Source organism: Mus musculus, chromosome X, assembly GCF_000001635.26.
Source record: "Mus musculus strain C57BL/6J chromosome X, GRCm38.p6 C57BL/6J".
Classification (NCBI taxonomy): Eukaryota; Metazoa; Chordata; class Mammalia; order Rodentia; family Muridae; genus Mus; species Mus musculus.
Window position 1 is genome coordinate 73,738,751 of NC_000086.7, and position 114,171 is coordinate 73,852,921.

The 114,171-nt window shown below is 46.3% G+C and overlaps 5 protein-coding genes, 1 non-coding gene and 1 pseudogene across 30 annotated transcripts; 5 read left to right on the plus strand and 2 right to left on the minus strand.

The window, feature by feature from the left end:
- Positions 1-13,923: 13,923 nt before the first annotated feature.
- Positions 13,924-14,046, plus strand: Gm25226 (annotated as a pseudogene).
- Positions 14,047-17,805: 3,759 nt separating this feature from the next.
- On the plus strand, positions 17,806-33,760 carry Plxnb3 (plexin B3). 12 transcript variants are annotated; one of them, XM_006527779.2, is made up of 36 exons: positions 17,806-18,094; positions 18,310-18,400; positions 19,773-20,833; positions 21,144-21,323; positions 22,145-22,273; positions 22,356-22,456; positions 23,417-23,546; positions 23,721-23,877; positions 23,966-24,074; positions 24,158-24,272; positions 24,402-24,527; positions 24,610-24,726; positions 25,033-25,126; positions 25,228-25,397; positions 25,612-25,763; positions 26,517-26,622; positions 27,255-27,385; positions 27,609-27,785; positions 27,887-28,082; positions 28,191-28,430; positions 28,541-28,702; positions 28,771-28,922; positions 29,031-29,131; positions 29,208-29,431; positions 29,590-29,768; positions 29,940-30,006; positions 30,384-30,711; positions 30,852-30,955; positions 31,040-31,136; positions 31,506-31,684; positions 31,829-31,989; positions 32,345-32,492; positions 32,661-32,725; positions 32,793-32,868; positions 32,996-33,070; positions 33,396-33,760. In XM_006527779.2, the coding sequence occupies exons 3-36, from the start codon at positions 19,778-19,780 to the stop codon at positions 33,498-33,500; spliced, it is 5,709 nt and encodes a 1,902-aa protein (XP_006527842.1). In that variant the 5' UTR covers positions 17,806-18,094; positions 18,310-18,400; positions 19,773-19,777; the 3' UTR covers positions 33,501-33,760. The 12 variants fall into 12 exon arrangements, 10 of the variants coding, with proteins under 10 accessions (XP_006527842.1, XP_006527844.1, XP_006527845.1 ...); XM_006527781.3 differs by lacking the exon at positions 17,806-18,094 and having other exon boundaries at positions 18,193-18,400; positions 19,799-20,833; XM_006527784.1 differs by lacking the exon at positions 17,806-18,094 and having other exon boundaries at positions 18,194-18,400; positions 19,831-20,833.
- Positions 33,761-33,857: 97 nt separating this feature from the next.
- On the plus strand, positions 33,858-40,175 carry Srpk3 (serine/arginine-rich protein specific kinase 3). 3 transcript variants are annotated; one of them, XM_006528172.4, is made up of 15 exons: positions 33,858-35,756; positions 35,834-35,964; positions 36,143-36,251; positions 36,354-36,441; positions 36,728-36,815; positions 37,270-37,376; positions 37,448-37,613; positions 37,711-37,736; positions 38,217-38,349; positions 38,438-38,677; positions 38,759-38,859; positions 39,174-39,281; positions 39,355-39,424; positions 39,504-39,596; positions 39,754-40,175. In XM_006528172.4, exons 1-15 carry the CDS (start codon positions 35,629-35,631, stop codon positions 39,936-39,938), a joined length of 1,773 nt encoding a protein of 590 aa, XP_006528235.1. In that variant the 5' UTR covers positions 33,858-35,628; the 3' UTR covers positions 39,939-40,175. The 3 variants fall into 3 exon arrangements, 2 of the variants coding, with proteins under 2 accessions (XP_006528235.1, NP_062658.1); NM_019684.2 differs by having other exon boundaries at positions 35,655-35,756; positions 38,220-38,349; XR_003953018.1 differs by lacking the exon at positions 38,217-38,349.
- A 37-nt stretch (positions 40,176-40,212) lies between these two features.
- Positions 40,213-48,147, minus strand: Idh3g (isocitrate dehydrogenase 3 (NAD+), gamma). 4 transcript variants are annotated; one of them, NM_008323.1, is made up of 13 exons: positions 48,025-48,147; positions 43,925-43,966; positions 43,548-43,559; positions 43,256-43,353; positions 42,927-43,039; positions 42,402-42,462; positions 42,148-42,280; positions 41,824-41,957; positions 41,463-41,565; positions 41,227-41,373; positions 40,864-40,958; positions 40,716-40,776; positions 40,213-40,421 (listed from the first exon to the last, which is right to left on the minus strand). In NM_008323.1, the coding sequence occupies exons 1-13, from the start codon at positions 48,103-48,105 to the stop codon at positions 40,320-40,322; spliced, it is 1,182 nt and encodes a 393-aa protein (NP_032349.1). In that variant the 5' UTR covers positions 48,106-48,147; the 3' UTR covers positions 40,213-40,319. The 4 variants fall into 4 exon arrangements, with proteins under 4 accessions (NP_032349.1, XP_017173881.1, NP_001343285.1 ...); XM_017318392.2 differs by lacking the exon at positions 48,025-48,147 and adding an exon at positions 47,778-47,890; NM_001356356.1 differs by lacking the exon at positions 43,548-43,559.
- Positions 48,148-48,272: 125 nt separating this feature from the next.
- Positions 48,273-52,078, plus strand: Ssr4 (signal sequence receptor, delta). Of its 4 annotated transcripts, NM_001358213.1 has the most exons (7): positions 48,273-48,556; positions 50,085-50,203; positions 50,305-50,403; positions 51,050-51,124; positions 51,281-51,370; positions 51,609-51,674; positions 51,904-52,078. In NM_001358213.1, exons 4-7 carry the CDS (start codon positions 51,053-51,055, stop codon positions 52,006-52,008), a joined length of 333 nt encoding a protein of 110 aa, NP_001345142.1. In that variant the 5' UTR covers positions 48,273-48,556; positions 50,085-50,203; positions 50,305-50,403; positions 51,050-51,052; the 3' UTR covers positions 52,009-52,078. The 4 variants fall into 4 exon arrangements, with proteins under 4 accessions (NP_001345142.1, NP_001345141.1, NP_001159952.1 ...); NM_001358212.1 differs by lacking the exon at positions 50,305-50,403 and having other exon boundaries at positions 51,595-51,674; NM_001166480.2 differs by lacking the exon at positions 50,305-50,403.
- A 2,528-nt stretch (positions 52,079-54,606) lies between these two features.
- On the minus strand, positions 54,607-86,293 carry Pdzd4 (PDZ domain containing 4). 6 transcript variants are annotated; one of them, NM_001029868.2, is made up of 8 exons: positions 85,532-86,219; positions 61,084-61,337; positions 60,008-60,098; positions 59,444-59,542; positions 58,080-58,142; positions 57,626-57,727; positions 57,351-57,461; positions 54,607-57,170 (listed from the first exon to the last, which is right to left on the minus strand). In NM_001029868.2, the coding sequence occupies exons 1-8, from the start codon at positions 85,589-85,591 to the stop codon at positions 55,632-55,634; spliced, it is 2,319 nt and encodes a 772-aa protein (NP_001025039.1). In that variant the 5' UTR covers positions 85,592-86,219; the 3' UTR covers positions 54,607-55,631. The 6 variants fall into 6 exon arrangements, with proteins under 6 accessions (NP_001025039.1, XP_006528080.1, XP_006528083.1 ...); XM_006528017.4 differs by lacking the exon at positions 58,080-58,142 and having other exon boundaries at positions 85,532-86,293; XM_006528020.2 differs by lacking the exon at positions 61,084-61,337 and having other exon boundaries at positions 85,532-85,790.
- Positions 70,667-70,731, plus strand: Gm23615. Its single transcript, XR_003953171.1, has one exon. It is a non-coding gene; the product is annotated as a small nucleolar RNA SNORD38 (small nucleolar RNA).
- Positions 86,294-114,171: the final 27,878 nt, after the last annotated feature.

Here is a 114,171-nt window from a genome sequence, read left to right on the forward strand (position 1 = left end):
GGAGAGGTCACAATGTTGTTGGGAGAAAAGGAGACCTGCCCCCAAACATGGGCCCAAGTAAGAACCTAGTCAGTTGCTAACCCCATGGTACTCGAAAAAGTTAGTGTTCTCTGGTTATGCCTTTTGTACCCTAGGGAGATGACAATCATTGCTGTAAAATCGTACTTGAGGCCAAAGATAGCCTGCCAAGTGTCTGAAGGGGAGTGCAGAAAGCAATGCTATAGAAACCCTGTGAGATGCCAAGGAGGTAAATTGAGCACTGAAAGAGCCACAGGAAAGAAGTGATTCCTGGATTGAGTTGCACTGGCGCTTCTGAACCTTCTAGGAAGAAGGAAAAACGTATCCAAAGGCCCAGGGGTATGTCCAGAGAAAGATATCCAGTACAGGGGGAAGGAAAGGCCTAGACTGAGGCAAAAGGTCACGTTAAGTCTGAGGATCCCCTGAGTGAACCACGTGGAGCTGGGATGCAAAAAGCATCAAAGACTCTAAGGAGAGGTGGCAACCCCCAGCACACGGTTTTATAAGGTTTCCAGGGGCAGAATAGAGCATCAGCAACTAGGCACAATATGATTGGTGGAACAGTGCACCCTTTAAACGGATTGGTCTTTAGGGAATGAAGTGACAAGGACTTCCATTGTTTGAAGGTGGGCAAAATTCCTGTGGAATGTGTCCCCACCCACAGGTCAGTTCCTGTACTGTTGTGTGAGAAATGTTAATTAGCCTCTCCCTTCCGGAGGGGCAAGTTTTTCATGACCTTCCCAAAGTTCCTAAACTGACCTTTTCTTTTTTTTTTTTTAAACATTTATTTATTATATGTAAGTACACTGTAGCTATCCTCAGATACTCCAGAAGAGGGCATCAGATTTCGTTACGGATGGTTGTGAGCCACCATGTGGTTGCTAGGATTTGAACTTGGGACCTTCGGAAGAGCAGTTGGTGCTCTTAACCACTGAGCCATCTCGCCAGCCCTAAACTGACCTTTTCATTCACTGAGTAGGTAAAATGAGAATAGCCTTGGGTTCTGCAATGGATTTTTTTTTCCTTAGAAAAGATTTATTAAGGCAATATAACAATATACAAAGCACTAGAAAATGGCCTGAGCATCTTTTCAAAAGTGAGCCCACTGTGTCCACAACTTCCCCACAGTTCCTTATCACCAGCAGCTACTTCGCACCTCTCTTCTGACAGGAAGAATATTTCCTTCAAAGGTTTCCACATCCACATAGCAGCCTCACATAGGCCAGCCGCTTCAGGTTCATGCTGCAATGAAGGACAAACCAACCCCACTTCTGCTGAGAGAATTCCTGGGAAGGCCCTGCAATCAGGACACATCCTTACCCCGCCCTGGAGGGGGATGAGCGGTCCAGCATGTAGGAGACTCTAAAAGAAATTGAACCGAAACTCTTCGCTGGTCAAGTCCGGAGTGGTTTTGACCTTAAAGCAGGCCATGGAGTTGTGTGTGGACACTTGGTGGAGACAGGCCAGACAACTGCTGCTAGGAATAGAGGGGATGTTTTTGTTTTTTTGTTTTTTGTTTTTCAAGACAGGGTTTCTCTGTATAGCCCTGGCTGTCCTGGAACTCACTCTGTAGACCAGGCTGGCCTTGAACTCAGAAATCTGCCTGCCTCTGCCTCTGCCTCTGCCTCCCAAGTGCTGGGATAAAAGGCGTGCGCCACCATGCCCGGCGAGGGGATGTTCTTATAAAGCTAAGCTGAGTTCCCACACTGCCCGTATTTCCACCCTCAAGACATACCAAAAAAATCAAGTCAGAAACCTATGTAGATGTTTACTGTGTAGATTCTATACAATATTTACAGAAGCCTGAGTACCCAGAAACAGATAGACAAACATATATATTTATACAATAGAACATTATTTGACCATAAAAGGTTGTGAAACAGCAACACATGCTATAATATTCAAGAACATTAAAGACATGCTGACACAAAGAAGCCAAGCACACAGGTCCAAGTATTATATGATTGCATTTAAATAAAATATCCAGAACAGACAAATCCATAACAACATAAAGCAAATTAACAGTTACCAGGGCTGGAGGGGGTGGGGAGAATGGCTATGGGGAGAGATTGTTTAATGAATACAAGGGTTCTGTGGGGGGAGAAGTGATGAACATGTTTTGGAATAACAGAGGTAATAGTTGTGCAACATTGCAAATTTACAAAACACCACTAAACCATGTACTTCAAAGAGACTTGTGTCTCTACAAGGAATTTCACTACAAAACAAGTAGTTAGTAGGTGGATATAGATGGATAGACATCCATAGATTGCTATTAAGATAGACAAATAAGTGATGGATCAGTAGGATAATAAATTAGCCAGGCATGGTGGCTCAGGCCTATAATCCCAGCACTTGAGTTGTTGAAGCAGGAGGATTGGCACAAGTTTGAGGCCAGCTTGGGCTATCCACTGTATTCCAAGAGAACTAGAGCCAAAAACTTAGACCCTTTCTCAAAAATCCAAAAAGAAAAAAAAAAACAGAGTAAATTCATAGATGATACAGGAAAGATTACTTATAAGTAGTAGATAATGGAAAGAAAATGATAGATGGTAGATAGATACATAGATAGATATTATCTTAGGGTTTCCATTGCTGTGTAGAGACACCGTGACCCAGGCAACTCTTATAAAGGACAACATTTAATTGGGACTGGCTTATATTCCAGAGATTCAGTCCATTATCACCATGGCAGGAAGCATGGCAGCATCTAGGCAGAAATTGTGCTAGAGAAGGAGCTGAGAGTTCTACATCTTTATCTGAAGGAAGCCAGGAGCAGACTACTACCTTCTAGGCAGCAAGGAGGAGAGTCTCAAAGTTCACTCCCGCAGACACACACTTCTTCCAACAAGGCCACACCTAATAATGCCACTCACCTGTCCAATCATATTCAAACCAAGCAGAGCCCTTGCTTCAGCCGTGGCCTGAAATCTCAAGGAGGGGGATCTGACAATTGGGAGAAGCAAGGTGGCCCTGAGTTTGAGCTGTATAGGGGAAGTAGTACCCTTTCAGGGAGAAGCAGATTGGGAGTTGAGGTGAATTCAGAAGTCTCTGTTTGTTTGTTTGTTTTCAAGACAGGGTTTCTGTGTAGCCCTGGTTGTCCTGGAACTTACTCTGTAGACCAGGCTGGCCTCGAACTCAGAAATCCACCTGCCTCTGCCTCCCAAGTGCTGGGATTAAAGGCGTGTGCCACCACGCCCGGCCCAAATAAATCTTTTAAAATGGTTAAATGTTTAGTAAGAAAGAAAAGAAAAGAAAAGAAAAGAAAAGAAGGAAAGGAAAGGAAAGGAAAGGAAAGGAAAGGAAAGGAAAGGAAAGGAAAGGAAAGGAAAGGAAAGGAAAGGAAAGGAAAGGAAGAGAAAGAAAGAAAGAAAGAAAGAAAGAAAGAAAGAAAGAAAGAAAGAAAGGAAGGAAGGAAGGAAGGAAGGAAAGAGGGGCTGATGAGATGGCTCAGCGGTTAAGAGCACTGACTGCTCTTCCAAAGGTCCGGAGTTCAAATCCCAGCAACCACATGGTGGCTCACAACCATCCGTAACAAAAATCTGATGCCCTCTTCTGGAATGTCTGAAGACAGCTACAGTGTACACACATTAAATAAATAAATAAATAAATAAATAAATAAATAAATAAATAAATAAATAAATCTGAAAGAAAGAAAGAAAGACTGTCACTTGGGAGACAGAGGCAGAAGCAGATGGATCTCTATGAGTCCAAGGCCAGCATAGTCTATCTACATAGTGAAACCCTGTCTAAAATAAACAAGAGAAGAAAAGGAAAGAGAGTGGGTGTAGTATAATGGGATGTTAGAGCAAATTCCTATCCTGTGCTTCCACGTGGAGGAACCCAGAGGACAATAAGTGAAATAATCCAGACATAGAAAGGCAAGCATAACCCCCCCTCCCAAAAAAAAAAAAGCTGGACATGGTGGCGCCTTTAATCCCAGCACTCGGGAGGCAGAGGCAGGTGGATTTCTGAGTTCGAGGCTAGCCTGGTCTACAGAGTGAGTTCCAGGACAGCCAGGGCTATACAGAGAACCCTGTCTTGAAAAACAAAAAACAAACAAAAATTTTTTTTCTTCTTGAGAATCATTATTTTATTAACCTTTACAACAGTATTGATTTTCAAAATTTCATACAAGATATTATGATCATGTTTTTCCCTTTCCTCAATTCATCCCAGTTCCTCCCCTATACCTGACCCATTCAAATTTATGTTTTCCCTTTTTCTGTCTTTGAAAGATATCATAAAAAAATCTAAACAAGGGCTGGAGGGATGGCTCAGTGGTTAAGAGCACTGACTGCCCTTCCAAAGATCCTGAGTTCAAATCCCAGCAACCACATGGTGGCTCACAACCATCTGTAAAGTGATCTGACACCCTCTTCTGGAGTGTCTGAAGACAGCTACAAGGTACTTGCATATAATAAACAAATAAATAAATCTAAAAAAATCTAAACAAACAAAAATAAATGAGACAAAGATGTCAAACACAAAGTCCCCCTCACAACACACATACTAAAAAACCTGGAATTTATTTTGTGTTGGTTAACTACACGTGGACATGTTACCTCAATATACCCAGTAACACTCCATTAAAGAAAACAGATTTTTACTTTGATGGTGGGTATAAATTACAGATAGCCTCTAGGATAGGGATGGGAACCCATGTTCACTTACCACCAACCATGTTGGAACAACATGTAGCTTGAAAATATATGTACATTTTGTGTGTTCTGCCAGAGTCTTTGTGAACTCACTTGGGTATCAGTCCCTTTGTGCCTAAAAAGCATTGCTTCCATGTTTTTCATTTTGTGATAGTACTTTTGTATGTTAAATTTTAGTCATGAATGAATATATTCTCTTTTATATGTCGAGATTATCTATTCTCATTGTAGGATATTTATCATGTAAATATATAAGGAGATTTTCCCTCTGTGGATGAGTCATCACCACATTGGTCATATGTATTTACATGATGGGTGAGGAAATGAAACACTACTGTTTTCTATGATAGAAGTTGCTGTATGGTGCATTGTGCACCTATAATGAAGAGATTGTTGTAAAAGCACAAACTAGGCCAGGCGTGGTGGTGCACGCCTTTAATCCCAGCACTTGGGAGGCAGAGGCAGGAGGATTTCTGAGTTTGAGGTCAGCCTGGTCTACAAAGTGAGTTCCAGGGCTATGTACAGAGAAAACCTGTCTTGAAAAAACAAAAAAAAAAAAAGCACAAACTATTTGATTTTTTTTTTACATCTTTTTTCATTATGGACAAGAAGTCTGTTAAGATATTTCTGAAATGAGGTGTGGGGTATCATGGAAGCCCTGCCGAGAAGTCTTGAGCGGCATTTGTCATTGTTTTCAGGTTAGAGTCTGTGGCTCCTGGGCTATTGTGTGCCTCTCACTTCCTAAGAAACTGAGACACTATCTCATTCATTGAAGCATCCAGGCTTCCCAAGTTTCTCTGTGTTCCATAGAAGTCATCAAAGCAGCCAGGCAGTGGTGGCGCACGCCTTTAATCCCAGCACTTGGGAGGCAGAGGCAGAAGAATTTCTGTGTTTGAGACCAGCCTGGTCTACAAAGTGAGTTCCATGACAGCCAGAGCTATACAGAGAAACCCTGTCTCGAAAAAACAAACAAACAAACAAGTCATCAAAGCCAAAGAACCTTTGCTGAACAATTAGTCTTAAACATTAATCTATGTACCCTGCATATATTATTGTATTTTGGCAACTATCATTGTATCCAATCCTGGCAACCTCGATTGTATTCTGATTCTGTAAGGGTATAAAAAATTCTCTGATTGCTTACAATAAATTTGTCACAGCCTCAGTCTTGCTGTGATTTCTGAAGAAGGAGAAGAAGAAAGAAGAAAGAAGAAGGAGAAGGAGGAAGGAGGAAGGAGGAGGAGGAGGAGGAGGAGGAGGAGGAGGAAGAAGAAGAAGAAGAAGAAGAAGAAGAAGAAGAAGAAGAAGAAGAAGAAGAAGAAGAAGAAGAAGAAGAAGAAGAAGAAGGAGAAGAAACCTCAATTTGGAGTTACTTTTTCAATCAAGTTTGTTTCAGGGTCAAGTAGTTTCGGGTGGACCATTGTCAGCATAATTAAAACTCAGTACAGTTTGGGAGAAAGTTTCCAGGCAACAATCATTCCCATCCCAGGTTTCCAGGCAACAATCATTACAGTTCCTGGTACACCATAAAGCTTGAGGTGTGACTACTTAGAAACTCCTTTAAAATCTAATGTGGTCTCTGAGATAGCATAGAGGTCAGCAGCCCATGAATACATGTGACATCTCCCCTAAGGATGAATTTTATTAACTGGGAGATAAGGAGGGAGAGTCTGGGATAAACATTCTGGGTAATTTGGGTGAGGTCTGCCTCCCTAGATAGCAAAAAGGCTACCAGATTATTAACAAAATCCACTCTCAGATTTCTGGGCTGAAAAACTGGTATTTTATCTCCACCACTGTGGAGAGGCCCCAGTATGTTTAACATTCCTGGTTTCCTAGTGCTCTGTGGGCTCAAGGACCTTTGTGCCCACAACAGTGTGGAATGTAAAAAAGTTGAACTTGTTGGGTGTGGTAGCTCATGCCTGTAATTCCTGAACTTGAAAGGTAAAGGCAAGAGGATTAGGAATTCAGGAGTATAATAGACTAAAAAAGTTGAATTTTTAGACAAGGGGGTGTAGTTCAGTGGAAGAGCATAAGCAATGTCCTGGAGTCCATTCCCAACAAACAACATAGAAAATTGGATAGTCCCAGAGGCAGAGATCTAAATGATGGTTGACAGGGGCTTGTGGTGTTGGTGGGGAAGGGGGAAATGTCAGCTAAAGGGTGCAATTTAAGTTATTAGATGAACAAGTTCTTGAAACCCACTGTTGTGACTCTTGTTTGATAATTTAAAAGAACAGATCAAGAGCTAGAGAGCTGGCTCAACTCCAGTGTATCCATTGCTTTTGGCCCCCTTGGGCACCCAGTCTCCCATACACATACATACGCGCACGCACACACACACACACACACACACACCTACACATAAATAAAAATAGGGGGCTGGAGAGCTGGCTCAGCGGTAAATATCACTGGATGCTTTTCCAGAGGATCTAGGTTCAACTCCTAGCACTCACATGGCAGCTCACAACTATCTGTAACTCAAGTTCTAGGAGATCAGACTCCCTCACACAGACATACAGGAAGGCAAAAACACAAATGAATAGAAAATAAAAATAAAATCTTTTTAAAAAAATAATAGCCGCGGGGCTGGAGAGCTGGCTCAGTGGTTAAGAGCACTGACTGTTCTTCCAGAGGTCCTGAGTTCAGTTCCCAGCAACCACATGGTGGCTCACAACCATCTGTAATGGGATCTTCTGCACTCCTCTGCTGTGTCTGAAGACAGCTACAATGTACTCACATAAGTAAGTAAGTAAGTAAATAAATAAATAATAGCAGCTGCATGTAATGACGCATACCTTTAATCCTAGCACTCTGGAGGCAGAAACAAGATGAGCTCTGTGGGTTCAAGGCCAGCCTGGTCTACAATGTGAATTCTAGGACAGCCGGTGTTGTTACACAGAGAGACCCTGTCTCAAAAAATTATACGTACATACATACATACATACATAGATACATACATATACATATATATGTGTGTGCATGTGTATATAAAAAAAGAACAAGCTGGGCATGGTGGTGCACGCCTTTAATCCCAGCACTTGAGAGGCAGAGGCAGGCAGATTTCTGAGTTCGAGGCCAGCCTGGTCTACAGAGTGAGTTCCAGGACAGCCAAGGCTACACAGAGAAACCCTGTCTCAAAACAAACAAACAAACAAAACAACAACAGCAAAGAACAGACCAAAAATCTGTTATCACACAAATATCGTTTGTCTTTTAGTTCTGCATTCATATTAGGACAAATAAAAAGAAAAGCAAAAAAAGAGCAGAGCTTTGGCTCTGTAGTATGAGGAAAAAGGCCACATGGTGACTCTGGGATATAGGAGATACTGTTCTCTAGCTGCCTGGCTTCATTATCATTCCTCAAATGACTCCTGGAAAAGGTTTGTGTTCTCTTATGTGTATTGACTTCAACAAGATGAAAGAAACATGTTTACAACTAAAAGCAGACAATTGACTGTACAGGGTGATGGGACTAACTGAGCAGTAAGCTACTGCACCTGGTTCTGACCTAATTTTAATCATACCCAATAAATAATAGAAGAAAACTTGCCAGTTGTGTTGGTGCATGCCCATAGGATATATTGAGTTCAGTTCAAAGACCCACATGTGGTAGGAGAGAATTTTTTTGTCCTCTGACTTCTTTGATCTCTCTCTTTCTCTCCCGCAGATGCACACACACACACACAATGCACACACACAATGCACACATGATAATTTTAAAAATGTTTTTAGAGACCTAGGTTTGGTTCCCAGAACCCATATGATAGCTCACAATCATCTGTAACTGCACTTCCTAAGAACAAAGCACCTTTGTTCTGTTTCTGTGGGCCCTGCACGGACATATGGACATACATGAAGGATATGACTTAAATAGCAAATTTAAAGAATTAAAAAATTCAGCCGGGTGTGGTGGCATACGCCTTTAATCCCAGCACTTGAGAGGCAGAGGCAGGCGGATTTCTGAGTTTGAGGCCAGCCTGGTCTATAGAGTGAGTTCCAGGACAGCCAGGGCTACACAGAGAAACCCTGTCTCGAAAAACCAAAAAAAAAAAAAAAAGTTTCAGGACAGCCAGAGCTACATAGTGATGGTGGTGATGGTGATAAAGACTGAAGCCAGAGTCACATGTGGTGATGTGGTGGTGTGTACTTGTAAACCTTTCTGCAGGAGGGGCAGAAAGAAGAGAAAGAGGACTGAAAAGGTCCCTGTTTTTGCCTCATGGAATGCTGTTGCTAGGAATAGCTAGGGAGCTAAGGTAAGGTGAGTGCTGAGTTAAAGAATGTCAGGTGACTGATAAACATCTCTCATGGCTTTTCCTGTGGGTGGTCCATGGGACAAGGAGGGCAAGAATGTAGAAAAACAACTTACTTTAGCTTTGGGAACCAAATTACTTAGTTTGGGTAACTTTCATGGTTTAACTAAAATGGAAGAGATTTTAAAATGGCATGGCTTTGCAAGAGGCCCTGGGTTGAATCCCGTGTGTGTGTGTGTGTGTGTGTGTGTGTGTGTGTGTGTGTGTGTGTGAGGGGGGAGGGAGGGGAGAGGAACAGAGAGCAGGAGAGCAGGGCGATGGTGATGCAAACCTTTAGTCCCAGCACTAGGGACGTAGAGGCAGACAGGCAATCTCTGAGTTCAAGGCCAGTTTACCAGGGCTACACAGAGAAACCATGTCTTGTCTTGTCTTTTCTTTTCTTTTCTTTCTTTCTTTTTTTTTTTTTTTAATTTTTTGAGACAAGGTTTCTCTGTGTAGCCCTGGTTGTCCTGGAACTAACTCTGTAGACCAGGCTGGCCTCGAACTCAGAAATCTGCCTGCCTCTGCCTCCCAAGGCATGTGCCACCATTGCCCAGCGAGAAACCGTGTCTTGAAAAATAAAAACAAAGGGCTGGTGAGATGGCTCAGTGGGTAAGAGCACCCGACTGCTCTTCCGAAGGTTCGGAGTTCAAATCCCAGCAACCACATGGTGGCTCACAACCATCTGTAAAAAGATCTGACTCCCTCTTCTGGATTGTCTGAAGACAGCTACAGTGTACTTACATATAATAAATAAATGAATCTTTAAAAAAAAAAAATAAAAAAAAAATAAAAACAAAAACAAACAAAAAATTGAAGAGGTGTACTGACATTTTTGGAAGGGAGACAGCTACCAGTAGTCAACAGAGGGAACACCCTGTCTCCCTTCCAAAAATTTGCTTCAGGGCACTGGAGTTTGTAGTGCAGTGTGTAAAACCCTAGTTCAAATGCCAGCATGACCCCACCCTACCCCCCTTTCCAAAAAAGACAAAATAAAAACTGAAAAATTGAAAAAATTGACTTACAACAATTGATACTAACTTCATATGGAATTTGAACATATACCTCCAAATAACTAAAAGAATTCTGAAAATAAATTCAGAGTCAGAAAACTCACACTTCTCAATTTCAAATTACTGCAAAGTAACATATATTACAGTGAAGTACTATATGATAGGCAGGCAAACTGATAGAACACAATAGGGAATCCATAAACACACACACACACGTGCACACACACTACCCCCCAATATATACTGAGGTGACCTTTGACAAGGATACTAATGCTACAAACTAGGGAAGGACAGTTCTTTTAACAAGTAGTTTCAGGGGAAACCAGGTACCTACATGCAAAACAATGAAGTTCAGGGCTGGAAGGATGACTTATCAGTTAAGAGCACATACTACTCTTGCAGAAAATAGTTCAGGTCATAACTGCCTGTAATTCCAACTTCAAGGGATCTAATGCCATCTTCTGGCTTCCTTAGGCACCTGCACTTGTCTCCACATACACAACTAGAAATAAAAATATAGCTGGGCATGGTGGCCCATGCCTTTTATCCCAGCACTCGGGAGGCAGAGGCAGGCAGATTTCTGAGTTCAAGGCCAGCCTGGTCTACAAAGGGAGCTCCAGGACAGCCAGGGCTACACAGAGAAACCCTGTCTCAAAACAAAGAAAGAAATTAAAAATATATATTTTTTTGTTTTATTTTTCAAGACAGGGTTTCTCTGTATAGCCCTGGCTGTCCTGGAACTCACTCTGTAGACCAGGCTGGCCTCAAACTCAGAAATCTGCCTGCCTCTGCCTCCCAACTGCTGGGAGTAAAGGCGTGCGCCACCACAGCCTGACTAACCTAGACCCTCTTGAAGAGCATGCAGTACTTTTAACTGATAAGCCATGTCTCCAGCCCTGACAGCTTATTTTTGATTTGTATTACTGCTTTACTTTTAAATAGACTTGTTACTTTATAGCCTATGTGTGTTTATTTCAGTTCCTTGAATAAGACAACCAAGAGACTGCAAACAATCCAGACAGTGACCCTTGGTAATATATTAGCTATTGCTATGGGCCCATGGGAGAGACCTCATGATTCAACCCCCATTGTTCTCTTAGTTTTTCTCAACTTGATACAAATTAGAGTCATCTGGGAAGAAGGAACTTCAATTGGGAAAATTCCCCATAAGATCAGCCAGGGGTGGGGGTGGGGGCGGGGGTGGGGGGGCCTGGAGAGATGGCTCAGCAGTTAAAGAGCACTGGCTCCTCTTCCAGAGGTCCTGGTTCTCAGCAACCACATGGTGGCTCACAACCATCTGTAATGGGATCTGATGCCCTCTTCTGGTGTGTCTGAAGACAGCTACAGTGTACTCATATACATTAAATAAATAAATAAATAAATAAATAAATACTTTCATGTAAAAAAAATCAGCCAATAGGCAAATATATGGGTTTTTTTTTTCTTTTTTTCGAGACAGGGTTTCTCTGTGTAGCCCTGGCTGTCCTGGAACTCACGCTGTAGACCAGGCTGGCCTTGAACTCAGAAATCCGCCTGCCTCTGCCTCCCAAGTGCTGGGATTAAAGGTGTGCGCCACCACCACCTGGCTGGGATATTTTATTGATTCATGACTGATGTGGGAGGGCCCACGCCTGGGAAAGTGGTCCCTGTTTGTATAAAAAAGTAAGCTAAGCAAGGCATGGAGAGCAAACTGGTAAGCAGCACTCCTTCATAGTTTCTGGTTTAGTCCCTGCTTGAGTTCCTGCATTGACTTTCCTCAGTGATGGACTGTGACAAGGAGCAAGCTGAAATAAACCCTTTCCTCCCCAAGTGGCTTTTGGTCATGGCATTTATGACAGCAACAAAAAGCAAACTAGGACACCTATCAACTGGCAGCCAAGCCTTTTTTTAAAATATAGATTTATTTATTTATTATTATATCTAAGTATATTGTAGCTGTCTTCAGATGCACCAGAAGAGGGCATCAGATCTCATTACAGATATTTGTGAACCACCATGTGTTCTGTGGGATTTGAACTCAGGACCTTCAGAAGAGCAGTTGGTGCTCTTAACCACCGAGCCTTCTCTCCAGCCCAGCCAAGCCTTTAAAAAGATCCCTGAGGCCGGGCGTGGTGTCACACGCCTTTAATCCCAGCACTCGGGAGGCAGAGGCAGGTGGATTTCTGAGTTCGAGGCCAGCCTGGTCTACAAAGTGAGTTCCAGGACAGCTAGGGCTACACAGAGAAACCCTGTCTCGAAAAACCAAAAAAAAAAAAAAAAAAAAAAAAAAAAGCCTGAGAAGATATTTCAGATTCAAACCATAACATCATACTGAATAAAACTTTAAATTTATTTATTTTGCTCATTAGATATGGAAGGAAGGAAAACAGAAAAAGAATGCCTACAAAATAACATGGAAAATACATAGAAAAGTTGGCCAAGTAGGCTGAGCATGATGGTAGTTCCAGTACACTGGAGGCTACGACAGTAGGATTAATTTAAGACCAGACTAATGGCCATATTAGAATACAGAATGATACTCTGTCTCAAACAAAACAAAACAAAACAAAAATACCAGAGTACACATATGGGGACTGAGGATACAGTTCAGCAATAAAGCACTTGTCTGGCATCTGTGAGTGTAGGCTTATATATTTTTTCAACTTACTTTAATAAGGGTTTAACCTCTTCTCTAGCCCACCACCCAGCAGAGGTACTGGAAGAGAAACGTTATTAGGATATGGGAAGTGGACCTGTTCAGCAATAGCTCTTTGGGGACGAGCTCCATCTTTGTTGTCAGGATATCGGCAGTTCAGTCCGGTAGCAAACACCAAATACAAATCAGCACCTGCAGTCCAGTCAACTCAGCAGTCACCACACACGAACCAGCAAGGGCAGTTGAATCCTGAAGAAACTGCAAGGCTTGCCAACCAGCCCAAAATGTGTCAGGAAGCTACAGGAAACTCATGAGCAGTTCTTTGGCGAGTTTCCCTCTATGGCATCACCATAGAGGAGCTCAGCAACTCAATGTAAGGTGAACCAATACATGAATGTTGTTAACAAAGAATATCAAGGCAGGCAAAGCAAATCAATGCTCTAACTCCCACTGTCTGTGGGGTCAGATTTATACTTCTTCACGCATCCTTTCACATGTTTGTTATGGCAAAACATCCTTTCCCTATGTCTGCTTCAGCGAAACATTCTTTCACGTGTCTACTTTAGCAAAATATCCTTTCACTTATATGCCCCAGCAAAACATAATTTCTTGCTTGGTTGGTACTTCCTGACTGACCAAAGGAAAATGGCTCATATTTTTTTGCTGTGGGGCCTTGAGCTGACAGGTCCCTCTGTTCATTTCATGATGGCAAGCGGTTACCTCATCTGTCTCTCTTGGACCAGCAATCCATCACCACTGTTTGGCCTTTCCACAGAAGCTACAATTAGCCTGGAACCCTTTGTGGCTCATAGTAACCAGAACCTACTTGTTCTCTTCTACAATTACTAGAGTCAATGTACCTGTTATTTTGAGCTCTGAATCTTTTAGTCTTATAATTCTTTTGGAAATCCCAAATTTACCACAATGAAAACATTGAGCATTTTGCTTCCTGATATTTCTAGCTACAATTTGCCCTATGATATTGGAGTTATAGTCCTGAGAACCAATATCATTTGTTTCCCTTATCCATTCATCTTTAGGGGCTCCACGTGCTTTCAATGGTCTGATTGCTCTCTTAGATATAAGGGCCTGAGATTACACACAAAAATATACATAGATGCCAGGTGGTGGTGCACACGTTTAATTCCAGCACTCTGGAGGCAGAGGCAGGCAGATCTCTGAGTTCAAGGCCAGCCTGGTCTTCAGAATGAGTTCCCAGACAGGAAGAGCTACTTAACCCTGTCTCAGTCTCACAGAGAAACCCTGTCTCGGTCTTGAAAAACCACCAACCACACAACAAACACATGAACAATTAAGCTGACTTTCCTCGTGGGGGCCTGCTGTGCAATGGTTGCAAATGGCAGGCTCTTTGGGGGTGAATTCACTGTTACCTATATGGATTGCCCTAAGGGACCTTGGAAATACTTTTCTGGCAGTTATTCAAGTCTCTGACTTCCATGCTATCCCCAATCTAGGGTCCAGACAGGTACACATGACGCCTTAGGAAATTCCCAGGTCAGAGTGGCCAGGATTCACACTTGTGGAGTCATCAAGTTCACCTGAGTCATGCTTCAGAATAAGGAACACATGATTGAGGCCCTAGGTGAAGCCAAGTTCAAGATGTCTGGCTGCTGGAAGGTAAATAATGTTATTAATCACCTTCCTCCCACTTTCTTGCCCTGGTCCTCCTCACTGAGTTCTCCCCCACCCCCCAGATCCATATCTCAAAGATTTAGGGCTTTATTACGTTGAAGACAGACTGAACTGAAGACATGGTCACTGAGAATTGGCTCATTCCTGGTGCCTGTAGTGTCGAGTATATCACCAATCAGGATCCCCTGGACACGTGGCAGGCCTTGTCCTCTGGAGGCCTTCCACTGTGGTACTCTCCTACACACTACCAAATCATGTTCAGTAATAAATCTCCCATCCTGTCTGATTTTTTTAAAAAAATAATAGAATAAGAAGATGAAGAAACTGGAAGCTAGCAGTCAAGCTAGGCCTGGTGGCACACACTGGTGATCCTAGCATTCAAGAGGTAGGTAAGAGGATCAAGGATCCTAAGTTTTGAGACTAGCTTGAGCTACACATCTGGATCTTGTCTCAAGAAAAATAGAAGAACAGTGGGCTGGGGATACATCTCATTTGTTAGATTACCAACATGCCTAAAGCCTTTGGTTTGGTCCTCATAAACTATATAAATAGTCATCTCTGGTGTGGATTACTCTCTTCTGTGTGCCATTCTTTCTCTTAACTCTAGTGCTTAAAATCCATACTTAAATTCCTTGAATAAACTCTAATTCTGCCAGGTATGGTATCACATACCTTTTATCCCAGCACCTAAGAAGCAGAAGCAGGAGGATTTCTATTAGTTAGAGACCAGCCTGATCTACAGATTAAGTCCCAGACCAACCAGGGCTATGCAGTGAGACCCTGTTTCCAAAAAGAAAGTGCTAAATGTTGAGGCTAAAGAGATGACTAAGTAGTTAAGAGTACTGGCTACTGCTGTAAAGGGCTTAGGTTCTCTTTCTAGCACCCACATGGCAGCCCACAACTGTTTGTAACTCTCATTCCAGAGGATCTGATGCTATCTTCTGGCATCTCCATGCACCAGACATACATGCAGACAAAGCAACCATATACATAAAATTAAAAAAAATGAATGCCAAGTGCACTAGTGGTATTGAAGACACCACATCTGTACAGTATCAGTGGGATTTGGCAGAGGCAGGAAGCTCATCTGTCTTCTGATCAGTCAGTGAGTCCCTTGCCAGCGTCTGGAAACCGCAGCACACAGACAGGACATGGCACCAGAACAGTAAAGGCTGCCTCCCTAACTATCAATAAGACTTGTATACAGCTGGTCTGTGGAGGATTTGTATAGAACAGAATGACACATCTGCAAAGGAACCATCCATGTGCAGGATTACAGCAACATAATTTCCTTTGTTCCCGGAGTCAGTATAGGTCACTGATGATGTTAGCAGCTGCATTTGTTCCTGTCTGCTGCAGAAGTGGGGGTGGGGGCAGGGCATGGAAGAAGCCCAAGCAGGACATTCGTCTGTGCATTTACAGAGAATGAGGCTACTTGTCCATAGATGCATTTTCATCCGTGAAGAAAGGCATTCTCAAAACTGAACTGAAGATGTTTGTGTTTTCTTCTTTTTCTATTCTCTTCATCCATTCTCCCTCCTTCCTTCTCTTTCTTTTCCTCCTCTTCCTCCTCCTCCTCCTCTTCTCCCTGCCCCTCAGCCCTCTCTTTCTTTTTTTGATAGACTCTCACTATATAACTCTGGAACTTTCTATATAAACCACCATCAGCATTCAGGTCTCCTTAATCCAAGCTATCATCTCAAATCCAGAAGGCCTCATTAACCATTCCCTCCCCCCTTCATCTTTATTCCTCATCTTCATGCACTTTCTCACTGCTTTAGAGAAAGGACATGTCAAGGTAGAACTCCCATATTCTCCCATTTTTGCTACTTGCACCTACTCAGTATCAGGCTTTTAAGATCATATGTCTACACCAGCAAACACATCTGTAATACATTTGTTTCTTTCCATGGCCATCTTTCCATCTCTGATCCAGGCCTCCCCACATTCTCTGTCTCAGGACCCTCTGCTTATACTTGACCAAACGCAAAGCTGTTGAGAAAGCAAGCTCAAGTCCTGGAGCTCAGCAGCTGTGAACATGATTTGCTGACCTTTGCATCCTTTCAGCCCACCCTCTACCAACCTTATGCTCCAGTAAGAGTACAAATACTTGTTTCCTCAACAGGACAGGCTCACATGGCCAGATGGATATACATTGGAACTCTATATGTAACTCTTAGCCTTGCCACTTACTAGCTGTGAAACTTTCCTTGCCTTGGTTTTCCCACCCGTTCCCTGAAGGAAACGACCAAAGCTTCTCCTGGAGTCATTGAGAGGACAAACTGTGTTAATATAATTGTATATTAACCTTTTCTTTTTCTCCAGATGGTCAATGGGAACTTTGTGTGAAGCTAGGAAATGCCTACCTTGGATGGTGGCCTGTTTTTTAGCAGTTCCAGTTGTCCTCTCATACACCTGCTGAAGCAAGCGAAGGGGATCAAAATTTTGCCTTGTGCTATTGGGCAAAGGGGCAGCCAAGGATGGGTTGGGTTCCCAACCTGGGCCAGCTGGGGTGTTTTGGGCTGGGCATGATTGCATTGACATGCAGGAGAGCTCCATTGGGACCGTTCCTGGAACAGAAGCTGCTACTCAGGATCTAGGGCTGGTTTAGGCACGATGTGCAGGAACAACTGAGCCTAAGAACACTGCCTCAAAGCTGCTGAGGACAGGGAGAAGCAAGAGTCTGTAGGGCTGACTAAGCTAGAGCCAAGCAATGGTGGTCAGGCAACACAGTGATACCTATATGATACCTGCAGGCATGATGTCCCCCAAGGGTGTTGGCAGTGGAGCTAGGAGAGCAAGAACCAAACTTCTGACCCAAAATGAGAAAGCTGGCATCATCCTGGAATTCGGTGCAATGTAAGGAGGCTGTCTGCTTGGTTCCCCACCCCACCATCAACCAACTGGCTCAGCCAGATGGTAAGGGCCACCTGCCACTTCACCCTGAAGCTTGTTGCTACTGTGAACTAAAGAAGTAGCAAAGAGGTTGGGGATTTAGCTCAGTGGTAGAGCGCTTGCCTAGCAAGCGCAAGGCCCTGGGTTCGGTCCTCAGCTCTGGGAAAAACAAAAACAAAAACAAAAAACAACAACAACAACAAAAAAACAAGTAGCAAAGACTCTAAAGCAAGTAAAAGTGTCCCTGTACAATGGGCCCTTAGGCTAGTTGGCCCCCAAGGTGCCCTATGAGAGCAGCAAGGGAGCCAGCTGCTACTGGCACTCCCTTCCCTCCTATGGTGGAAGGATCCAGACCCATCCGGAAGGACCTTCTGGTCCTATGTCTGAAGCCCAGGGCTCAATCCTGGCAAAGTCCCCTGTGGTCTCCCTGCCTCAGCCCCTCCCATGCATTATCCTCTTCTGATTTTCCCCACTACCATTCTGTACCTGGCACAGCTTTGCCAGTCCTTGGGGGTAGGACTGGGTGGGGACAATCTTCTCTCAAGCCAGTAGGCGGGGGAGAAGGTCTTTGCCATGAGCTGTCTTTGTCAGTGCCTCCTCTGCCTTAGCCTGGACAAAGACAGGCATTGACAGCTGGCACTAGCACTTCAGCCAGGACCAAGGCTACTGACACTGAGGCTGAGGCTGTCATTTCAGGGGCTCAGTGCCTTTGGCCCTGTGGTGGGGGCTTAAGGGCTACCCAGTGCTCTTTACGGAGACCCAGAGAAACTCAGGGAGGGAGCACTCTGCACTGGCACAGGAGTTGTGAACCACATGGGGAAAATTGGCTCAAGGAAACCCTGTCCTTTTGTCTCTACATCCCAGGGGGTTTCTCCCTGGAGATGGGGAGTGGCAGGGAGCTCCCTGGCTAGAACAGCCAGAGTGGGGGTAAGAACACCAGATAGCAGGTCCCTGGCCTGGGCCTCTGGACAGAGGGGACATTGTTGGGGTGGAGGCAGGGCTGCCTTGGCCAGGCCACTATTGACAAAGCTGCCAGCTGTGGTGGAGCCCGATCTCCAGGCCCTTGCCCCCTCCCCTGCCTCCTTCCTCCCCCAGGGCCACCATGAATGGGGCTGAGCCTCAACTGTCTCCCTCCCACTCAGGACAATGCCCCCCACAGCCATCTTGTGCCCGTCGCCACTGCCCTGAGGCAGCTGATGTGAGGAGACCCCATTTCTGCACTCCGTAGTGGTGGTAAGTGTCTGGGCCCTATGTCCCCCAAGGTGTCCCAAAGAGATGTAGAGAGGGATAAATTTGGCTGGACTAGGGCACAGAGCAGTCTTGCAGGGAGCTTCCATCTCCTCTGCGTTTTTGGGTAACAACTCCCATCTCCTCCATTACACACACCCACCTCTGTCACAGCGATACATGGGCACTAGAGAAAAGTATATTTCCTGTCTGTGCTCTTGAGATAAGGGGACTTGGGGTCTTTTTGAGTAGCAGTGGGTGGCTTCTGGTGGGCACATGACTAACTGTGATGATCCCAACTCAGTTCAGGAACTGTCACCAGCTCCTGCCCTCTTTCTAGAGCTCTACGCAGGGTTAAATCTGTCTGGATGTCACCTAGTTAGGCAGTTGGTCAGTGGCTGCTGCTGACTGCTCTTGGAGGAGAGCTGGGGACTGGCACCTGTCCTCAGTGCCTCAGACTCAAGGTCCTCTCCACTCACCTGGAGCTACCTCTATCCTACTTCCCTTCTCTCTGATCTTTCATGGCTCTTCTCATCAGTGCTCCTACATTGAGGACCCTTCTAAAACTAGGTTTCCACAGACTCTAGATGCTGGGGTCCATCACTCTTGTACTCTGAGTTGCCTCCTAGTGCCTCACAGTTCCCCTAGAACCATCTAGGCTGGCTCAAAGCTCTCCTACCACCTCTATACTGGCCACCCAGTAGTGGTCTAAAGCCCTGGCCCTGGCCACCTATTCATTACTGTTTTGGGAGTAGTGTGCCTATGTCTAGCTGCATCTTGGCCGGAAGCCAAAGCTCTTCTTGGTTGTCTTGTCCAGTTAGTGAAGGTTCCTATATGAAGCTGGTTCTGACTGTATAGAGTGGGTTTTCTGTCCCTGTCCCTTTTGCCATGGGTATCCTGTCTTTACATGTGATGATCTGGCTTCTCTTATCATCATGTCTTTTTGTCTAGGTGACAGTATCTAGTTGCCCGCAGACACGACTTCCTTTTTCCATTTCCCTCCCTTTTCCTGCCCTTGTCACTCAGAATTCCTCTGTCATGCCTTTATAGCTTCTCAGGATCTGTCCTCTTTCTAGTCTACATGCAAATAAAGCAGAAGATGAAAAAATTATTTCCTTGTGTGTGTCCTCATCTCCATCCTGTCTCTTTCTCTATCTATAGGACACTTTCTTTGTCTTTTCTGTCCTCTTCCTGGCTGCCTCCCTCTAAGTACCCCCACCCTTCCTCTCTTCCTCTCTCTTCCTCCCCTCCTTCCCCTGTCTCTCTAGCCTCTTTTGCCTTCCTCTGGTAATGTCTCTTTCCTAGTTTAGCTCCCATTCTTTCCCTTGCCCACTTCTGCCTGTTGAAGAATGAAGCATTTTTAGCATTCTCCCATCAGGTCTTATGCTGACTGACTTCCTCCAGGCTCCTGTGATGGCTCCCTGGTCTCCCTTCAGCCTCCACCTGCTGCTGCTGTTCCTGCCGCTGCTGCCTTTGACCAGGGTCCATCGCTTCTCTGTACCAAATACCAGCTTCAACCACCTGGTGCTGGCACCAGATCAGGGCAAACTCTACGTGGGTGCAGTGAATCACCTCTTTCAGCTCAGCCCTGAGCTGAAGATGGAGTCTGTGGCTGTCACTGGCCCTGTCATTGACAGTCCTGATTGTGTGCCTTTCCGTGACCTGGCTGAGTGCCCACAGGCCCAGCTCACTGACAATGCCAACCAGCTCTTGTTGGTGAGCAGCAGGACACAGGAACTGGTGGCTTGTGGGCAAGTGAAGCAGGGTGTATGTGAGAAGCGGCGCCTTGGGGATGTGACTCAAGTGTTGTACCAGGCTGAGGACCCTGGTGATGGGCAGTTTGTGGCTGCCAATACCCTGGGAGTGACCACAGTAGGCCTAGTGGTGCCCTTGCCAGGCCGAGACCTCCTGCTAGTGGCCAGAGGCCTGGCAGGCAAGCTGTCAGCAGGAGTGCCACCCCTAACTGTGCGCCAGCTGGCTGGGCCACAGCCTTTCTCCAGTGAAGGACTGGGAAGACTTGTGGTCGGTGACTTTTCAGACTACAACAATAGCTATGTAGGAGCTTTTTCTGATGCTCACTCTGCCTACTTTGTGTTCCGTCGCCGTGGGGCTCGGGCCCAGACTGAGTATCGCTCCTATGTAGCTCGTGTCTGCCTCAGAGATGTCAACCTTTATTCCTATGTGGAAATGCCACTTACCTGCCATGGCCAGGGCCTTATCCAGGCTGCCTTCCTTACTCCAGACACTTTGCTAGGTGCATTTTCAGCAGGCACAAGTCAGGCACAGGCGGCCCTGTGTGCCTTTCCCTTAGCTGACCTGGACAGGAGTATGGAACAAGCCAGGCGACTTTGCTATACTACTGGTGGTCAGGGTCCTAGCGGCATGGAAGAAGCCACTGTGGAGTATGGTGTCACATCCCGTTGCGTCACTTTGCCTCCTGTGAGTGGTGAGAGCCTGGCTCCCAAATTTTGATTGGGGGTTCTATCTTCACTTTCTGTGCCTTGCCCTGCTTTGCCAGCCCTCTCCCTCTGTGACATGGGACAGAGTACTCTCCAGGAATAGCTACTGGTTCACCTCTTAGCTGAGTATATCAATAGGTAGCAGTTGGCTGTCTCGAAACTCTGATCTGCTCTCAGCCTTCCAATTCTTCCTAATCCCTTTCTCACTGACTGTGGGGTGTCCTCTGTTCCCAGGGGAGTGCCTACCCACTCCCTCCTGAAAACTGATTCTCTACACCTTGCCTATCTAGGACTCCCCCGAGTCATACCCCTGTGGTGATGAACACACCCCCAGCCCCATCGCAGGCCGCCAACCCCTGGAGGCCCAGCCTCTGCTGCAACTGGGACAGTCCATCAGTGCAGTGGCTGCTCTCCAGACAGATGGGCACACGATAGCCTTCCTGGGAGACACCCAAGGCCAGCTACATAAGGTGAGATCCTGACCAATGGGAATGGTTTTAGATGGCCTTTACACTTTCAAGCTAGGCCTGGTAGCTCTGCTATGTGTGGTCCAGGATACTCCATTTCTCAGCTGTGTTCTACTGTGGGTCAAAAGGCCTCACTGCACCTGGGCATCTGGTAGGACCTACCTCCTGCTCTGATTCCCAAATGAAAACTACCTAGGAACCTCTGCAGGCAGCTGTGCTTTCTCTAACCAATGAGGTTGGTGCTGATGGTGGTTGGGGGATGATATGTAGGCCCAGAGAACCTGATGCACAGAAGTAGCCTCGACCCAGGATTTTCTCTAAGGTAAAACATGCCTTCCAGTAAACGTCTTGTCTTTGTAGCTGCCCATCCCATGTGATAGAATGGCTTGTATTCAAGAGTCTTAGCCAGGGCTCCTCTGTTGCCCCAGCCTTGTTATTTTCCAGAGAATGGCTTAACCTTGAGGGTACTGAATGGGAGAAAGTGACATGTTTCTACATTAATGGCCTATCAGGAGGGGTGTCTGGCTCTGGGGTAACAGATTTCTTCCTCAGAGTCTTTATGGAGCCAGGAAAGCATGTGCCTTTTTTTTTTCCCCGAGACGGGGTTTCTCTGTGTAGCCCTGGCTGTCCTGGAACTCATTCTGTAGATTAGGCTGGCCTCGAACTCAGAAATCTGCCTGCCTCTGCCTCCCAAGTGCTGGGATTAAAGGCGTGCGCCACCACTGCCTGGCAGCATGTGCCTTCAATGGCCAGCATTAAGCCAACAATAGAACTGGCCTTGGCTTGGCAGAGTGGTCCAGCTTTATCTTTGTGCCCCTATCTAGGTCTTTCTAAACAGCTCCCATGGCCAGGTATACCATTCCCAGCAAGTGGGGCCCCCAGGCTCAGCCATCAGTCCAGATCTGCTGGTAGACAGCAATGGAGACCACCTCTATGTCTTGACTGCCCAGCAGGTAAGGCCTGTCTCTGGGGCTGGATGTCTTAGAGGCCCACATCTTTGTAACCACCTTTATCTCTCCCTCACTGCCCATCCAGGTAGACCGGATACTTGTGGCAGCCTGTCCTCAGTTTCCTAACTGCACTACCTGTCTCCAGGCCAGGGACCCACTATGTGGTTGGTGCATCCTTCAGGGAAGGTGAGCATGGGCCTAGGCTTGAACCAACAGACACTGGGGGTCCAAGAAACTGTCCATGGAAGCAGCTGTAGGTGTGCCAAAAGGCCAACTTGGCTCAGTGTTGCTGAGCTCCTTAATACCATCTCAGATCATTGGATCACTGTTTACCTCTTACTCCTGTAGTCTTTTTTCGTTTGTTTGTTTTGTTTTGTTTTTTGTTTTTGTTTTTTTGGTTTTTTGTTTTTTCGAGACAGGGTTTCTCTGTATTGCCTTGGCTGTCCTGGAACTCACTCTATAGACCAGGCTGGCTTCAAACTCAGAAATCCACCTGCCTCTGTCTTCCAAGTGCTGGGATTAAAGGCATGCGCCACCATGCCTGACTACTCCCGTAGTCTTACCTTAAACCAGGCCTCTGATCTCTCCCAGGACCCATGACTTGCTGCTGGTGTTCTTTGGCCCACTCCAACCTGGACTGTCAGCCCAGGACTCATTTATAGAAACCTGAAGTATAGGCTGGGTATATAGCTCAGTTAAGTGGAGTGTTTGCCTAGCATGCACAAAACTCTGGGTTCAACTCCTGCCACATATAAGTTAGGCATGCTGCATGGTGCATGCCTGGTGGTGCAGAGTTGTAATCCCAGCACTTGGGAGGTAGAGGCAGGAAGACTAGAAATCCAAGGTTGCCTTCAGCCATAGTGTCAGGCACACCTGACATACATGAACCCTTGCCTTCAGCCATAGTGTCAGACACACCTGACATACATGAACCCTTGTTGGAAGAGGGGGAGTGAGGGAGAGAGGAAGGAAGAAAAGGTAGTGTTTTCCCCTTACTTATAATTAAGACTACAACCTGCACCCTGGCCATGAAGCCCTCTGTTCCTTTCATTCCTCCCTACTGTGCTCCAGCCAGGTCATCCTCCTAACCCCATGCCAGGAAACCTGAGGCTCACAAGGTGACTCAATGGGTCCTCTGCTTCGCAGGTGTACTCGGAGAGGCGAGTGTGGACGGGCAGCCCAGCCAAACCACTGGCTGTGGAGCTACGAAGACAACCACTGCCCTTACATCCAGAGCCTGCTACCAGCCCAACACCCCCGTCAGGAACAGGGTCAGGTGAGGCGCTAACACTGCTGGTCTTGCAGCTAGTGAGGCCATTCCCCACGGGAGCATAGTGTTAGCTGTTTCCTGTCCATTTCTGCCCTAGCTGCCTCTTTCCACAGCCCCAGCATGGCACTTACACCGCTGTGCTCTAGATCCATTTCCCTGTATCCCTCTCATGTGTCACAGATCATTCTGTCTGTTCCTCGGCTGCCCACCCTGGCCATGGATGAATACTTCCACTGTGCTTTTGGGGGCTACAACAGTCTAGCTCAGGTGGAAGAACCCCATGTGGTCTGTACCACCCCTCCTCAAGATCAGATGCCACCTAATCCTCCAGGCTCAGGTGAGTGGACCCTTGAGTAGGGATCCCAGGGTGGAATGCAGTAGGAAAGAGCTGCAAGACCTTCTCTGCCACTACTGTCCCCTTCCAGATCATGTCACCTTGCCCCTGGCCCTAATGTTTGAGGATGTGGTATTGACCGCCACCACATTCTCCTTCTATGACTGCAGTGCTGTTCAGGCCTTGGAAGTGGCTGCCCCGTGAGTCCCTGGGCCTGACTCCTGATGGGTAAGGGTGGAAATCCCAGATGGCACCCAGCCTGAAAACACCCCTGCCGTTTCAGGTGCCGCGCTTGTGTGAGCAGCCTGTGGCGGTGCCACTGGTGCCCCCAGAGTAGCCACTGTATATATGGAGAGCACTGCCCAGAGGGTGAAAAGGCTGTCTACAGTGCCCAGGAGGTGGGTATGACCGACTTACAAGCTCTTTGTACCCGATCAATCCAGAAGGCCACCCCAGCAGGACAGTACCTAAAATACCCAGGAGTAGTCCCATGCAATTTTGAAGAGCTAAGGCTGTCCTTTCCCTAGGTGGACATCCTGGTTCGTGGCCCAGAGGCTTGCCCCCAGGTTGAGGGTCTAGCAAGTCCCCAGTTGGTGCCTGTGGGTTGGGAGAGCCATGTGACCCTGCACATTCAGAACCTTCACTATTTCCAAGTGAGTAGTCAGGTGGATGGGGGAATAATGGAAGACTAGACAATGTCCACAAGGCTAACATTATGATATCTTTACCTTCTAGGGTCTGCCTGCCTTGTACCACTGCTGGCTAGAGCTGCCTGGAAAACTGCAAAAGCTACCTGCCTCCTTAGAGGAGACATCCAGGGACTCTGGCCTCATTCACTGCCAGGCCCAGCAGGTGAAAGGCTGCTTGGTGTCTTGGGCAGCCCCCATTCACTCAAATGAACACACACACACACACACACACACACACACACACACACACAGAGCGGGAGTGGGGAGCGCTCTGCCCAGTTCCTCTTCATCTTACCATTAGTTACAAAAGCCCACCCTGTGCCAGGAACAGTGTGCCTGCAGCCTCTGTCCCTCTGTTTAGAGAAACAAAGGACTATCACACCCATTTTAAGGAGGTATTATAGAAGAAGCAGGGGGCAGAGATATCCCAAGTCAGGGATCAAACCTGACCCCTGCCCTCTGCCTGCAGTTCTACCCCTCTATGTCTCAGTGGGAGCTCCCAGTGCCCATCTATGTAACCAGGGGTGAGATCCAGCGGCTGGACAATGCTGGTGATCTTCATGGTAAGTCCCGACCAAGGTGACAAAGCAGATGGCGGGGGGCGGGGGGGGGAGGACGTGCAGCTCATGGGCAGTGGCTCAGCATGCTGTTCCACCTTCCCTAGTGACTCTATATGACTGTGCCATGGGTCACCCTGACTGCAGCCACTGCCAGGCGGCCAATGGGAGCCTGAGCTGTTTGTGGTGTGGTGATGGCCAGCCTGCCTGCCGCTATGGGCCTTTGTGCCCACCAGGTGCTGTGGAACAGCTATGCCCTATACCCAGCATTGATGTGGTGAGACTCTGTCCCTGTAGACTCTAGCTTCCCCACTCCTCAAGGTCCTTGCCTCCACTGTCTGATACTCCCCCATGTCAAACTGCTTGCTTCAGACTCGCAATCCCTAGTAGTTTGGTCTAGACATTTTTAAGTATTTGGCTGACTGGGCACCACCACTGCAGAGTGGGATGTGGGTTTGGAGAATCCTATCTGCCATCCTTCTTTGCTACAGATTGAACCCCTGACTGGTCCCCCAGAAGGTGGCTTGGCCATCACCATCCTGGGTTCCAACCTGGGCCAGGCCTTTAATGATGTGCGAAATGCTGTAACTGTGGCTGGCCAGCCCTGCAACCCTGACCCTTCTCTCTACCGCATCTCTGCTCGGTGAGGCTCCTCAGCAGGCTGGGGAGGAAAGGAATGCTATCCAGAGTAGGCCTTCAAAAACTAGTCACCTGCCAGTAGTGGTGGTGCACACCGGTAGGATTTGCTGAAGGAGGCAAAGGCAGGAGGATCACGAGTTCAAGATCAGCCTGGGCTACACATTTCAAGCCGGGCGTGGTGGCATATACCTTTAATCCCAGCACTTGGGAGGCAGAGGCAGGTGGATTTCTGAGTTTGAGGCCAGCTTGGTCTACAGAGTGAGTTCCAGGACAGCCAGGATTATACAGGGAAACCCTGTCTCGAAAAACAAAACAAAACAAAACAAAACACCTAGTCACCCAGAAAGAGGGGAGGCAAAAACCAAAACCAAACAAACAAACACAAAAGCCGGGCAGTGGTGGCACATGCCTTTAATCCCAGCACTCAGGAGGCAGAAGCAGGAGGATTTCTGAGTTTGAGGCCAGCCTGGTCTACATACAGAGTGAGTTCCAGGACAGCCAGGACTACACAGAGAAACCCTGTCTCGAAAACAAAACCAAAAAAAAAAAAAAAAAAAAAAAAAAAAGAAAGAAAAGAAAAGCCAAACCAAACCAAACAGAAAAAAAAAAAGAAAAAGAAGGAAAGAGGATGTGAGGTCCTGGGTGAGAACACAAAAGGGAAAGAGGCAGCAGAGGAGGAACAGGCTCCAGGCAGCCCCTGGCAGGCTGTTCTAGGCTCCCCCAGGCCTTGAGCAGCTACCACACTTTGATTCACTAGGATTGTATGTGTGACATCTCCTGCTCCCAATGGCACTGCTGGGCCAGTCCAAGTGGCCATTAAGAGTCGTCCTCCTGGCATCTCAACCCAGAACTTCACCTACCAGGTCAGTAACTTTCCTAAGGTGGGAAGGAAGAGTACATAAAGATGTCAAAGTGGATCCAGAAGGGAGCAGGAAGTACTGCTGCTGTGTCCAAGAAGGAAGTCACATGATCTCAGTGGAGAGCAGCCTGGGGACAGTGTTGTCATGACAAGGGCACTGTCACTGGCAGCTGTCCAGGAGGCAGACAGGCAGTGCAGAAACAAGAACAGCAGACAGCCTGGGTGAAGAACATACACAACTTGTTGCAACCCTGGTAAGGAATGAGGAGAAACTAGGGATACCCTCAGATACTAGCCTGAGCTCTGGGCACATAGACCACTGTGGAGTGGAAAGCCCAGGGTGAAAGTAGGAGGCAGGGGTGGGTTAGGAAAAGTTCTGCTACAGTGTCCAAGTTGGTGACTGGACCCTAGAACTTAGAGCTTGGGAGGCCCCAGATAAAAACTGCTCAAGAGGGAGAAGGTGATAGCAAAGAGGTAGACAGAAGGGAAGCTAACCTATGCAAAACTGAAGAAAGGCATGGTCCTTCAGCCAGGAAGATGTAGTCTACTGAGGCCCCTGACTCAAGAGACTAATGAGTGGGCTGGAGGGTCTTGAGGATGAGCCCTGTGTCTACTCCAGCCTACTCTGTTCCCTAGGACCCTGTCCTGCTGAGCCTGAATCCTCAGTGGGGCCCCCAGGCAGGGGGCACCCAGCTCACCATCCATGGGCAGTATCTCCAGACAGGAGGCAACATCAGTGTCTTTGTGGGTGACCAACCTTGCCCTATGTGAGTATCCAACCCAGCTCAACTGTTCCAGGCCTGGCCACTCTCAACTGGAGGGCCCTCTTATACAATGGGGCGGTGGATTTAAGGCTTGAAATTCTTAGAGAAGTGGTACCATGCCTCGTAACCTCTGCCCTGCTGAGAGAAGCAAGTGGGCCTCTTCCTGGAGAACTGGGCCTCTCACTAGGGCTGAGCCCAAAGTGAGAACCTATCCCTTCCTCTGCAGCCAGGAGCCTGTGTGTCCTGAAGCCATCATATGCCACACCATGCCCCAGACTGAGCCAGGAGAAGCAGTGGTCCTCATAGTCTTTGGGCATGTTGAACGCAAACTGCTCACCACCCCTTTTCGATACACAGCCAATCCCCAACTGGTGGAAGCAGAGCCTAGTGTCAGCTTCCGGGGGTGAGTTCTTGGCCAACCCACAGTGAACCACTTGAAAGATCGGGTACTAGTGCTGAACAACCCAAGATCCTTTTAACTCTTTTTACTTCAATTCTGTACAGAGGTGGACGAGTGATTCGAGTCAGGGGTACAGGCTTAGACGTTGTGTGGCAGCCCTTGCTGTCTGTGTGGCTGGAGGATGAGCCCAAAGTAAAGGCCTTGGGGGTTCAGGCCCAGGATGCGAACCCAAGGAGGAGCTGTGGTGCCCCTGCTGCAGATCCTCAGGCCTGTATCCATCTTGAGAGTGGCTTACTACAGGTGGGTCTCCTACCATCTTTAGCAGAGAATCGTGCCATCCACAGGGAATGCTTAGTGAGGGGGCTACCAAGACCACTCACTGATCTGTATCCATGCACCCCCCACCAGTGTTCCACGCTCTGCTCTGTCAACTCATCCAGCCTCCTCCTGTGCCACAGTCCAGCAGTGCCAGATGGGGCCCTCCCAAAGCGAGTCTTCTTTGCCCTAGACAACATGCAAGTAGACTTTGCCAGTGCTAGTGGGGGCCAGGGATTCCTATACCAGCCTAACCCTCGCCTGGCTCCACTTAGTCATGAGGGGATTACTCACCCCTACCACCTCAAGCCAGGCCATGTCCTAGATGTGGAGGTAAGTGTGCCACCAGCCAGGTACTGCCTGGGCACTCACCATCCTGAGGAGGGTGAGATGGGGTCAGAGGGAGGGGTCCCACAGGCTCAGGCTCCTGTTATGTGTCCCAGGGCGAGGGCCTCAATCTGGGGATCAGCAAGGAGGAGGTGCAGGTGCATATTGGAGATGGAGAGTGCCTGGTGAAGACACTGACGCTTACTCACTTGTACTGTGAGCCACCACCCCAAGCCCCTCAACCCACCAATGGTTCAGGCACCCTGCCGCAGTTTGTGGTGAGTGTGCGCCCCTGGTGGATGGGCTGCGTGCTGCAGGTCCATGCTCAAGAGCCCCTCTTTTCCAGGTGCAGATGGGCAACCTGCGCCTGGCTCTAGGCCCTGTCCAGTACGAAGCAGAGTCCATGATGTCCACCTTTCCTGTGGAGGCCCAGTTGGGCCTGGGCATGGGTGCTGCCGTGCTGATTGCTGCGGTGCTCCTCCTCACCCTCATGTACAGGTGAGGATGTTCCCTCATCAGCACATACGGGCAAATTTCCCATGGCAGGCCCTAGGCCAGTGGCCATCCTGGTCTGGGCCTGTGGCTATGCCTGGCCTCTTGCTCCAGGCACAAGAGCAAGAAGGCCTTGCGAGACTATCAGAAGGTGCTGGTGCAGTTGGAGAACCTGGAGACTGGTGTGGGTGACCAGTGCCGCAAGGAGTTCACAGGTGTGTGGGGACACAGGTGGGAGGACAGGGCTTCTACCAGGACTAAACCTACATCTTGATGGGTCCTGGCCTGCAGACTTGATGACTGAGATGACAGACCTCACCAGTGACCTAGAGGCCAGTGGGATTCCCTTCCTGGACTACCGAACATATGCTGAGCGTGCCTTCTTCCCCGGCCATGTTGGCTGCCCACTGCAGCCAGGGCTCGAGGGGCTTGGGGAAGAGGGTCGCAGTGTCACCGTGCGCCAGGGTCTCACACAACTCTCCAATTTGCTCAACAGCAAGCTCTTCCTTCTCACAGTGAGAGCCACATGGATGGTGGGGACAGGCAGGGCAGGGGAGTCTAAGCTGGTAGGGAGGTGGGGCTGGGGACTGGCCAGACCCAGGTAGAGACTAAAAAGCCACTAAAAGAGGGAGGGTGTGGTGCTTTGGAGAATGAATACCAACTCCCTGTCTAGCTCATCCACACCTTAGAGGAGCAGCCAAGCTTCTCCCAGCGGGACCGCTGCCATGTGGCTTCACTACTTTCCCTGGCTCTGCACAGCAAGCTTGAGTATTTGACCGACATCATGAGAACTCTGCTTGGTGACCTAGCGGCCCATTATGTACACAAGAACCCCAAGCTCATGTTACGCAGGTTGGCCTTGACCTGAATGTGGGGGCAGGGGCAGGGGCTTACCTCTGACCCATTGCTAATACAGGTGGTGTGGGATCAGGCCCTGAGGTCAGGAGCCAGGAACTCCAGGAGTGGGCTCAGAGAAGATCTGAGGACTATCCTCACCAGGGCCTTGGGGCTTCTTCCATACAGGACGGAGACCATGGTAGAGAAGCTGCTCACCAACTGGCTATCTATCTGTCTCTACACCTTCTTGAAGGTGAGGAGCACTGTCCAGCATTTAGGAGGTTCTGCCTGGTTGTGGTCTCCATAACTGATACCCAAATTACCCCAGGACCCCTGGCTCAGACTTAGGGTGGGCCATCAAATGAAGGTCATGAGATCTTTTTCTCTGCTCAATGGACCTATGAGAGGTCCAAGACAAGAGAGTGCTGGAAAGGGAAGGCATTGTGCCCCTTCTCCAACTGTTAAGCAGGGACAAAAAGGGCTTGGGGCCCAGGCCAGGGGCCTGTGATAGCTTGCTGGATTTTTCTCATCCTTGCTAACTACCCCTCTCAGTCCCACCACATCCTGTACTGGGCCTTGCTGGATCCACTTGTCTTGTGGTCAATGGCTGGCCCATCTTAATGGTTGTAGGAAGTGGCTGGCGAGCCACTGTACATGCTTTTCCGAGCCATCAAGTACCAGGTGGACAAGGGCCCTGTGGACGCTGTGACAGGCAAGGCAAAACGAACTCTGAATGACAGCCACCTGCTACGAGAGGATGTGGAGTTCCAGCCCCTGACCCTGATGGCACTGGTGGGACCAGAGGCTGATAGGGCAGCAGGGAACAGTGGAGTGCATCGAGTGCCAGCCAGGGTGCTTGATACAGACACCATCACCCAAGTCAAGGAGAAGGTGTTGGACCAAATCTACAAGGGAACCCCCTTCTCCCAGAGGCCTTCAGTGCACTCCCTAGATCTTGGTAAGAAAGCTAGCCTTACTTCCTGCTCACTCACTGCTCCTCCCACACTACTCTTTCCACACCTGTAGCTATTCAGCTACTGCTAATGAGGAACTCAGGAAGTAGGCTGTGTGCTTATGGGCTTCTCTGGGTCTCTCCAGAGTGGCGCTCAGGCCTAGCTGGTCACCTAACCCTGTCAGATGAGGACTTGACCTCTGTGACTCAAAACCACTGGAAGAGACTCAACACCCTACAACACTATAAGGTGCTAGTGGGTGGCAACAGGACAAGGTGGATGGGTCAGGGACTGCCTCTAGGATCAATTTGTGATCTCATTCCCCGCCTTCAGGTCCCAGATGGAGCAACAGTGGTACTCATTCCTCAGGTGCACAATGGTGGCACTGTTTCCCAGAGTCTGGGCCAGACTGGCTGCCCTTCTGGAGAGAGTAAGTCCTTGGTCCAGACATTTCCATCTGCCAGGAGCCCCAGCACTGTTTGGGGTAGCCCAGGGTTAGATTCACTAGAGCCCCAGGCTGGGTCAGCAAAAGTCCTGGCCACTCTATCTGTCTTATCTAGGTTTCACACCCCTCCTTGCCAATGGGATAGCCAGATCTCCAGACTGAACCAAGATGTGGAAATTCTGGAAACATGGGGTGTTAGGCTGAGCAAGTTCCTGAGCCATCTCTCTCTTGTTCCCTACCTTCTCCCTCTTTGCTCTTTACTCACCTCATCCCAAGAGAAGTGTGGGTTGTGTATCGTTGGTTTCATTTTGAGGGCAGGAGCACAAGACAGAGACCAAGCTTCTGTGCCCTTAGACACTCCCATGCTGGAAGATGGTGAGGAAGGTGGAGTTCGGCTCTGGCACCTGGTAAAGGCCACTGAGGAGGCAGAAGGGGCCAAAGTGCGGCGCAGCAGCCTCCGAGATCGAGAACGAGAACGGTCACGAGCCAAGGCCATTCCTGAAATCTATCTTACTCGCTTACTTTCAATGAAGGTTGGTTTGACCAAAGTAGTCAGGCAACGGATCAGGGTTGTAAAGGAGTTGTAACTGAGCTTGGGAAACGGTATGGTTCTGATGAGGCAGGGGTTAGCCCCCTTTACACCTTGCCTTCACATGGTTCTCATAACCCGCCTACAGGGCACCCTGCAGAAGTTTGTGGATGACACCTTCCAGGCCATTCTTAGCATGAATCGGCCTGTGCCTATTGCTGTTAAGTACCTATTTGACTTCCTGGATGAGCTGGCAGAGAAACATGGCATTGAAGATCCAGAGACCCTGCACATTTGGAAGACAAACAGGTACCTTTCCTGTTGACCTCTCTCCTTCCCACTGTATGGGTGGTCTACTGAATTTTAGAGGGACAGGGTCATTATGACAGGGTAGCAGGTCTAGGATAGGAACCCAGACTTTATAGTATCACCCTGAGTTTCTGCTCTCATTCTATAGCCTAGACTAGTAATAGGAGGGTCCGGGCTCAGATTACTTGGGCCATGAGGATAGCTTCCTATGGAAAACAAAGCCTGAGTTCACTGCTGCCTAGGTCCCCAGCTCCAGGACAGACATCCATGTGCAGGAGTGGGGAGCTGGAAAACAAGGGGAAGAGGCCACAATGGCAGGTCAGGCCTCATCCCCACACCTGACCTGTGCCTCCAGCCTACTTCTGCGATTCTGGGTGAATGTCTTGAAGAACCCACAGCTCATCTTTGATGTACAAGTGTCAGACAACGAGGATGCCATCTTGGCTGTCATTGCACAGACTTTCATCGATTCCTGCATGGTCTCGGAGCATAAAGTGGGCCGGGTGAGGGCAGAAGCAGCACACCAAAGGCAAATAGAAGAAAAGTTTGTGGGAAAACCCAGTGCAGAGCCTGGGTGCTGAGAGGGATGGCATCATAGAGGTAGGAGATGGTAGTGCATATGGTTTTGCTACCTCCCTGTTTACACTTCTCACCTCTTCTACTTGGAGTAGGATTCCCCAGTGAACAAACTGCTCTATGCCCGGGAGATCCCTCGCTACAAGCAGATGGTGGAGAAGTAAGTATCAGAGCCTTTGGGGTTGGGGATCAGAGATGCAGGTCCCTAACCCTGCTGACTTCTCCAGGTACTATGCGGACATTCGCCAGAGCTCTCCAGCAAGCTATCAAGAGATGAACTCAGCTCTGGCTGAACTCTCTGGGGTGAGACATGGCCCAAGGGACCCAGTCCTCCACATTTAGGGGGATAGTTACTGGCAGAGCAGAAGTGGAGAGCCTTGGGTCTTAAGGTCTGGGATAAGGGACTCACTGCCCCACATGCTACCCATAGAATTATTCCTCTGCTCCCCACTGCCTGGAGGCTCTTCGAGAACTTTACAACCACATCCACAGGTATTATGACCAGGTGAGGCCAGAACACACTTGAGGGGAGAGGGCAGGCACTTGGAGGAGGCGTATCCAAGACAATGACCCACAGAACCTCCCTGACAGTGTTGGGGGAAATGGTTGGGGGTGGCCCAGATAGAGGGAAAAGGATGGGAGCCATCCTGTGCTGAAAGAGGTTGGGAAATGGTCTTGGTTTTCACCTAGACCTCCCTGGGCAGGTCTAGAGCAGAACCCCCTACTCTATTGCCCCAGGCCCTTGTTGAGGTGGGAAAAGGACTGATAGCCCTCAGTTGATGAACAGAGGGGTTGGGATTTCAAGCAGGTATACTCTGCTCTCCTGACAGATTATCAGTGCCCTGGAGGAGGACCCTGTGGCCCAGAAGATGCAGCTGGCTTGCCGCCTGCAGCAGGTGGCTGCCTTGGTGGAATACAAAGTGACTGACCTGTGAACTAGGGCCACAGTGATTACCTGAGACCTGCCAACTTATATAACAGTGAGCAGGATCCACCACCAAAGTACCTTATGACCCTGACTAAGCAGTGACTGAGGAGGGGGGGGGGGTCAGTAAGGCTATCTAGAGTGCCTACTGCCCCCATCAGCTTGATTCTAATTTATAATGATCCCTACCCTCTTTCCCACTGTATTTATATTTGCTTGCTGGAAAATCACACCTGGAAATAAAGTAGAAACACATCTTTTTAAAAACAATCTCAATCTGAAGCCCCTGACTTTTCCTGCCAAGTGTGAGCTCTCAGTATTACTGGGAGCTGAGGTGAGAGGCGTGAGTAGGGATTGAACCATCTGCCTCCCTACGTTCTAGCTCAAGGATGTCACTTCTCCCAATACCAGGGTTTACTACCAAGACATGCCCAAGTTCTACACAGGGCTTCTCTACAAGCCTTTCTTCTATACACCTTTGCCCTTAGTCCAGTGGCCCAATCTGGCACCCGTGGGGAAAGAAGGGATAATTACCCCTTTCATACTTTACCCTGTCCCTCCTTTCCTGACCCCACAGGCCCTGAAGGGACCTGTTCTCTCCATCTATGCCTACCCCACTGTTATCAGTTCTTTCTTATCATAGGACACCGGACAAAGTGTCTCCTACCTTGAGATAAGTACTGCCACTGCCAAGCCCCCTCCACTTTATTCAGAAGTTTCTGGCTAGTCTCCTATCTTCACTTTTGCCCCTTTATTCTCATCTAAAAACAATTAGTCTCTCTCATACTCTCATCTCATTCTGTTTTAATTTTACGTACATGAATGTTTTGCCTGCATGTATGTCTATATACTCCTTGTTGTGTCTGGTGGCCAGGAAGGCCAGAAGAGGGTGTCAATCCTCTGGGAACTAGAGTTGTAGACATGTGAGCTGCCACATGGGTCTTGGGAATTGAACTTGGACAATAGTTGCCAGTATTCTTAACCACTGAGCCATCTCTCCAGGTGGTTTTTATTTTTAAAGATAGGGTTTCATGCATTCCAGGCTGGCCTTAAACTTGCTATGTAGCTGAGCATAACCTGGAACTTCTGAGTACTTCTTGAGTATTGAGAGTACAGGCACATTCCACCACAACTGGTTTATTAAGTACTAGGCATCACCTTACCAACTTTAGAAAGCCCAAAAGAGCAAAAGTACTTGTCTACTTTTCTGGAACTCTCTCTCCAGTGACACCCATAGACTCCAGATAGGGTCTCAGTTGTTTTCCCAGGTCCTAGTATTCTGTAGCATGCTGGCACAGTATATCCTGAGTGCTTCTGGGGACTTAATGCTTTCTGGTCACTCAAGATGCACAGGATCCCTCAGTTACCAACTAGCTCATGGGCAATAACTGTGTGTTTTTTCTTCTCCTGGTGGACATGGCAGAGTTGGCCTAAATGGGAACCTGCAAATGTTGATGGGGACAGCAAGGCAGAAGTGGTCAGCTCTAGAGCTAGGGTGTGTTATGTAAATCTGATGAGCCTTTTGCCTCTAATGGGAGGAATGAGTTGCCTTTAACTCTTGCCTTTGACCCCTGCTCAGCCACATAGAGGGGAGGTCTGGGCTCCCACCTGCCTAGGGGGTGCGTCTATGAGTTACAAAAGAGCTGGGATCAGGGTTGAGATTGAGCAGAGCATGGGGTTTAGGTGGGATTGGTGGGGGTCACCTCTAAAAGGACACTTATATGGGTTAAGTGGGAAGTTCCAGAATGCATCAAGTACCCTGCAACATTTGGAGAGAGCTCAGCCAAAGGACCTGGTCATCATATCAACTTCATTCTTTCATAGGAGCCTCCCCTCCCTACAACCTTAGAGTACAGGAACTCCAGACTGCTCCATCTCCATGCAGAGGTCTTCCTTGGCTAGTCCTACACTGTGGGGAATCAGCCTAGGGACAGAGTTGCTATCATAACCCCAGCTTGATGGCTCCCTCTGTCTCTAGAGTGTGGGTGAAAACAGAGCAGGGGTGTTTGGCTTAGGGGCTGGACTCTCCAGGCTGCCATCAGTGCACTACCCCCTCCCTGTTCTGCATACCTTGCCCACAGCTGAGCAGCTGGGAGGCTATTTATAAAGGCGAGTGAGATCAGCGGCAGAAGCTATAAATGCACTGGCCACGGCTGGGCCCCACAGGAACAGCGGTCCAGTGCACCAGAGCTTTGGGCTGCGACATCAGGATGAGTGCCAATGCCGGTGGTAGTGGTAGTGTGGATTGTGGCGGCAGCAGCAGCAGGTATGACCAGGCTGGGGAGACTGGGGTCCCCTGCTCCCTGTGAGCTCACTGTCTGCATCCTCCTCCTTCACCCACAGCTCTCAGACTTCCTGTGGGCCTGAGTCCTCAGGCTCTGAATTAACTCCAGCCACACCAGCACCTCGTTTGCTGCAGGGACTCCTGGGCTCTGATGATGAGGAACAGGAAGACCCTAAGGACTATTGCAAGGGTAAGGCCTGGCCCTGGCTGCATGTGGCCAGCCGGATTGCCACTGCAAGGGCTCAGGACAGCTTGAGAGTAAAAAGTTGCCAAGACTAGGCCCACGTGAGATAGATGACCAGCAGGACATTGATATTGAGGTATAAGGGAGAGATGCCCTACTCTGATCTTTTGGTTCCCTTCTGCAGGTGGTTACTACCCAGTGAAGATCGGTGATTTGTTCAATGGGCGGTACCATGTGGTGCGAAAGCTAGGCTGGGGCCATTTCTCTACAGTCTGGCTCTGCTGGGATATTCAGTGAGTAGCTGGGATCTGCCTATGGGTTTGGTTAAGACCACCACCGTGAGAACATGTGACTCTGGCAAGGTCTGGCAGCCTATGAGGGTCTCCATATTACAGGCGCAAGCGCTTTGTGGCCCTGAAAGTGGTGAAGAGTGCAGGACATTACACTGAGACAGCCGTGGATGAGATCAAGCTCCTGAAATGTGTAAGGCACCTCCCCTACTGCTCCCAGCCCCTTGAACTGCCTTGGGCCTGGCAATGTGAATGCAGGGCCTGCTGGGGCTCTACAGAGTGGGGCGGGGCTCCCAGAGGGGACAGGCTCCAGCTGACTCTGCCAAGTAAAAGGACCCGGAGAGCAGAGGCAGCTGGCTTTCTTCAAGTGGGCCCCAGCTGGACTGGGAAAGGGGGATAGAAGTGCTTCAGGGGATATGAGCAGAGCAGTGTTGAGGAGCAGGTTGGAGTCATCTGTGGCTCCTTGCCTTTTGTTTCAGGTCAGGGACAGTGACCCTAGTGACCCCAAAAGGGAGACCATTGTTCAACTTATCGATGACTTCAGGATCTCAGGAGTAAATGGAGTCCGTATCCTTTGCAGAACGAGCAATATGGCAGTCAAAGATCCACATTGCATCATGGGATTTAGCCCTTGCGGGAAGAGCCTATAAAACAACTTCATCCCTTTGGGCACTTGTGTTTCTGAGTAGGGGGAACACAGGTAATTAGGTTGACTGTGATTATCTGCTGAGTGACTCCCAAATATAAAAGGCTACTTTTGAGGCCTACTTGGGCAGAAGAGTAAAGCTGGAGTGAGATATCTGTAGGATGACAAGAGGTACCATCTCGACTGGCATATCCGTGACAGTGACAGAAACATTCTAAATAATAAACTTGGTCAGTGGTGGCCACCAGGATGGTCAAGGGAAAGCCCTACTTCCCTAACCTCTGCATTTCTGGAGTCTAAGTGCTCCTCCATGATGGAGGGTAGGTAAGCCTGTGCCTTAGCTGTGTTGTTGACTGCCCTTCACTCCAGGTCCAGATGTATGCATGGTGCTAGAGGTCCTGGGCCACCAGCTCCTCAAGTGGATCATCAAATCCAACTACCAGGGTCTGCCTGTGCCCTGTGTTAAGAGCATTGTTAGACAGGTAGGTGCTGCCCCTACACTGCTCAGGTTGGCTAGGCCTGGCTGCTGGGATTCAGCTGTAGCTTTTGCCAGGTGCTGCATGGTCTGGATTACCTCCATACTAAGTGCAAGATCATCCATACGGACATCAAGCCTGAGAACATCTTACTGTGTGTTGGAGATGCCTACATCAGGCGCCTGGCTGCTGAAGCCACAGAGTGGCAGCAGTCAGGGGCCCAGCCCCCATCCCGTTCCACAGGTACCAAGAGCATGTGTGGGGACTGATACCAGGACTCTGGACCTCAATCTCTACCTGAATTACTGTTCTTTTTTCTCTCCCTACCCCTTACATCCAGTCAGCACTGCCCCCCAGGAGGTCTTGGTAAGTTGTGGTACCCCCTCTTTCCCTGTCTCCTCTTCCAATACAAGCTAGATGAGGCCATGTCCTCAGAGCTTGGATCCTCAGCCATACCTGTTCTACCTTTTGAACTTCTAAAAAGCTGAGTACCTGAGAAGAGAGTGATTAGACAGAGTGGATCATGTGCTCCAAGCTGCCTCTGGTCGCCAATGAGCCCAGCACTACCTCAATGGAAGGATACTGTGATACCCCACATGGCTACTTCAGGCAGCTTCATCTAGGTCTGGGAGTAGACAAGGAACAGTGTAGAGCAGGCCCACTAGGTTCTCCCCAAAGCACAAGGTAGGAGGGGGATAGGAGGAGAGGCAGAGAAATGGGTCAGGGGTTGGGAATAAGGGTGAGACAGAAGATAGCATCCATAGTCTGATACCCATGGGGGTTAGTTCTGGGGTTCAGGGCTGGACAAGAAAACATGGGGAGGGGGTGTGACCCTGACTCTGACAGCAGATTGGCAAGCTGTCCAAAAACAAGAGGAAGAAGATGAGGCGCAAAAGGAAGCAACAGAAGAGGCTGCTGGAGGAGCGGCTGAGGGACTTGCAGAGGCTAGAGGCTATGGAGGCCGCAGTACAAGCTGAGGGTGAGGGGGCAGGGAGAGCACTGAGCCACTAAGCCTGCATGTGGACTGCAGGCTTCTACTCATGTGCTCTTCTGCTCCTTCTCCCTAGACTCCAGCTCAAGACTAGAACGGGGCAGCGGCTCCACCTCTTCTTCAGGCTGCCACCCGGAGGGCACCAGAGCTGGCCCTTCTCCAGCCTCTTCTTCCCCTGTGCCTGGGGGGGAACGAAGCCTTAGTCCCAGCTCGCAGACCTCAGGTTTTTCAGGGTCCCTGTTCTCCACGGCTTCCTGCTCCATCCTCTCAGGTTCATCTAATCAGCGTGAGACTGGAGGTCTTCTATCTCCTAGCAGTAAGTATGGGGTACAGTGGGTAGTAGACAGGACCATAAAGAGCAGGGCCAGATCAGTCTCTCTTCTTCTTCTTTCCTCAGCACCATTTGGTGCTTCCAATCTCCTAGTGAACCCTCTGGAGCCCCAAAATGCAGACAAGATCAAGATCAAGATTGCAGACCTTGGCAACGCCTGCTGGGTGGTATGCTGACCAGCCTGGGACGAGAGGGTGCTTGGTCTTGGGGAGCCCTACGACTAAGAGCTGCTTCTTGCTGCTCTCTCCAAGCATCAGAATCCTGCCAGGCCAGAACTGTGCCCATGGCAATGGTCAGGGGCCACTAGAAAACGGTCACCTAGACAAAGTCCCTCCTGGGACATCTGAGGAACTCAGAATCAGAAAGAATCAGAGTGAGCTCCATGGAGCTCAGGTTCATGGACCAAAAGCAGGAGTGGGCTGTGGGGGCAGGCTAGCCTGGGACTAGGATCCTTTTCCCAAGGTGGCTCCCTCCCCCACAGCACAAGCACTTCACTGAGGATATTCAGACTCGGCAGTACAGGGCCGTGGAGGTGCTGATCGGTGCCGAGTATGGGCCCCCAGCTGACATCTGGAGCACAGCATGCATGGTATGTTAGTTTAGCTGCCTCCATGCCTAGGATCAGACACCTGCCACAGCCTCACTTCTCCCCTCCTTTCCAGGCTTTTGAGCTGGCCACTGGTGACTACCTATTTGAGCCCCACTCTGGAGAAGACTACAGTCGTGATGAGGGTAGGGGAGGCAGGCCCTGGCTTGGCTTCAGGACCTCCAGCTGTCCTACCCCAACTCCAAACTTTCTCTTTGCCTACAGACCACATTGCTCATATCGTGGAACTTCTAGGAGACATCCCTCCAGCTTTTGCCCTCTCAGGCCGATATTCACGGGAGTTCTTCAACCGTAGAGGTGGGGATTAAAGTAGGCTTAGGTCACAGGGGCTAAGAGAGCAGAGGGAAGGTCAAGGACCTTGATTCTGAGAGAAAGAACAATAGGTGCCTATTGTGGGTACAAGTACAGGTTCCAGACTATCTGGGGACAGTGCCTAATGTTGCTCACCCTCTAGGAGAGCTGCGCCACATCCCCAACCTCAAGCACTGGGGCCTATATGAGGTGCTCATGGAGAAGTATGAGTGGCCCCTGGAGCAGGCCACACAGTTCAGTGCCTTCCTGTTGCCCATGATGGAGTACATCCCTGAGAAGCGGGCCAGTGCTGCCGACTGCCTCCAGCATCCCTGGCTTAATCCATAGGTTTTGCTGCAGCTGTGGACAGTAGAGACTATGCTAGCTCTTGGTGCCTTGAGGGAAAGCAGGCAACTTCTTCCACCCTGTGGGAGCTGCTCTTCCATCCTGCTGGGTGCTCACCCCCATGACAGGATGAGATGCTGGGGCAAGGCCCATATCTCAACCTGTCTACTTGTGATCCTTCTAGATGCTCCTGAATGGGGAAAACTGCCTGTTTGTTTCTTAATAAAGTGGGAACTGAAATGCCAGTGTCTTGGAGTAAGGGAAGAACAGGGCCAAGTTCTGGAACAGAAGTGGCTTTATTCTGGGTCCTGTCCCCCAAGCTAGCTGGAGTGCTAAAGTGAGAAGAGAGTCCTACAGACAAGCTGAGCAAAACTGTAGGGATAGCTAAGCCTCCACAGCCCGTCCATTAATGATGCGGATATGACGAATGATGTCCTGGATGGCTTGGGATGTGGTGCCCTGGCCTCCAATATCTGGGGTATGCATCTGTAGGAAAACAAGAAGCTTGGACACATCAGGCCAACATCTACCATAACCCCATGGTGTCCTAGGGCTACCCATGGTTTCCTATAGTTGGAAAGGCAAAGAACTAGCACCAGGAGGCCAATAGTTCTAGATTAGTCCCAGAAACCTTACCCTATGTGACACCACCCTTCCTTTATAGGTCACAGACAGTGTTAGTCACTGCCTAAAGCATATAGGGTTGGTCAGACCAATATAACATGGGGTAGATGAGGGGAGACTAAAGGTGGGACAAGGAGGGGACAAGAAGAGCCTTACATTTTCATTGTCCATGGATGCTAAGACAGCTTTGCGGATGGAAGTGGCATAGGAGTGGAGCCTAATGGATGAAGAGAACAAACTTTTGATTCTCAGTGCTTAGGGGCTAGTCAGAGGACTCATGATCAGACATGAGCAACCCACTTACTTGAGGTGGTCTAGCATCATGCAGCTTGCTAGCAGTGTGGCAGTCGGGTTAGCAATGTTCTTATTGGCAATACTTTTGCCTGTGTTCCTTGTAGCCTGGTAAAGAGAAGAAGGAGGAAGTAGTTGGGAAAATATAAGAATGCAGGGTAGATGATTCTACTCATGTACCATATCCAATAGAGGCCCATCCCAGACACAGCAAATGAAGGCATATTAGGGCTTCAGGGAGATACTCGTGGGTCTGGGTTTCCTTTAGAAAACTTTAGCCTTTAAGCAGTACCAATGGCTGCACAACACTGTAGTATACCAACTGACACAAGGCCACTATAAGAGAAAGACAGCAGAGTTGTGCCTGGCTACTCACTGTCTCGAATACTGCATACACATGGCCATAGTTGGCCCCAGCCACAAGGCCTGGGCCTCCAACTAGCCCTGCACAGACGTTGTTGACAATGTTACCATAGAGATTAGGCATCACCATGACATCAAACTGCTGAGGCCGGGATACCAGCTGTGGGAAAAGAAAGAAGTGAGCTGAGTTGTAGAAGCCATGAGAACCAAGGGTGAGTAGAAGGCTATGGAGCCAGCTGGGCTAATTACCTGCATTGTTGTGTTGTCTACAATCATGCTGTCAAAGGTGATCTGAGGGTAGTGGGCTGCTACTTCCCTGCAGCACTGGAGGAAGAGTCCATCACCCAGTTTCCTAGACGATGGGGGTATAAGACACCAGCTTAACTTCTCACTACAGTCAGCTGGAGAGTCAGGGCATACAGAGACTCATAGAACCCTAAGGACTAGTTTGAAACCTGTTCTCCAGATAGAAAAACAAGCATAATCCCATCGATCTCCCTCCCCTATGGATGCAGTGTAGTAAGACAAAGAACCTCAGGAACAACAGGACATAGCCCTGTGTGTGGCCCTTCCAGCTCAAAGTAGACAGGAGAGTATGGAGTAAACATACATGATGTTGGCCTTGTGCACAGCCGTCACTTTCTTACGCCCACTCTCCTGGGCCAGCTTGAAAGCATATTCAGCAATGCGCAGGGACTTGGCTTTGGTGATAATCTTCAAGCTCTCCACCACTCCTGCTACGCTCTGAGAAGAGGCCAGGGGACAAAAGGCTTGATGGGAGCACTACAGGATGCAGCCTTATTACTAAGTATATCTGGCTTTTCCAGCCCTTTGAGTGGCAGTACCTTACCTTGATTCTGAAGTTCTCTCCTCAACTCTGACCCTGGCCATAATCATTGCCACCTACCCAAGAGGGTCAAGTAGCTTTGCCTACCTCATGCTCCAGGCTGCTGTACTCGCCTTCTGTGTTTTCCCGTACAATGAGGATGTCTATGTCCTTGTGCCGGGTCACCACTCCTGGCAGGCTCTTACAGTGGATGACGTTGGCATAGAGGTCTAGGCTGGTGCTGGGGGAGTGACAGGGAAAAAGTCAAAACAGACCCAATTAGCAACTAACCAGGGTCATGAATGCCAGAACATCCCACCCTAGCCTTCACCAAGCCACTAGTCTATGTACATGGCTCTCACCGAAGGATGTTGTTTCGAGATTTGTGGGATGGTGGCAGGTTATGATTTGTTTCAATGTTGCCTACAGGACAAAAGCAAACAAGATAGGCAAGTTAGAGAGGAATCCTCTGGGCTCAGCTGTGTTGACATATCCCGCTATGTAATCCAGGAAATGTTCACCAAAGGTTGATCCAAGTGGAGAAGAACATTTTCAGAAGCAAAATAGTTCATTGAAGTCTAGGATGTAACTGCCATTGTGAGCAACTCTGATCTTTTGAAGAAAAACTAAGGGTTAAAGCAGATTCTAACAGAGGCATGTGAAGTGAAGGAAGAGGTGGGAGAAAGCCACTGAGCAAGATTATACAGGCTACCGAGATAAAAGAGCCATGCTATTAACAGGCCCACAAAAGCCTCTACCCAGATGCCAAGAACAAGAGTCATCACGAATCAGAAAATCCCAGAAATTGGAGCCATGGGAACCCACAAAAGTCAGTATATAGGCAAAAGGAATCATGTATAGCATTCCAACCTGGCCCCTGAGCTCACCCTTCAGGGCCACACGGTTCCGGCGGATGGCCATGATGGCATTGCGGATGTCCTCCTCATCAGCGTTGGAGCTTACATGCACCTCTTCAAAGTCCACCGGCACACATGCATGCCTGCAGTAGAGTCAGACTAAAGATGCTAGCCTAGAGCCTTCCACACCCCCTCCTGAAATCTATACCAATTTTTCCCTGCTGCTTCCCACCTTGACCTGGCTCCAGCTAAAAGGGAACCATACCAAACAAGAGGGTCACAAAATTCTGGGGGGCTTCCAGCTGGGCCTGGGATTCAATCTTCCCTGGGAGAGAAGGCAAGGGCCAGCCCCTCCATACCTGAATACAGACTTAACATGCAACATGAGCTCTGGGCCGATGCCATCCCCTGGGATCATAGTCACTGTATGCCGCCCACCATACTTAGCAGATGGAGGCTGGAAGAAGGGAGAGGGTGAAGGTAAACCTTGGATACCTCAATGTGTCAGTTCCCTTTTTCCCACCAGCACCAATCCACAGGCCAGCCAAGGCAGAATTGCTGTCCTGGGGCTCCTTATCAGCATCCACCACCTCCTCAATCCCACCCCAAAGCAACTAAGAGCCCCTCAAATCTAATACAGACAATACTCACAATTGTTTGTTGCTAGAGGGAAGACAGAAAGGAAGAAGACATGGGTCAGCCAAGATTAGAGGAACAAGGCTGTAAATAAGGAACTGGGATTTCTTTTTCTCTGGGGACGCTGTCTAACACAACTCAAAGAAAGGGGAGGTGTGAGTGACCTCTGGAGACCATGCCTCAGAGGGAAAGGACAGGAAGGCCAGGGAGCAAAGACACAAGGCATGTGTGTATGGGCACATGTATACCTAATACATATAATCTCATACACACGCATTATGTTCATACACACAAACACACACACACTTGTGCACACGTGGAAATATATGACCACAGCTCTCCCCCACATGCATGTGTTCATATACAAGCATACATCCAAGGCAGGTACTTACTGAGGAAATGCTCCTTCGGGGGGCCACATGGGCAGCCAGAACCTGTCAAAGAGAACCCAGATGACAATATTAGCTGTTCAGTTCTAAAAGTCAAGTTGGCAAGAGCTACCCTAGCTCTTAGCAAAGAGGAACTGATAGTAGTAAACAACAGTTCACAATGTGTCCAGGACACTCCAAAGCCCCTCTTATCAACAATTGTCCCACAGGAACACCAGACAAAGTTGCCTCAACACTTCACTACCCTTGTGGGTCAATATAATAAAAACTGTATGAGGAAGGCACCGAAGTTTTAATTCCAGCACCCAGGAAAATAGATCTCTTTGAGTTCAAGGCCTTGGTCTTCATAGTGAGTTCTAGGCCAATCACAGTGACAGAATGAGGCCTTGTCTCTAAAACCAGAACTGTCTGTCCCCATCCCTACTTTTGTATTGGCTTCTGATTCTCTTTTGGCCAATTATCGTTGTTGTTATTGTTATGTGTATAAGCAGAAAGACTGGCAAACTTGGCATATTGCAAAAGGAAAATCTCAGCAAGCCACCAACTCTGAGTGATAATTTCATGTCTTTCCTTGTTTTTCCTTATTACAAAGCCAATACATGGTCAGTATAGTAAATGCAAAATGGAAAGGTAAGGAAGAAATAGCCACTGCCCTGAGGTAAGCACTGTCACCCCTAGGGAATGGTCCTTCAGAACAGAAATAAAAATCAAATGTGTAGAAAAATACAGCCATTTCTGGAAGACCGATGACAGACAGTTTCGCAAGGAACTGTAAGCTGCTTTGTGGTGTAGCTTGGATGATTGGTAAATGTCCCCAATCCCATGAGTGGGAAGCAGCTATGTTTGGCCATGCTGGTGACACTCTGACAGTTTCAGAGAAAAGGCTGTTTGGGCCAGATGGACCAGGTACTAAGAAGTGACCCACTGTCCTGTAGGGAGAGGCTATGACCTCAGCTCCACAGGAAAGGTTTCTTCCCCTCCCTGCTGTGCCCCACTCATTTAGGAATACCTGAAGAAGTAGTGGCATGGTACCGCCAAGTTCTTCCTTGTAACTTGAGGATTCTTTGCCACTCACCCATCAGACAGTAGCACAATGTTCTATCTAATAGCTGAGACACTATAGCCATTTTCTAGAGTCATACATTCTTTCAGAAAGATCAGAAGGCTCAGGTAGAGTCTGACCATTCCCCTCTGGGTTCCCCTGGCCCACAGTTACAAGATACTCAGTTACCTAGTCACTAATAATGAAGGAATGCCACTCAATAACCCAAGCCAAGATGTAGGAAGGTTGACCACTAGGATCAAGCCCTAAGGGTCCCTCACCATATATGTAGCCACATGCATACTTGTTTTCTTTCTAGTAATTGCCAATATCAGATTCATCTTGTCTGTAGGGTCTCCATGCCTTCCTTGAGAAGGTAGCATAAATTTCCCCTCTTCCTGGGAGTCTCCCTAGACTGCTAAGTCCTACTTACACCCTACCCCCTACTCCTCTAAGAGACATCACTCTACCTGATTATCACCTCCTTGCTCTCTTCCTAGCCTATGAGAATAGAGTACATATTTGTTTCACCCTCTACTGTCGCTCCAGGATCTAGCACAGCACCTGGTCCAGAGCTGGAACCACAGGTACATTTTCTAGGTGAATAAGCACAGCAGAAAATGAAGAAACAGATGGAGACCAAGGATATCTGAGACCAAATCCACCATCTGCTACTCTACAAATGGCTTTGGATCTACATAAAAAAATCCATGGAACAGAAGCAAGGCATGGCAGCACACATCTGTAGTCCTAGTACCTAGAAGGTAGAGGCAGGAGGATCAGAAATTCAAGATCATCCTCATATACAAAGAAATCTTAAGGTCAGTCTGAACTACAAGAAACTTTGCTTCGAAAAACAAAAGTGTTGGGGGGGATTAGTCAATCCATAGAATGGAGACAACAACTTCATTTGTCTGCTGAAAAACTTAACCAAAAGGAGGTATTCAAGCTGTTCACAAGCTCCAGCAGGATGGAGATGAGCTAAAGTATACCACCTTTCACTCTACCAGCCTTTTAGAGTTCAAAACTAGCATCCTTGGGAGATAACTCCCAGTAGTTAACTCCCTTTGAACTGTAGCTGTGGCAATGATCCAGCCTTCTAAGAGCCTGCACCAGGTGTGGCTCAAAATCTGTGCAACTCATTCACAGATGGCAACAACATTGCTAGGGCTGAATCTATCCCACAGCTGCCTCCTATGCTAGATGTTACAGTGGTCATTGTCCCAGTCCTAGAAAACGTCCCAACCACAGGCTCCTGATCTTGCTATATACAGATATGGATAGTTTCTTTTAGAGGGTTACAAAGCTCTCCCTCTTGAGTCCAATTGTCCAATCAAAGAAGCCCAGTATGAGGCAGGCTGAGGAGAACACAAGTCTTCTACTCTGTCATCATCCTTAGCTAGTCTGCAGGAAGACAAAGGCCAGGGTGGTTCAATCTCCTGCTGATGGACTCCCATACTTGATGTTTTCCTAAGGCTTCTCCCTTTGTCATGTTTGTGTTTGGTCAATTACCAATAATGATAGCATGATTTCCCAGGGGATGTCAACCAGCAGGACTCAAGACCTTGAGTTGTCTATATGGGTTCCTATACCCAGGACAATCAGTCTCAGGGCAAAGCCCTGCCTGGCTACCAATCATTCCACTGCCACCTAGTCCCATCCCAACAAAGGCACACAAGCATTCAGGAGGAAAGGTCTTCATTAAGAGTTTACAGAAGCCTAGCTTCTGGAGCCATCAGGGTCTCTAGTAATCCTCTATATGCTGCTGGTCTTTCCTCAACAATGAGGAAGAAGCCATAGCACACGTGTGGCAATGAGAAGATGATTCTGTGGGGTCCTTTTTCTCCTTGCATTTTACAAGAATTCCAAGGATTAAACTTGGTATCCAAGCTTGGAGGCAGGTGCCTTTACCCACTCAGCCATCTGGCTGAACCAGAAGTCCCTATTTTAAATAGAATTTCATGTAGCATATGTAGCTCCCTTCCCCAAACAAAACAAGACAAAACAAAAAAGCCCCCAAGACCCCAACAACAACAACAACAAAAAACCCCATGGCATTCTGGAAGGTCAGAGTCAGCAAATGCTTTGAGAACATAAAGTCCTCTCTCCTCACTGGAACCCAGAGAGAAAAGAGAGCTGGCCTAATGCCATATTCTAGGTCAGTGGAAGAGCAAGGCCTAGAGGTCATAGCTCTTATTCCCCAGAGCTAGTTGTTGGTTTTCTGGTGCTAAGCAGTGCTACCCAGGAGCTAAACCAGCTAACCAAGACTCCAAAGAAAGAACCAGGAAAGCAAAGCCCTAGAAGCTTCCAGTCTTAGAACCCTGGTTCACTCTCATTACAGGGGTTTGGGCTTGTTTGTTGGCCTTTTGGTTAGAATCAAGTATCTAGGTGCTTGGTAGGCGGAAGATCTGGAGGGATCAAGGATTATGGATAGCCAGATGGCGGCGGTGCATGCCTTTAATTAATCCCAGCACTTGGGAGACAGAGGCAGGAGGATTTCTGAATTCAAGGCCAGCCTGGTCTACAGTGTGAGTTCCAGGCTACAGAGAGAAACCGCGTGTTCGACGAGACAGAGAGAAACCGGGAGAGGGAACGCGGGGACACAGCGAGAGACACACAGCGAGAGAGATACTGATAAAGTCTGATTTTCCACCTCCACTAGGGCAAAGCAGTCTAAGAGAGGGAAAACCAAGGAGGAACTGAGTCCAGAAACAGGCTTAGATGGTACATGCAAGGTGGGCCAGGACACGTGGCCTCTTCAAAAGGGCTTCCACAAGGACACTACGGAGGGGACACCTAGCTACTGCGGTCTACCTTCCCAACCCTTCCGGAGGAAGGCACAGAGGAGCCAGATCAGAGTCAATTTCGGCCAACCGCCTCACGGACAGCAGAAGCAACCAGTGAACCCCAGAGTGCAGCCCTCTCCCCGCCCCTCCTATGGCTCGCACAGCCAATCGAATTCCGTGTTTGCTCAAAGAGCCGTTACCCGACTCCGGGTCTCAATTGGGTGTTAAGTCCCTCTGTAAGCCTGCAAATGTCCCACCGCCCATTCACCACTCACCTCCCAAGGACGGCAGAGGAGAGTTGGCTTGAGCATTGCCTTTGCAGCACCGCCAGCAGCTATCGCCACCTTCAGCGCCATGACGAAAAGTGAGGACCTCTACAGGTCAAAACATTAAGCACCGTTCTCGCGACAGTTGGGGACAGCGAGAAATCCGGGGTATGGGTTGAGAAAACGCTAGCATTACGCACGCGCACAGTCACACCGGTTCTTACGCCCCCTTCCGGTGCCTAGAGCACTGTTCCGCCATCTTGGGGAGGGGAAGGCTGAGAAGGAGGGAAGTGCGACCGGTTGGGACCCTGGCTAGGGAAGCGGACACGTCAGTGCCGCCAGCGACGTCACCATGCCCGACCCAGCCCGCCGACGCACGATTGGGTGCTGAGGCCGCTTACGCGTCGCGCTTCCTCGTCTGCTCCGCATGTCCAGGGTGGCTTGCTCTCTTTTCCCCTCGGAAGAGAAGAGGCGATGGCGGCGATGGCATCTTTCGGCGCCCTGGCACTACTCCTGCTGTCTGGCCTATCTTGCTGCTCAGGTAGCGGCCTGGCCGGAGCTTGTTTCGGGGCGCGCCCCTGCTGTTGGCAGGTGGTGCTGGGGGGAGGAAGGGTGTGCGCGAGGTGGGGATCTGGCCCTTCCCGGGGCTCGTCGCTACTGACGGGATCTTCCCCCGATGGGTGTTGTGTCGTGGCGACCAAAGCACCACACACACGTTTACCCGACAGCCAGGTTGCTTCCTTGTCTGCTTTTGGGAGAACCCCCAAAGCAGTACCATGCTCCGACCACCAGCTCCAGCAGGGAAGGTGATATGTATGTCCCTGGTTCCTGTGTCAAAAGGTAGTCGCACAAGAGCAGTGCTGGCAGCTACGAACCAATGCTGCATAGGCCAGGCTTCCCCAAGAGAAACCTAAGAGAGGGAGGCAGATCAGAGTAAGGGCACTAGGCGAGTTAGATAGGGAACCGATGAAGTGAGCAAGGGCTTTTAGTGCCCAGAGCCTCGACTTTTTGTGACGCCTTGGTATATCCCACCCCAAAGTTCATAGCAAAATTGAACCGTGCACAGACCCGTTGATATTTGTGAGACATCTGTAACGTGGTAGTGGGGCTGAGCTCAATCTGGAGTGCCGGCATGTGTTTTGAAAGATGTTAGCACCTCAGACCTGAGAGCCTGAACTAAGGACGATTTGGTTTCTGTACATACAGGTAGCCTCTGGCCATCCCTTCTACCCACCCCTCAGAGAATCCTTCAGTCTGTTGCTAGCAGTGTCTTAAAAAGACAAACCTGGCTGTAACATCTATTAGGGGTTCCATAGTGTCTACAGGGAAAGGCCCAGCTGAGCAGGTCACAGAAGGGTTGGTGGAATATGGCCTTGAGAGCCATTCCCAGGCATTTTCCTCCTGCCATTTATGCCGGTACAAGGTCTTCTCTAGCTTAATCGGTCATTCTTTCAAGACATCACATTTGGAGAAGAGTTGGATGAAAACTTTTCCTCAGGGGTGTTTAGTTTACAGGGGCAGGTTTGGTGTTTGGGCCCAGAATTTACTTCTCTCAGGAAACACTAGAACCAGTCTTGACATTCTGTCACCTGGATGGGTCTAGAGACCCTTATCTTGAAAGTCCCTGTGTGTTAACAACACCCCATTTAGTGTCTGCAGAATGCTTTCAGTAGGCTATTGAAGAAGCTCTGAATTGAGGCTGCCTTGACCTACTGGGCTTCTGGGGTACTTTAGGAGCAGGTGAGCTGCTTTGTGGCCTCCCTATCATAGATTCAGATACTAATTTCATCAGCCTCCTGCCTGCCTCAAACATGGCTGTTGCTTCCATGTTGTTGCATCCAGACTCACCTCTGCAGAGCTTTCCCTACCTCACTCTGGCCTGGCTCATCAGCCCTCACTGGCCCCTTCCACTCTACTTTTGACTGAGTACTAGGATCCATCTCCCAGACCCCACTTTCTGTCAGGAATAGAAGAGTATGTGTATCCTCAGCTCACCAAGTCTGAGAGGTGGAGCCAGGGTAAGCCCTTTTGCCTGGAACACACAAATTGGCTTTGCCTCCTCTCCACAGCAGAGGCCTGCCTGGAACCACAGATCACCCCTTCTTACTATACAACTTCAGATGCCGTCATTTCTACAGAGACTGTATTCATCGTGGAGATTTCACTGACCTGCAAGAACAGGGTCCAGGTGAGACAGTAGGGACTCAGCAGAGAGGGTGCAGGGGAAGAGATGAGGGTGGCAGACTCATTCACTGGCAGTTGACAGTGACCTGAGGATCCTATCAACAGGGAGAATAAGGATTCCAATTCACAGGGTGCAGGAGAGATGAGGGCACAGCGAGGCCAGATCCTAGCAAGTACTTCAAGAGCATTTTCCTGACCTGCTTGGTATGCTTTGCCTCCATGCAGTAATGTGGGTAGACACCCCACTGTTTCCTGGATGAATGTCTGGAATGGGAGAAAGAACTAGGGTCAGGCCCCTCTATCTTTTTTTCTCGTTGTAGTTTGCCTGAGTATGTGTCTGTATGAATGTTCTGTAAGTTTAAAATAGAAAAACTCCAGCCTGAACCTTTAACCTGCTCTTCCAAAAATCTAAAGAAAGAAATTGGAACTTTTTCGGGGGGGAACAATACTCCTAGGGTTAAATACTTCATTTGGCACTTCCTTCTCAAGCTCCAAGAAATAACAAGGCCATTTTTTTTTTTTATCATCCCAACCCTGTGTACAGCTAACAGACTTGTTGTGGGTTAGGATAAACTGGTTATAAGGGATATGTAGTTCTGTTCACCTCTAGGGAAACAGATGAAGAAAGACATGACAGTGTCCATGGGTGAGGCCTAGCATGGCTCTGGGCTGTGGCAGGCCCATTTCCTGAGTCTTCCACAGCAACCCCTACCAACATACTATAGCCCTCTGCTGGCCTACTCTCCCTCCCCAGTCATAGTACTGCTTTGGGCAGCACAATGGAGGGTTCTATGTATGCCCAGAGAAGAGAGGAAAATGCGATTCTTGCTTTTATTACCCCCCCCTCCAGAACATGGCTCTTTATGCCGACGTTAGTGGAAAACAATTTCCTGTAACCCGCGGCCAGGATGTGGGTCGATATCAGGTAAGGGATACTGCATCCAGGGTTGTTGGGGAAATGGTTCAAAGCAGGGTTAGAGACCAAAGATTTAAGCACTGCTCATGGTGGTATTGTGCCAGCACTAGCAGAGTAATCCCCCATGTATCTGCTATGCCTGCCCCTTACCAAACACCCAACCAGGTGTCCTGGAGCCTGGAGCACAAGAGCGCTCATGCGGGCACCTATGAGGTCAGATTCTTTGATGAAGAGTCCTATAGCCTCCTAAGGAAGGTGAGTATCATCTGGAACTCCTCTGAGGCCCCAAGGAGGGAGGGCATGCCCCATTTCTGAAGTCCTCTTTACCCTGGTCATTCTGTATTCCCCTTCTGCAACATCAGTACTCTAGGGGCCAGGACAAGTGGTTGTCTTCCTGCACTTCTGCCCCTGCTTCCTTCTTTGTCTCTTGCTCATTTCTCCCTTTTCTTGGCAACCTACCCAGCACTTCTTGACCCCAGCACCTCCCTTACAGGCTCAGAGAAATAATGAGGACGTTTCTATCATTCCACCCCTGTTCACAGTCAGTGTGGACCATCGGGTAAGTGCCCTTGTCTTGGAAGCAGAGAATACAGGGCATACCTCATCTTTTGGGGTTGTCTAAGGAAAAGCTCTGATCCTCTGCAGCCCAGGTTCTGGGCTGCTGTTGATCTGTGTGTCCTGAGAACAAGTGATTAAGGGTGACTGCTCCACTCCCTGGCACTCCCCTGAGCTGTCTTTTGGTCTTCTTCTTTTTTTTTCTTCTCTCTCTCTCTCTCTTTTTTTTACAGGGTACCTGGAATGGGCCTTGGGTCTCCACAGAGGTGCTGGCTGCAGTAATTGGCATAGTGATCTACTACCTAGCTTTCAGTGCAAAGAGCCACATCCAGGCCTGAGGGCAGCAACTTCAGCCGTCCATTGCTTCTTTCAATAAACAGTCACTATTTGACATGAGTACATTCAAGACACGGGGCTCCTGTGTCTATGGGGAAAGCTGGGGATCCAGCTGCCCTTGTCTGCCTGGACAGCAGATAGTAATTCTGAGCAGAGCTATATTTTCCCCAATGTCCTCTGTTTTCTCTGTCCTTGTCCTGTTTGTCAGGATATCTTGGGCCTGTCTTCTCTTTTCTTGTGTGTGGCCTCTAAAATAAGACCATCTTGGCTGGGCAGTGGTGGTGCAAGCCTAAATCCCAGTACTCAGGAGGTGGAGGCAGGTAAATCACTGAGTTTAAGGCCAGCTTAGTCTACAGAATGTAGCCCTAGACAGCCAGGGCTACACAGAGAAACCCTATCTTGGAAAAAAAAATGGGGAAGGAGAGGAGGAGGAAATACCATCTTTCCTTTCCTCACCAGTCCCCAGGGCAGATCTGGGTCACCCTCTGGCTTTTGTCAGGAAATCTTCCCATGGTCAGCCTAGGGCTGCAGGACCCTGAGTCTCTCTAACTGCTTTGGGTTGGAGGGCTCTTATTGCACCTTGTGGTTGGGGGATGGCACCTTTCCTAATCTCCCTCAGACTTAGCAGTCAGAACTATCACTAGCCTTTGTGATGTCTCCTATGTGGGGACTGCATGCAAGTGCTGATGCACTTCAAGTTGTCACATGTAACACCTTCCCTAAGCATAGGGGAACACTCTTGGAGTCCGCACCCTAACCCTAGCCACTCCCATGTTTCATCCTGGTCTGCTGCTACTCACAGCATCCAGTTCAGTGCTGGATTTTTGAAGAACAGCCTCCCATACCTCCCAAGAGTACCCTGTTCTCTACTGAGGTGAAGTATGAGCCAGGAAGCCTGCTTGCAGTAGTGTACCATGTCATCTTATTGCACAGGCTGGCCACTGGCCACTTGATTAGTGCTCCTTAGTGCCACGGAAGGCTAGTTAGAAAGAGGCTGGATGCAAGTCCCAAGTAAATGCATTCTACCACATGCATAAAGCCACTTCTCTAGTGGTTTCTCCAGGATAGGTCATTCAAAGAGCTGGCCACACCCCAAGAATGGTGGGGGCTCCTTAACCTCTGTGGGAGGTTGGGTGTTGGCTGGGAGACTGGAGGGTATCCTGGATGATGTGAACAGAGTTTATGATTTAAGTTCACCCAAGACAAGGTGTCTGCCATCCCCAGTTCTGAGGATGAATCTGGGGTGCACTAAGGAGTAGTACTGAGACTATCAGAATTGGACACTAGGTAAGCAGCAGGATCAAGAAAGGCCAGAAGAGGGAGAAGTAGCCTCCCCCTGGGCTGTTAAGGAACAAATGGCTGTTAAGTGGCTTTCTGTGTTCGGCCAGTAGTCTATATAGTAAGGAAATGGCAACAGCTATTCGTCAACCAGTTGCTGTATCTACATCTGGCTTCACCATCTTGCCAGATGGCAATGACAGCCAAATGTGGAGATGATGTTCCAAGCTATCAGTAATCCGGTACTGTCAGCTGCCCTAGTGCCACCTCTCTCTGAGCCAGTCAACACAGTATAACCAGTATCGGCCCACCTCCTGGTCCTGAGACCATCAGAGAATAATGAGGTGACTCCAGAAGTTCCCAGTAGCTGAAGGGATGCCCAAGGAATCCTTCACTGAAAGGACCGTGGAGCTAGAGAGTGTTTTGCTACTTTGTGAGTTCTTTTGCTACTTTGTGAGTTCTTTCGCTACTTTGTGAGTTCTTTCAGTCTCCTAACACCAGATAGCAATGGGAATAGGAAAAGGAGGCAAGGTATCCTTAGACTACTTGATGATCAAATTCCTTGGGGAAAGTTTGATCAGGTTAATATGTTTCTTTGCAGTGCTTAAATGTAACTTGACTAACCAACAACAACCCACCCCATTGCTTGGGCCCTAGCATTTATATATCCCTTAATTCTAAAGATCACATAATCACAGAAAACTCTCTGCAGCTTGCAAAATCATGCTTCTGCTAGAGCATGTATCAAACCATAGTTGATATGGACAATCTTAAGCAGTCCCATACTCCGCTCCTGAGATTGAAATGAAAATATGTAGAAGTACTGTGTTTTTTCAAAGAATCCAAAGCTAAAACTATTGGAAATGCTCCTAAAAGAATCTAGAACTAGCCGGGCGTGGTGGTGCACGCCTTTAGTCCCAGCACTTGGGAGGCAGAGGCAGGTGAATTTTGAGTTTGAGGCCAGCATGGTCTACAGAGTGAGTTCCAGGACAGCCAGGGCTACACAGAGAAACCCTATCTTGACCCCCCCCCCCAATAAAAAGAATCTAGAACTAGTATCTAGCCCCTGCTTTCCCATTCTCACCACTCCCTATTCTATTCTCTCCCTATTCACCAGCAGGACTGTCCTGTGTATTCCCACCCAGACCCAGCCTTTCCAGCAATAGACTCAGCTTCTAGGAATGGGCCCTTAGATTTCCCACTCACACCCATCTTGGCATCTTGCTCACCACCAATCTGCTATAGAAATCTGGGTATTCAGGAACTAATATACTGACATTTCTCAGCACAAATAGCATGATGGCAATGAACACAAGTCCACATTAACAGCAAAAAGGCAGCTTGCTTTATTCTTGGGGTGTATGTAGGTGGGGAGCAGGGGCATCCTGTAGCATCCAATGAGCTTCACCAAGCCTGACAGGCACCAAACATTTTAAAGTTCCATCACCTGGAAAAGGTTCTAGGCATCTCTCAGTCAGCCCACCTTCCTTTCATTGGGCCCAGGCCTTCCAACTCCCACCACATCCTCTCTAGACTCATTAGGTTTGGCCCTCCTTGCTTAAGCCACTGAGAAGAGTGACTCTGCTCCAGATGGCATAGACAGATTCTTTTGCATGGATACTGTGCCCCAAATCCCTGTGATCTCACTTTCCTTCAGTCACTGGCAAGAGAGGTGGGCCTCCATGGTTAAGCCTTGAAAGCCAAGGCAGAGCCCCTAGAGGCCACCAGGACAGCTGCTTTTTATTCTTCCCCATCTTTTTCCTTTCCCTCCCACCCAACCCTCCCTCTTTTCCTCCCCCCAACCTCCTTTCCAGCCAGCACTCGGTGGGGTCCACCTTTGTCAGGCTGCCTAAAGGAGCTGCCAGCCCCCAGAGCAGGCCCACAAAACAGAAAACAACTATTGGCAAGCACAGAAAAGAAGAAAAACCACAAAATTCAGGGTTGCCTTTGTCTACAAATAATTGCAGCTCCTAGGAGGGGAGAGGTCGTGCTCAGCATGAAGCTGGACATTCTCTTGTGCTTAGGATAGTCCACCTCACCTCTCTGCACTGATTTCCCTGTCTCCAAGAAAATAGCAAGAATACCATGTGTATACACAAAGAGGTGCCCTTTATGGGTATGCCTCTATGTTGGTTGTTAGCATAGCTTCTTGGGGAAAAGGAACTAGGCGTAAGAGAAGTGTCCCTTCTTGGGGCTTTCTATTACCAAGGTCCTGTGCACACATAACATACAGGTAAGGAGTGTGCATGAGCACATCGTGCAAGCACACACATCGACACACACTAGATTCTAAGGGAGGGTGAGGGTCAGGCTTTCTAGACCTGGGCTGGGCTCCTGCTGGAGCAGCTCAGACAGTGGTGACAGAGAGCAGAGGGTTGTAGATCCTTTTTCCATCAGCTGAGCGGGCACCATGAGCCAACATCTCCTGGATGGTGATCCAGTTGTCCAGAATCTTCTTGTTTCGCTTCTTCATGGTTTTACGGTGGCTCAGCGCAATGATGTTGAGCTCAGGTTTGCTGTCACCATTCTGCTGCTCCCTTAGACACTCCAGACGGCTCTGCATCATGAACTCACGCCGCTTCCGTTGCTCCCGTGCTCGGATCAGGTGTTGCTTCCTCTCTTCCTTGCTCCAGTAGCGGCCCATCTTCATCTCACTCACTGCATCATCATCAGTGGTCATACCACTGCGTTCCTCTCGGATCTTCAGGGCCCTGGCCTTCAGCAGCCGATCTCGCACAGGTCGCTTGGCCACATAGCGGGTTCCATCACTTCGCACCTTCACCTTCCACTCCATGCGGGGTGCTTCGACAGCTGCAGCTGCCACCCCACCCACCCGAGGACCACTAGCCAAGCTCAAGGAGCCATGGCCCAGATCCTCCAGGGTGCGTGGCGGGGCCAACTGCACACAGCTGTGGTACTGCTCAATCTCCTGGCCACGATGGCGCCTGGAGAGGTAAGGGCTGCCTTCAGGGCCCACACGCTCCAGAGTAACACTTGTCTTGGTGCTCCGGCGGACACGCTCTTCTGTGTGCTGTCTCCGGCCCACTTCAGGATCCCGAGAGAGTGATCGGAACTTAGCTGGGCTCCCTGGTGAAGGAGCCCCCTTGAGGTGGGTGGTGACAGGAGGGCCAGAAGGGGTCCGATTCAAGTTGGAATTGCCAGCACCAGATCGCTTCAGCGGGCTCTCAGGCAGAGGCTCCACAAGAAGTGGAGTGCTGCGGCAGCTCTCCCCCGTGTTGTAAGCGCTGGTGCTATCTTTGTCTGATTTCTCTGGCAGTTCAGAGATATCAGACAGCTCATGCTTTTTGGGCTCACTGGCTGCCAGGTCATAGAGACTTTCCTCCTCCAGCAGCCAGGCCTTCATACAGCGCTCCCGCAACTGCTGCATCTTCTGTGCCCGCAAGATATTGCGGCACTTGAACTCTAGGTGCCGAAGCTCTTCCTCCAGCATGGCCATCTCATGGCCTAGGCTCTCATTGCGGTTGACATCTAGGGCACTGTTGCCACTGGAGGCCCGGGAGAAGAAGATGCCCAGCTGGTTGCCATTTTCCAGGTGGCACTTGATCTCCAGCAGCTCCCGGTAGCGTTCATACTCCTCATCAGTGAGCCCAGGTAGGTCAGCCCCTCCCAGCCCTGCCCCCTCAGCTAACAGAGAATCCATGCTGAAGTGGAAGTCCCTGCTCTGTAGGGCATCCCCTTGTAGACCAAATTTGCGTAGGCTTCCAGGAGTGTTGGTGGTGCTGGGAGGTTCATCCCCCAGCAGGTCATGTTCAGAGCTCTCTTCATTGCGGGTACTCTCATCAGTCCGACCCACCCCGCTGTCCAGGTCCTGGCTGTTGTTTAAGCCTGGGCCCCCATCAGGAGCCCCCTTCTCATCATTTCCAATCTGGGACAGAAATGACAAACATACTCAGTTAGGTTCTCACAGACAAGTGTGCTGCAGAAGGACTAGAAAGTTCACAGCTTGCTCCTCTCCAGGCCCATGCTGGAAGACAGTAGACACATTTCCTTTCTCCTTCCTCCCTCTCTTTCCCTACCCAGTTAGCAGGCCTTCTTCCTTCCTTACCTGCTGGACAGGAGGTGACTTTAGCTTCCTAGCACGAAGGTCCCCTTCATTCTCAGATCCAAAGTCATCTAGGAAGTCATCTCTGTCACTGTCTTTCCACCGCTTTGCTAGCTGCAGAGACAAGCATGAGATAGTCAACACTTTAAAGCCCTCCCCAATGCCCTTCCACCTTGCCCTAGACCCTGCGCACTCAGTAAAGTAAAACAGGCCAGCAGCCTTCAAGACAGAAAGCCTGTGAGGAGCCCTGTGTCGCCCTTTCATAAAGACATACACACCTGGCTCTCAGGTCGGGCCACCAGCAGGGAGATGTTAGTGTTCTCCTCCTGGCTCAGGATGGCCACTGCCTCCTCTCGATTTTGGACATCCATTCCATTAATCTGCAGAGGTTTAGAGAATAGTCAACAAGAATGCTAGTGGGGGACTCTGGCTGTGCCAAGGACAGGGTGTTGAACTCTGGGAAGGCATAAATTAGCAGAATGCATTGGGGGAAAGGATGGCCTGGCCTGTATAAGAGCATATGTGCTCAGAGAATGGAGAAGTAGAAGAGGGCAGGGAGGTGCTGGCAGGAATACATGGGAGCTCTCAGGGAAGTTGAGCAGAACAGAGATGAGATTTGGCTCAGGACATGGTAGATTCCAGGGTAGAAGGCCAGGTTCTCAGCAGAAAAGATCTAGGAAGGGGTTGAAAAGAAGGCAGGGCAGGCACGGCAGCCTGATTTCTAGTGCTCACCTGGATGATTCTGTCTCCCTCACGGATCCGGCCATCTTTGGCTGCAATGCTGTTGGGATTTACCTGCAGGACACATGCATCTTGGGGACTTTGGCAACTTTGATGCCCTTTTCAGTGTGTGTGTGTGTGTGTGTGTGTGTGTGTGTGTGTGTGTGTGTAAGCGGGGAAAATGCCAGTCTTGCTCACTTTCCCACTTCACCTCAGACTAGCAGCTTCTAAGCTTTAGGAAGCAGGAGTGGGACAGTGAGCCAAGGCAGTTTGTTCCATCAGCTTGGGAGATACAGGGTGACCAGAAACAGTTCCCTAGTCCCTACCCAACACTTCAGTGGTTTTGCCTCTATCCCTTGTACTACTATACTGTATATATCAAAGTCTTTTTTTTTCAGTGTTAAGGAACCTACAGCCTTGTATATGTTAAAAAAGTATTTTACTATTGAGCTATACCCCCAACTTCATTGAAGCTTTATTTTCTTTTTGTTTGCTTCCTTTCTTTCCTTCTTTCTTTCTTTTCTTCCTTCCTTCCTTCCTTCCTATTTTTTCTTTTTCTTTTTCTTTTTTTTGCATGTATGTGCACAGCTGCATGGAGGTATTGGTTAAATCCAGAAGAAGGTATTAGATCCTCTGGAACTGGAGTTAGAGGTGGTTGTGAGACATCTATGTGATTTCTGGGAACTGAACTTGGGTCCTTTGAAGAAGCAGTAAGAATCATCCTCCTAAAACACTTCCCACATGCATACTCCCCTTTAAAACAGTTTCACTATGTAGCTCTAATGAACCGCAAGCTCCTAGAAATCTGTCTTTGCCTTCTAAGTGCCTCTGAGTTACCCACACCCAACTTATTTGTTTTTTAAATAGGGTCTCCAGAAGTTCAGGGTGACCTTGAACTACTAATGCTACAATCTGGCCTGAGCCACCACACCCAGCTCAGAGGTCTTTCTTTCTTTTGGGGGGCGGTGAGGGGACAGGAACTAGGCACTGGCATGTGGCTAGATGCTTCTTCATAATGAAAATACATAAAGTTGTGTGTTCTGGGCAGTGGGACCTTTTCCATTTGGAAGAGTAGCTTTAGTAGGATAGTGCTAGCATACATAGACATCTGCCAAAGGGAAGAAAATGGGGAGAGAAGGTGGGCCCCATTAAATCCTTGATGCCTGCGTACAGGTCAGCAGGGCTGTCTCCTTGGATATACTGAAACCATAGCCACCCTGGCCTTGACACCAACAACCTACTGTGACACCTAGTGGGTAGTTAGGACCTCTGGGCAGCCCTAAAGCCTGGAAAGACTTTGTGGAAAGACCACAGAGCTGGACTAGAACAGCTCTGGGGCTCGGTGTGCCAAAGCCTGCTGCAGCACCTCTCCATACCTCTCCAACGTAGATGCCTAGGTCCTCCTCCTCATCTGTGCGATAGCACACCATCAGGCCCAGCTTGTCTTGGTGGCTGTTTTTACACAGCTCCACCTCCTGCCACAAGAGGTAGGGGAGGAAGTAGAGGTATAAAGAACTGAAGTGTATAAGCAAGGACGCCTGCAGCCTTGGCCCAGGCCCTTGCCCCTAGCACCCCCTTGCCTTCTGCTTCAGTTATCTGAACTGAGTGTGTAGCCCTTCCCTTTGAGGGTTCCCTTCTCTTACCATCCTAAATGTGCGAGTGTTCAGTGGTTTCCCTACCAGGAAACGCCCAAGACACAAGATGTACAGAACACACAGGACACAGACATGCATGGGACACAGAGTCACCAACAGAGACATAAGGAACACACTACCTCACCCACACCCTCCCTGACTCAGGCTGCTCTCTACTGGGAAAGGTCATGAGGCCCAGCCACCAGGGGGCGGCAGGAGCCAAGCCTGGGCAGAGCTGCAGAAAGTGGGCCTGCAGACTCTTGGTGGCTGCAGGTTCCGGCCAGGCAGGCCAGCCACTAGGCTCACCTCGTACTCCAGCTCGTCCATTCGCTCTGCCTCCTGCGGGCCGCCCTCCATGAACTCCGCTGGGTCATAATACTCATGGCTGATGGGGGGGCTGCCCAGGAGAAGGGGGGGTCAGATGGGCCATCTGCTTCCTTGGCACCCTAGCCCCAGCTCCAAGCTGGCTAGTCCCAGTACAGTAAACAAAGAACCCTGTTCTAGATGTACTTTCTAGAAAAGGTGGCCAAGCTGCTTTTAGAACCCTCCTCTTTGATCGACACAAATGGCTGTGGAAGGATTGGAAATGCTCCTCAAACGAGCTCACAGGGGTCCATCCTAAGGACCTAGGCAGGTACACCTAGCTCTCCCCATCCCAACTCCCAGACCAAGAGCTGATTTCTCCAAAGCTCTAAGTTCCCAGGCTGCCTCTGGCACTGTACCCACTCATGCAGAACCTTCAGGAGTTACCCAGGTCTTCTACAAAGCAGCATTATTCTTCTGCCTCCAGGAAGGGGTTGTCCTCCTTGCCTTAACATTAAAACTGACAGCTCACTGCTCTATGGCCTACCTCTCTGAACAAAAGGGTTCCCAGGGCCACCTCCCTATAGCCCCGTAGGATTAACAGAATGAGTCAGTGCTGCTCACATGGTCACAGCCACCAGGCCAGGATGAAAGGCCCTTCTTCTTAGAAGGCCAAAGAAACAAGCCGAAGGGATGGAGGAAATTCAGAGCAAGTAGAAGAATGGGACAGACAAGGGATGCAAGAAGATTCAAAGAGAGATGCTTGTGAGGAGGCAGAGACGATGGCAGCAGAAGAGGAAAGAGGATGAAGGAGCAGCCAGGTCCCAGGAACATAGGTGTCACTTCAGCCTTTCTGCCAGCTGGTGCCAAGCCTGAGGCCAGAGGCCTGGAGGTTCTGAGCCTGAGTGCCATGGTCAGCTCTAGTGATCAAGCCTGCTTAATGCCCAAGAGTGGCAGCTGAGTTGTGTCTCCCCACCATGGCTAGAGCTGAAAGCCGCCTGTGGGTCACATGGGGACAGCTGCCCAGGTGGCATGTCCTCTCTGGAGGCAGGGCCCAGGCCCTCCTGAGGGCAACTCACAGCTCAGAGAGGACGTACGGCTCCAAGATGCCCATGGGTGGGGTGGGCGGGCGCAGCTTGCCCAGCGCCATGATATGCTCGAAGGTGATGTCGGTCTGAGTGCCACTGTCCACCAGCTGAAGGTCATGGCAGGAGCTGTCCCCCCGCAGACGGGGGCTGCGTCTCAGCACCTGGATCACCAGGGGCTCCTTGGAGGCACGCAGGGCCTCTAGGGTTTGCTCCTGAGACAGCTTGGAGAGCTCCTTTCCGTTCACCTGTGGCAGAGATATGCCTCTGTGAGAACCCTCAAGAGCCGACTTCTCCCCTCTGGAAGTGAAGTCCAGCAGGACCCTGAGTTGCTAACCAGCACCCAGACCTGTTCAACCGAGAAATGTGCTCTCCACCCACAGCCCTGGCTACCCTTAGTGCCCTCCTTCCCAGGCAGACCCCATTTATCAGCCTTCAACCCAGAGTTCTGTCTGTGTGTTGCTGAAATTCCCTCAAAGCCAGGTGACTGAGTACCTGTACAGAGTGTGAAAGTTCTATTATCACCTTGAAACATTTGCAGTCCCTCCTCCATCAAGAACCATCCGCAGCTCCTTGATCCTCCCATAGGATCCTCCTCTCTTCTGGCTGCACCGAGGCCAGAGACAACTAGAAGACTGCACTGCAAATTTCCTTAATAATAACTGAGACAAACTAGCCAACCTCAGGGACTGTCAATTTGTACTACCCAACACTGGGGCCAGAGGATGACTGAGTTGAACAAAGCAACAAACACAGGGAAGGGGTAATGGAGAAAAGAGTAAAATGTACAAGGCTGTTCCTTTTGATGACAACTGACTTGCTGAAGAGAAGAAGGTCTCCTGACACTAAAAAGGTCTAGAATTGCAAAGTGTCTTTTAAAAGGTGCCAAATGGTGGCCAACACAATTTGTTGGGGCACTTGCTATACACCAGGTTGCAGGCAAGGCCCTTTAAAGTGAGTCCTCACCAAATCCATAGCCCTGGCAAATTTAAGGGAGACACACACAGGTATTGCTTCTGTTGAGCAGATGAGAAAAGTGAGGCTCAGCCAGGTGAACAAATTGAGTCAAGTAGAGTTTGCCCAGTGCCTATACAGGGAGGATGCCTGAGGCAAAAGCAGGACTGGGAAGAGCAGAATGATGGGGCATGGGGGTGTCTTTCAGACAGAAGCAGGCTGAGACCCTGGCTGAGAAAGGAAAAAGCCCATTACTGAGTGGGCAAGCAGTCTCAGCTGGGTGTCAAGCAAGTGCCCCTTGGTAAAAGGCTGACCTCAGCCCAACCAGAATCTGTTAAGTTCTGAGCAGTTTGCTTTACTCCTTAGGTCTTCCTTGGAAATTGACCAAAAAAAAAAGAAAAAAGAAAAAAAAAGAAAGAAAGAAAAGAAAGAACGAGGACATAAAAAAACAGATACCACCAGAATTCAGGGTACTTGTCAAAGTCCAGCAAAAAAAATGCAGGAAGCAGTGTCTAGAGATGGCAGTTACTGGAAAACATTCTGGACTGAGCAAGAGCACACCCATTGGTCCCCACTGGGATGAGCATGGAGCCAGCAATCCCCCCTCCCCCGACCTAGAAGGAAGGTAGGCAGAATCCTTGATTTGGTGCAAAGAAAGTGATGGGCCAAAAACAGAGGTGACACTTAGGAGGCTAGAGAGGATCACTGTGAATTTGAGGTCAGCCTGACATACTCCCCTATTCTCCCTCCCAGGGTGGGGGGTGGAGAAGAGCTAGGTATGGTGGCTTATGGCTTTAATACAAGACCTCAGAAAGAGTTCAAAGTCATCCTAAGCTACATAACAAACCAGCATAGGTTACAAGAAAACCTGTCAGACATAGAAAAAAGAAGGAAGAGGGAGGGAAGAAAAACCAAACAAGTGAGAAGGCTAGTTTTCTTAGGATACTGAACAAGGAAGAAAGCACTTGGAAAGGATTAGAGATGACTCCCTTGCTATGACTGTGGCTACATGCAGTTGTAGAAAATGCAGTTGTAAGCCCTCTGCTTTGCCTAGTTGCCCCAATATCTGCAAAGACCCTCACAGCATCAGCACCTGTCTGTTTCTTCTTTCTTCTGCCCTTTCAACCCCATAACACTAGATTTGGGGGGTGGGGATAAAGAGGAAAAGATAGAGATCCCTGACTAAAGGCAGAGTCTGGAAAGGGCGAGACATTATCATTAGACTACTTCTTGCTGACTAAAGACATCAAGTTCCTTGGGGCAAATTTGATCTTCGCCATCAGGATATCTGATTTCTTCTTGTTGTTTCTTCTTTATTTAACAAATCAGGACCAACAACCAACCAACCAATAACCTACCTATCAGGTCTCTACCATTTATATACCCTCTGAAAAATTCTCAGAATTCCAAATGTCACACAATTGCAGGAACTATCTGCAACTGGCAAAACCATGCCCCTGCTAGAGCAGGAGGTAAATTATAGTCAGCTGCTATGGACAACCTGAAGCACCCCACTGCTGCAAGCTCCTTTAATACCTTCCACTTGCTCCTGGAGTCTGTATCGTTGACTCTGCGACATCTCACCTCCAACCCCCAAGGACAGGTAGGGTGTGGCAGTGAACAGTCCAGGGCACAGGCAACACCCCATATCCCTACATCTGGGATTAAAACGAACACACATACCTATTTCTGTGTCTTTTAAAGAAAACAAATTCTTACTATATTTCCCCTTCTGTTTTAAGCCATTAATTATGCTGTGTGTATTGGAAAATTATAAACATAATAAATTATCTTGGGTAATTTCCTTTGGATCTATATTCATTACTCCAGTGGCAACTCTTGCCTCATCACCTGTACACCCCTGGAAGCCTAGACCTTCTTTCTGGCTTATATTTAGAAAAATTACTGCTTTTAGAAATGCCTTGGGTTGGAGTGATGGCTCAGTAGTTAAGAGCACTGACTGCTCTTCCAGAGGTCCTGAGTTCAATTCCCAGCACCCATATGGTGGCTCACAACCATCTGTAATGGGATCCGATGCCCTCTACTGGTGTGTCTGAAGACAGCTACAGTGTACACATATGCATTAAATAAATAAATGTTTAAAAAAAGAAATGCCTTGTTCATAATTTTGATACAAATGACCAAATTCTCCCACAAAGCACTGTACATTTTGAGATCTGAAACCTTTAGCAGCTTGATCACAATTAGTCTCTTCACAAATGACCATATTTCCTGAATTGATATTAGAGACCTCTAGCTATAACTTCACCTATATTAGCATGGTACGTGTTAGAACCAATATTGGTCGTATCCCTTATCCACTCGTCCATAGGCTATGCTAACTCCTTGAATGATCTAATAACTTTTTTACATTCAGTATTCACATTTTCAGATGCCAAGATCTCTATCAACATTGTTCTATAGTAGTGTCATCAAATTAAATCTGTTCTGTTATTGTATATCAGAGTACTGCCCTTCATGTAGCAACTGATCTTTTACTATATTCATTCCCCTCGCTCTATTTCACTCTTCAACATTCAAGACTTCTTCCCTATGCTATTTTATGATGTCACTGTAGGTAAATTTGTTTCCTCTGTCTCCTTTCTCCCCTGAACTTTTTGTTGTTGTTTGTTTGTCTCTTTGTTTCTGTTTTGAGACAGAGTTTCTCTATGTAGCCCTAGCTATCTTGGAACTCACTCTGTAGACCAGACTAGCCTTGAACTCACAGAGATCTGCCTGCCTCTTCTTCCCAAGTGTTAGGATTAAAGGTGTGTTGTACCATGACTGGATTCTTTTTAAGTACCTACCCTGAATTTCATGTTCTAAAATGCAATTTATAAAAACATCCATTTTTATTGTGGGTCATACCTATAATTCCAACATTTGGGAGGTGAAAGCAGGAAGACCAAGAGTTGAATTTCAACCCGGGCTACATGATACATGAGGTCCTCAAAACAAAAACAAAAACAAACAAACAAACAAAAAACCCAAAGCTTAAAACAACAACAAAACTTCCACTTTGTCTGAAGAGGCACCAGTCTATTGTGGAACATTTTAAAACTATAGAAAATCAAAATTGCTAGAGCTCTCAGGGATGTATGTTATGCTGTGGCCCTGCAGGCATACTCTCAGTCTTTTCTTTATGTGTATAATGAGGTAGTGGTAGGTCCTTTAAACCCTACTGGCCTAGATCCTACTATATAGCAAGAAAACCTTTCCAGTTTTTTGATATAAAGAGTATAGCAAAGGTCTATTTTAGGGTAATTTTTGTGTATCTGTGTAATCTATAGTTATCCCACTAGATAAGTCTTTCTTTTTTTTTCATTTATTTTGTTTTATTTTATTTTTTTTCATAGCAGCCTTATTTATTTATTTATTTTTCCATTTTTTATTAGGTATTTAGCTCATTTACATTTCCAATGCTATACCAAAAGTCCCCATACCCCCCCCCCACTCCGGAACTCTCACAATATGTACTCACTGATAAGTGGATATTAGCCCAGAAACTTAGGATACCCAAGATATAAGATATAATTTGCTAAAAACATTAAACCCAAGAGAACAAAGACCAAAGTGTGGACACTTTGCCCCTTCTTAGAAATGGAAACAAAACACCCATGGAAGGAGTTACAGAGACAAAGTTTGGAGCTGAGACGAAAGGATGGACCATCTAGAGACTGCCATATCCAGAGATCCATCCCATGATCAGCTTCCAAACGCTGACACCATTGCATACACTAGCAAGATTTTGCTGAAAGGACCCAGATATAGCTGTCTCTTGTGAGACTATGCCAGGGCCTAGATAAGTCTTTCTTTAAGTAGAATTATTGAAACATCTTCAAGGGAAACCATTTCTTTCAGGAAAAACATTTTTTTTTGTTTTTTTTAAGATTTATTTATTTAATGTATATGTGTACACTGTAGCTGTCTTCAGACACACAAGAAGAGTGCATCAGATCCCATTACAGATGGTTGTGAGCCACCATGTGGTTACTGGGAATTGAACTCAGGACCTCTGGAAGAGCAGTCAGTGCTCTTAATCACTGAGCCATCTCTCCAGCCCCCAGGAAAAATGTTTTCTAGGAAAGTATTTTTTAAAAAATACATGGAGCTAGGTCTGGTGGCACAGAGCACTTAGGAGGCAGAGGAATCATGACTTTAAGGTTAGCTTCCTTTATATGGGGAATTAGAGATTAGTCTAGGCTACATGAGATCCTGACTCAAAAAAGGGGATAGGGGATGGGAAGATAGAGAGGAAGATAGGGGAAGGTCAGAAAAGCACTGCATCCACTACTATAGAGGTCATAGCAGGCAGGCTAGGAAAGGGCTAAGCACAGGACACCAGCTGGACATCAGCCAAGAAGTGCTGGGAAAGGCCTTTGACACATGAGGAATGGTCTTCACAGCAATGGCCAGAACCAGCTAGCTGTTAAACACGGGTTTTAATATCAGCATTGTGACTGAGAAACTTGTAACTGAATGAATGGAATTAAAAACAAAAGCAGTCATGGGTCTTGGGAGAGATCAGAGGCCTGGTTTAAGGTAAGACTACAGGAGTAGCTGGGCGTGGTGGCACACGCCTTTAATCCCAGCACTTGGAAGGCAGAGGTAGGTGGATTTCTGAGTTCGAGGCCTGCCTGGTCTACAAGAGTGAGTTCCAGGACAGCCAGGGCTACACAGAGAAACCCTGTCTCAAAAAAAAAAAAAAAAAAAAAAACCAAAAAAAAAAAAAGCCAAAAAACAAAAACAAAAACAAAAGCAATAAAGACTAAAAAGCCTTCTGGCTCTCTAATCGCTTTCTTACACTTTGCTGTCATCTGTGTGCTTGGCATCATTTCCATTCTGTATGTCTGGAAGTAAACACTCGATGGTATGTGGCTGTACATTTCTTCACCCTGCTCAGTGGTAGCTCATAGTAGTGGCTTGAAATTGGCTTTAGTAGAGGATACACCACAAAAATCAGCAAGTGTTCCAGATCACTTCTTAGTTTTGTTTTGTAATATTTGCTAGCTCATCACTACTCAAGTGGAAACAAAGAAGCAGAAGATGTTAGAGATGATCTGAGGATTTCAGTGTGGAAGAAGTTACCCTGAAAATCCTAGGGCAGAAAGACAAGCACAAGCACAGGGTTGTGTTCAGGTAACACAGAACTGCAGGAATGCCTTTTTCCCTAGAATCATTAAGTTACCCAGCAGCAGCGTTACTATGGAAACCAGAACCAGGCACTGGGAAGAGCTTGCAGGACAGGCATGTGGGGGCTGGGAACACACAGTCTTACCACCTTAGAAAAGGAGCCATCAGAGGGACAGGCCAGAGAACTCTCCTGGCCCAAGTTGTGGTCATACCCACTGGATTCTATTCCCCTTTCTTCATCAGGTCATAGTGATTCTTAAGAACTAGTGGAGGTAGATAGGAAAGAGAAAAACTGACAAAAAAAGAAGTTCTTTTAGAGTGAACAGGTTTCCTAATAAGAGGGAAATACATGAGACATTGTGCAAAGTAGTGCAAAGACATGACCAGAGATGACAGCGGCTCTTCTGCATGGAATTCTGCCTGGTTCCCAACTGGTATGAGGCATTTCTGATCTTCAGAGTACCATTCTGTACAAAGTATTCAGGCCTAGGAGTGTAGCTTAGCATGCACAAGGCCCTGGGTTCCATTTCCAGGGTCGGAACAAAAATGGCATAGAAATCTAGTCCTGTAGAGATAGCTCAGTGGTTAAGAGTACTAACTACTCTTCCATAAGTCCTTTTCCAGCAACCACATGGTAGCTTACAACCATCTGATGCCCTCTTCTAGTGTGTCTGAAGGCAGCTACAGTGTACTCATATAAATAAATAAATCTTTAAAAACGAAAGGAAGAAAGGAAGAAAGGAAGAAAGGAAGAAAGGAAGGAAGGAAGAAAGAAAGGAAGAAAGAAAGAAAAAGGAAGGAAGGAAGGAAGAAAGAAAGAAAGAAAGAAAGAAAGAAAGAAAGAAAGAAAGAAAGAAAGAAAGAAAGAAAAATGCAGGTGTGCTTCCACCAGCCTCCCCTTTGGCCTCACAGGCAACAGTATCCATGTGATGGTTTAAATAGGTGGGCCCCATAAGCTCATGTGCTTGAATGCTTGGCTCATAAGGAGTGGCACTATTAGGGGGTATGACCTTGCTGGAATATGTGTGGCCTTGTGAGAGGAAGTGTGTCACTGTACGGGCAGGCTTTGGGGTCTCATACAATCACACTAGGCCTAGTGGAACAGCCTCCTTCTGCTGCCTGCAGATCAAGATGTAGATCAGTTCCTTCTTTAGCACCGTATCTGCCTCCCTGCCACCATGTTTCTTGCCATGACAATAATGGACTAAACCTTGGAACTGTAAGGCAGCCCCAAATTAAATGTTTTCCTTTATAAGAGTTGCTGTGGTCATGGTGTCTCTTCACAGCAGTAAAACCCTAAGACAATTCAAATGCTGGAACTTAACTGTAAGACACTCAGGATGCTCTCTGCACTCACATATCTGTTACTATCACCCAATACAAGCTCCACCAAACAAATCAAAATAGACCAGAGATATAATTGGAGCAAAGTAAACACCCTGCCTCGGGGGATAAGTAAACAGTATATATGGGGTATAGAAAAGAGAGGATGGGGCTAGAGAGATAGCTAAGCTGTTAAGAGCACTGGCTACTCTTCCAGAGGTCCTGAGTTCAATTCCCAGCAACCACATGGTGGCTCACAACCATTTGTAATGGGATCTGATGCCTTCTTCTGGTGTGTCTGAAGATAGCTACAGTGTACTCATATAAATAAAATAAATAAATCTTAAGAGAGAGAGAGAGAGAGAGAGAGAGAGAGAGAGAGAGGAGATACTCCAAAGATGAAAACTGGGGGAACAGCAGTAGAGACAAGAGGCTGCATAAGACACAGCAATAATAAAACAAAACTCAGTAGCTACTTAGCAAAGGATATCAAAGGGCAGCAAAGCTATCAGGGGAAAGAAGGGCCCAAACCAGTCCAGTACTAGATAAGAAGGATACCTGTTAGGATCCTTGGGACAGAGACACCAAACCACGAGAGCATGTATGTATTCCACATTCTAGACTAGAACATGTGTGATCTAGACTAAGCATTTATATCCTGGTCACAGCAACCAATCAAGTTGGTCATTGGCAGAAGAGGCACACTACACAGACAGCAAGTGTGCGAATTTCTGGAAGAGCATGTGTTTCTTTTTGCAGGGGAGTTAAGACATAATCTCACTAAATTACTTAGGCTGGTCTCTTTTTTTAAAAAAATAATTTTTATTTATATGAGTACACTGTAGTTATCTTCAGACACACCAGAAGAGCGCATCAGATCCCATTCTAGATGGTTATAAGCCACCATGTGGTTGCTGGGAATTGAACTCAGGACCTCTGAAAGAGCAGTTAGCACTCTTTTTTTTGGTTTTTCGAGACAGGGTTTCTCTGTATAGCCCTGGCTGTCCTGGAACTCACTCTGTAGACCAGGCTGGCTTCGAACTCAGAAATTCGCCTGTCTTTGCCTCCCAAGTGCTGGGATTAAAGGTGTGCGCCACCACTGCCCGGTGCAGTCAGTGCTCTTAACCACTGAGCCATCTCTCCAGCACCTCGGCTGGTCTCTTAACTCTGTAGCAAAGGCTAGCCTAAAAATCGTTTTCATCTTCCTGCCTCTACCAAGTTCTATGGTTAAAGGTACACACCACTGTCTGAGTCACATCTAACTTCCTAAAGGCATCAGCAATGGAAAACCTACATAAAAATCACTTATACAGAATCCCTCTTCAACACTTGCTTGTCACTTCTTACCTCTTATTTGCAACATCATGCAAGCTCAGGAAGTAATGTTCCATTGTTAAAACAACTAACCTGTCTGTCACCCAAACTGTTATGGGATCTGCACTATGTCCTAGAAACAGAAAGGCAAGTGGGTTGAATGAACACTTGAATGGAGCACAGTAAAGAACCTCCAAAATTATGCAAGATATTATCTCTAAAATTATTCGAGATAAAGGCTTACACAACATGCCTCATAGGGATGGGCCACAAAAGCTGGGGAGATTGCTCAGTCTGAAAGTGCTTGCCACGTAAGTTCAATCGCTAGAATACTGTGCTGCTAATTTTAATGTCAACATGACAGAAGCTGAAGTCATTTACCAGATTGGTCTTTAAGCAAGCCTGTGGCACGTTTTTTTTTTTTTTCACTTATGATTGATGCAAGTAGGCCCATCCCACAGGGGACAATGATACCCCTAGACTGGTAGTTCTTGGCATGACAAGAAAGTAGATTTAAAAAGCCATGGGAGGCTGGACAGTAGTGGCACATGCCTTTAATCCCAGCACTTGGAAGACAGAGGCAGGCAGATTTCTGAGTTCAAGGCCTGCCTGGTCTATAGAGTGAGTTCTAGAATAGGCAGGGCTACACAGAGAAACCCTGTCTTGAAACAAAACAAACAGAAAAGAAAACCATGGGAAACAAGCCATTAAGCAGCACCCTTCCATGGCCTCAGCTCCAGTTTCTGCCTCCAGGTTCCTGTTCTTGCTTTGATGATAGATTGTGATGTGAAAGTGTAAGTTGGAATAAACCATTTTCCTTTTTATCACAATAAAAACCCTAAAAAACCCCACATTTTATGAAAAATGTGCCAGTTCTGCTGCTGACCTCTAAGTGAGGATGAAGTGTATCTGAGGAGACAGTTAAAAAAAAAGAAAAAGAAAAAAGAAAAATGTGGGCACTTCAGAGGAAGAGGCAAGTTGACTGCTATAAGTTGAAAGTCACTCTGGTCTATGTATCTCAAGTGTCAGGGCTGTATAGCGAAGCTCTGACTCAGAGGGATTGGTGGTAGACAGAGACAGACACAGAGAGACAAAGAGGAAGAGAGAGAAAGAAGAAAAATGCTGAAAGGTGTACACTTGTAATCCCAGAGATGAGGAGGTGAGACAAGAGGCTGGCCTGGGGTTCACTGGCCAACCAGCATAGTTAAATCAACAGTTGAATATCAAAGCCAGATAAAACCCTGTCTCAAAAACCAAGGTGGAGGGCTAGAGGTGTGGGCTAGATTGCTCAGTGGTTATGAACTGATTGAAAACAAAACAAAAATAAAAAAAAGCAACAGTGCTCTTCCAGAGGACCTGGATTCAATTCTCAGAACCCACATGGAAATTGACAACCATCTGAAATTCCTGTCCCAGGGGATTCAACACCCACTTCTGGCCTCCACAGACACTGTATACATGCGGTACACAGATAGACATATAGGCAAAGCACTCACACAAATAAATTTTGAAACAAACAAACAAACAAAAAACCAAGGTGGAAGGCCAGGCACATAATCCCAGTAATGGGGGATGGAAGCAAAAGCATCAAGAGTTTAAGGTTATCTTCAGTGATATAGAGTCCAGCTTGAGGTTTATGGGATGGGGGGGAGAAGGGAGGAAGGAGGTGGAGGAGAGCCAGAACCACCCCCCCCCTCCCAAGATGAAGGAAAGCAGAAAGCTAGGGAGATGGTTCTGAGCTCAAATGACCAGTACCCATGTAAAAGCTGGCAGTGATAGCATGTGCCTGTAGTCCCAGAACTGGGGAAATGAGGGAGGTAGATACTAGAAGCTCATTAGCTGGTTCACTGAGAGTTGAAGAATGATAGAAGAATTATATATGGTGTCCTTCTCTGGCCTCCACATGCAATGCAAACAAGCACAAACACACATGTATGTGCAACATACTGCTTACACCACAAAAAATTATAAATTAAAAAACGTGGAGGCTGGGAGATGGTTCATTAGGTGTAATGGCTAGTTTTGGTTGTTAACTTGACTACATCTGAATAGATCATTTGACATTGGAAGATTTAACAAAACAAAGGAGGTTTCTTCCTTGCTGCCTGATTGCGCTCACATTCACTGGCAAGTTTATCTATCCTGATGTAGAGACACTCCTTTGCTGGCATTATGACCTACTTCTTCAAACTTCCAATGTGGACTGAAGACCAGCAGCTATAAGGGGTAAACAAAGAGTTAAAGAAGAGGGCAGTAGCACACCATGATGAAAGCAGAACAGTACACATGTTAGAAGGCCAGGAAAATGGGGAGAATGTGGAGAAAAGAGAATCAACAACATCGAATTGTTTGAAAATTCTGTAATGAAGCTAATATGTGCTAATTTAAAAAATAAAATTAGGGCTGGTGAGATGGCTCAGTGGGTAAGAGCACCCGACTGCTTTTCCGAAGGTCCGAAGTTCAAATCCCAGCAACCACATGGTGGCTCACAACCACCCGTAATGAGATCTGACTCCCTCTTCTGGAGTGTCTGAAGACAGCTACAGTGTACTTACATGTAATAAATAAATAAATTAATTAATTAATTAAAAAAATAAATCTTAAAAAAAATAAAATTAAATTAAAGAAATTGCTTCTGAGCCAGGTATGGTGACTCAAACCACTAACTGCCAGTACTTAGGAAGTAGAAGGAGGATCAAGACTTCAAACCTAGCTGGGTTGTCATGGCCCATACCTTTTAGTCCAAGCATTCAAGGCTAAAATAATGAGTTTGATGGCAGCCTGAAATAATGAGATTCTGTCTGAAAGAAAAAAAAAAATCAAACACTGAAAAGTTTCTGGACTGGTAGGAGTTTAGCAACAGAGTGACTGCCTACTAGCATCTCCATTACTGGGGGATGTGGGGGATAAAAAAAGTACTTCTTTCATTAAATGCAACCCTGCCTCTCCTTTAGAACAATGTTAAAGGAATGGACTGGTTTTCAGTAATAGAAAAATGGCACTTGCTAAAGGAAACTATTGTCAGAAAACAAAATTGTTTCCTTTATCAAATACAATCTCTACCTACTTTATAACAATCCAGAAAAATACTTTTCCTCCCAACACTTCCTATACTTCCTAATCCACTCCAGCTGCCAATACAATTCATTGCTGGCATTCTCCAAGGCCTTTGTTGGCCTTAGTCTGCACTGGCCATAGTTTATGCTGTTTTCGTCAAATACAAGTCCCAAGGTTGTTCACACCAGTTGCTCCTTCATCCTACACTAACACCATTGCTTTTGTGCACAGTCACATCTTTTTTGAAACAATAGAAGAACTCAAAGCAATACACAGAAGATACAGAACATCTTAAGATTTGTACTTAAGTCCCCAGCAATTGCCACATAAGAAACACCACTCCCTGGCCTAGGACTGTTTTCTTTGGATGACAGACCCTTCAGCATTCAAGACTACTCATTTCCCAATTTGTTGCTGAGTTTGGAACCTGTACTGGCTAGTTTTGTGTCAACTTGACACAGTTGGAGTAATCACAGAGAAAGGAGCTTCAGTTGAGGAAATGCCTCCATGAGATCCAACTGTAAGACATTTTCTCAATTAGTGATCGAGGGGGAAAGGCCCCTTGTGGCGGGGGGGGGGGGGGGGGGGGAGGGGGAACCATCTCTGGGCTGGCAGTCTTGGTTCTATAAGAGAGCAGGCTGAGCAAGCCAGGTGAGGCAAGCCAGTAAAGAATATCCCTCCATGGCCTCTGCATCAGCTCCTGCTCCCTGACCTGCTTGAGTTCCAGTCCTGACTTCCTTGGTGATGAACAACAGTATGGAAGTGTAAGTCGAATAAACCCTTTCCTCCCCAACTTGCTTCTTGGTCATGATGTTTGTGCAGGAATAGAAACCATGACTAAGACAGAAACCTTGGCCTGACAGGGATTCCAAGCACAGTGGCCACCTCAAGACATCATGGCACTAGGCACTCCTCATTCCAACCTAATTTAGTATCCTCTCCAAACACACAGTCAATAGAACTTTATCTCAGAGTATAAATAGTCAACCTTTTGTAAAGTAACTAGAAAGGCCTTTGAGTAAAGGCAACTATTATTCAAATTTAATTGCAATAATATTTGCATCAGTGTTATTATTATGGTAGAATATATCTAACACAAAAGTACTTTTTAAATATACAACCAAGTTGAGCATAGTGGCACATGTATTTAGTTTAAGCATTTGGAAGGCAGACACAGGCAGATCTCTGTAAGTTCAAAGGCAGCCTGATTCACATAGTAAGTACCAGGCCAGTCAGAAGTACACAGTGAGACCCTGTCTCAAAAAATGATAATTTTTTTTAATCTAAAGAGTTTTTTTTGTTGTTGTTGTTTTTGTTGTTGTTGTTGTTTTTCGAGACAGGGTTTCTCTATGTAGCCTTGGCTGTCCTGGAACTCATTTTTTAGACCAGGCTGGCCTTGAACTCAGAAATCCGCCTGCCTCTGCCTCCCGAGTGCTGGGATTAAAGGCGTGTGCCACCACAACCGGCAAGAGTTTTTTTCTTTTTTTATTTAAATAGACAACTAAGAAATGTTTAATCCAACTAAGAATCCATAATGCTATACAGCTACCTGCATAACGCAATACTATTATTTTATTTCACATTTAAATTACGTAGAGCTGTTTTTTTTTTAATTTTCAGAGAGGGTCTCAGTAGTCCAGGCTAGCCTTGAACCCTTGAACTTGTCTCCTGTCTCCACCTTCCCAATGCTGAGATAATGAGTGGGTGGCTGCTTTGTGAATAGAGAATAACTGAGGAAAGTAGGGTCCTAGATGTACCTACTTCAGTGTTCTGTCAGAGGCAGCCAGACTGGGCATCTTGTGGAGAGTAGCCCATAGTCCCAGGGGCAAAGCACTGGTGATTCCTGGAAACCCCCCTGGAAGATGGAGAGGAGTCCTGCTCCCACCCTAGACTAAAACAGTTGAAAAGTAAGGCAAAGGCCAGTGGCAACTACTTCTCTGTGGGACAGAGGGCCTGGAACACACTGCCCCACCCCCATGTTGAAGAGTATAATTTGACCAGGCAGTGGTGGTCCACACCTTTAATCCCAGGAATCTGGGAGGCAGGCAGATCTCTAAGTTTGAGGTCTACAGAGTGAGTTCCAAGACAGCCACAGGGAAATCCTGTTTCAAAAAAACAAAACAAAACAAAAAACAGTACAATTGGAAAGTGATGGGACAGGGCAGACAGTTCTATCCAACACTACATGGCAAATGGACATGTGACTCTAAGTCAGCTGGGGTCCCCTGAGTACATAGGACCAACAGATGAATATGTTGTGATCCATGTCAAGTGGATTATTATTCTACCACAAAATGGAAAATGAACTGCTGAGATGTGCCCAAACATGGATGGACCTTAAAAATGGTTTATATTAAGCAAAAGACACATATTGTACAGCATTCCATACAATATGTGCCTTTTATGTTGAAATGGAACATCTCCATCAGCTAAATCCATGGGGACAGAAAACTGTAGTGGTTGCCAGGAGCTAAAGGAAGGTGAGTGAGAAGTGGCAGTTTAATGGTCCTGTTTTCTTTGGAGGTAATGAACATGCTCTGGAATGACAGTGCTAGTGGTTGAACATTGTGAATAGATGAAAAGTCACTAATAGCACATTTTACATTATGTGTATTTTACCACAATAAAAGTGAAAGCTATTGCTGATATACACAGAGACCAGGGATGTCCTTACAAAAGAAAGGAAGGCTGAGGGACACTCTAGGGTTGAGACCTAACTGGAAATGGAAATGCTTGCTTCCTTTTCAGACAAGATCTTGCTTATCACATATTCTCTTTGTAGCGGATATTATCTTTAAACTCCTGTTTCTCTTTCCTTTATCATCTAAGTACTAAGATTATAGGCTAAGTTGTTTCCTTCACTGCAGCTTGAAAGTCCTAAAACCCATAAGTGTCTCCGATGCTCCATTACACCTATAGTTATAGAACAAGAGCCAGCAACTTGAGTATCCTGTAAGCATTGTTGCTGAGGTTTGTTTTTTGAGACAGGCTCTCACTATATATACACCTCTGGCTGTCCTGGAATTCACTATGTAGAACAGTCTGGCCAAAAACTTAAAAGAGTGCTGGGATTAAAGGCCAGCATCAGTACACCTAGCTGTTTTAATTACGAATGGTTCTTGATTTGAGATCATAAGGAGGCGGTCATAAGAAGGAAAAAAGAATGGAGTCCTTTGACATTGATTTGTTGGAGAGAGACAACCAAGGACAAGAAACCAGACTTGGGAGGGGGGAGATAGATGGAGAAGAAACTGACCTGAGTGAGACAGACCTTTTAGCTCAGTCTGAGTAGGCAGACTTCTTTGGAAGCTTTTTCAGGTGGATGAGGACAACTCAAGGCACCTGCTCCCTTTGGTTTTGAGTGTTTTGCTTTGGGTTTTTTGGTGGGGGTGGGGGGGCACTTTGTGGGGTGGGGATTAATGCTGATAATGGTTACTGAAGGAAAAAATTCCTAAAGCCAAAGGTGGGGAATGACTAGGAACCAAGACCCTGAGAAGGCGGGGCCACGAGGCAGCAGCAGATATGCGGAGGCCTGAGGAGTACTCGCCCCGCCTTCTGAATCCGAAGCTGCAGACAAAGGGAGCGTGGCGGCGGCAGCAGCGGCGAGATAGATGCAGAGGCAGAGGCAGAGGCAGGCACAAGGAGGCCCCCAATATCGGTCATTCACCAGAGAGTAAGGCCCTACCTAAGGATACCTACTGCGTTGTGCATTGTTTGGCCTGGCCTTCCTCCTAGTGCGGGGTCTCCAGAAACACAAGGGAGAGGTGGGGCCAAAAGAGGTTGGGATATCTTGCAAGACCTGAGACTTCCTATATGGCTTGATAACCCAAGGGGTAGCTGGTGAAAGTACATTATTTCTAGGGAACCTAGAATCAGTTTGCCCTCCCCATTCTTCAGATGAGAACTGTGAGGCTGGGGAAGAAAAGAAACTGGAAGTTAGCCCCCAGTTTCCACGGACTATCAATCAGTTCTGCTTACTGGAGATACCTTGGAAGCAGCTTCCTAGGCTCACACATGTTACTGTGACATAGAAGTGAGCAGATCAACAGAGTGGAAAGAAACCCCAAGGAAACACAGTGAGTCTTCAACATTCTGAGTTTATCCCCCACAGTGGCCCAACAGAAGTTCCCCTTTATGTTTTCCCAACTTGTGTTTCAAAAACTGTCAACTTCCAAGGATAAACAGCTGCATGTTTCCTTTACCCAGATCTTCCCAGAATGCACACCTGCTCTCACTTACATATTTTCGGAAGCATTTGAAAACCCCAAACTACCACTCCATCCACCTTATCATGTAGTTTACCACAGATCCCACCCGGCACTTCTGAATCTCCAATTGTACCCTTATTACTTCTTCTAATCATGAATCAAATTAGGGAACGTACATCACTTTTGACCCTTATCTACTGTAGTCAAAAACAACCTATGCAGTTTTTCTTTTTACCCTTTCATGATACGGGGCTTTTGGCAGAGTCCTAAATATCCCAAAATCTACACTTGCTGACTTGTTCTCTGTGATGAGACTCGAGTTAGTCATTTTGTTTTTTGTGGGGTTTTTTTGTTTTTTGTTTTTCAAGACAGGGTTTCTCTCTATAGCCCTGGCTGTCCTGGAACTCACTTTGTAGACCAGGCTGGCCTCGAAATCCGCCTGCCTCTGCCTCCCGAGTGCTGGGATTAAAGGCGTGCGCCACCACGCCCAGCGGGTTAATCATTTTGGCAAGAATGCCAGCCATGTGATGACAATGTCCTCACTTCTACCCCACTGTATTCCAAGGTTGGAGATGCCCAACTTCATTACACAGTCAAAGTAGTGGCTGCAGACCTCTCTTATAAGGTGCACTTTGTGACAGGGTCTTGCCATAAAACCCAGGCAGGCTAGCCTCCTGCCTCTGCTTCCTTAATCTTGGGATATGTGTACCATTACGCCTGGCATAAGGTGCACTTTCTTTCTTATTCACAGTAACAGAAGCTGACCCTTGCCTAAGTGAATTATTCCACTGGTAGCTATGAATGCCTTAATTTCTAGTACTGACACAGCACACATTGCACCACATCTGCCAACCTGGGAAAGGGTTTGGCTGATCACCACTCCTAATCTCTCTGTACCCATCCTTTCCACCTATCTTTCCAGGGCAGGAAGCACCTGCAAGATATTTTTGAGTAGCTGGGGAAGTGGTAACTTCAGGGTTGCTTAAATGTTCTGAAGAAATGTGAGTGGTAGATAGAGAGCCAGCTGCACGTGGCACCGAAGAATACATTGTTCCTCTTAAGGCCTGGTTTTGAGATTTAATAGGTCTGTGGTGAGGTCTTAACACTTCCTTCTGATACTGACAAAACTTGAGGCTTTCACTGATCTTCTCCAAATTCCCATCTCACAGCATCAGGAAAACAACTTCACTCCCAGTTTTTGAGAAGGAAATGAAGACTCCAGAAACAGCCAGTCCCACCACCACTCACCCCTACATCCCTTAATCTGGATTTACATTTGAACAAGGGTCTTCCTCTGGTGGGGGTGGAGTCTTGCCTGGGGCCTCGGAGGGGATAAACCTGGGGAGGAGGGGGTCAAGCCCTGAGAAACAGAGACAAACAAGACTCCTCCACAAAAACTCCTTTAGAAACTAGACCAGGCTCCAGCACCTTCTTTCTTCTCCAAAGCAGCAGTGTGGGTAATGCTGGCTCATAGTTGACTGAGATTCTCCCACTCCCTGACTTTTCAGAGGCCAGCTGCCCCTCCACAACCTTGTAGTCCTGCCTGAGAAGCAGACAGGAAGAAGGAATGTCCTATAAGGTCAATAGACAACTTCCTGAAACCATTCTCTTTGGGTGTTTGTTCAGTTTTCTTGTGCACAATAAATATTAGCGGCAGAGAGCCAAATCTCCCACCACCTCCTGCCAGCCTGGCAAATCGATGGCAAGGTCCACAGCTAGCCATAACCAGGATGTTATTTGTTCCAACCATTAGTGAAGATCAGACAGAATGCATTATGAGAAGCAAGTATTTTGGCATCTAGTTCTGCAACTTCTTAGCCTGTTCCTTCTGTGCAAAAAGACAAACTATGCCTCTACTGTTGTCCCTGTTCCTCTCCTAACTCACCCTGCATGCTATTATGTCCTCAAAATTTGGAGCCCTTTTCTGTTGTTTTTATTTTTTCCCCTCCCTTTTCTTTCTCACTAGAGAAACTCTCAGAATAAAGTAAGACAGTCTTCTGTCACTGGATGTTACAGGGGTTCTATGTCTAAGGATCAACTGAACGGGCTGCAGCAACAATGACTTACTTCTACCTCTGCTATGCCAGGGACCCAATGTTGACCATGAAGGAGATATATGCAAGGTGCTTCCATCAGCTTATCCACTATAAACAAATGCTTTCACTCATACATACTAGCTGGGGAAATTGAGGCACACAGCCATACAGGAACTTGCCCACAGGTAAGAATTGGGGTCAGGCCAGGCAGTGGTGGTGCATGCCTTTAATCCCAGCACTTGGGAGGCAGAGGCAGAGGCAGAGGCAGAGGCAGAGGCAGAGGCAGAGGCAGGTGAGGCCAGCCTGGTCTACAAAGTGAGTTCCAGGACTACTCAGAGAAACCCTGTCTCGAACCCCCCCCCCCCCAAACAAACAAGAATTGGGGTCAGAACTACTTTTATCTATTGCCACATCAACCTGAATTCAACCATGGAAATACCCCCACAGGTCTCAGGGCTAAACAGAAACATACATATTCTGTGTAAATACAAAATTCTTAGTTTTGAAGTTTACTGAGGTATGATTACCATATGGTTACTGCATGTATTTGGAATGTGAAGTGAAACAGGTTTTGTATGTCTACATACCTACAACTGCTAATGTGTTTCTGTCACAATTTATTTCAATGGATGATCTGCGCCTATTCCAGAACCTATATGGTTAAAAAAAAACAAAAACAAAAAAACAAAACCACCCCTGGAAGCTATCCTCTGATCCCCACACATGCATCCTCACATACACAATATACATATTTTGTATATTGTGATCAAAAGTTTAGGGCATCTATTTCATAACATGATCCTGTATAATAATAATAATAATAATAATAATAATAATAATAATAATAATAATAATAATGCCAAAAGATGGAGAAATAGTTCAGCAGTTCAAAGTACTTGTTGCTCTTCCAGAGAACCCAAATTTGATTCTTAGCACCCATATTTTTACATATATATGTATGTAAAAATGATAAAAGAGAATATCTTCGGATAATGGTACAAAGCAGATTGACTACGCATGAAAAATAGCTGTTAAAACTAAATAACCTGGGGGCTAAAAAGATGGCTCAGTGATTAAGAGCACTGACTGCTCTTCCAGAGGTTCAATTCCTAGCAACAACATGGTGGCTCACAACCATCTGCAATGGGATCCAATGCCCTCTTCTGGGGTGTCTAAAAATAGTGACAACATATTCATATACATAAAATAAATAAATCTTTTTAAAAAGTTCAATAACCCCTTTTCCATGCATCCCCTCCAGTGATTTCCCTCCCTCAAGAAAGGTTGGTGCAAATGTGTCAGCATCACAGAAGGAACGACAGGTTTAGGAAGACCAGGATGTAGAACTTGGGATCTGATTAGAAACTTCAATGACAAGAGGGTCTGCTCATTTAGAATGGGGGTGGCAAGCAGAAGCATCAGGAAAACCTCTGGGAAGATGCTTTGTAGCGTGGTCCCAGACACATACTGCTTCCAATCTTTCCACCTTTCCTTGCTTCCTCAACATACAGTCATCGCTTTTGTCAGAGGGAAGTCTTACATTTCACAAGCATACTTACTCCTGCACTCCATTCAGCCTGAATAGACATGGACATGAAGTTCTGACATCCTACACTAAAGGGCCTGTAAGAGATCTTATCAAATAGGTTACAAATTTACACAATCATCACAATATGAACAGAAAATCAAAATAACAATCTCTCATAAAAATTTTTAACAAACTCCAGACAGAAGGGAGCTTCCTCAACCTGCTAAGGCCAGTGTGGTGGTACACACCTGGGACTCCAATACTAAGGCCGGAAAATCAACAGGTTAGGGCCTCTACTTAATAATATGATCCTGAATGATAATAATAGTAGTAATAGTAGTAGTAATAAAATAAGGCCAGGGGATAAAGAAATGGCTCAGCAGTTCCAAGTACTTGTTGCTCTTCCAGAGGACCCAAATTTGATTCTCAGCATCCACATTTTGGCTTACAACTATCTGTATGTAATCCTAGTTCCAGGAAATTTGATGGATGGCCAGAGGAACAGCAAGGAATGAATATGGGGCACAGACATTCAAGCAGGCAAAATACTCATACACATACATTAAATTATTAATTTTAAAAGGTACCCTTTTTCTTTCTTTTTTTTGTTTTTGTTTTTTTGTTTGTTTGTTTGGTTGGTTGGTTTTTTTTTTTTTTTTGATTTTTCGAGACAGGGTTTCTCTGTATAGCTCTGGCTGTCCTGGAACTCACTTTGTAGACCAGGCTGGCCTCGAACTCAGAAATCCGACTGCCTCTGCCTCCCAAGTGCTGGGATTAAAGGCGTGTGCCACCACGCCGGCCCCTTTTTCTTATGGTAGAAAAGTGAACACTTTTTCCTACCTCCACCACTAAAAAAATAAAAAAATAAGCATTTTTATGCCTTGGCAATGAGAAAGACAAAAATGAAATTTAGAAAGCAATTCCGGGCTGGAGAGATGGCTCAGCCGTTAAAGGCTAGGCTCACAACCAAAAATATAAGAAAACAATTCCAAGCCTGGCATATTGGCTCATTTACTTGACTTGAGTCAGGAGGACTGTTAATGAGCTCAAGCCCAGCCTGCTACATAGTAAGTTCTAGACTAACCTGGGATACAGCTACACTGCTTTAAAATGAAATTCCATTTACAATAGCATCAAAAGGAATAAAATACTTGGGCTAGAGAGATGGCTTGTCAGTTAAGAGTATTGGCTGCTCTTGCAGAGGACCCAATTTCAGTTCTCAGCACCCACATGGCTCATGAATGATTGTAATGGTAGTTTCAGAAGTCCCTCTAGTCCCTCCCTCCAGTCCCAGGGATCTAATGCCCTCTGTGACCTTTTAGAGAACCAGGCACCTGATGTACACACACATTCATGCAGGCAAAATGCTCATATACAATTAAAAATAATAATAAAATCCTAACATAGCCAGGCAGTGGTGGCACACACCTTTAATCCCAGCACTTGGGAGCCAGAGGCAGGTGAATTTCTGAGTTCGAGGGCAGCCTGGTCTACAGAGTGAGTTCCAGGACAGCCAGGGCTACACAGAGAAACCCTGTCTCAAAAAACAAAAACAAAACAAAACAAAACAAAAAATCCTAACAATTTTTTTTATCTAACACAAATTTAACAAAGGAAATACAAGCTATATTTGAAATAAAGACTTGGCCCAAATAAACAGGCAATAAATACTCTACAATCTGATTTAATGCCACCCCATCAAAATTCCAGTTTATTTTCAGAAAACAAGATGATCCCAAAATTCATATGGAAAGAAACAAAGGACCCAATAAAGCCAAAACAACCTTTAAAAAAAGATAAAGTTGGAAGACTAAGTACTTCCTAACTTTAAACTTCCTAGACTGTTCCATCATAATAGCATACAGATATGTAAATGGGCAATAAGCACAAGAAAAGATGCTCTACCGCATTTAGCCAATAGATATGCAAATTGCCAAATCCACAATGAGGTGGGGGGATGGCTCCTTGGTAGAGCTCTTGCCTGGCATGTGCAAGTCCTTGGCTTCCATCTCCAGCACTATATCTGAGCAAACAAACAAACAAAAAATCCACAAAAAGATGCAATTTTATTACCAGAAAATTACAAGTGTTGACAAGCATGTGGAGAAATTGGAACCTTGTGTTAGTGTTAAATGGTACCATCACTGAGAAGTAACTGTACTTCTGTAAGTTACCATATGATCCAGCAACTCCATTTTTAGGTATTATTCAAAAGAATTGAAAGCAGAGATTCAGATATCTATATACCAGTATTCATTGTAGTATTAGCCACAATAGCCAAAAGCACTGAAATGTACTCTTTGAAAAGATATATTGTATCACTGTGAATTTGATATCTAAAAGCTATGATTTTCTTTGACGTTCTAGTGTATCATGGTGAGAAAGTCTGTACTGGCAAGTTGTAGAGGTCATGAGTATACATGGATGAAATCATTTTGAAAGATACAAGGAGGGGGCTAGACAGATGGTTCAGCAGTTAGGGGTGCTGACTGCTCTTCCAGAGGACTTGGGTTCAGGTCTAGTGCCCATGTAGTGGGTCTGGGTGCCTCACAGCTGTCTGTAACCCCAAGATCTGACACTGTCACATAGATATGCAAGCAGGTGGGATGCCAATGCACATAAAATAAAGGCAAATACATTTAAGAAAGAGAGAGGCAGGGAGAAGAGTACTCAATATGGAGGAAGTACACATGTTTAAGGATCTTAGGAAGCAGAATTCATTAATTCTGAAAACTACCTGGGTTTTAAAGCAAAAATTGCCTTCTGCTCTGAAGGAAACTCTCCTTGAGGCCTATATGAGTATTCATCTCCCATAAGCTATTCATTCAGGCTACCTGATAGATCTCATTGTTTTCCATATATTGTTTCTATATTCATTCCTTTTGTTTTTACTTTATTTGAAAGGATAGTTCTTCCTTTAAAAAACATCTGGTCTCTAATTGGGTCAAGGAGAACCAGGAAAATGAAAGTTTGTGTCCAAACTTTAAAAAAGTAGCATCCCATGGGAGCTGAACACAGGGACTCTCTTACCTAGGGTCACCTCAGCCTTCCTGCCCATTGAAACCTCAATGGAGGCAGTCCTAGTTTTGAAATCCAATGGGTTCTGCTGAACCTATTTTGTTGGTACCCAGAGCTAGGTAATTTCAGATTGTTTGTTTGTTTTTGAGACAGGGTTTTTCTGTATAGCCCTGGCTGTCCTGGAACTCACACTGTAGGCCAGGCTGGCCTCGAACTCAGAAATCCACCTGCCTCTGCCTCCCGGATTAAGGGCGTGCAACACCACTGTCCGGCTCTTTTTTTGTTTTGTTTTGCTTTTTGTTTTTCGAGACAGGATTTTTCTGTAGTCCTAGCTGTCCTGTAACTCACTCTCTAGACCAGGCTGGCCTTGAACTCAGAAATCCTCTGGCTCCCAAATGCTGGGATTAAAGGCGTTTGCCACCACTGCCCGGCTTAATTTCAGAGTCTTATTCCAATAGGTGTGGCATTGAGCAGGTGAGAACTTCAAACAGTAGGAACAAGAGAGGAGAAACAACACTGATGTGGTCTGTTTGGCTTTGTGCAGACAACAGGAGACCACACATAGTCAAATAGAGAAGACCAGAAACGCCAGCAGGCTTGGACAAGACCACCCCCAACCTGGCCCTCCATGCCCACCCTCTCTTGCACATTACCTCTTATTCTTTCTAATAGAGAAGGTAAGATCACAGCAAAAATTTTGGGCTCCCGAGGCCACCTCAATACCACTACACTACTATGATTGACACAATCTCCCCTTCTACTCCCGCCACGTTCCTGAAGGTTTTTCCTCTATTCATCCAGGAACCTACAGGTTCTCCCCCAGCCAACACCTGCGCGCACTAATTCCCTGGTTCTGATCAACAAGTTCAATAGCTGGGGCACAAGTCACTAGACTCACCTGTCTGCTCCCACTTTGGCTCCTGGTCCCGACTCCCTCTTTTCTCTACACTCAGCCCTAGTATATTTCAGTGCACATCATCCTGGACACATTTCACTAAAGTACTCTCAGGGTGCACACACAGAAAGTATAGACGCGCGGGGCTGGCAAGCCTCGGCGCACACACAGACGGGGCACAGGCACGCACTCACGTAGTCACGCCACGCACAGGCAAGGAAACCCCACTCGTGGCTGAGAAGGTGGCTCAAGGTGCAAGCGGGCAGCAGGGTATCTCCTGCCGCCCCGCACGCGTCGCTCTCAACACCCTCCTTGTCCTCAAGGCCCAACAGGCCAAAGCGGATGCCAACAGGCAGAGCACGTGCTGGGCACCACCGATCGATCCCCGCGTCACCCACTCACCCAAAATGCCTGAGGCCCTGAAATCGACAGTCGTGACTTAGTCTAGAGAGTGGATGGGAAAATGGGTACTCAAACCCAGCTCCATTGACGACGTTTTAAATCTGGCCTGCCAGGCCCGGGATTCGGCCTCTGTCCCGCAGGCACTTCACTGCTTCTTTGGGTCAGGCTCCAACCCTGGGACCATGTGCCGGGAATCCAGACCGTTGCTATGCAACCTCCATCCCGCGCGGGCCACTGAGCGCCTCACTGTCCCGGGACAGAATCTTAACTTCCCACCTGGGCTGATCTGGACACATGGTTAGTGGTCGTTACGCACTCGGAGTGCCAGGTGATGTGCCTTGAACACCTACATATCTTCTTCACCCAGTTCCTTCCATCCCTGGATGGTTCCCACAGGGCGCCAGCACCCAGCAACCCATAATCTGAGGGCGAGATCAGCTCCCTACCTTTTTCTCTCGAGCCCTCTCGCCCTCCCACACCTGCCTTTCTTGACTCTACCTGGCCCTCCCCCTCGGGGTTTACAGTTTTCCTAGGTCCGGCTGCGACCCTCTCCCCAGCAGCCCAGGCGCCCTACCTGAAGCATCACTTTGTACTGCTCCTCCGGTTTCTGGACCACACACATATTACATCCCATGATGCTGGCCGGCGAGGGAAAGAGGAGAGCGGGAAGAGGAAGGTATCTTTCACTGGCCAGTGCGTGGGACCACGGGTCCCGGGCCTGGGCCCGGGGCCATACCTTACCCCGGGGGGCCGAGCCGCCTAGCGGGGGAGGGGGGCACGCCCCCAAGAGGAAGGCAGCTCCAAGCCTCTCGACTTAACTCTTTGCTGGCCGAGGCCAGACACAGGCATGCTCCTTCGCACCCAGCCAGGGGAAAAAAAGGGCGGCGGGGGATGGGCGGGCGCGCCGGGCGTTGCCTGGCTACGGCCCCCCCACCCCAGGAGGCGCGGGAGCGCGCCTGCCCGCCGGGGCCGTCAGGGGCTGTCAGGGGCCGTGGGCCACACGGCTCCCCGCCCGCGGGGCCGGCCGCTGCCGCTGCCTTTGCCGCTGTCGTCTCCAGCTCCCGCCCATGGCCATCAGCCCCGGGAGTCCAGCCTCTGGGCTTGGCGACGTGGCCCGGCCCGCCGACGGAGAGGCGGCCAGGCCCACGCCAGCTGTAGCCTCGCAGGGTCCCGCTTCTCTAGCTCACGGCGCTCTCTCAGAGCCTGGCCCACAGCCGGTCGCTTGTCTCCAGCTCCTGCCTGGAACACCGGAACGCGCGCGCGCGCGCCCGCAGCAACAGCGGGGGAGGTGTGCGGAGAAGGGGCGCACGCGCGTGGGAGAAGCAGAGGCTGGGTGCGGGCGGGAGCGGCAGGGGGCCTCAGGAGTCGGCGCAGGGAGCTGAGGGCGGGGCCTGAGTCCCTGAGACCAGATAATGCCAATGTCCGAGGGCGAGGTGTCTAGTGGACCTGTCTGCTAGGTGTGTCCCTGAGAAAAGAGGATCCTGTCTGAAGAAGAAGCTTCCCTGGACTCCTGAAGAGAGTTCAGGGCCTTGGTCTCAAGGAGAGGCTATTTCACCCCTTTCCCAGGTTCTAAATGTATCAGCCCCAATGTCTGTACTCCTTCCTCTGTCTCTCTTTAAAGACTGGTTCCCTGCTTTAACTGAGCCATTCCCTTGCTATCTCTGAAACGGATACCTTTGTTTAGAAGAAAAACGTGGGGGTGCTGTAGGTGGCAAGAGAACTACAGAGAAGCCTCATTCTTTGGGGCCTTTATGGGCACCCCCCTTGCTTGCACTGAAACCGCTGTCTGTTTCTCAGTTCCAGCCTTCCCTCCTCACACTTCTCCTTTAGCCTCTTCCCTCCCACAGGCTGCCCCTCTTCTTGATAAACCAGAGGAAAAGATGGCCTTTGGCTAGATAACAATGACCGATTGAAAGCTAGGTTCCCAGAGGCTGCCTGAGAGAGCTGCTTAGCCCTCTTACCTGCAGAAGATCCTTTGATAAAATTGTCTGGTCTTTATCTCCAGGCTCTGGCGAGTGAGGGGATTTATAACAGCATAGAAATGTTTAATTAACAGTATTGGGGGAGGCTGCTTCAATACTTTTCCTTTCCACCCCCACTTTGGTTCAAAAGACAGAAATAGGAATAACCTGAAATCCAGAAAGGAAGTATGAGTGCTTATAAACTGTCTTTCCCAGAAAGCAAAACTTGAGCCTTTCAGGAGATGACCAGTAGATCTTCCTGAGGAATACCCTTTTTGAGAGCTCAGTACAAATGTCTGTGGATGGGAGGCACTGTGTTTAGATCAGCCCCGGGGAGAGGAGATGGACCCTAGTCCTTCCACCATGGTTACTGCCACAACAGCCCCCTCTGCCCTGTAATTTGAGCTTCCTCATGCCTACAGCATAAGATCTAGATCACCTTACTTCAAGAGCAGTCTCTTAGAAATATCCTCTCCAAATCTTTTTACCTTCTAATTGTATGTATTTCACCAAGGTCCTGACCAGTCATCAAAAACATTTTCCCCCAGCCTAGCCCACAGAACTTAGCACAAGTCTTTCTTCCTTCCTTCCTTCCTTCCTTCCTTCCTTCCTTCCTTCCTTCCTTTCTTCCTTCCTTTCTTTCTTTCTTTCTTTCTTTCTTTCTTTCTTTCTTTCTTTCTTTTTTCAAGACAGGGTTTCTCTATGTAGCTATAACTGTCCTGAAACTTGCTCTGTAGATCAGTTTGGCCTCCAACTCAGAGATCCTCCTGCTCTGCCTCCCAAGTGCTGGAATTAAAGGTATGAGCTATTACTACCTACCTAGCAGGATTGGCCATTTCTTCCTCTACAAAAGGGTATGGCTTCCATGGAGGCTTTCCCTCCCAAATATCCCTCAGATCAGCAGCATGCTTTTCTTTATCCTGACATGAGCTAACTCATAAAGGAACTAGATTGCAATTGAGCCCCTGCCTGAGTTCATGTGTATGAGCTTAGGAGAAATGGCAGGACCATAGAAGCAGGTGGCATGGGGACTAAATTACCTGTTCACATATGTTGTTGAGGCCTCTTGACCCCAACTGGGCCTGGGACTTGACCTGAATGTGTGTCTATCTTGAACTTGATAGGCCTGATAATACTCAGCTATAGACTCTTGGATGTCCTAAGTACCTGGTGTATGTCAGAAGCTTTATTTTTTCTTTTTTAATATTTTTATTAGGTATTTTCCTCATTTACATTTCCAATGCTATCCCAGAAGTCCCCCATACCCTCCCCCCCACTCCCCTACCCACCCACTCCCACTTTTTGGCCCTGGCGTTCCCCTGTACTGGGGCATATAAAGTTTGCAAGTCCAATGGGCCTCTCTTTCCAGTGATGGCCGACTAGGCCATCTTTTGATACATATGCAGCTGCAGTCAAGAGCTCAGGGTTACTGGTTAGTTCATAATGTTGTTCCACCTATAGGGTTGCAGATCCCTTTAGCTCCTTGGGTACTTTCTCTAGCTCCTCCATTGGGGGCCCTGTGATCCATCCAATAGCTGACTGAGAGCATTCAATTCTATGTTTGTCAGGCCCCGATATAGCCTCACAAGAGACAGCTATATCAGGGTCCTTTCAGCAAAATCTTGCTAGTGTATGCAATGGTGTCAGCGTTTGGACCCTGATTATGGGATGTATCCCTGGATATGGCAGTCTCTAGATGGTCCATCCTTTTGTCTCAGCTCCAAACTTTGTCTCTGTAACTCCTTCCATGGCTGTTTTGTTCCCAATTCTAAGAAGGGGCAAAGTGCCCACACTTTGGTCTTCGTTCTTCTTGAGTTTCATGTGTTTCACAAATTGTGTCTTGTACCTTGGGTATTCTAAGTTTCTGGGCTAATATCCACTTATCAGTGAGAACATATTATTTGAGTTCTCTTGTGATTGGGTTACCTCACTCAGGATGATGCCCTCCAGGTCCAACCATTTGCCTAGGAATTTCATAAATTCATTCTTTTTAGTAGCTGAGTAGTACTCCATTGTGTAAATGTATCACATTTTTGGTATCCATTCCTCTGTTGAGGGGCATCTGGGTTCTGTCCAGCTTCTGTCAGAAGCTTTTTAAAGAATGGCTTGTTGGTCACTCATTTGAATCCATTTTCTTGCTAAGATTAGAGATGCTTTACTCTTGCAGTAAGAAAATTCTAACAGGGGCTGGAGAAATTGCTCAGTGGTTAAAAGCAGTGATTGTTCTACCAGAGGTCCTGAGTTCAATTCCTAGCACCAACATGGTAGCCTACAACCATCAATAATGGAATCTGATTCTCTCTTCTGGAGTTCATGAAAACAGAGCGCTCATATACATAAAATAAATCTTTAAAAAAAATAATCATGCTGGGCAGTGGTGGCACATGCCTTTAATCCCAGCACTTGGGAGGCAGAGGCAGGAGGATTTCTGACTTGGAGGCCAGCCTGGTCTACAGAGTGAGCTCCAGGACAGCCACAGCTACACAGAGAAACCCTGTCTCAAAAACAAAACAAAACAAAACAAAAATAATAATCATGGCTCTAGCTGCATATGTAGCAGAGGATGGCCTAGGTTGGTTATCAATGGGAGGAGAAGCCCTAGGTCCTGTGAAGGTTCTATACTGCAGTATAGGGGAATGCCTGGGCCAGGAATGGGAGTGGGTGTATTGGGGAGCAGGGGGAGAGGGGATGGAATAAGGGGTTCTTAGAGGGGAAACTAGGAAAGGGGATAACATTTGAAATGTAAATTTAAAAAAATCTAATAAAAAAAGTGGCAGGGCTGGTGAGATGGCTCAGCCGACTGCTCTTCTAAAGGTCCTGAGTTCAAATCCCAGCAACCACATGGTGGCTCACAACCATCTGTAATGAAATCTGATGCCCTCTTCTGGAGTGTCTGAAGACAGTTACAGTGTACTTACATGTAATAAATAAATAAATAAATAAATAAGTATAAAAATAGTGGCATGTGACCACTTTACAGCTGAAGACAATAAAAAGAGAGAGAGAGAAAGGAAGAAAGAAAGGAAGGAAAGAAAGAAAAGAAAAAGAAAAAGAAAAAGAAAACTCTAACAAGTATGGTACATACTTTTGATGCCAGCACTCAGAAGGCAGAGGTGGGGTGACCTCTACAAGTTCAAGGCTAGTCTTGCTACATAGCAAATTCCAAATGAACCAAGACTACACAATGAGACCCTGTCTCAAAAGTACATAATATATGAGGCTGGAGAGAACGTTTGGTGGTTAAGAGCATTTGCTGTTCTTGCAGCTGACAAGATTCATTTGATTTGCAGCATCTACATGGTAGCTGACAATCTGTTACTCCACTACTAAGGAGTCCTACTTCCTCTTCTGGCCTCCGCAGACACCAGGTACACCCATAGTACATGCACACATATACCTGCATGCAAAACATCTATACACGTAAAAATAAAAAATCTTTTAAACACATACAGGTCACCCTTCATATAACGTTGAGGAGGCAAATGGAGGCAGCCCCAGAGCTCTTTTATTCTTTATATGAACATACCTTGTTCCATTGCTGGAAAGAACACAAGAGTTGCTTTTCTGGTCTTCTTAAGTTTCTTTTTCTTTTTCTTTTTGAACTCAGGACCTTTGAAAGAGCAGTCAGTGCTCTTAACCGCTGAGCCATCTCCAGCCCCAAAACCCTATTTCAACAAAAGCCAAAAGATAAAAGAATAAGCTCAGTGGCAAAGCAAGTGCTTAGCATGACTGAGGCCCTGGGTTCAATCCCTAGCACTAAAAAATAATTTTAATTTTTTTACATAAGTAAAATAAGGTGGAGAGCAATTGAGACAAACAACTGATGTTGATGTCTTGCCTCCACATACATACACACATACCATGCACACTTAAACAGGTATACATATGCACACCACATAAACAGAACAGAATGGCACATGCATGTAATCTCATTATTTGAGAATTGAGTTTGAGGCTGTTGTGTTTATAAAAAGATATGGAGAGAAGGAATATGTTTGGTGGAGGTGTAGTCAGGTATGGGGGAAGGGGGTGCCTCCAAGGGCCCATGCTGATGCATCCCTTCCCCCTAAGAGACCAGCCACAACAGTATACTATAGAATAGAGTTTATTCAGGCATGGGGAGGGGAGTTGAGAAAGGCAGAGAGAGAGAGAGAGAAGAGGCCTGCCATGAGCATGTTGGGGGGGGGGATGGAGAGAGAAGGGGGAAGGGGCAAGAGGACAGAGAAGGCAACAGATCAAGAGCAAGAGAGAGCAGAGTGGGGCTGGAGAGATGGCTCAGCAGGTAAGAACACTGACCTAAGGTCCTGAGTTCAAATCCCAGCAACCACATGGTGGCTCACAACCATCTGTAATGAGATCTGAAGGTCTCTTCTGGGGTGTCTGAAGACAGCTACAGTGTCTTATTTATAATAATAAATAAATCTTTAAAAAAGAGAGCCGGACGGTGGTGGTGCACACCTTTAATCCCAGCACTTGGGAGGCAGAGGCATGCAGATTTCTGAGTTTGAGGCCAACCTGGTCTACAGAGTGAGTTCCAGGACAGCCAGGGCTACACAGAGAAACCTTGTCTCAAAATATAAATAAATAAATAAAATAAACAAAAAATAAAAAAGAGAGAGCAGAGGGAGCGAGCAGCCCCTTTTATAGTGAGTCAGGCACACCTGGCTATTGCCAGGTAACTGTGGGGCAGAACTTAGATAAAATGCAAACAGAGGCAAGACTACTTTAAAAAGAATAAATAAATGAACTTAAAATAACCTGATGAGCCTGGCAGTGGTGGCGCATGCCTTTAATCCCAGCACTTGGGAGGCAGAGACAGGCAGATTTCTGAGTTCAAGGCCAGCCTGGTCTACAAAGTGAGTTCCAGGACAGCCAGGGCTATACAGTGAAACCCTGTCTCGAAAAACAAAAAACAAACAAACAAAAACAAAAAACAAAAAAAAGTAAACTGATGAGTGACTGGAAGATGACTCAATGGTTAAGAGCACTTGCTGCTCTAGCAGAGGATCTAGGTTCAGTTCCCAATACCTACAGGCCAGCTCACAATTATCTGTTATCTGTTACTCTAGTTCCAGGGAATCTAACATCCTCTTCTGGCTTCTATGGGCACCATATGTGGTGCACACAGAAATACTAACATAATTAATCTCTCTCTTTTATTTATTTATTGTTTTGTTTTGTTTTTGAAAGACAGGGTTTCTCTGTTTAAGAGCCCTGGCTGTCCTGGAACTCACTGTGTAGACCAGGCTAGCCAAAAACTCAGAGATCTGCCTTCCTCTCCCTTCTGAGTGCTGGGATTGAAGGTGTATGCCTCCTTGCCCAGCATAAAAATTTTAAATTAGTTTCTTGTTGTATTATAAATGAGAATTTAAGAGAAAGAGATACATGAGATTCTGTCTCAAAAACAAAAAGCTAGGTCTGGTGGCTGAAAGAAGCAGGCAGATCTCTGTGAGTTCAAGCACCCAGGTTTATATAGCAAAGTCCAGGCCAACTAGAGCTACACAGTGAGATCCTGTCTGAAAAACAAACAAACAGAAATAGAGTTAAAGGAGACAAAAAGAAAGCTATGACAACTCTACCATTTGACAACATCCCCAGCCCACCACATTTCTAAATAAAAATCAAGTAAATAGATTCTGGGTGTTAGCGTTTCTTCTAGGCTCCACCCAACAGTTACCTAGCAACAGCCAGGTAAGAGCATGGCATGTTGTAAAAGGATTGTTTGGCCTCTCTTTCTTTCCTCTTTCCTCTTTCCTCTTTCCTCTTTCCTCTTTCCTCTTTCTTTCCTCTTTCCTCTTTCTCTCCCTCTCCTTCCCTCCTTCCCTTCCCCTCCCCATTCTCTCCCCCCCTCCCCCTTCCCCTCCCTCTCTCCCTCTCTCTTTCTCACTCTCTCTTCTTTCCCTTCCTCCTTCCCTCCCTCCCTCCCCCTCTCATGCCCCAAAATAAACTTCATTTTATACTAGACCCATCCTATGGCTGGCTCAGGGTGGGATGCCCCAGCATGAGCCCATTAAGGCACCCCCTCCTGATGCATCATGCCACCACATTACAAAACATAACACTGGGGATACAGAAAAAAAAAAACCGCTATGATAGATATGAGACCAAGAAGAGTCTGTTTAAAAATTACAATGATGATTCCACATTAAAAAAAAGTCACAACTGTCTTATAGCTCCAGTTCCAGGATATCCAACACCCTCTTTTGACCTTTCAGGGTACCAGGCACAAACATGGTGCACACATACATGTAGGCAAAACAACCAAACACATGAAGTAAAATCTTAAATCTTTCTCAGAGTTTATTAGTGCAAGAAACAAATTATTGTGATTCATTTTCAGTATGAGGTGCTTTTAGAGTTTTTCTGGAGTTACAGATAAGAAGATGATAGGACCCTTCCCCTCACCAGCTGTGGGCTGACACCTGCTGTTTCAGAATTCTGAGAGTTTGGGAAGTTGCAAACAGCATGTGACTAAGCCCAAATCTCAAACCTCAGAATATTCATTAACTAAAGCTTTCCTGAACCAATGAGATGGGGAAGTTGGGAAGGAGGCAAGTCCTGACCTACGGAAGAAAACAACAGGAATTTATCATAATAAGGGGACTTTAAAAGCCAGTCTTGCCAGGCAAGCAGAGGTGGCACATGCCTTTAATCCCAGCCTAAGTAGGCAGATATCTGTGAGTTTGAGGTCAGCCTGTTGTGCATAGTGATTTCAAAAACAACTATAATTATGGAAAGAAAACCTGTCTCTATTAATTAGTTAGTTAATTAATTAGTTAGAGCACATGTTGCTGTAGCAGAAGACCTGTGTTCAATTCCTAGTATAGACATGTTGGCTCACAACCATCTGAAACTCCAGTTCCAGGGGATCTGACACCGTCTTTTGACTACCATGTGTACCAGTTATATACATGGGGTACAAACATATATGAAGGCAAAACATCTATACTTATAAGATAAATTTAAGTATATGTTTTCTTAAAACTGCTTTGTTGTCACAAATTCCTTGAAATATATTTTTTGGTTTGGTTTGGTTTGGTTGGTTGGTTGTTTTTTTGAGACAGGGTTTCTCTGTGTAGTCCTGGCTATCCTGGAACTCACTCTGTAGACCAGGCTGGCCTCGAACTCAGAAATCCGCCTGTCTCTGCCTCCCGAGTGCTGGGATTAAAGGCGTGCGCCAAGATCAGGAGTTTTGTTTTGTTTTGTTTTTTTAATTCTAACAGTGTCAGAATAACTCCATGGCACTGTTATAGTGACAATTTTGGAATTTGGGTTTCTTTGAAAAGCACAGGGCTGGTGAGATGGCTCAGTGGGTAAGAGCACCCGACTGCTCTTCCGAAGGTCCGGAGTTCAAATCCCAGCAACCACATGGTGGCTCACAACCATCTGTAACAAGATCTGACGCCCTCTTCTGGAGTGTCTGAAGACAGCTACAGTGTACTTACATATAATAAATAAATAAATAATTTAAAAAAAAAAAAAAAAAAAAGAAAAGCACAGAAATATTATAAGAATGTATGTTCATTTTAATCCCAGATGTAGAGATGTGGGCTGCTTCAGATCATCCACAGCAGTGACTGATTTGCCTCAGGCTCTAGCAGGGCATGGTTTTGCCAGCTGAAGATAGTTTCTGTGATTGTGTCATGTTTGGAATGCTGGGGATATTTTCAGTATATAAATGATAGCACCTTGATAGGTGGGTTGTTGGTTGGTTGTTGCTGGTCCTGATTTGTTAAGTAAAAAAGAAACAAGCCAGGTATGGTGGCGCACGCCTTTAATCCCAGCACTTGGGAGTCAGAGGCAGGCAGATTTCTGAGTTCGAGGCCAGCCTGGTCTACAGAGTGAGTTCCAGGACAGCCAGTGCTACACAGAGAAACCCTGTCTCAAAAAACCGAAGGAGGAGGAGGAGGAGGAGGAGGAGGAGGAGGAGGAGGAGGAAAGAAATTAGATATTCTGATTTGTCCCAAGGAACTTAATGCCCTCAGTCAGCAGGAAGTAGTCTAATGATAATGTCGCGCCCTTTCCAGACTCTGCCTTTAGTCAGGGATCTCTATCTTTTCCTCTTTATCCTTTTTCCCCCTAATCTAATGTTATGGGGTTGAAAGGGCAGAAGAAAAAAAGGATGGAGAAGGGTGGAAGAAAGAAGAACCCACAAAGTAGTAAAAGACAGCTACACACTGTGCTGAGACAGGTTGAAAAATGCTTTTCCATTCCTGAGACAGCTACTGGGACCGGACCGACTGAGAATGTGGTTGTCAGTTAAGACCACCACAGGTGTGGATGAAGAGGACTAGGATCTGTCAGCTCTTCTCCATGGAAGACTGTGGCTGTTCTTCGCTGAACAGTGTTCATAGATTCAGCTCCTGCTTTCTTTCATTTTTTTTAAATATTTATTTATTTATTATATGTGAGTACACTGTAGCTGTCTTAGACACTCCAGAAGAGGCATCTGATTTCATTATGGATGGTTGTGAGCCACCATGTGGTTGCTGGGATTTGAACTCAGGACCTTTGGAAGAGCAGTCGGCGCTCTTAACCCCTGAGCCATCTCACCAGCCCCCCAGCCCCTGCTTTCTATTACATCAGTCCTTAGCAGCTTCTGCTAGATGTTTAAAAGGGTGAGTACAAGGTCAGAGTCTCCATGAGACTTTGTTGCCAGCAAACAAACTGGGCTACGCAATGGATTTTGTCTCTATAGGCCTAGCATATGGAAGGCCGATGCAGAAGGATTAATATGACTCTGAGGCTAGTCTGAGCTACAAAGTGAGACTCTGTCTCAAACAAACAAACAAAAAAAAAAAACAGAACTGAACTTAGAAGCCTCTCAATATCAGGCAGTGGTGGCGTATGCCTTTAATCCCAGCACTCGGGAGGCAGAGACAGGCGGATTTCTGAGTTCCAAGATAGCAACACAGAAAAACCCTGTCTCGAGAAAAAAAAAAAAAAACGAACAAAACAGCGAGTGCCCTTAACCACTACATATCTCTCTAGACCTTTAATTTTTAAAGTTCTTGATATGTTCTAGATAATAATGTCCTGTCAGATCTGTAGTTAATGAAGATTTTTTCCTCCATTCAGTAGTATATCTTTTCACTCTTGTTTTCTTTGCTATGTAAAGGGTTTTTGTTTTGTTTTTTTTGTTTTGTTTTGTTTTTTGTTTTTGGGTTTTTTTTTTTTGAGACAGGGTTTTTCTGTGTAGCCCTGGCTTTCCTGGAACTCACTTTGTAGACCAGGCTAGCCTCAAACTCAGAAATCCACCTGCCTCTGCCTCCCAAGTGCTGGGATTAAAAGCTTGTGACACCACGCCCGGCTTGTAAAGGTTTTTTTGTTTTTGTTTTTGTCAATTCTTGCTATTATTTTCTAAACTATCTGAGGTCTTTTTAGAAAGTTCCCATCTATACCTATATCTTGAAGTGTTTTCAACTAATAACTTCAGAGCTTCAAATTTCAGATTAAGGTATTAAAAGACTAGGAGTTAGACTCCCCTGGTGGGCAGAAAAATAGGGAGATGGGCCATGATAATAAAGGTGGTAAATTTCCAAGGTGGCACATTCCTGACTTGAGACAAACACCTGGCAGGTTGCTTTTGTTTCCCACCATCAGGCCTCTTGTTGATGAACTGGCTCAACAAGTTCAAGACCTGATCAAGACTTGTTACACAACAATTGCCTTTTAATTCTTTGACTGGCTGTCAAAATAAACCTGATCAAGATTCCTAGATTTTATCAGTATCAGCTTTTGCCAATATAGCTGTGTTGTACAGTTTGAATTCGGGTGTGGCAATACGTGCAGCATTGCTTTTTTCATATAGAAATGCTTTGGTTATTGGTTTTCTCAAAAATGTATTCATAATATAATTTGAAGGGTCAAGATATCCTCAGGCACTGGGTATGGTGGTACACACCTTTAATCCTAGCATTCAGGAGGCAGAGGACAACCTGGACTACAGAGTGAGTTTTCAGACAACGAAGGGCGATAACAGAAGAAACTTGACTTGAAAAACAAGAAAGATGCTGGGCACATACCCTCACTATGCTTGGACTCTTATTGTCACCTATCAGCAATTCCCTATTTGGTTTTCATCATCCAGCCCCACACTTATATTTGCTGCAGCTGCTTTGACCTTGGCAAAAACATACCTGGTGCCTGGGAAAGAAAAGATGACTCAGTACATCAGTGGTAGAGCATTGTTTTGAGACAAGTTGACTCCATGACAGGCTTCAAATTGGCAGTACAGGACTCTAGGCCCAAGAACTGGGCAAGTCCAGCCAAGTCCAGACTTCAGAAGCTGATCTGCCACCTAGCCTAAGGCAAGAACAATGGGTTAGAAGCAGTTTCCAGACTTCCTCAGCTACTTTCTCAGTAACAGTTTCCAGACCTCCCCACCAAGTTTCCAGCTCCCATGGCCTAGTAATGGGATGTCCCTAGAGGTGAGGCAAGATAAAGTTCACCTATCCCGGAACCTCCTAACTTGCCTTAAATCAGGCCTTCAAGCTCACTTGGTTGTCTCTCTATTTTAGTAATAGGAGACCCCAGGATGCTGGACACTATTTGAATCTTATCGTTCTTTGGCGAATCATGGACCCTTACAGTTTGAGAGCCTGGGTTGGGTCCTCAGTACTTCCCTGAAAAAGCTACACCATTGTGCTTTATGAGGTTTTCAGTATCTCCCTTGAGGCAAGAGGTGTTTATTGTAGCCCGGGCTTGCCTTTAACTCCCAACCTTCCTGCTCCCATGCCCATTGCTCTGTGGGGTAATATTACAGGCATGTACACAATACTTGAGTTCAATTTGAAGACTGCACTTAAGTAAGCATTTTCATGAAGGAATTTTTCCTCTTCAGTATAGATACTTAGATGGCACAACTCTGTGGAAAATTGTTTTCTTCCTTGTGCATGCCAGCACTTGAGAGCCAGATGGACCTCTTTGAGTTTAAGGCCAATCAAGTCTATATAGTGAATTCCAAGACAGCCAGACTACATAATAGAGAAATACTATCTTTAAAAACAGAAAAGAAAGTTGCTTTCTTTATGACTATGAAGACCTCCCACTCCTACCCCTCAAAGCCTCTCCACAAATACTGACGAGAAAGGGAGCGGGTCTCTCTGGTCAGAAATGGGGTCAGGGAAATGAAATTTGGAAGTCTGCCTACCAGTACATCGCCTTCCAGAATGAGCCATTATTACATTTCAAAGAGTGGCTCTAGGTCCCCAAGGAGAGGAAATCTCCCTCAGTGGGAAGGTGAGTCATAGCCTCTTAAGGCATTAAAAGTGATTTACACTGACTGAAAAGGATAGAGAAAGGAATTCAGTAAGTGAAGGGAAAGGAGAAAGAGCAGCTTCCCCTTCTTTTCAACCAAGATCATTTTTGTTTATTTCTTTGTTTACATATATATATATATATATATATATATATATATATATATATATATATATATTTAATGTATATGAGTACACTGTAGCTGTCTTCAGACACACCAGGAGAGAGCATCGGATCCTATTACAGATGGTTGTGACCCACCATGTGGTTGCTGGGAATTGAACTCAGGACCTCTGGGAGAGCAGTCAGTGCTCTTAACCACTGAGCCATCTCGCAAGCCCTCAACTGAAGTCTTTAAGACTCTGCTTTAGAATTTGTATTTGCCTTTAACAATATTCTTCCTGGGCTAAAGAGGAAAACTGGCTGGCTTCAAACTCAGATTGACCTGCCTCTGCTTCCCCAGTGCTGGGATTGAAGGTGTGTGCCACTACTGCCTTATATCAGTTCTTCCAAATGAATATTCAGTTTTGTGACAGCCAAGTAAAGCTGTTTGAATAACAATCTATGTCCTGCCACTGTTCATCCCACAAATGCCAGTAGAAAAACCACTGATCCAAAATCATGGTCAAACTAAATTATAGCAAGCAATTAATTAAGTCAAGCTTTTAAATTCACATACATGAAGTACCTGCTCCTAAGGCAGGGTTCAATAGATTGGCATTGCACATGGGGAAGATGAGGCTTGGTTGTTGGTTTTTTGTTTGTTTGTTTGTTTGTTTTGGTTTTTCGAGACAGGGTTTCTCTGTGTAGCCCTGGCTGTCCTGGAACTCACTCTGAGACCAGGCTGGCCTCGAACTCAGAAATCTGCCTGCCTCCCAAGTGCTGGGATTAAAGGCGCGCGCCACCACGCGCCCGGCTTGTTTTTGTTTTTTTAAGATTTATTTATTGTTATCTGTAAGTACACAGTAGCTGTCTGCAGACACACCAGAAGGGGGTGTCAGATCTCGTTACGAATGGTTGTGAGCCACCATGTGGTTGCTGGGATTTGAACACAGGACCTTTGGAAGAGCAGTCAGTGCTCTTAACCACTGAGCCATCTCTCCAGCCCCCTGGTTTGTTTTTTAAGATAGGGTTTCTCTGTATAACCTTGGCTGTTCTGAAACTCAATTTGTAGAGCAGGCTGACCTTGAACTCAGAGATCCACCTGCCTCCCAAGTTCTGGGAGCAAAGGTATGCCACCATCACCAGGCAAAGATAAGGATTTCTATAGTTCAGAAGTAGGGGGTTTCTAAACATGGGATTTGGCAGGCAAATAGGCAGGGATATAGAATCAGAACATGAACACATAACAACCTCTTGTGAAACAAAGACATGGCTGCAAGGTAGTCATTATAATCTTTTGAAACAAAGGTATGTTTTCTATTTCCAGGAGCAGTCAGTACAGAACCACTTGTAGTTAAGGTTATATATAGGTGGGACATAGCCCAATCCTTGAGAAACAGAGGTTTAATCATAAACAGAAATGAACATAGTTTGTCTTTACCTTCTTTTTTAAAATTGGATATTATTTTTATTTACATTTCAAATGTTTTCACCTTTCCAGGTCTCCCCTTCAGAAACCCCCTATCCCATCCCCTCCTCTCCTGCCTCTATAAGGGTGCTCCCCCCTACTCCTGTCTTCCTTCTGGGGCATTCCCCTACACTGGAGCATCGAACACCCTCAGGCCCAAGGGCCTCTCCTCCCATTCATGTCCAACACGGCCATCCTCTGCCTTGTATGTGGCTGGAGCCATGGATCGCTCCATGTGTACTCTTTGGTTGGTGGTCCAATCCCTGGGAGCTCTGCGGGTATGGCCAGTTGACACTGTTGCTCCCTCCATGAGACTGCAAGCCCCCTCAGTTCCTTCAGTCCCTTCTCCAACTCCTCCATCAGGACCCCTGGCTCAGTCCAATGGTTGGCTGCAAGCATCCACCTCTGTATATGTCAGGCTCTGGCAGAGCCTCTCAGGAGACAGCAGTAACAGGCTTCCATCAGCAAGCACTTCTTGGCATTCACAATAGTGTCCAGGTTTGGTGGCTGTATATGGGATGGATCCCCAGGTAGGACAATCTCTGGGTGGCCTTCCCTTCAGTCTCTGCTCCATATTTTGTCTCCATATTTCCTCCTGTGAGAACTTTGTTCACCCTTCTGAAAAGCACTGAAGGATTCACATTTTGGTTTTTCTTCTTCATATGGTCTGTGAATTGAATCTTGAGTATTCTCAGCTTCTGGGCTAATATCCACTTCTAAGTGAGTACATACCGTGTGTGTTTTTTTTGTGACTAAGTTACCACACTCAGGATGATAATTTCTTTTCTTTTCTTTTTTCCTTTTCTTCTCTTTGTTTCTTCCTTTTCTTCTCTTTCTTTCTTTTTTCAAGACAGTGTTTCTCTGTATAGCCCTGGCTGTCCTGGAGCTCACTCTGTAGACCAGGCTGGCCTCCAACTCAGAAATCCACCTGCCTCTGCCTCCTAAGTGCTTGGACTAAAGGCATGTGCCACCATTGCCTGGCTAGGATGATATTTTCAAGTTCCATCCATCTTCCTGCAAATTTCATGAATTCATTATTTTTAATAGCTGAGTAGTAGTCCATTGTGTAAATGTACCACATTTTCTGTATACATTCCTCTGTTGAGGGACATCTGGGTTGTTTCCAGCTTCTGGCTGTTATAAATATGGCTGTTATGAACATAGTGGAGCACATGTCCATATTACACATTGGAGCATCTTCTGGGTATATGCCCAGGAGTGGTATAGTTGGGTCCTCAGGTAGTAGTATGTCCAATTTTCTGAGGAACTGCCAAACTGATTTCCAGAGTGGTTGTACCAGCTTGCTCTCCCACCAGCAATGAAGGAGTGTTCCTTTTTCTCCACATCCTGGCCAGCATTGTGCTGTCACCTGAGTTTTTGATCTTAGTCATTCTGACTGGTATGAGGTGGAATCTCAGGGTTGTTTTCATTTGCATTACCCTGATGACTATGGATATTGAACATTTCTTTAGGTGCTTCTCAGCCATTCAGTATTCCTCAGTTGAGAATTCTTTGTTTAGCTCTGTACCCCATTTTTAATAGGGTTATTTGTTTCTTTGGAGTCTAACTTCTTGAGTTATTTGTATATATTAGATATTGGATATTAGCCCTCTATCAGATGTAGGATTGGTAAAGATCTTTTCCCAGTCTGTTGGTTGCCATTTTGTCCTGTTGACAGTGTCCTTTGCCTTACAGAAGCTTTGCAATTTTATGAGACATTTGTCAATTCTTTTTTTGTTTGTTTGGTTGGTTTTTTGTTTGTTTGTTTGTTTCGAGACAGGGTTTCTCTGTGTAGCCCTGGCTGTCCTGGAACTAACTCTGTAGACCAGGCTGGCCTCGAACTCAGAAATTTGCCTGCCTCTGCCTCCCAAGTGCTGAGATTAAAGGCGTGTGCCACCATGCCCGGCTCCCATTTGTCAACTCTTGATCTTAGAGAATAAGCTATTGGTGTTCTGTTCAGGAAAATTTCTCCTGTGCCCATGTGCTCAAAGCTCCTCCCTACTTTCTTTTCTATTAGTTTCAGTGTATCTGGTTTTATGTGGAGGTCCTTGATCCACTTGGACTTGAGCTTTGTACAAGGAGATAAGAATGAACCAATTTTGTATTCTTCTACATGCTAACCACCAGTTGAACCAGAACCACTTGTTGAAAATACTGTCTTTTTTCCACTCGATGGTTTTAGCTCCTTTGTCAAAGATCAAGTGACCATAGCTGTGCGAATTCATTTCTGGGTCTTCAATTCTATTCCATTGACCTACCTGCCTGTCATTGTACCAATACCATGCAGTTTTTATCTCTATTGCTCTGTAGTACAGCTTGAGGTCAGGGATGGTGATTCCCTCAGTAGTTCTTTTATTGTTGAGAATAGTTTTTGCTGTCCTGGGTTTTTTGTTATTCCAGATGAATTTGAGAATTGCTGATTCTAACTCTATGAAGAATTGAGTTGGGATTTTGATGGAGATTACATTGAATCTGTAGATTGCTTTAGGCAGGATAGCCATTTTGACTATATAAATCCTGCCAATGTATGAGCATAGGAGATCTTTCCATCTTCTGAGATCTTCAATTTCTTTCTTCAGAGACTTGAAGTTCTTATCATGCAGATCTTTCACTTCCTTAGTTAGAGTCACACCAAGGTATTTTATATTATTTGTGACTATTGTGAAGAATGTTGTTTCCCTAATTTCATTTTCAGCCTGTTTTTCCTTTGAGTATAGGAAGGCTACTGATTTGTTTGAGTTAATTTTATATCTGGCCACTTTACTGAAGTTTTTTTTTTTTTTTAACCAGCTGTAGGAGTTCTCTGGTGGAATTTTTGGGGTCACTTAAGTATACTATCATATCTGCAGATAGTGATATTTTGACCTTTTTTTCCTTTCCAATTTGTATCCCTTTGACCTCCTTTTGTTGTCTAATTAATTGTTCTAGCTAGAACTTCAAGTACTATATTGAATAACTAGGGAGAGAGAGGGCAGCCTTGTCTAGTCCCTGATTTCAGTGGATTTGCTTCAAGTTTTTCTCCATTTAGTTTGATGTTGGCTACTGGTTTGCTCTATATTGCTTATACTATGTTTAGGTGTGGGCCTTGAATTCCTGGTCTTTCCAAAACTTTTATCATGAATGGGTGTTGGATTTTGTCAAATGCTTTCTCAGCATCTAACGAGATGATCATGTGGTTTCTTTGAGTTTGTTTATGTAGTGTATTGCACTGATGGATTTCTGTATATTGAACCATCCCTGCCACCCTGGGGTGAAGCCTACTTAATTGTGGTGAATGATCATTTTGATGTGTTCTTGGATTTGGTTTGCAAGAATTTTATTGAGTATTTTTGCATCGATATTCATAGGGAAATTGGTCTGAAGTTCTCTTTCTCTGTTGGGTCTTTGAGTGGTTTTGATATCAGCATAACTGTGGCTTCATGTAATAAATTGGGTAGTGTTCCTTCTGATTCTATTTTGTGGAATAGTTTGAAGAGAATTGGTATTAGGTCTTCTTTGCAGGTCTGATAGAATTCTGCACTAAACCTATCTGGTCCTAGGCTTTTTTTTGGTTGGGAGACTTTTAATGAGTGCTTCTACTACTTTAGGGGTTATGGAACTATTTAGATGGTTTATCTGATCCTAATTTAAATTTGGTATTTGGTATCTGTCTAGAAAATTGTCCATTTCATCCAGATTTTCCAGTTTTGTTGAGTATAGGTTTTTGTAGCAGGATCTGATGATTTTTTTAATTTCCTCAGTATCTATTGCTATATCTCCGTTTTCATTTCTGATATTGTTAATTTGGATACAGTCTCTGTGCCCTCTGGTTAGTCTGGTTAAGGATTTATCTATCTTGTTGATTTTCTCAAAGAACCAGCTTCTGGTTTTCTTGTATAGTTGTTTCTACTTGGTTGATTTCAGCCCTGGGTTTGATTATTTCCTGCTGTTTACTCCTCTTGGGTGAATTTGATTCTTTTTGTTCTAGAGCTTTCAGGTGTGCTGTTAAGCTGCTAGTGTATGTTCTCTCCAGTATCCTTTTGGAGGCACTCAGAGCTATGAGTTTTCCTCTTATCACTGCTTTCATTGTGTCCCATAAGTTTGGGTATGCTGTGCCTTCATTTTCATTAAATTCTAAAAAGTCTTTCCTTTCTTTCTTTCTTTCTTTCTTTCTTTCTTTCTTTCTTTCTTTCTTTCTTTCTTTCTTCCTTGATCAAGTTATTTAGTAGAGCGTTGTTCAGCTTCCATGTGCATGTGGGCTTTCTGTTGTTTTTGTTACTATTGAAGACCAGCCTTAGTCCTTAGTGATCTGATAGGATGCATGGGATTATTTCAGTCTTCTTATATTTGTTGAGGCCTGTTTTGTGACCAATTATATGGTCAATTTTGGAGAAGGTACTATGAGGTGCTGAGAAGATGGTACATTCTTTTGTTTTACGATGAAATGTTCTATAGATATCTGTTAAATCCATTTGGTCCATAACTTCTGTTAGTTTCAATGTGTCTCTATTTTGTTTGGGTTTCCATGATCTGTCCTTTGATGAGAGTAGTGTGTTGAAGTCTCCCACTATTATTGTGTGAGGTGCGATTGTGTGCTTTGAGCTTTACTAAAGTTTCTTTTATGAATGTGGGTGCCCTTGCATTTGGAGCATAGATGTTCAGAATTGAGAGTTCTTCTTTGTAGATTTTTTCCTTTGATGAGTATGAAGTGTCCTTCTTTATCCTTTTTGATAACTTTTGGTTGAAAGTCGATTTTATCTGATATTAGAATGGCTACTCCAGCCTGTTTCTTGGGACCATTTGCTTGGAAAATTGCTTTCCAGACCATTACTCTGAGGTAGTGTTTGTCTTTGACACTGAGGTGCATTTCCTGTATGCAGCAAAATTCTGGGTCCTGTTTACATATCCAGTCTGTTAGTCTATGTCTTTTTATTGGGGAACTTGAGTCCATTGATGTTAAGAAATATTAAAGAATAGTGATTGTTGCTTCCTGATATTTTTGATGTTATTTTAAAGTTTGTGTGGCTATCTTATTTTGGGTTTGTTGAAAAAAAAAGATTACTTTCTTGCTTTTTTCTAGGGTATAGTTTCCCTCCTTTTGCCGGCAATTCCTGTTTATTATCCTTTGTAGGGCTGGATTTGTGGAAAGATATTGTGTAAATTTGGTTTTGTCATGGAATATCTTGGTTTCTCCATCTATGGTAATTGAGAGTTTTGCTGGGTATAGTAGTCTGGGCTGGCATTTGTGTTCTCTTAGGGTCTGTATGACATCTGCCCAGGATCTTCTAGCTTTCATAGTCTCTAGTGAGAAGTCTGGTGTAATTCTGATAGGTCTGCCTTTATATGTTACTTGACCTTTTCCCCTTACTTCTTTTAATATTCTTTGTTTTGTGCACTTGGTGTTTTGACTATTATGTGATGGGAGAAATTTCTTTTCTAGTCCAATCTATTTGGAGTTCTGTAGGCTTCTTGTGTGTTTATGGGCATCTCTTTTTTTAGGTTAGGGAAGTTTTCTTCTATAATTTTGTTGAAGATATTTACTGACCCTTAAAGTTGGGAATCTTCACTCTCTTCTATACCTATTGTCCTTAGCTTTGGTCTTCTCATTGTGTCCTGGATTTCTTGGATGTTTTGGGTTAGGATCTTTTTACATTTTTCTTTGACTGTTTTGTCAATGTTTTTCATGGTATCTTCTGTACCTGAGATTCTCTCTTCTATCTCTTGTATTTTTGTTGGTGATGCTTGCATTTATGACTCCTGATCTCTTTCTAGGTTTCCTATCTCCAGTGTTGTCTCCCTTTGTGATTTCTTTATTGTTTCTATTTCCATTTTTAGGTTCTGGAAGGTTTTGCTCAATTCCTTCACCTGTTTGTTTGTGTTCTTCTGTATTTCCTTAAGGGAGTTATTTATGTCCTTCTTAAAGTCCTCTGTCATCATCATGAGATGTGATTTTAAATCAGAGTCTTGCTTTTCCTTTGTGTTGGAGTATCCAGGGCTTGCTGTGGTGGGAAAACTGTGTTCTGATGATCCCAAGTAGCCTTGGTTTCTGTTGTTAATGTTCTTTCCCTTGCCTCTTGCCATCTGGTTATCTCTGGTGTTAGCTGTTCTTGCCGTCTCTGACTGTGGTTTGTCCCTCCTGCAAGCCTGTGTGTCAGTACTCCTAGAAGGCCAGTTCTCTCTGGGAGGAATTTGGGTATGGAGAGCTCTGGCACAGGATCAGCTTCAGGGTGCAGACAGAAACTGAAATGATCCTGTCCCAGGCTGCTCCTAGGTTCCTGTGTCCTAAGGGCTCTGTGAACTGGAAATTCATGTCTTGATTTCAGAGCTTCCCTGAGGTCCCCTCACAGCACCCAATAGCAGAGCTCAGAGCAGGACACAGAGAACCATTCAAGCCTGCATAGCTGCAGCAAACTTGCAGCAGTTTGTCTTTACTATAAGATGGCCTTTGGGCTGGCAAGATGGCTCTTAACCGCTGAGTCATCTCTCCAGCCCCTTGGTTCTTGTTTTTTGTTTTTTATTAGTATTGGGGATTGAATTCAGAGGCGGTGCATGCTAGGTATGAATGTTCTACATCTAGCCCTTGATTTTTATACGTTCTTTCTTCTACTTTTGCATATTTCTTTGTTTTGTTTGTTTTCTAAGACATGGTTTTATGTAGCATAATGTCCTCAAATTCATTTTATAGCTGTGACTGACTATGAACTAATTGTTCACCTCCCAAATGCAAAGATTACAGGTGTATACCACTATATCTGGCTACATTCTGTATATTTCATTTTCAGCTGAAGTGTCAAAAGCAAACTATCCCAAATAAAATGTTATATTGCTATCTGCATGATTGGCCCTGGCACAGGTGGTTCTCAGGAGTCACCTCACATGCTGCTGAGTTCATGGATGGTCCTACACTTGTCACCATAGCCACAGGCTTCAACACCCAGTGAGCACTAGGTGACTACCACAGAACATGATAATTTTCCTCTCATCTACGTATGGAAAGTCCTCTGTAAAGTTTGTGTCCTTCTCAGAGGTCTCTCCACCTGTCTTCCCCAAGCTTTCTGTTACCAACTTACAGCTCTGTTCCTTCTGAAGCCAGGATCATTTTGCCAAATTGCCAAATCATCAGCCATTATTTATGAGCCCAAAGATATGGCTATATGCCAGTCTTGTAAGAAAAGGAAGATCACAAATGTTGGGGAAATGCTTCAGTTGACAAAGTGCTTATTATGCAACTATGAGGACCTGAGTCCAGTACCCACATAAAAGCCAGGTACAATTATGTGTCTCTGTAACTCCAGTGCTAAAGGGGCAGAGACAGGTTTTATGAGAGACAGTGACTCAAAAATGAAGGTGGATGGTGACTGAGGAAGACATCTGATATTGACTTCTGGCCTCTACACACACACACACACACTTTCTCTCTAAAAATAGAATTAAGGAATGGTACAGAAAAGCAAAGCAAGAGCTAGGTTGGTGTTACAGAAACTAAAGCCACTTGCTTGTGTCATTGGAGTGATACATGTTTGCAATCCCAGCACTTGAGAAGTGAATCATGAGTTTAAAGTCATCCTTAGCTACATAGGGAGCTGAAGTGGAAACTTAAGGGTTCTTTGGAAAATCAGTTGGATGGTGTTTTGCTGGGGCAAACATGTGAAGGAGTGTTTTTCTGAAGTAGACACAGGTGAAAGGCTAAGGCAGACTCATGAAGGAATGTTTAGCTGAAGCAGACACAGGAGAGAGGATGTTCTGCTAAAGCGAGCACGTGAAAGGACACTTGATGAAGGATTCGTTGCTAAGGACAAGTATGTATTTGTCTGCCTTACACTGTGTAGTTGAGCTGCATTTGTGGGGCCTCCATAAAGAGAAATGCACCAAAAGACTTCTGGTGGTGTGCTGTAGTTTGTTGCCATCTCTACAGATTTGGGCTGATTGGCAGAGTGACGTCAGCTGAGACAGTGTTGAGACAAAACACGTGCTGAAGCAAGACCCGTGGAGGACCTGTGATGTTTCGAGGGTGTAAATAGGACTCGACAGACAGTGACAGTCACAGAGGTTGAGCTAGGCTTGCTTATAGAGCTAGCTGTGCAATGATTGTGGGTCTCGAGTCTTGAATGTTCTTTGCTTTCTTGAGAGAGGCACAAGCAAGAACTTCTGGTGTTTCTGTTGGTTCCTTCTGCTGACTCTAGTCAAGGCTGAGGCCCAGCTGTCTCTGCTAGGTCTTGTCAACATGTTGTTAACCGGATTCTAAGAAACTGAACTGCTGGTGTATCCATGAGGTGTTTTCGAGTGGCTTGAGCTACAGCTGCCTGCTAACCTGTGAACTGAACTGCTGGTTTCCAGACAACACGGACGGGAGTTGCTCCAAAGAACTTTTCTAAACAGGTCCACTTCCCCTGCATCCTTTCTTTTCAACTCCCTCTGCTGGGTGATGGGCTAGAAGGCAGGTTAAAGAGTTTAAGAACCATCATTAAAAATGGGTTTTGAAAATATTAAAGTTACAGGGAGATAAGACTAGCTTGGGTTAGTGAAACGCATGGGAAAGAGAGAGGAGAGAGGGAAAAAAGAAAAGAGAAGAGGAAGAGGAAGAGGAGAAGAGAAGAGAAGAGAAGAGAAGAGAAGAGAAGAGAAGAGAAGAGAAGAAGAGAAGCTAAGTGTGGTACACAATATGATTCCAGCATTTGGGAGGCTAAGGCAGAAGGATCAGCATCTGTTGGGTCTCAAAAAAGTGACAAAAATAATCAACACAAAAGAAAAAGCAACAAAAATAAACAACACAAAAGACACAGGTCCTGGGGGACTGGAAAGATGGCTCAGCAGTTAAGAGCACTGACTGCTCTTCCGCAGGTCCTGAGTTCATATCTTAGCAACCACATGGTGGCTCACAACCACCCGTAGTGAAATCTGACGCTCTCTTGTGGTGTGTCAGAAGACTAATACCGTGTACTTATGTATAATAATAAATAAATCTTAAAAAAAAAAAAGGACACAGGTCCTGGCCTTCTAAACTATCCTTTTGAGTACTTTGGAGTTACCATCTAGTTGTGCATGGTGGTTCACACCTGTTATCTCAGCATGTGGAATCAGAAGCAGGAGGATCTCTGTGAGTTCAAGGCTAACTTGGCCTACATAGTGAGTTCCAGGCCAACCAGGGCTACATAGTAAGACTCCTGTCTCAAAACAAAACAAAACAAAACAAAAAAACTGTCGACATCTCCAAGCCTGGCTTGGGTGATTTCCTCCCAACTGGTTATATAGACCATTTCAGGAAGTCATAGGAATGGATTGAGAGAAAGGATGTTCTGCTACAAGGTTGGTATTACAGAAACTAAAGCCACTTGCTTATGTTCATGAAACTACCTCAACTCTCATGTACTGAGATTTTTATTCCATGAATTGTTATGTAGCCCTATGTTCCTAAGTGTTCATTCTCTGATATTTTTGTTTGTTGTTGTTTTGTTTCCCTTTTTTTTTTTTTTTTTTTTTTTGGTTTTTCGAGACAGGGTTTTTCTCTGTGCAGCCCTGGCTGTCCTGGAACTCACTCTGTAGACCAGGCTGGCCTCGAACTCAGAAATCCACCTGCCTCTGCCTCCAGAGTGCTAGGATTAAAGGCGTGCGCCACCACGCCCGGCTCTTGTTTCCCTTTTTTAAGGCAGGATTTCTCTGTGTAGCTCTGGCTGTTCTGGAATTCCCACTGTAGACCAAACTGGCCTCAAACTCACAGAGATTCACTTGCCTCTGCGCCTCTGCCTCTGCCTCTGCCTCTGCCTCTGCCTCTGCCTCTGCCTCTGCCTCTGCCTCTGCCTCTGCCTCTGCCTCTGCCTCTGCCTCTGCCTCTGCCTCTGCGCCTCTGCCTCTGCCTCTGCCTCTGCCTCTGCCTCTGCCTCTGCCTCTGCCTCTGCCTCTGCCTCTGCCTCTGCCTCTGCCTCTGCCTCTGCCTCTGCCGTGCTGGGATTAGAGATGTGCACCACCACCATGCTGCTTCATTCTCTGTATCAAGTCAGGGCTGTTACTTTGAACTCTGAACAGTGATTTCTTTATGGATGCTTGTCACAAATTCCACCCCATACGTCCTTTACATAGTATATTAGACCTACCTGACCATAAAAACCAAATGGGTAGGTTTAGTTTTGTTTACTGAGGCTTAAATCCAGGGCTAAGCATATGCTATAGTTTACCTCTTACCTATATTCCTGGTCCAGCAAGGCCCAACTGTAAAGACAGATTTCTTCAGCCTCTTCCCATGCCCCCCTCAACCAGATTAAAAACAAAACAAAACAAACTGGCAGCCTATGGGTGACACAGTAAATGAGCCAACATTGCTATCCTTGTGTATATCCCAGTTTCCAAAAAGTTCACCAAACTAGTCTTCAGAAATAGGCAGTACAAGGTGCAGTGTCTTTATCTTGGATAGGCTTGCTTGCTTCCATTCAGGGCACAGAATTTCCAGAAACTGTGCTGAACTTCAAGGCTGCTAAGTTTCCAAAGGATGTATCTCCTTTGATATAGTTTATATCCACCTCATTTGAGGCTTCTCAAGTACTTTGTGCTCTTGAGTGTAGTGGAGCACACCTTTAGTCCTAGCTTTGAAGAGGCAGAGGCAGATGGATCTCTGTGAGTTTCAGGCTAGCCTGGTCTATATAGTGAGTTTCAGGCCAGCTAAAACTATGTAATGAGACCCAGTCTCAAAATCAAAATCAAATAAAATAAAAAGAGTAAAATAAAGTGTTTTGTGCTTATTATTTATCACAATACTAATACTTCCTGCATTAGCCATATAGAAAGTGGCAACTGCAAGCTTCAAATTCAAGGTGTTAGGCTCTGCATTTCCTCCAAGAATGTCAACTGAGAATAGTGAATCATACTGTCTGGAATCCTGTGCGTTCAAGCCATATTAAACTATATATTGAGTTGCAAATAACTCTGAGCTACATAGTGAGACTTTGTCTCAAAAACAAACAAAAAGGGCTTGAGTGGCTGGTGAGATGGCTGAGTGGGTAAAGCCATTTTTCCAAGACTGACAACCAAAAAATTTATTAAATACACAATGTAGTGCAAAGACACTCATCTCAATAAAGTATACCCAACACAATGTCATATTACATCCTCTTTGGTATGGCATTCTTAGGATTCATGTATATATTTATTTCCTCAGATTGTTCCCCATACTTATTAGCAAATCCCTTAGCTGGCTATGATAGGTCACACCTGTAATCCCAGTGTGATGCTTAATATTGGTGTCAAGTTGACGGCATTTGGAAACAATTAAAACTAAGCTGATGAGCACTCCTATGAGAGATTTTTAAAAAATCAGTTTATTTGAAGGGGGAAGACCTACCCTGAATCTGGTCCATACCCAAAAGGACATGGAAGAAGTGGAAGGAGGAAACTTTTCTTTTTGCTTGCTTGCCCTAATGCTCACTGGCAAGTTATCTGTCTTGTTGCTGAGGCTGTTACTAAACTTAACTTCTTTAATATACCAACTGTTTATAAGGGTTTCTACTGCTGTCAACACCACGACCATGGCAACTTTTATAAAGGAAAACACTTACATTAGAGCTGGCTTACAGTTTCAGAGAGAGGTTCAGTTCATTATTGTCTTGGGGAGAAACATGGCAGCATGCAGGCAGACATGGTGCTGGAGAAGGAACTGAGAGTTCTACATATTATTATTATTATTATATTTTTGTTTTTTTTTGAGACAGGGTTTCCCTGTGTAGCCCCTGTCCTGGAACTCACTCTGTAGACCAGGCTGGCCTCGAACTCAGAAATTCGCCTGTCTCTGCCTCCAAGTGCTGGGATTAAAGGCGTGCGCCACCATGCCTGGCAAGTTCTACATCTTGATCCACAGGTAGCAGAAGGAGACTGTGTGCCACACTGTCCAGACTTGAGCATAAAGCCCTCTCTCAGTGATACACTTCTCCAAGGCCATACCTAATCCAAAAAGGCTGCACTTCCCAAAGGCCAAGCATTCAAACACACGAGTCTATGGGTGCCATTTCTATTCAAATCACCACAACATAGCTGAAAGCCAACAGATCTCTTGGAACCACCTGGGACTGCAGCACCAAATTGGGAATGCAGAAATATTCATCATTGTGGACTAAACAACTAGCAGGTTCTTGGCCTTTCTGTTTCGAGACAGCTATTGATGAGTCTACACATGAACACATTTTAAAGCCAGTATAATAAATTCCCTTTTAGTATTTATTCATTCTATGAGTCTGTTTCTTTAGAGAATCCTGACTAATACACCCGGCTTTGGGGAGGCTGAGGCAAGGAAGTCAAGTTCAAGGTCAGTTAGGGATACATTGTAATACCTTGTCTCACAAAACAACAAAATCTTTTTCCTGTTTTGTTGTCTAAGCTATTTCCTTTTGGACCTTAGTGTGTACATTCCTCCTTGGAGTATGTTGAGATCAGACCCTAATTGTGGTCCAATGGCAACAGAGGATATCTTCTTGCAACTGGGTAACACGTGTGAGTCTCACAGACACGACAAGAATAAAAGGTGCACAGTTTCATTGGTGAACATGCCAACCATCAGTGAGATCCACATATAGCCTGAGGTGGTAGAAAAAGGGTCAAGGTCGTGCAGTGAGGGTTTCCTGGGGAAGGCACAAGAAATTTTCAAGTGTTCAATAGTTTGATGATCAAATGATGGTTGCATGAACCAATATACACAGATAAAAACCTCAGGTGTGTATTTTATGTGCATTAACCCTCAACAAGAATGTGTCCAATGGACAGACTAAATAAGTTCATACTTAATATTGGGACTAATCAACTGTGACAGATGCAAGAAGATAGGTAAAGTTTTGGAAATGTAGTAAGGGTCAGATAGACACTATGACAACTGTAGTCTCAGTGTTGAGGATCCCTGGGGCTTCTGGGTTCAGTGGGAGACTCTTGTCTTAAACAGTAAGGTGGATGGAGAGTGATGATGGAATAAGTAAGAGTACTTGCTGAGTCCAAATCTCCAGTACCTACATAAAATCCAACCATGGCCACACACTCCTTAGAACCTTAACACTGTGCTTGCTGACTGTCAGTCTAGATTCAGTGAGAGACATTGTCTCAAGGGAATAATGGGACAGAGCAGGACAGTGGATCTCTTCCTCTAGCCTCAATTTGTGCATACACACTTACATTAAAAAATAATTAAGATGGACACTGATTGAGGAAGTCTGGCCTCCATACACGTGCATATAAAAAAGTATGCCTTTTAGGGAGGTTGTTTGTTTGTTCGGTTAGTTTTGGTTTTTTGGTTTTTGGAGACAGGGTTTCTCAATGTAACAGCCCTGGCTGTCCTGGAACTCAATTTATAGACCAGGTTGGCCTCAAACGCACAAAGATCTGCCTATGTCTGTCCCCCAAGTGCTGAGATTAAAAACTTTTGCTGCCACCCCCTGGGTAATTGTGTCATTAAAAAAAAAATAGCCTGGGAGGTAACCCAGACAGGTCTAAAGGCTCTTTGAATAGAGGTATAGGTCTGTTATCCTGAACATGTAACTTCCACTTGGTACTCCCTGCCGCTCTAGAAAGACCTGACTGTCATATCTGTGTTCTGCTTCTGAAAGCAGCCAGTGGCTGCTCCCATACTCCCATGCCACACTTCACCTCTGCCCTTCTCCCACCTATTTGGCAAGAACAGAAGTTGGAGAATGTTAATTGAGCTGGGATGAGCCTGAGACAGTAAACACATTGGGTATGGCACATAGCAGGCTGATGTTGTTTCTAATAGAGATAGTGAGAATAAGAAAAACAGCTGACTTTGAGGGGGTGCTCAGTAAATAGGAACAGAAAACTGGCCAAGAGCTTGGAAGCACACAGCATCAGGATTGGAGATTTTTGATGGTAGAGACTGTTATAGCAAAACATGAGCTACAGAAAAGCAAAGGCAAGACTGCAGTGAATCACAGGGTATGGGGGAGTGGATGCCTCAGTGGAAGAGCCTGGGGTTGGGCTGGTGGTGAGAACAAGAGGGAAGACATTTTGTTGTTTTAGAGACAGAGTTTCACTGTGTAGCCCTGGCTGTCCTGAAACTCACCATGTAGATCAGGTTGGTCTCAAACTCACAGAGATCCACCTGCCTCTGCTTCCTGAGTGCTGAAATTAGAGGTGTACACCACTTCTGCCCAGCCATTTTTTCTTTTCACTGATTCTGTCATTAGTAAAGAAGTAGCTGATACTGTAATTTCAGCACTCTCAAGGTTGAGATGGGAGGACTACATAACGGTCAGGTTGGGGCCTATACATCGGCCTCAAATCCTAGTTACTTGGAAGGCCAAAGTAGAAGAATCATAAGTTCAAGGCCAGTCTGGGTTACAGAGTGACCTCAGGGCCAGTCTAGGAAACTTAGTGAGACCCTATATCAAATAAAAGATGAAAAGAGGACTGAAATAGCTGGGCGGTGGTGACGCACGTCTTTAATCCCAGCACTCGGGAGGC

Excerpts from the sequence above, each read along its gene's own strand:
- Plxnb3 (XM_006527779.2), top strand. The coding sequence starts at position 19,778 with ATGCTGACTGACTTCCTCCAGGCTCCTGTGATGGCTCCCTGGTCTCCC. Across the intron at positions 30,007-30,383 it reads GTCTCTACACCTTCTTGAAG|GAAGTGGCTGGCGAGCCACT; the intron begins GTGAGGAGCACT and ends TAATGGTTGTAG. Across the intron at positions 32,493-32,660 it reads CGGAGCATAAAGTGGGCCGG|GATTCCCCAGTGAACAAACT; the intron begins GTGAGGGCAGAA and ends TACTTGGAGTAG.
- Srpk3 (XM_006528172.4), top strand. The coding sequence starts at position 35,629 with ATGCACTGGCCACGGCTGGGCCCCACAGGAACAGCGGTCCAGTGCACC. Across the intron at positions 36,252-36,353 it reads TGGCTCTGCTGGGATATTCA|GCGCAAGCGCTTTGTGGCCC; the intron begins GTGAGTAGCTGG and ends TCCATATTACAG. Across the intron at positions 38,678-38,758 it reads AGGTCTTCTATCTCCTAGCA|CACCATTTGGTGCTTCCAAT; the intron begins GTAAGTATGGGG and ends TTCTTTCCTCAG.
- Idh3g (NM_008323.1), bottom strand. The coding sequence starts at position 48,105 with ATGGCGCTGAAGGTGGCGATAGCTGCTGGCGGTGCTGCAAAGGCAATG. Across the intron at positions 41,958-42,147 it reads ACAGCAGCCTGGAGCATGAG|AGCGTAGCAGGAGTGGTGGA; the intron begins GTAGGCAAAGCT and ends GCCTCTTCTCAG. Across the intron at positions 40,777-40,863 it reads ATGATGCTAGACCACCTCAA|GCTCCACTCCTATGCCACTT; the intron begins GTAAGTGGGTTG and ends TTCATCCATTAG.
- Ssr4 (NM_001166480.2), top strand. The coding sequence starts at position 48,490 with ATGGCGGCGATGGCATCTTTCGGCGCCCTGGCACTACTCCTGCTGTCT. Across the intron at positions 51,125-51,280 it reads AGGATGTGGGTCGATATCAG|GTGTCCTGGAGCCTGGAGCA; the intron begins GTAAGGGATACT and ends ACACCCAACCAG. Across the intron at positions 51,371-51,608 it reads CCTATAGCCTCCTAAGGAAG|GCTCAGAGAAATAATGAGGA; the intron begins GTGAGTATCATC and ends CCTCCCTTACAG.
- Pdzd4 (NM_001029868.2), bottom strand. The coding sequence starts at position 85,591 with ATGGGATGTAATATGTGTGTGGTCCAGAAACCGGAGGAGCAGTACAAA. Across the intron at positions 58,143-59,443 it reads TAGGCATCTACGTTGGAGAG|GTAAATCCCAACAGCATTGC; the intron begins GTATGGAGAGGT and ends TGTGTCCTGCAG. Across the intron at positions 57,462-57,625 it reads TGGCCCGACCTGAGAGCCAG|CTAGCAAAGCGGTGGAAAGA; the intron begins GTGTGTATGTCT and ends TTGTCTCTGCAG.